Below are 144,179 nucleotides of genomic sequence, written 5' to 3'. Positions count from 1 at the left end.
TGTAAATGTGCTATGGGGGGAGGGTCCACTTCCTGCACCAACTCCTGATTTTGGGGGCCTTAAATTTGTGGCAAACTTGGAAAGAAGATGCAGTGAAAGCAGGACTTTGTAAAATATAAAATTGAACAATTGGCAGATTTGCATATTGGAGTAGTGAGTGTAAAAATGCACAGAGCAGTTATGGATTTTGGAGGTGAAGCCCCCCCCCCAAACAGCCAATTTACACAAATACAGGTAATAGATGGAACACAGTATGAATGGATGACCTTATAAAGCTAGATTTAAAATGATAAATGTTAATTAAGGTTTTAATAGCAACATGAGGGCTTTTTACTCACTCTGGGCAATGCAACTTGTATTATTTTAGTGTATAACCGTCCCCACATATTTGTGTCTGGATTTGTGCATTAGTGCATGCAGGTGCTGTTCATGTGTGTGGCCTCGGGAAGTGGTGTATGGCCAGTTCTAAGCTAAACAACCTTGTTCAGACATTATGTTTACCCTCCCTTCAAACTCACATCAGACCCACCCTTTAATAGCAAAGTTGATATCCCTGTGGTGCCCTTGATAATAATCCCTGTCTATCTTAAAGCCATGGTCAGGTTGCATTATTGTGTGAGGCACGTCCTCTTAGATGCCCAACCTGTCTGTTAGGCCTTTTCCACCAGCATGGAACTGGCTCTGTTCTGATTTGCGCACCTAATCTTGAATCGTTCGGACCAAAATTTTGACCAAATATAAATTGGTTCGGAACCCGAAAAGTTGGTTCCCAGCTGGAACCAAAAAAATAGCAGCTTGCAAACAGAAGTGGGCGTGTCATATTCGACAGATTGTTGTGCATTGTGCAACGTCCTCTGTTGACACATCCTTGATTACAATGGTTCCGCTCAAAACTGGTGGAAACGTAGGCTAGTTCACTAGCTAGAACCAAGGTTCCAAGAATCTTGAACAGAACCGGAATCAAGAACCACAGCTAATTTGGTGGAAAAACACTATGCGTGTTCAGCGCTTTGTTTTGCTAAATTACTTTGCCTTTATTGATTGATTCTCTCTCTTTTATTCACTTCATGCTCTGGTGTGTGTGTGTCCAGCTTGGGGCTTGGCAGCGTCTGTTCTGAGGTTTCTGTGGCTGCAGGTAGCGGACCTGTTCACTTAAACACTGTACCTCTAATGTACTCCAGATGATCTAACTATTTATAACTCTCCCACATGCACACACAGGCACACACACACACAGACACACACACTCCTCCGCCCTGTTGTAATCTGGGCGCCTGGCTTTTTACTATGCTATCATTTCTTGAAACTAGTTTGCTGGAAACACACACACACACACACACACACACACACACACAAATCTCTCTCTCTCACCATCTCTGAGTTAATGTGTTCTTCCTTGCATTTATATGTGCTTTTAGTCTCAACAAGACCTTTTGCCTCTTTTTTTAAAATAGGTGGTGTTACTTTACACATTTCCTGTCAGTTGTGTGCCATGACTCCAGTGTGTGTGTGTGACTTTGGAAGTTGGCACTAACCCTCACCAAGCAGCCATGGGAAGAGAGTTATGGGGCATTTAGGCCTGTTTTACAGGACCTGAAAAAAACATGCAAATGGTTCATGTGAAACCAGGCTTATAAAATCACACAACCAACACCTTCTGAGACAGAGAAGAAAGTGAGACACAGACAGAGAAACAACAACCAGAAAAACTAATATAATGTTCTGATGTTTGTTACTTTTTGCAAAGTAAAAAAACACAGACACACACTAATTCAGAACACAATTGGATAGAAAAATACTGGCTATTGATAATCACTGCATCAGCAAGACTTTATTTTGTTACAGTCCCAGCATCTTTCTCTTTGTCTCCACGGGTTTTCCTTTTTTCTTAAAGCACACTCACACTCTCCGGCACTGCACACACTTTTGGTGAACGGCACTGAGTACATAGTGAGGCATGATGACTGTTATTGTATTTGTGTGGAGGTAAACAAAAAGGGGAGAAAGGGAGGGAGTTTGAAGAAGAGGAGGAAATGAGAGAGGGGAAATATTATAACAGAGCGAAGGAGATTATATGATAGATAAAAGGAGAAAATATGATGTAGAGGAGGAAGGGATTTGGGGTGGGAAAGAGGGAAAAAGAGAGCGGTAGAAAGACAGAGACAGACCACCTCAAAGTAATGAGAGAAGTACTGAGGAGGGAAAAATAAAGAAGGTGGAGAAAGAAAGAGAGAGACCACCCTACAGTGAACACCAGAGGGAAGGCTGCAGATCTATTTCTCTCCCAGGCCAGCACAGCTCCCTTTAGACCAACACTGAGGCTGGAGTGGCTCTTACTGCCAAATCATCCCTCACTTTACCCTTGTGTGTGTGTGTGTGTGTGTGTGTGCGCGTGCATACTCACTCATAACAGGGGCCCTCAGAATGCCAGTAAACTATGGCTGCACTCTGGTTATTGCTTTCAACAGAGAAAAGCTAGAAAACTTTATATAATCCAGGATGATGCAACACTCTGCGTGTGTGTGTGTGTCAGATGTATCTCTGGGCAGAGTCAAGACAAGCCTCTCTACTATTAGCACAACAAGGAAACCTACATTTCCTCATTGAAAGCCACACTCCCATCATTGTGAACGGACCTATGTTGAGTCAAACAATGCACTCTCTCTGTAGAAATAACACACAGTGTGTTGTGCGTGACCTCAGGCTTTTCCATACTGATAGTCTATAGATCTATGAATGATAAGAGACCAGTGTGGTTTCAAAAGGTAAACATGGAGAAAAACCCTTCAATCTCCATCAATAGACCCCCTTACGTTCCCCATTTTAAACCAGAATTAGTCATTCAAACAGCTCAAATTCAATAAAGGAACTTTGTATAGGGTGAGATAAATTAAGTTAGGAGAAAGAGCCTATGTGTTTGAATGAGCCGTGATGGTCTTTGATAAAGCGCGTATGTTTCTATTCGTAAAGCGGGGGTCACTGTGATAATGTCTGGTATGCGGAGAGTTATTTGAGGCTTGTGCTTAACTCAATTTGCAAGATAAACAACCCCGGGCAGGAGCACTGAGAGGATTCATATAAGTTTGTTTCCTTCTTCCTGCCTCCTTTTCTTGGGTTCTCTTCCTCTTTTTCTCACTTGTTTGTCACCTCGTTCATTTTCAAACTCACTCCTCCTTCAATCAGACATTTTTCTTCCTTCCCTGTTCTCCACAATCCACACTCTCACATCACTCTGTGCTCCTCTGCCCATCCATCTGAGAGGTATTAGTGAACTGAGAGGTTACTTTGTGGAGGTGAATGCGATGGCTCGTGGTCCAGCTGGGGGTCACTGTAGTCTGGGGAAAGGGTCAGTTTGAGAGGTCACAGGTCAGGAGTGATGGGTGCAGTTGGCACCGTCCTCAGGGAATGTGTGTGTGAGTGCTCATTATGTTACTGGGCCAGGGTTTGCCCTGACTTCCTTTCTGTCACTTCTCTGTCACTCTTTTCCTTCTTGCTTGCTTTAACAAAGCCCCTGAATCTATAGAGCAATGCTATCTCTTTCAAATGACTTGCCACACTGCCAAATGCTCCCCTTATTACTTCTTACTAATATTTAATATTTGAAAGAAGTACAATGTTTGGAGCCCACGGAAGCTCTTCACCAGGCTCAAACATATTCAGGTGTGTCATTAAAGGGGTACTCCAGTGATTAAGTATTGTGTTTCCATAAAGTTGTGCGGATTTTAAAAATGGTCTAAATTGATGCAGCAGAGGCCAAAATATCCTGACTTTTAGTCCCTAGTACGGGTTGGATCCAATGGTTTCCATAATGCAGCTCAGTAGCATCTTTCATAAGACCTCTCTGCCTCCCAAATGTTCACTTCTTTCAAACCCCACACCCCCAGAGTTTAATATAGGCTTACTGATAAGACATGTGTCTCAAGTCCAAGCCGTTATTTTTCCGACGTCAGAAAGCTCCCTCCAGAGCTACAAAAGACATTATACAACGGATTTTCACAAGCTGAGCAGTACCCCTCATAACGAGTAAGCTGAACGTCATGTGTAAAATTGGTGGAGTGCCCCTTTAAAATGACACATAAAGAGCCAGGTTGACCTCAAAATGTGTACCTATTTCGTAATAAATATACAGTAAATATGAAATAATACTGAAAGCATTTAACAGTATTGTGAGTGTTTTAAATGAGAATGTTTGGACTTATCAACTAAACAAAATAGTTTTGTGTATGTTTCTGCATTGTTTGTTTCTATACAGCATCACATCAACACTGATTAGGTGACACATTATATACATTATAGACTAAAAGGCAGAAAACTCTGGAAGAAGGAGAATTAAACTTATATGATCTCTGCAATCAATCTAAATATGCTTACAATTTCTGCTATACACCAAAAACAAATGAGTATCTGTGCTCTAGCTTCACCCTGTTCAGTGTCATTGTTTATTCCACCAGTGACGAGTGGAGAACAGTGAGGAGGATACCGAGGAGGGGGTTGCAGTGATATGCAAAGCAGTTTTTCAGTTCAGAGACTGTCCTCAGGTATGATTGTCTTGATTTGAGATACATGAGTCAAAAGCTGCAGAGCACAAATAAAAAGAGGCTCTAGCGCACACACACAACACACACACACACACACACACACACACATACATACACTTACACCTACAAACACACTAACTGCTTCAGGTTGAGATGAAACACAGATAATTAACACTAATGGAAACCAGACTTGCAAATCTTGTCTCTCCCCTTGTGTGTGTGTGTGTGTGTGTGTGTGTGTGTGTGTGTGTGTGTGTGTGTGTGTGTGTGTGTGTATGTCTTTGTGTGTGTGTCTCAGTCCAACTTCCTTTCCCCCCATGTCTTCTTGTGGTGTTGAGGGTTAATGTAAACCAGCTCTTGTTACCGCATAATGGGGAACTTCAGAGAGAGATGGAAGTGAGGGAGACAAAAAGCTGAAAGAAGTAAAAGGAGAGGCAAGACAGGTAGGCCCCTGCTAGAGTGTTTAAACAAACAAACAACAACATAGTCCTACTGTTGATGTAGAGGAGTGAGAAATCCATTTTTACAGAGATTTACAGCTCCTGGCATTAGTAAAGCACACACAGGCCTGCACCTTTGACTTTCAGATCAGTTTAAAGACTGCAAACCCAAAGCAAGGAGATATAAAATTGTGATTAATGAGCGGGAGAGAGTGTCAGTCATCAAAGAGTCTATCATAGCACACTTAAGTCCAGAGAGCCAGATGCCTTCACACTGATAACAAGCGGTCAACTCATTACCTTCAAACATCAAAGGGGAGGCAGAAGCTGTGTTGTAGGAGCCCTCTTCCCCCTGTCTCTCTCTCTGTGGAATGTATTTTCCTGTTTGGTATAGGCGTGAGAAATCTCCCTTTGTGTGTATAACCTATATATGTGTGTGCGTGTGTGTGTGTGTGTGTTTTGAAGCCTCAGAGGTGACATTCCTCAGTGTCAGAGCAACAGCCTCAAGTTTAAGATAACACGGCCACGGTGATCTAAGGGTGGGAATTGATTCCCCCCGGTGGCTGGCGAGGGCCTCGGGTCAGAGCTGATGGCTTTACCTTCCGCACGCAACCTGTGATGCAAAAACACAATAATACTCCCATAATCATCCCTCAACAACCCTATGGAGAGATGTGGAATGCACTATGAGGTGTTTGTATTGACCTCAGTATCTTTAATCTATGATGTGTCCAACTGACATTGCTGTAGCACTCCTGTAATGGCCCATTCATTGAGGAACTTTACATTATTTCACTGAGACATAAATAAAGGCAATGAGGTCCCATCTAGTCCTCTAGTCCTGGTCTAATCTAGTCTACCCTCCCTAAGTACATCTAAGGACCTATTTTAGTCCAGACAATTCATTGACATTTGTATTTACATATATTTGTAGAGATATTTTTGGCAGGAAAAGTGCAAATGCTCAATTGGCTATAAGTGATTAGGCTGTTCTGATTTTGTTCAAGAAGACTTATTTTGTGAAGGTTAATACGTGTGGTCCATGGGGGTCTAATTAAGAGAGGATTCAGGTCTACACAAACCTGAATGTCCCCAATGAACAAATCATTATATTTGCTCTATTTCTAGGGGTACTTCACGCATAGTGTGTCAGTAGAAAAGTGGATTTTTGTCACAATTTTGAACGTGTCTTCATTTCAGTGCAACTTGATTTGTGAAATAACCAACTGTACCAATCAAAAGATATATATTTTTAAATAATTTGGAAAATTTAGGAAGAATCTGATAACAACAGGGAAGGTTTTATACAACAACTGCATTAAAATTCTACTGTGTAAAGCCAGTTTTGAGTTAAACATAACATAACTTTTCAAGATTATTTAGTTTCCCCCATGGTATTACTATTATAAGACCTGTTGTGATCATTTATGGGGTTCATATGTGAACAACTACTTCTTTTTCATCAGAATTGCAGGTATATGCAAACACACAGGCTATTCAGTTTGCATTATGACCTGTATCCACCCCTTTTTATCTGTCAGAGCTCTTGGGGTAGCTGCTGTAGCACCTGCAGGAGACTCCTATGCTGACCTGTGGCTTAGAGGACATCTGGGAATATCATGCATGCCTCCCACAGCTCCACATTCACCCTGTTCAAACAGACCACCAGCTAATTATGGCTTTCCCAGATCCCTGAGCTCAAGAAATCACTACAGAATAAGCCACGGGTATGAGATGTTTTCTTTTGCCCCCTCCACTTTGGTTTAGTTAACTGGGATTTAGCAAGAACCAATGAAAATAAACTATCTACATAGAGTCAAAGTAGTGAGACTATGGGAACTAAGTTGTTTAACAAGGGTATTTAAAACAATTTGTGTGTTTCAAAGCACCCTCATGCCTTCAGCTGGTCTTTAAATTGACCAGTTTATTATTTTATTATTCAGCCTCTTATTAAAAAGCTTAAGTTGAAGTCTATAATGAATATCCAGACAATTGAGAGGCAAGAATGATACTATAATTTTTTATTCAAGACATTACCAAATATTTACAACACTCAAAATGTGCAGACTCCAGATCCTTTCAGCATTCTGAGATATCCCAAAAATAAATAACTTTTATTTGAGTGGGGGAAAGGAATTTCGAACCTGTGTAGAAAAATAAATACAAAATACTTCATTTGCTGTGAAACATTGTCACAGGGAATGTGGGATGCATTGTCATTTTTCTCTCGTGTTTCAAAACAGAGCAGTTCCTCAGAGCTCGTTTTGTTTTTACAACATTCATCGTCGCAGTGGTCTTTCGTTCTTCATATCCGTCCTGTCTGTCCTAAGTGCTCCCTTGCAAACATTACAGTCCATGCAACGGGAAATATGAAAAGCCCGCTCTCCTCTGAGGCCTGAAGCACAGCGGCTGGGCCTCAGCTGTTCTTGGCCTCTTTCAGTCTATCTGAAGGGTCGGCCTGATCCACTGGTTCTTCAGTCTGGATAATCTGTGGAAATAAATATTATTTTGATTTAAAAAAAAAACCCAATAGGCTGCATATAAATGTATCGTTTGTAGGACTCAGGTTGTAAGATATTTCTTAATGCATATGTAGGCTATTTTTGCAGTGACCTAGGAATAAGCAGCACAAACATAAATCTATGTTTTCAGAAAAATGCATATTTGCCCCTTGTATGTAGTAGCTTTGTAGCGGGACACATTTTAAGGTGGATGGTGAAATCTTGTGGCTGTTTTACAAATAATGTGAGTCATTTCTTTGTACAATCTACCGGGACCTACACCCCTTTCATAACGAAATGAAACAGGCTTAATGAATTTTACAGGTGTTTTGGGGGTGGGGGTGGGGTGCTACATAAATACTGCAGCAAAAGTATCCCTATTGGAACATTATAACTATATTACTTTTATTTTTCATCTGGGTGTCGGTGCGTAAAATGCGCATAGGAAAATGTTGGCACTGCTTGTCTCTCTGCAGGATGAAATGTGAAAGGCGCTCAGCCTACCGTGCTGTACCATCCACAGCAGCCCTGCTAGTGGGACGTAGTAGACAAGGACCACGCGCCCCCCATCCTCCAGACCGAGAACGCGTAGCTCAGGCGCTCGTGCGCCACGTAGCTGCAACTGGTCCCTCGCGCGTCCAGCTCGTCGCTCTGCAGAACTTGGCACAGGAAGTCGATGTACCGGGCCGCGAGCTTCAGCGTCTGGATCTTGCTGAGTTTGTCCGACGGGAGGGTTGGAATGATCTTACGTAACGACGTGAATGCCTCGTTGAGGGACTGCGTCCGTTGCCGCTCGCGGATGTTGGCCATCACGCGCTGTGTCTGTAGGTCATCGAAGGAGGGCTCCGGGCTGCTGCTGCCTTCGCTGCCGCCGCTCCCTGCGCTGCCGCCTCCTCCGTCGCAACTCTTTCTGCATTTCTTCTTCCCGGGGCTCGGACTCTCCGTGTTTCCCTCCTCCTCATCGTCCGCGCTCCTCCGTGTCGCCCGCCGCTTTCTCGCGCCTCTCCGCGGCAGTTGACGGTCGGTCTCCTCCTCACTGTTCCCCGCACTGTCCATTGGGGAGGAGTCCTCTTCCCGCATCGTCTCTTCCAAAACTTTTCTGTGGTCGGTTGCCTAGGACCGTAATAACCCCTGACCCTAATCCACTGAACTGGTTACAACATCAACAAACACTACAGGTAATAAGAAGTGTGGCCTGCAATAGGGGTGTGGGCTGATATAACGGTAAATCTCGTGCGCCACGCAGAGGCAGAGGTGTCTGCCAGACTGGGACGACCGGGGCTCTTATAGCGGGGAGCGGGCAGGAGGATTTTGGGGAGCGCTGTGATTGGGTGAGGAGGGGTGTAACATAATACTGCAGGAGAAGGAGAGTTCTAGCTATAATATCAGAAATGGTGTTCAAGACATGCAGGCTCCTTTACACAAGATTGTGAAAGGGGGTGTAGGAGGGGGCGCGGTGTTATTGAATCATAGGTGTAGATTTTTGCAATCCCTTCCTCTTTAGGGATGAATTATTTCTCCCTTCCCCGCCCCAATATATTTCTGCCCCAAATGCATAATGCTGTTTTGTTTCTCTCACTCTTGGATTTATTGGAAATTAAACAGAAACTGGAATGTCTGTTTAAAGTCTATGAAATCAATACTGACAGAAATGAAATCCTTTCATGTTCAGACTCATTTTTGCTATTTCTGATTCATTTTCAAGGCATTTTTAAAAGTGGCTACCATATGACAATATGGTAGCAATAATAATATGCGTGGACTTGCTTTTACTTCTTTCCATTTGCAAATAAATCAAAGAGGAGAACATAACAGAAATTCCTCCACAAGCCTGTTGTCGGCCTCAAGTGTTCAGGTCTAGACACAGTCTGAGATGGGAGCAGTGGTGGCGGTGAAAAATATCAGACCTACTGAAACACAGGAGGTTGTCACAGCAGGAGGTCTCCGCTCGTAAGCAGACCGTGGTGTTTATTTTCCCGTCAGCGGCCCCGCGCTGAGGTATGCGCTTAAATGGGTCTGACTCCCGCAGGGATCTCGACACCGCGGCTCAGGTTTAAAAGACAGGCCGTCCCAGGGAGCTCTCGGGGCGGATCCGTGCTCACAGCGGGGTCGCTAAAGGCGGTGTACGGCTGGAGCGCAATGCAAACACTGGAGGTGATAAAGATGGACTGGGGAGAGAAAGCGAGAGCGAGCCACTCGCACACACACTCTAAACACGCACACATGACCACCCAGGTCTGGGGCCTACCGCGATATAATATCAAAATCCAGCAGAGATACCTCTACATGTGGCTGAAACTAGATCTGGCAACTTCTGGAGGTGGACTGTGGTGTGAATTATCCACAGGGAGGCCTCACCTCTGAAGAGGGAGGGTGACACACGAGGAGGGCCAGAGCCCGGTCTGGTCCCTTTTTATTAGAAGGAGCCGCCACAAAGGCCTTTCGGCCTGGATCTCCCTGCACTTAATATCTCTGTCTCTGTGTCAGAGGGAGATCACATCTAGAGGTCTCTCACTCAGTTTACCTCCCCGGAGTCCATCTCATCTCAATTCACACCTCAGTGCCAAAGATAATATCCAGCGTCATGCAGTGAGCCCTGAATTTGCGATTGAAATCCGCTGAAACTTAACTCATTTGCACGTGACACGGTGGATACGGCTTTTAAGGGCCAATAAATCTTTCTTATTTATTCTCATTCTTCTTCTTTGCTCTAAAGCTGCCCTTGTCCTCAGCCTCACCTGTTCAATGTCTGCATCAGGCCAGGTGAGGCGAGCGGCTGTGTCGCTCTCCAGGGTGCTGAAATAACGCACCTGAAGCTTTAGTCTTGCATAGCACCCCCCTTAAAATGTCATCATATAGTCTATATCTTCTATTGAAAGTTATATTAAATATTGCTGTTTCAAACATTTACACTTTTAAAACAGTATTGGATGCAGCCTTCTAAAACTATAAAACAAATGCATGTAGGTCATAAAACTATCAGCGGCATTAATCGAGCATGACATTATAGTCCTATACATTGGCCTAAATGAGTTTATATTACATTTTATGTTGTTTTCTTTATAACTGTGATGCAGAGCAAAGAACACATACATTATCATAGCATATGCATTTATTTCAAGGCAACAATAAATCCCATATAAGTGAAATATTTTGAGGAGGTGCTCTCGGCTTGTTTAGGTCACGTCTAATAATTTATGTCACTGGCAAAATAATATTATGCTATACATTTCTGAGAGAAAGGGTTTTTTGGGTTTTTCGTTGTAAAAAAGTCTGTAATGGTTTCAAATATTTCTTGCCTGTTGTCTAGTTCTAAGATTTCAGAAATTGACCCATATAACGTTTGGATAAATATGATTTGAATGGAAATTTAGAATAGTTAATCAGTTCAACCATTTCAGTGTCTTTGCCATCGCGGACATCGTGTTAAACTCAATCCACTCCAATCTCCATGGAATAAAGTTCATATTGGACTGTTTTGACTATTTTGCTCCAGCAGGTCCGTCATGAAGGAGATGTAGACGATGGCCAGCCGGAGTGTGTCGATGCGGGACAGTCTCTTCTCGTAGGCGAAAGTGGGAACTTTCCTCCTCAGTTCATCAAACGCCTCATTCAGGCTAAACATCCGCTTCCTTTCCCGCACGTTGGCCGCCTGCCGCTGGACCACGGTGATGATCCTCCTCCGTTTGGACTTGTTGGGATGTCTGTCCGCCGCGCAGCTGTCGTACCTCGGTGAGCCCATCACCAGATGCTCGTTTTCCAGATCCGGGCTCCAGGGCGAGTCGTTCAGCCGCGTCTGGTTGTCCGGACTTGATTGGGCATCATCCACCTGCTGTTTTGGTCCCAAAGTGTACTTCTGCGGAAACTCCATCAGGTTCATGTCATTGACAAAATGTATTAATGCGGAGTCCACGAAGCGGCCTTGCATCTCCACATTCAGTCCCAAACGGCAGCCTCACAGAGAATATATCACTTTTATATGTCTGCTATTCAGTCAAGCGCAGAAACTGACGCCAATCAAAGCTTTCAGGACTGGATAAAACAATTTACCATGACACAGAGACCGAAGCAGGAGAGCATCTCAACAAACTTCTCCAAATCCTGTCAGCGCACGACAGGGTGAGATCCTATTTGGCTCAAGTCCAAGGGCCTTTCCTGCTGTTTTAATAAGTTGCCTATGCCTCCTCACAGCGCGACATCTTTCATCCCCACTCTAGCTCTAAATTGAGTCAATTTCTAACGTTAGTTGGCCGGTGAGTGAGTTGAATCCGAGGAGAGAGGCTTAAAAAGGCCGAGAGGAAGCTGGAGAGCCCCGCCAATTGATGTGCTGTCCTCCTGGAGGCCCTTAATGAGCTTCTGAAGAACGTAGGCTCTTGACAGAGGTTCATACAGCCTTGTTTGCACTCTCCCCTCAGCTTCAGAGGCTAAATAATGACACTTTTACCACTTAAACAGGCCAGGAGAAGACCAAATAGAACATTCCCTAACAGTCACTATACACCACTTGCTTTTCTGTTGCAAATTAAAGTAAATAACTGTCCGTTCCCATGGCAGGACAGAGTCCACACTGCAGGGACTGCTGAGAGAGCCACTGGTATAACTGTGGCTTTATGCCTCAGGAGAGAGTGCTTGGTCACTATAAAAAAGAGCTCTGCATTAGTGAGACCAAATTTGTTGTTGTTGTTGTTGATGATGATAGTGGTGGTGGTGACAAAGATGTGAAACTCAGAGGAGTAGAGTCTGATCATTTAAGTCTGACCTGAATACTATTTGCTTTCTGAGACTAACTTTAAGAACTTGGTCACTCATTCCCATTGTTCACACTTCTGAAAAACTAATAATGACAAAATGTGACACACAATTTCCCCATCACTTCACATGCTTCATTTTGTGTAAGAAGCAATTTTGTGTTAGAGTAATAAGTTGTGTCCATCTCAGTTGTTATGAGCAGTATACTGCACATTTTGCCTTATTTAACCTGCACTGATCGGCTGCAATTGATTACATGCAGCTATTTTGTCCAGATGCTTTGTTAAAAAAACTGGGAGATGTTCACAGTGTTGGTAGTCCTTTCAGAGCTTATTTGAAATGTTTCACGTTGCTGCTGAGGTTATGTGGAGGGACACCAATTCACATTTGACTTTCCAAATAGAATTCCATCTTGTTTTACCCAATAAAGTTCTTCAAATTTAATTGTATCAGGCAGTTTGACAAAGAACACAAACACTGATTTGCTTAACAATTCAATAGGCAGCAAGAAAGGCTGCATTTCATACACAAATTCAGACACAGGAACTGTCCAGAACAGAAACAGTCTCCAGAGTTTTTTTGGGGGGGTTAAATAACTGACTCTAGGGCAACTCAACTATTGCGGTTTAAGGAGGAGAAAGTATGCTGTTCTAAAAGTTGCTGAACTCAGCTAGTGTGCTGGTGGTTTTAAAGCCCACTCATGATGACAAATTGTTCCAGAGGCCAGAAAATTCAAACTTTTAGTTTTACAAAACTGGACTAACTAGGCAACTGATCATATTAATAGTGTAAAAATGGACTGATCTCCGAGGATAAGTTCTCCTTTGGTTTGTCCCTTCTGGGAGGTTAGGGGTTATGGTCTATCCCAGAAAAGTACCTTGCAGAAATTTGCATTTCAACTGAAGTTGCGATTCCTTCATGCAGTTGGTTGACAGGTCACCAACTGACCGTGGCCACCACCCATTACTTTATACTTTACATTTATAAGCAGTGTTTGAAAAATGATTAAATGGTTTATGACCCATTATAATGTGGTTGCAGACACATATACGGTCAATTTTAAGTGTTTATTAATGTCAACAACTGTAATGCCTCATATGAAGCATCCATAATTGTTGTATAAACAGATAACATTATTTAACATAGCCTAGTTGTAATCATATGTAATGATATGTCATGAGTCTTGAATACATTTATGAAGAGCTTTAAACCTACCTGTGATTAATTTGTACATGTGTGTAAACAGTTAATAAATGCTTTGTAACATATTGTAAAAATGTGTAAATATATATGATTAAAGTTATGTTATACTGTGTTGTCAAGTATTCATTGACTGTTTATACTCTAGTTAAGGATGCTTCATTGCTAGCATTGCAGACAAATATACGAATCCAACACTTACACGCTTACAACAACATTATAGTGTGTTATAAACCATTAATTATACGGGCAGGTAAAATTAAGTGTTACTGCAAATAATTAGTCACCATGAATCAAAAGTAAATAAAAGGAGGTTTTACTCTTGTTGTCCATTGAATGAAAATGGTCAAGAAAAGAGAAACTTTGAAAGGCTATAGTCAGCTTCTCATATTTTTGACAGTTGCCTCGCCCTGGTGGAAGTATTGATCAACGTTCAGTAGTATGTTGATAGTGCTCCTGGTAGTGTGAATATCTTCTGATACCAGTAACATCAGTAACATACCAACAGTAAGTCTGTGTTTTTGCTATTTGAAGTGCCTTATGCATTCCTGTGTGATTATTCCATATACTCAAATGCACAGAGTGTGAGTGCATAAGTGTCTGTCTTGTATACACACTCCAACCTAAGTGTATCTTCTCATCTCCCTCTGCTGCTTCTTCTTCCTCTCTCGCTCTCTGTTTTCCTGGCAGGCGGATAAACATGATGGGACATTCCGCCGGTTGTCATGGAAATGCTGAGAAAGCACAGCTGGGCGGGAGAATATGAGGTAATCTCACCCTGGGGCTGCTGGGTAAATATTGGTCTTAAATAAGGAGTAAAACCCCAAAAGAGGCACAAACACACACACACACACACACACACACACACACACACACACACCTACAGGGGTTTATCCCAGTTTTGTCAGAATGGAAACACACAGGACAGACCTTCACACAGAGACTCATAATGGCTCATTTCCTGTTCTGCTCTGTTATTATTGGTTACACAGAGTGAAATTAATGATAGTTTGTGGTGTGACAAAATGTTTGTGGAAGTAAACAGTAGAGGTTTGATAGATACAACCTCAGAGTGAAATGGAAATTTTGTCTAGAAGTCTGGATGTTCACCATCCATTCAGTCAAGTGGATTTTCTTCATTTTAGAGTCTACAGCCATGTGAAGCTGTACTTTGGCCCACCAGTACTTTTAGCGAAATGCTAATAGAAGCTTGCTAACATGCTCACAATTACAATGCCATTATACTGATGTTTAGCAGGTAAAATATTTACTATGTTTACCATATTAGTTTAGCATGTTAGCATGCTAACACTTGCTAATTAGCCTAATCACAAAGTACAGACAAATGAAGCCTTTGACCAGATGATGGCGCTAGATGGAAATTCACAAAAGTTATTACAATTAATCCTGAGGGAAATGTGACAAATTTCATGTCAAGTCATTAGGATTCATCCTTTGGGGACCATAAATGTTTGTTCAAAATGTAATGGCAAGCTTTCCAGTAGTTGTTGAGGTATTTCAGTCTGGACCAACGTGGTAGACCGACTGACTGACATTGCCATCCTTAGAGCCACAGCGCCAGTGTGGTTAATAAAAACTATATATTTTTGGTCGTTATATTCATTTTTAAGTCTAAAAGTATGAAACTAAGCTTCAGTTTAAAATTTGTATTGAGTGAATCGACCCAAAATATCTGAATGCAACCTAGCACATCAGTTCATAAATTGCATATGCGTTATCTTACAGCACATAGCAGAAAGACCATCTTGATACTAAACCCCTATTGGACATTGGGTCCAAATATCTTCTTAATAACACACTAAAATCTAAATAGGCAACTGGAGAAGAACAGACTTTGTGTCCTGTGTGTTGGGAAACATTATTTCACTAATTTCACATGAGTGTGGAAAAAAAGTGTGGATTTTTGATATGTAAGTATTGTGTTTCTATACTGAAGCAGTTGTCATTTAGTGTTTTTTTTAAATATAGAGATCACTGGAGAACAGTATGTATCCAGTGTGCTGCTCCAGAGCAGCCAGAGCTGTTCTCACCATGTAAATCTGTCTTCCTACTCCTCCTCTGGCTCGGTCCTCTGTGTGCTGTAAGAACACAGCCAAATCTCTCCCACCACCACAGTAAATCTGAAACTAGACACTTCTCTCTTTTTCTGTTTCTTTCTCAGCTTCTTTCTCTCTCCTTGACTCCTCCTCAGTTTTGCCTGTTACTGTGCTGTTTCTCTCCACATCTCCCTCATTTTCATTGCTTTTTTTCGCCACACACTGATATAGCAAGGCAGAGTGGAGCAACTCAACTGGTGTGACAAAGACCTCCTTTAATTTACTAATTTCTAAGCAGAGACATATTAACATACAGTAGTTGTCTACTGACTGCATATACAGACTTTATAAACAGGATATGCAGAACTAATATACTTGAATTGTAAACATTGTATAACATTGGCAATACCGTACTTTATCAGGGTCGTGCCAATAAAGCAAATCTGGAGTTAGTATTTGCAAATTTGAGAGGGAGGGAGTCAGAAAGAGACAGGAGAGATGAGTTTAACTCCTGACCTATCTGCTGCTTCTTCATTGTGTCACTCTGACTCTCTCTGTCTTTCTTTCCTTCTCTCTCCACACCCAGAAGCTGACACATTGGTTCACTTGTCCCACCTTCTTCTACATTTCGCCTTCTGATTGGCTGGGCACTTTAGCCACCAGTGTCATGGGGTGTTTACACGGCTGGGTGGCCAGTGAAAGGCAGGGTTCATGCATGTGTGTCTGTGAATGTTGCATAAACCTCAATACCACATCATATATCTCCTTGCCCCCCTCCCCCATTCATCCCGCTCTTTCTCTAAACTTACACTTCCGACTCGCCAAACCGCTGCATGCCCTCAGCTCCTCCTTTCCTCCTTCTCTTAATCCAACCTCTCAAACCTCTTAGCTCTTCCTCTCCATTGCCACGCTAAAAACACACACACCCATGTCAGCACCTTGCCCCCTTCTGCTGTCTGAGTAATGTCTGTTTATTTTCTGAAAGAAGTTCACCCGCTCTGCTGTGTATTTTAAGGGTGCCATATTTCATTGGTCATATTCTCAACTCTGGGGTATACTGAGATGCTTGATAGGCTGGGGAGACTGATGCCAATCTTTGATGATGATGATCATGATGATGACGTAGATAGCAGCAGTGTGCCTATAGCACTTTGGCATAGTATGTGTCCTCTCATGCCATAAAAGCGTGTTTGTCTGGGTAAGTCATAATCTGTTAAATCAGTGGTTTGTCCTCTTTATACTGAGATTGTTTATGTAAAATATGTTTACACATGACTGTTCCAGATAAACCAGACCTATTTCTACTCACCACAGTGCCAGAACTGCTTAGGAACGAGTGGGAAAATATTGACAGCACTGAAGAGAAACGTCACCAATTCTCACACAAACAATAAAACAAAACTTTTGAATGAATGAACGTTTATCTTCCCAGCTGGATTACTGGGCAGTGCTGGAAGTAGCCCTGCTTCAGCACCCCCTCAAGTAATCACAGTATCTAATGGCACGCCAATAAATGTACTTTTATATCTTGTAATCCATTAAATATGACACAACATGGTATTTGGGAATTCTGCTGCATATTTGGGGGATAAGAACTGCTTTGTAGCCCTTCCATGTACTGTATGCAATGTATTTTTTACCCTGGGTGTGGATGACTGGTTCAACCTGTTATGTTCAGTTCTGTAATACTATTTATAAGGTTAATAGCTCAGCAGCCACCTATTTGCAACAGAGTTATCATATTGTGATTGTTTCTGTATCTTTTGCAGCTTTTTAGTAAGCCTTCAACCAAGAAGTAATCACAACTGAGCTGACAATGGTGATTCAATCACCAGTAAGCGGAGCACCCCTGTTAAAAGTCACTGATTCTGTCAGTGACAACAATGATTCAGTATAATCAGATCAGTTTGAAGATTCTGGGTTGAAGATGTGTCTGTACATGTACTTAACACCTGTAGTGTGTGGAATCCAGCAAATGGAAATGTTTTTCTCAATCTAAACATGAATGCAGGAGCCTCCAGGCAGATCAGACAACAACTTGATGATGATTTCCGGTGTTTCCCCCTTCAGTTCTTGGGAAAAGCTTGTTGGAATATCATCTTTAAAGAATGTGCTCACATTTCTCATACAGCTTTATAATGAAAGTGAATAAAGAGTTACAGAGGTGTTGTTTTGGAAAAATCGCAAGACTTAGTAAAACTCCACTCCTGACATGAACAATTACCAGAGCATATGCAGATGTTATAGTTGTTAGATTATAGATGCTTTATAGTTGCTTATAATGAACCTGTGGCACTCATTGATTATTTCCAATGCTGTACCATTTCTCTTAAAATCCAATGGCTATAATTTAAAAACTACACCCTTGACTCTTATTTGACCACCATGACAAAAGTAGCTTCTGCACCAGTGCTGTATCTTAGTTCATCATGAGCTCTCAGAGTCGCCTTCATTGAGATCTGCTTTCTTTGGCATGAATCTTGAAGCTGACTGAGGAAAACTGAAAGACCCTCATGTCGTTTCTTTTTAAGTTAAACATATTTGTCATATGTAGTCTTTGGTAATTAAAGTTAGCCTGCTTGCCAGAGTCAGCGGATGGTTCACTGATCATGGGGGTTTCTTTCATCTTTGCGTCAATGGCTTTATAAGTGCTTTTCCAGCAATCAGCTCTACTATACACATCATCAGCAGCACTTTGGCCACCCAGGTTTCACTTTCTCTTCATCTCTCCCTTTCTTTCTTCTCTTTCTCTATGTTGCCCTCTTTCCTATACATACTTTAAGCTCTGCAGTTTGACAAGGTTGTCATAAAAAAATAATAATAAAATATTTAGTTGTGTCCTGGGTATTGTCCTGTAAAGTTACATGACTAAACATGAGATCATTTTTTCCAGACCCAGAAGTTTTTTTCTCCCCCGTTTGGCTTATTTATTTTTCTGTGGTTTTGGGAGGTTGTGGCTGAAACTCTGATGATATGCTGTGTGTGTTCCTCTTCTTACCCCTCCCGTCATTACAATACATTATTTTACATTAGCTTGTTGTTTCACAGTAAATCACTGTGTTCACTTTCACATTTATGTATATGCTCACATGTTTGGCCTCATTCTTTCAATATTAGCATTGTCTCTGCGTATGATGTTACTATCCTAATAGCTGCATACAGTTAAGATTAAAACAATTTTTTTTAACCTTTTGTCCTTTCCCTGCCATATTTCCCCAGTGCTTTCAGTGTAGGAGTTACAGTTTGGTCTGAACACTGTCTAGACGCATATGAGCCTCCCATTACCTCCTGATTACACTGAGCCCTATTAATCTCACTGGGCTGGCTGGCCAGGGCATAGCGCACGCGCACACACACACAAATACAAGTAGGCAGACAGAAAATACGATGAAAAATCAAATAAACTAAAAAGATGGAAAATTATGAATTGCGATGTTATTTCTGTGTGCAAAATAACCAAAGAATGGAAAAACACTTAATGAATGCTAGATATGAAAGATGTGAATGTGTAAACATTATGTAATATCAACATGGGATGTGTTATGTGTATCACATTCAGTTCCAGAGAAAAGCATAAATCCATACATCTATCTTTCTTTCTATTTGTATGCATAAAAAGTACTATGCACCAAGGAAATATACTGTATGTAAATACTTTACAGATGCAGTGGTGGGAACCTATTCAAATCCTTTGCATGCGTAAGAATAAACATCGTAATGTAACGTAAGTAAGAATAAACATCTAGTAAAATTGAAAATCCTAAATTCAGACCATGAAGTACAAGTTAAAAAGTATTAGCAGTAAAATGTGCTTTATTTAAAGTACTCTTTATGATGGTGGATGTTGAGAGTATAACTTATTGATTGAATAGCAATATGGTTTTAGAGATAATAGGGTCACCTTCCTGGCATTAATGGAGTTTGTAGAGAAAAGGTTTACTGCAGTAAAACTAAATTATACACTCTGGACTGGGTAAATATTACTTGTGAGCACAATTTACTACACAGCTGAAGAAGCTGGAATAATGTGGTATTAGAGAGGTTACACATTTTTAGTTGAATAGATCAGGTCATTGTCATTAAAAATGAATGAAGTTTACTTGAGGTGTCCCTCAAGACTCTTTGTTAGGCCCCAGATTTTTTTTAAATATTGTACATAAATGATAGATGTATTGTGTCCCGATTGTTATCATTTATTTAATTCACAAAATCTTTTAGAATTTTTGGTAATTTTGTTACTGATCCACAGAGAAAACTTATGACAAATAATGCAGATTTTGTTTCCTTTGGACAATGCCAGGCTAACTCTTTCCCCCTACTTCCAGTCCTCATGCTAAGCTAAGCTAATTGGTTGCTGGCTGTAGCTCCCTATTTAAGGTGCCAGTATGCTTCATCAGACCTGCTTGTCGAATGGTTGAAAAGAGAGAGACTGTCTGAAATCATTACGTCTCTCCCTTACCATTACAACATGGTCGGACAACACGTACAAACCTGTTGTTTTCTAGCATAAACTGGCCTTATAAATGTTGAACAATTGCTTAAAAACTTGAACTTAAAAATGTATGCAGTCTCACAAAATGGAAAGCTCAAATGATTTATGATTACCTGAAATGTTTATCTATGTAGGCTAAAGTCCTTTAGAAAATGTATTTTGTTACTTTCTACCTCTGTCCACCTGCAGAATGTAACACACACACACACACAGAAAAGGTCAGATGTCCAAACCGTTCAGTGATTGCTGCACTTAGCTGGAAGTAACATGATCCTCTATTATCTGATCTTATTTAATCAGTTGTTTTATTAACACGTTCAGATGACTCCCTGAGGAATGTAAGATTATAGGCGTTTGAAATTGAACAAATTGACACAAACAGACACATAGACCCAAACACAATCCCCTTGAGCAAAATGGAGTCACAAGAAACAGCCATCTTTCGTCGCCAGGGTTACTGAGGGCAGGATGGTGGGTGTCGGGTACCAAGGCAACAAACTAACTATGGGAATCCAACTCACCAACCAAAAGTAATGTTTACTTTTGGGGTTAATAGTGTGTGCGCATGTGCACTTGCATACGTGTGTATGGACATTGATCCCTTGGGAAAGAGTTTAACGCTTGAGCCCGTCTGACTCTATGTGAGTACGGGTTATTTCCCTACCTGAGAGAGCATAAAAAACAGAGATACAAAGCAGAAGTGCCAAAAATCTCTCAGAAATGCCTTTGAAAATGCCATAAAGGGATTTCATGGATGTCAGTAGGCCTGTGAGAGATGGTCTTTGATACGACTCAGCCCTGGCTGAGCCGTGTTGGAGGATATATGGCCACAGTTGCACGGCTCTGACTGGTGGAACACTTAAGGTTTTATGACCTGCTGCCATTTGGGGCTCTGGGATAGAGCAGAGTGCCGACCACATAACTAATTAGGCCTGGCCAACAGGGGTGTGCAAGGATGGGGATTTGTGGATTGTGGGTTGTGGATGTGGTGTGTCTGCATGAGTGAACGAGTGAGTGAGCCAGTGAGTGTGTGGCATGGGTCGTTGTGCGTCTGTCCTGAACCTGGAGCATTGCGTCAGGGAGCCGTTTGTTCTCCATAAAGACTTCACAGGCTCTTTCATGTAGGAGCCGCCGGGCCTGGAAACTTTGACACAGGAGATAGAGAGACACAGCCAATCCACACACGCACGCACACACACACACACACACACACACACACACACACACACACACACACACACACACATCAGAGACCACTCCTTGAGAGGCAGCAAGAGGCAGAAAGAAGTGTATGAAAAGATAGTCTGGCCTGCTCAACAAAAACAACACTCCTCCTATTGTCTCATCTCTCTCACTCTCCCTCTTCTTCTCTGTCTTTGGAGGATCATGAAGATAAACGACCATGCCTAGATATGAGAGTCCAGTGGTGGGGGTGAGTGGGGGGCCTCCAGTAGTGGAATGTGTGTGAACTGCACACCGTCTCCTATAAATCAGAGAGACAAGTAGGAGGAAGAGGAGGAGGTAAAGCAGGATGGGGGAAGAGGGGGAGTCAGCATGAGGGAGTGATAGGAGGAGAAGATAAATGAGTGGTGATGGAGGGAGGGGGTACAGGTGCACGAGAGGTGCGCACAGGCTGGGGTTAAATCCGGGCAAGAGTGATAAAGACAGAGGGGGTTCATAGGAAGACAAATGACAGTGAATTTTAAGTCCACTTATCAGACCACCATTTTAAAATATCTTTATCTTAAGATTACATGTCTGAAGTGTTTTGTGTATTTGTACAGTTGAACACAATCTGAGGCCATTCAGAGCATTCTGGGAAAACTAGGAGCGATTTGTTGCATTGTCAAAAGTTTTAAATAGAAACGTTCTTCTGCTGAAGGCTAAAATCTGGGTAACATGAGCTTTTATGTTTATTTTGTGTGTGTGTGTGTGTGTGTGTGTGAACCCTTTGTTCCAGTGTGTGTTCATGTGGAAGATTTAATGAGTTAGTTCATTAAAACTTAAATCTTATTTCAGTACCACTTTGTAACAGGTCACACTTCAAGAGTTTATAAGTTGTAACTATGTCTTCATAAATGGTTAATAACTCGAAATAGAATAACTAGAAATACTTTAAAGATTACTTATTTGCCATTATTAAGAACAACTTTTGGGTTGCTAGATTGTAAAAAAAAAAAGCAGATATAAATGTTTGCAATCCATTAAAGGAATACGTCAACATCTAGGAACTATGCACTTTCTTGCTAAGTTTGGTGAGAAGTGTGATACTACTCCCATGCCTTTATCATAAATAAATAAACTATTTATTGGCTTGGATCAGTTGCTAGGCAACCAAAAGAGGCTTCAGGAAGTTACTGCTCTCTGCCAAGAAATAGTCCCCCAGTAAAACAGCAAACTGTTGTATTTACACTTACACAATATGTGTTAATAAGGAAGCTTTAGAGGTGCTGGTAGGCATATTTTTTTAAACTTTGGACAGAGCCAGGCTAGTTGTTTCCAGTCTTTATGCTAAGCTAAGCTAACTGGCTGGTAGCGGTAGCTTCATATTTACCATCCAGACATGAGTGATATCAGTCTTCTCATCTAACTCTCTGCAAGAAAATGAATTTCTCAAAACTATTCTTATAATACTTATGGGTGTATTACTTTATAAATAAACCTTCAATTCTGCAGTTATAAATGTTAATAAGTCATCATTAAAGCTTTTAATTGTAAAGCACTGATGTACATGATCAGGTGTGACAGATAAAGATGAGCCTAGTTAATTGCAGCTCCTTATCTGTCCTCATTAGGCAGCTCCCGATAAGCCCTCCAACTTTTAGCATCTCACAGCTTATGAGACTCCCCACTGAAAGGCAGGGGGATTTGTGTGGGGGTGGGTGGGTGGCAGGGGTTAAAGAAAACACAAAGATCTTTAGGCTGTCTCTCTGCACTTTATCACTTGACACCCACTGGTCAGCATAAAAGAGTTTGTTGTGGGAGGGAATTTGCCATGAAAAACTAGAAATCGTGTTATTAAGAAGCATTACAGGGATATATTTTTCTCCTAATCAAAGCAATGTTGTAGATTTCCAAACTGGACATTTTCACAGGCCCCCTTCATATTCAAAGAAGCTGTTCCTTTGTGATCAAAACGGGCATTTCAAATAACTCTGAATGACAAATGGAAAGAGAGGAAAACATTAAAATAGAGCTCTTTAATTGGGATGAGAACTGAATACTGAATTTCCATTTCTGTTGGTTTTCAGTCAAGGACAGACAACACATCTTCATGGGAAAACTGTCAATGCAACACTAAAGAACGACAGTGAAACAGCACAAATAATTCTTGACTGCACTGTTTGTCACTGTGCATGATGCATTTTTAGGATGCTGAGTGAATACTGCAAATATTTGGTAGTAAAAAAAAAAACAACCTTTCCCCTTACATTGCAGCTATTATTCAAGACCACCCTCTCAAAGACTGTGCAGAGGCACACGAGTCAAGAGAAGTTTCTTATATTGACAGTCTGCTTGGCAGTCTCAGCTGTCCAACCATCTAAGCAGGAGAAAATGTACCACAGTAGGTACAGAGAATTAATATCAAGTCATGTTTGTCCCATTTGGCTCCATAAACTCAAAGCAAAAACCTGGCCTATTTACTCTCAGCACCATGTTTATAATATATGAAGTTGACATGGTTTCACTCCTGTTTGTGTGTCCAGTGTGGATGTATGAAACAGTTTTGCGCCCCCATCAGGCAGCATAAGGGAATTGCAATCCAACGAGGACTGATCTGTCAAGTCTGCTTCTATCCTCATGTGCATTTCCACAAGATACATGTGACTGTAGAAAGACTCTTTCTGCAACTATGTAAATGATTTTAGATCAGCTTAGAAGAACACATGAGAAATTTTGTTTTCTAAAAATTGTGTCTAATTGTTAAGGTATGTCAGTATATTCATCAATTATTATACACAATTAACCTGATTTCCAAACAGAATATGATTAACTTTTCAGGCAAACTGCTCAATGCCACTTTTCCTTTTCTTCTTGGATTTTGGTGGTTCACTAAAACTAGTGACATCTGTACCAGTTTCATGCTTCCTCTTTTTGCTTGGCTTGTCACTAAGGTAACCACTGGAGTCACTGCCATGGACCTCCATGGGAGAGACCTCAACATCCTCTTCCTCTTCTTTCAGGTGTTTTTCCTTTTTCTTCTTCTTCTTCTTCTTCTTCTCACCAGCTTCATTTCCATTTGCTTCATCCATTGTTCCGTTCAGCTCTGTTGTTGTGATGCCATCCAATTGGCAGGAGAGTGTACTTGTGACCTCCATTTCTTTCTCCTCCTCTTTCACTTTGTCTTTCTTCTTTTTCTTCTTTTTCTTGGGCATGTCAACAGGAGACTCCTCTGTGGGTTCTGGGTCCGGTTCTGTTTCTGGTGGTTCTGACTGGTCTGTGGGGACGCCGGACTCTGAGCTCTCACCCATAGCCAGCAGCTCCTGCACCCTGAGACACACAGACAAAACACAGTGATCAATCAAGGGTTTAACCACACCTTGAACACGTCTTTCGAAAATATTATACAAACAGTTTCTACAAAAAAAGTCAAAAGTCAGACTAAGGAAACTGTCAATCACACAGTCAATGTTAAAGTTAGATTTCTAATTAATATAAATTTCCACTTAAAAACTTAACTGATATTATTTTTAAAAAGGTAGTGAGTAAAACAAACTGTGTAAAAGGTTATTATTCAGTATGCGTAGCTGCAAACTCAACTGGGTAAAATAAATGAAATATCTTTAGTAACTTAAAGACATCACCATGGGCTCTGGGAAATTACGGAGGGTATTTTTCACTATTGTCTGACATTTTTTTTTGCTTTTCTGGGAGAATTACCGTGCATCAAAATGCTGCCTGTTTGTAGGACTTTACATAGATAACAACAGGTGGGGTTGTTTTGACGCTCATCAGATGCTGTAGCGAACTGCTCGCACGCCATAGAAAATGAATATGATTACAAACTAAGCTTTGCTATGCAACGCTTTTAACTCTTAACTGCTGTTGCTTAGATTGGCTCAATTTTGACAAGCTAACGTTCTGTGGCTGACTAACAGCAACCGAAAACAGAGAATGGACCCCTCCCCCAAAATAAAAAAAACAGGTTGGTTCTACACGAATCATGCAGGTGCCATATTTTTCAATCAAAACAGCAAATTCCGCTGAAAGGTGGTGAGTTTGCAGCTATGTAACAAAAGAGAACCCAGATTAGGAGTTTGTCCCGATCCCCCCACCACCACTGCACACTTGCCTGGTCCTGTCCAGTCGGCCTCTGATCAGCAGCACCCCCACGGTGTCAGCGTCGAGTGCAGTCACCTCAAACTCCAGCTCTGCTCCGATTCTCGGCCCTGCATCCCGCCAGGTTTCCACAGAAACCAGGTTGGGTTTGGGGATGCTGGCATTGAAGCAGCCATGCACCAGGCAGCCCACATGGCTTGCTCCCAGTTTATTCACCTTTCCCTGGGAAGAAAAACACAGTAGAAATAACATAACCAGCATAAAAGTGGGATCACAGCATCACTGCAAGGCAAAGACAAGCCACGCATACTAGTGCTGTTAGCCACTCTGGATAACAGCATCTGCAGAGTGCTGTGAATGTAAATCTCACCAGCAGTTTCTGTCCTTTCTTGGGCTGAAAGACAACAAAGTTGGCCTCTATGTTCATGTGGATGTAGCCACTGTCGTCGTAGATGTTTCCGTGCTGGCCCATTATCCTGATGTTGTCATAAGCCAAGGGTACTCCCTTAAGACTGCAAGAGTCAAACAGGTCAAGTTGAATTACCTTTGCAGGAAGCTAAACCGTTTGATTCAGAACAACAATATATGATATGATACACATTTATGGTCAGATGAAACATGCAAATAGCTGTCACATCAACTCCATTTGAAACAGCACAAAAAACACCAACACAAATAGCTAAAATCCCATTTGCACATAATTATATCAGCGTGCAGGTCGGTCTTCAAGATGTTATCATTAGCTTTACTTCGACTGGCTGCAACATAAAATGCTACATACACTGACAGGGGCAGTCTGCTGCACAACACAATTGTGGTATACTTTCTTCTTCGTAAAGTTGTATGGGGGTTGGCAACCAACGTTATGGTGCATTACCGCTACCAACTGGATTGGAGTGTGGATCGGGACTCTAACTATACAGTCACTAATGATTAAATGAAAGAAAATAAACTGAGAAAAATCAATTAAAAACAACAATAATAAATAAATAAATAAATAAAACACACCATAGTTATATTCTCTTTATCAAATCTGTTCTCCTAAGATACTGAAACAACAATAGACAACACCACACTCCCTAGAACTTCTTTGCAAAATATCACGTAAATCAGACCTCATCTTTATTTCTTTAAGGTGCAGTGTCAGTTCTCTTCTCTCAGCATCATATTTTGGACAGTAAATCATAACATGTTCTAAAGTTTCTTCTTGATCACAGAATGTACATCTTTCTGTATTATGTTTTCCTATTTTACATAATGTACTGTTTAATCCTGTGTGCCCAAAACGTAGCCTGGATATTATTGTTTCCTCTTTCCTGGTTTTCCCCGTTTTCCTCATCACACCTACTTTTCTTTGAATGTTGTATAACCACCTTCCTGTTCTCTCTTCTTCCCACTGCTTTTGCCACCTTTCTTTCAACTTTCATCCTTAATTGTGGTTTTCATTTCCATTTTACTAAGGGGTACTGTAATGTCAAAGTGATTTGTTTTTGTGGCTTCTTCTGCACACTTGTCAGCTATTTCATTTCCTCTGATTCCTATATGTGTTGGTATCCATGTCATAAATTTTAACATAGCCGTAGTAGATACTTTCTATATATGTCTGTATTATCTGTGGATGTAAAATAAGCTCCTTATCTTTGTTCTTTTTGCCAAACAATGTGAGATCCAGTCGGGTCAGGGAGTATCCAAGGATGTATTACTGGGAGTGGTACTGTTGGACTAATGTTTATTTCAGTTATTCCTTTTGCTTTCTCCTTAATTCCAGTGGCATTTCTCCTATTTCCACTTGTAATGCTGTTGTTGGGGTTATTCTGATGGCACCTGAACTTAAAGCCTGATATTGAATGTTGTCTAACTTTCTGAGAGATGTACTTGCTGCAGATCCAAACGCTACACACCCATAATCAAATATTTATCTTATTAATCCTATGTAGATGGTTTTCAATGCTGATCTCTCTGCCCCCCCATTCACTTCCCACCAGACATCTCATTACATTTAATACTTTTTTACTCTTGTCAAATACCTTCTGAATGTGTGCAGCCCATGTGACTCTTTCATCAAACCACAACCCTAGAAATTTAAATTGTTTCACTCTCTCCAATACTTGATTATAATTTCAAATTTAAATTTCTGTAATTTCTTTTTCGTGTAAAGAACATTGTCTTTGTTTTGTCTACTGAGAATTTAAATCCCCACTTAAATGACCATTCTTCTATTTTAACAATAGCCTCCTGTGTTTTCTTCACACTAAATTCCAAATTGCCCCATTATCCACGAAAAGAGAGAATCCCATCCCATTCTCCAAATTCAGAAAAACATCATTTATCATGTGCAATCTTTTCTGGGCTTGTGTATCGGAACTACAACAGCTTCTTTCCAGACTTGTGGCAATTTTCCCTTCTCCCAAACCTTCTTATATTGTTCCAGTAGGATGACCTTCGATGATTCACTAAGATGATTTATCATAGTGTAACATATCTGATCTTTCCCCGGTGTTGACATCTTGGTTTTCCTGAGAGCATGATTCAGTTCTGCCTTTGTGAATGGTATATTTGTTAAACCATTGGTATCTTCATTTTGCTGTAGTAATTCCTTATTCTCAGCTATTGTATTTTCCCTTCCGCTTTGGCCCTCTTCACTATTATTATTAGAACTGTGAATTTTAACAAAACTTTGTGCCAACATCTCTGCTTTCTGCTCGTCTGTCACAGCTGTAGTTCCACTGTCCACTCAGACTGGATATCCATTCTCTCTTTTAACCCCATTCATTCTTGTTATCTTTCCCCATATTTTAGCAATTTCTGTTTCTCTTCCTACTGCGTTACAAAACCTCCTCCAAAACGCCTTCTTTGCATTTTTAATTGTTTTCCTTACCTTAGCTTGCAACCTTTTATATTCAATAAGATTCTGAAAATTGTGAGTTCTTTTTACCGTTTTAAACACTTTCTTTCGTGATTTTATTACATTTTCTCATTCCTTTGTCCACCATGGTACGATTTTCCTTTCATGCTTACCTCCTTTCCTTTGAATTGTTTGCTTTACAGCCCCTAGAATGACTTCACACACAGAAATATTTAGTTCATCAATACCTTGATTAATATCAACTTTTTGCATTTCTTTATCAGTAATCTTAAATTTTTCCCAATCAGCACTGCTGAAAACCCATCGATCTACTCCTCCAATACCATATTCTTCTGCACTTAGCCCTACTTTCGTTAATATGGGATACGTGCAAATACCCGCCACAGTTTGATACTAAAGTAAGATCTATGGCTGATTCTGTACCCTTTCTAACATCAATTCTGGTACCATTTCCATCATTGAGTTCCATCATTATAGCTTCCCCATAATGTACTATGAGCATTAAAATCTCCACAACAAATAACTTTTCCTTCTAGATTTACAGCTAATTCCTCCAGTACTTCTAATGTCAGCTTTTTGCAAGGATTGTAAAAACTTACTATTTTAATAGTACCATCTTTTGTCCAAACTTCCATTGCTATCATTTCACAATCTTTTCCTTTCTTCAGTACTTTATATTGCATTTCTTGTTTCACAAATACTATACAGCCTCCTCCATTTCCCTCCACTCTATCTCTGCATATACTATTATATCTTTTTATTACAAACTCTAATGCTAGCTTAAGTCATGTTTCTTGAAAACATATTATTTCCGGTTCCTTTCTGAGACCTTTAAAACATCCTTTAAATTCCTGACCATTTGCTATTAAACTCCTCGCGTTCCACTGAAGTATAATCATTAGGTTCTTTCTCCCAAGACCCCCGGTTTCCCTTCTGCCTCAAGTCTTTTGTTGACTTTGTTTGTCTTTTGTTCCCAGGACAGATCTTTCATAGCCAAGATTTTCTCAGCTCCCTTCACAATTATTTTCTCTGTTTTGTGTTTAACTTGATCTGCACAGTTGATTACATAAGCAATGAACAAAATCAGTGTATCTACTGTCAGTTCTATAGTTTGCCCTCTTTGACCTGCTTCTGGTCTTGAATTTTGACTGGTTTTGTCTGTTTCTTCCTCTAAACAATCTCTTTAATCTCCTCACATCGCCTCCATGAATACTTTGTTTGAGTTTCTCCAGATATTCATCAGTGGGAATGCCTGTTATCACTCCCTGGGTAACTTTAATCTCACCCAGAACTCTTCTTTCACACACTGTTCTTTTGCAAATACTTTCAACCTGCAAAGCTTTATTTCTCTGTTCTTTATCTCTACATTTTATCAACAGGTTCCCGTCTTGAAGAATCTTGGCCATTTCTACTCCTCTTAACTTCTTTTTCAGCTCCCTAGATAACGCTATTGGGCTTATAGTCACCTGCTCATCTTCCCTCCTGAATTTAAGTATTATTTTAAATTCCTCTCTCAGCACCTTCCTGCGAACAACCCAGTTACCTTCATCTAAACTATTCTCCTCTAAGCTTCTTTTACTGCTCTGGCTGGCAGACGCCCTTAACTCCTCATCTTTGCTTTACCTCTCCCTCTTCCTCTACAAACGGGAGTCCAATCATCAAACTCCATATCGTCTTCATCATTTTCTACCTGTGTTGCCAACCTGATCCAGTCACAAACCAGTTTATGCCAACCGCAAGTCCTAGATAAGAAGCAGCGTTTCCACTACTCGACGTTACTCTGAATACAGGATTTTTACTTGTCGTGGAGTATTTTTTTTACCACGAGGCACTGCCACTTTTACTTAGTAAACAGGTCTGAATACTTTCTCCACCACTGCCAGAACCAAGCCTTGTTTTAATTAGCAGTGACAAGGAGGTGAACTACACACCTCGACTGTTTTACATGACAGACGACGGCTACACAGACACAATACATGTTAGAAATGTGTGTTGTCGGCTTGTGTGAATGTTTGAGGACATTAATGATGGTGTCGTGTACTGGCACAGGAGAGACATCGACAAAGCTGAAAAAGTTGTGTCGAATAAAATAAAAAATTGTGTCTCCGGTGTTGTTACCTCTCGGAGAACTTAAGCAGCTCGGCTTCCAGCTCCTCCTGAATACCTGTCCTCTTCTTCTTCAGATACATGGGCGGCAGGCCGATGTGTCTCCGGTGCGCGCTCATGACCAGACACGAGTACGGTGTTGACAGCAGCTCGGAGGCGGCTGCGAACGACGGGATAGAGCACGGGACCGTGCCCGTATATCTGTCCGGTACACAGGACACTTTGGCCGGTTGACCGCTGGCGGCAGAGACTTCACCAGACATGTTCACATGTTTTGGGTCGTCTTCAGCATGCTCGAGGTTCGCCATACTGTTTAACAAGACCGGAAGACAAAAGAGAGGCGATTTCCGCTTTGAGGAAAGGTCAACAGCTGTTAAAGCGTTGAAAACATTTCTTTATATTGCCGCCTGCTGGCCAGGAGGTGGAACAACAGAATCCAGCATTTAAAAATTATACTCAAATTAAATACCTAATCTGTCATTTTTGATCATTTAAATTACAGTTTTATTTCCATATATAAAAAACTTTGACTTAATGATGAATTTAATAAAGCATTAGATACTCATTACATTTTTGTTTTACTGTTGCATATAAACAACAAAGTAAGCAAACTCTTGATAGTAACAGAAAATATTTGTCTGGTGTTAATATGTGTATCAAAAGACCTGTAATGGTTAATTTATTAAGGCAAAAACATGTAGTTGCATTTAAATTTTGTATGTTGTTGTAAGTTTTTAAAAATATAACAATACATTTTTTGACCTGTTTAATTTGTCGAATCTTAATGTACAGTGTGACATGTGGTTGCATTTAAATTCCGAAATGAAAGTACTCAAGTAAATAGTACAAATGTCAGAATTGTATTTACTCACCACAAGTTAGCATAGTTAAAGGCACAAACACTATTTCCATCCAGCCGACAGGGCAAAGCGGGCAACTGTCTCGAGGCCCCCCGGAGGCCACCGAAAGGCCCAGGATCACAGTACGGCAATTGGTTTGTGGTAATTTGATTAATTATTTAGGAGTATTGAAATATGCACTACTAAAGCACAATATCAACTAACATGATAAGGGTCTTCAAGTTGGGTACTGCTTTATTACCTGATTTTAGGCCATGTGTTGAAGAGGGACCGTGTCTAAATCTAGATTTAAGACCAATGTTTCAGGTGACACTGGGCTTATTTGGTGCATGTAACCAAATTAGATTGTGTTTAATCAAACAAACAGAAAAGCTGGGACAATGTACTATTCCAGCAGAGTGATACTGTACACACTGCACAGAGAATGGGAGGAACGGAGAGTTAATAGGGATCCAGCAGGGCAGCCCCAGCAGGTTAATCCGGTACAATACAGACAGTCTATTTACTCCTGTAATAAACCACATTCATGGACAAAAAGCTTGTCATATTCTTTAGGACAAAGTGCGGTTGAAATGTTCTTGAAATGAAATGTTTGGAAGAGTATTTTGATGACTGACTGAGAATCTTTCCTGTTATTGAAACCACTGAAAATGATGCATTTCCTTACTCACATGCCCTTTGTTATGTAAACTGAAAGTTCTGTGCTGACTAGCCCGGCAAAAATGCTATAAAGCTGTTCATCTCATATGAGACAGTCATTGATTCTGTATCCTGTTCTTGCCTGCAATGGCACATTAAGATCATTAGGGTGACCTGAGGTGTCAATTAGTGCAACTAGTGCATATGCACACACACGCACACGCACGCACATGCACACACACACATACACACACATAGACATGCATACACTTGCAGACACACACACACTAATCTAATGTTACTGTTTTCTGACAGAGCAGCACCACAGGAGGTCACATGATTCAGCATTTCACACACGCACACACACACACATAGTGCAGTGCAGATCTGGTGCTTTATGGGGCACCACTCCTTTCTGTTGTCACGGTGATAAATAGTGACGTTGGTTTCTTAGTCAGCAAGAGCTCCCAGCAGCTTCTGTGGCTGTGGGCCCCAGTTAGCACACACACACACACACATCCACACACACACACATAAGTCAGCAAACACCATAATGAGGTATTGAGCAGCATGATGTTGTCAGAGCAACTGTATATCTTCATTAGAGGTCACAGCTGTGTGTCTGTCTGTGTGCATGCATGTGAGTGTATGTGATATTGTTTTTATTGCTGTTTCTGCTTTTGCTATGTGAAGCACTGTATATTTAGAGGTCTGAGAGGTGCTATAAAACAGATTTACTTCATCGCTTAACTTTACGATGAGTGTGTGAACGTTGAGCAGAGCCAAAGGCATCACTGTGTTAAACTGTGGTCCCATAGGAATGCATTGACTTCCTAAATCCTTCTCCACATTGATTATGTTGACAGTGTGGGGCGTAGGTTGTTAGTGTGTGACATTGTACACCTGGTTTTTAATATTAATTGGTGGCTACCAGCTGAGTAATAATTCACATTACTTGCATACTTACAGAAACATGCAAACTGCGGCACCACACACACACACACACACACACACACACACACACACACACACACACTTTTGCATACTGTTCACACATTTCAATTCAGTGTAACAAGATCTAATCTAATCTGCATATTTTGGGGATAATAAGACCAAACTTATCTTGCTGCTCACTGTGTGTGTGTGTAGAAATTAATCTATCAAAAATTGCTGCAATACAAATATTACACTGAATTCCACTGAAATAATCCATGCAAGATAACCCATCACTCAGATTTGTCATACTTTAATTGAATTCCATTTTATAAGAAGCATTTATAAAAATATGTTTGATTTATAGGTACGGTTAGATATACAAGCATGGATATACAGTACAGTACATTGCGCAGCACTGTATTTTCATGTCAAAGCATACCATTATCAGACGATACATATAGTTTACTGTGGACTATCTCAAGATCTGCATTCCATAAACCCATAACAAGACAGAGAGAAAGAATAAGGACATTGAGACTGAAATAGCCATGGTTCTTCAAAACAAGTGAATCAGCTGCATGCTTGGTTTGTGCTCATCAGTTTGAGGCATCTGATTGGATAAAATCTCTCCTTTCTGCTCATTAGTTTAAAGGTCAGATGATGTCTCGCAGATGTTTGTCACCTGAATTATCACCCAAACAGCAGCTCTCCATCCCGGCTATGGTTTGAGTTGATCAGAAGGGGTTTGAATCCGTGTTTGCATAATTTTTCAGAAGCACAAACAGCTCCCTCTTGTTGTCAAAATGTCCTTCTTATACTCTGGCAGCAGATAAAAGAGTTCCAAGTCGAGAGACCTGGTTTCACTCCCTGCAGTCAGGACACAGTTACTGTGTGTGCTGCAGGATATGTAGAAAGACGTACATGCTGTATTTGTCATCTGACAGCAAGCGGTTCATGAACTGTCTCTGTTTCAGTGTGTGCAAGTCGGTGATGCGTCGTCATGGTGATGCTGTGGTGTGTCCGTTGTAGGCAATCTGAGGAATGCCGTTACTAGAGTTGTCCAGGATCTCCTGTTAGGGGACACACAAACACACTTGATAACTTGAAATATACTGCCCAAACACGAACTTTAAAATCTTCTTAGGTCATGAAACATATTAATTTTCCTACAACTGTTGGGAGCTAAAGGCCATACTGTTGACCAAGCTGACCAATGAGAAGCTTTGCTGCCATGTCCTACCTTCTCGGTCATCTCGTGTGAGTGGTGCAGCGAGTGTTCCCTCTCCAGAAACATCCTCTGCTGCTCGGAGCTGGCCAGGCGACAGGTCAGCCACGTGGATAAGGTACAGGAGGAGATCCCTGGACAAGACAGGAAAAGGCAAACCAGCTGGAGAAACAATGGAAGAATTATTTACTTTAAACATAACAAGTAAAGGAAGAGTGGGCTGTCCCTTCTTTAGTATTTTACACGTGTTTAACCATGCTAGTGACGTGCCTGTAAGATGGCTATGTCATTCTGCTGGTTGGTCCATCTTTTTGATCCAAACTGAAATATTTCAACAACTATTGGATGGATTGATGTGACATTTTGTACAGATGCTCATGGTCCTGAGGGGATGAATCCTGCTGACTTTGGACACCAGCGTCTTTTCAGTTTTTTCATCCATTGAAATGTCTCGACAACTATTGGATGGATTGCTGTGAAATTTGGCACAAGCATTCATGTCCCCCTCAGGTGATCCCTTAAATTATCATCTAGTGCCACCATCAGGTATTTTAATTGTCCGCTACATTGGTTTATGACCATAATACATGTTTCGTAATTGGCAAATGTTAGTATGCTAACAAACTAAACTAAGATGGTGAACATGTTAAACATTATACCTGCTTTAGCGTGCTGACATTTGCATTTAGCTCAAAGCACCACTGTGCCTAGCAGCCTCACAGAGCCGCTAGTATGGCTGTAGACTCGTAGTCTCGTTAAGACAGAAGAGGAGCAAGAGACACATTTTAGGGGAGACCCTTAAAAAAGTGTTTGGTGGGATTTGATTTGTGGAGGAACATTTGACCATGTGGTCTCCTGTGATAGAGGTGGAGCCATGATGAGTGTGGTTCATAGTAATAAGATAATTTACAATATTGATAGGTGACAAATGAAAAGTTGCTTTACCTTTACCTTTAATTTAAATTTTTGAATGTACCTCCTACTCCTTTGAGACACTTGAACTAGATATATTCTAACAACATTCTATATATATATATATATATATATATATATATATATATATATATATATATATATATATATATATATATATATATATATATATATAATTGTGTGCCATTGTGTTGCATTGCATTACATTGTGTTGTGTAATTTGTTGTTTACCCAGACAGGCCAGGGTCATGGCAGCCAGATGGATCGAGTGCATGGAGTCTGGTCGTTTGTTCAGCGCCCGAACAAACTGGAAGTTGAGGATCCCACCGATTAGACCACAGATACAGCATGCTGAAAATAGGATCATCTGAAGGACAGAGACAGAGAGAATGGTTTATGTTAATGCAAACAGCAGAATTGATATCCTATCAACAAAACTGTAAACAAACTGACAAAATGTGATGAGATGGGAGATATACAAACTACTACTGAGCTTCCCTCTCCATCATTCTGCTGTTTTGGATGACAGCTGCTCTGATGAGTACTGCGTATCAGTCAAAATAAATCTAATTTCCTATTAGAAAATTGGATCGCTCTCAAAGTACATAGTCTATTCCAGAAATATTGCACGGTCTGTAAATATGCTTGCATCACTCACTTGCTGTATTTGTGCTTGTGTATGTGTGTGTCTGATCTCTGTGTTAGATGGTTGGTGAGATTTTACTTTCAGTATTTAATCAATCAGATTTTATGGATTACTTCCTTAAAATTGTAATCTGCAACTGGAAAACCCAGTATGAGAATCTAATTTCCCCCCCAGCAGGATCTCATGGGAAAGTGAAGGCAGTACCATTACTTTGCAATTAAAACAATAAAATCCAATCGATTCAGTTCTACTCCCTGTTTATTGTATATGCATGTGTGTGTGTTTGTATATTGTGTCTGGAGTTCAGGTTCTCTTTGCTCTCTCTCTCATTGCTCCCAGTACAGATGCCTTTAGTGCCTTTAACCACATGGAAAAAGGCATCTCCAATTTCAGTCATTACCCGGTGAAGCGTGGAAAGGGGCTGGCAGGAGTCCGGAGCCAAACCAACCTAATGCAATCATCACCCTGCAGGCTGACATGGAAGCAGGGGATGGAAGGAGATGAGGAGGGGAAGATGGAGACAGTCAAAGCATCGAAACGACTGGGTGGGTGAGACTGAACAGAGAAGGCAGAGAGACGAGAGCGATGGAAAAGGGGAAAGGCATGAGGATCAAGATTGTGACAGAGACAGTGTCAGAGACAATAGGTAGTGGATGGATAGGGTGAGACAGAGGGAGAGAAAGGTTGAGGGATGTCTCTGTTACAGCAGATTGTGCTGACATTGATCCATCATTAGTGCCCTCCCCACAGGAGACAGAGAGAGTCAGAGAGAAACACAAGGACTCTGACATAGTACAGCGAGATGATCACTGAGCAAAAAAGATGGAAAGAACGACAGAAAGAGAAGAGGAGAGGTGACTGCTTGTCTCCTCTGGTTTCCTCAGACGTCTTTTTTAGAGCACACTGTATGCACCTGCTCAGAGCAGGACAACACACACACACACACACACACACACACACACACACAAGCACGTTTGGGTGTTTAACACGATTAGACAGTCTTTACTTACACCCAGGGGTAGATTATGCAGACCTTGTAGGTGTTGTCAATATTCATGACACAGACATATATTTGCATCCTTTAGTGTGCATACTTATGATATAGATACATATACTTCAGTGTTCATGTGCATGGATTAATATTTGATGCTTGATGGGTGACAGCACATAATATTATTGAGTGTTTTCATTAAAAAACAGCATTTAGTGTTCAAAATAAATCATCTTTCAAAGGAAAAACACAGCTTTTCAGTACATAATAATGAATAATGATTTGGGTTTTATCTTAAGCATCTCTCAAAGGGTCTTTTGCCAAATGCCAGGCTAGAAACAGCTAGCCTGGCTCCACCAAACGGTAACAAAATCTGTCCACCACTTCACTATGTTATATCTGGGTTATGTGCCAGACTATTTCTTGGTCAGGACCAGTTCCAAGGCAACCAGAGGAGACTCCAAGAAGTTAATAAGACATAGTTTGGCATATACTCTTTGGACAGGCCAGCTGTTTCCCCTTGTTTCCAGTCTTTATGCTAAGCTAAGCTAACCGGCTGCTGGCTGTAGCTTCATATTTACTGTACAGATATGAGAGGGGTATCGATCTTCTCATCTCATCTGTGGCAAGAAAGCAAAGAAGCACATTCACCAAAATAGCGAGTTATTCCTTTAAAACACTCTGATTCCCCCATGGGTCATATCACTATAGAGCCTTTCCTCTTTGCTGCAGCAGGAATATGCTGTTTGTAGAGAGACCACAAACCAATATACATAAGAAGGGACAACAAAAGAGGCTACTGGGAAACAAAACAACTAAATATATACATGTACTTACAATAAGACCTGTCCTCTTTCGAGCACACAGCACTCCGCACATCCCACAGACCAGAAACTGGAAAGAGAAAGAGAACAACAAATGAACAGTTTCCAAAGTTGTAGTTAGTTTGTCATTGAGAAAATTACTGATTAAGAAACTAAATGAAATTTAAACTATTTTTACTACCCCCTCCTCCCCATCTTGACAACAGGAAGGGTGAATGTATTCTTTACACTCGGTTATCCAGATGCAATTTTCTCCCTCTAAAAATAGAGTGTCTCATCGTGGGCGTCTAGCAGGAAGCCATGTTGTCCTGGATGTCAGTGATTCAGACTGAACTGGAACAGCACAGTGGTGTATTATGATGGCAGAGTACACTTACAAGTGGGACAGCACAATGAGCTGCGAGCTGCATTGTTTGCTGAAAGTTGTTGGGCGCAATAGTCAGTGTGTGTGTGTGTGTGTGTGTGTGTGTGTGTGTGTGTGTAAAGGGAGGGTGTGATGTCACTCCTTGGCTTCCTTCATTTTCAGTCTAACTTTCAGTTACAGTTCACCTGATGTAGTTTTAAATTCATTTATTGGTGTAATATAAGGTGGAAGCACTTTAAAATCACCCTCCTTTCAGCTAAGCTCGAAGGTTTCTTGACCTTTGTTTTTATAACTCAAGGTCCACTTACTAGATTTCTTTAGGGGCTTTCAGCCAAATATGGTGGCCTTCATCTGTGAATGGAGTTTTCTAAGTTGACAGCTTTGCAAACAACAAATCTACTGTGGAACTTGATTTAGTTTTCTTAACTGTATTGTTAGACATAAAATAACAGTTTAAACGGGAATTTGTTTCTCAGTTTCACTTCCAAAATGTCCTAAAGATGTCCTCCTTAAATTTGTATCTGTAACATCTGTACATATATTACAATACAAGGTGTCCAATTTAAAGCTTCTATTGAAACGGAAATTGGGGCTTTGGATTTTGAAATTACACACTCAAAAATCATTATGGATCAAGTCAGGAATGTAACAGATGACCTTCCAGTTATCAAAAGGTCGCCCAGTAACTTGGAACAATATTAAAATAATTAAGTGAAGTAATGTCATGTGTAAAGAAACCGTTTCATAACTCGAAATGTACTGACAAATATCAGATATGAAGGAGGATCACTTCCCTGTTTTAGCAGGACACCAAATCGATGTTCAAAGGTTGGACACTTAATCTACCTCTCGGACAGCGGTCAGTCAGTCTTAATGACTCTCAGTTCTTCACAGGAGATCTGAACCTTTGGGTACGGGTGGCTGACTCAGCAGACAGAATTCAACAGCTGTGAGTTTGAATGCAAAGACGTTATATTGCATAACAGCTTTGCAGTGACCTTATACACAGCACTGTGGAAGCACACATACGCTACATCCACTTACACTTAAATATACAACCTATATAATGTGTTTTAGATATCCCAAACTTTTCAAAAATCTGATGTTTCTTTATGACTCATATTGCCTGAGCTCCAGGCGCTTACAGTAATTCTCGGCAATACCTAACAGAAAGACTGTTTCCCTGCTGGAGCAGAAGTCATAGTAAAGTAGTTGATTCAAGGTTATATATAGCTACTAAAATGCCAGAAACTCAACTTTTCATTGCTCAGCAGCAAAATCAAGACAATGAGGCTGAGAGCAGCACTGTAACAGGAGGAGACGTATGCAGAAGAGTGAGAGGATGATTGTACGTAAAAGCTTTGACCCTCCCAAGTCACAGAGCAACAATTCAAGCATGAATTAATGAGACCGATCTTTAGTTCCAGCACAGAGGCATCGTGGGCCAAATGGCTGTGTGTGTCTCTCTAACATCTAATGGACAAACACATAAAGTCACAAAGGACAAACATAACCAAAATGTTTAGTCTTTAGTCCACCTCCTGAGTCTTAATACTAACTTCCAGTTAGTGATTAATATTAGATAAACAACTGAACAACCAAAGGCTTTTTACTGTTCCCTCAAAAACAACAAAACATGTGTGATATGACGAGAGTCTTGGACCATAGAAAAGCCCTTTATTAGGAAGATATTAGAACTTTTAAGAAAAAATGCTGATTTGTATTCAGATTTTTTGTGTGTTTTTAAAGGATATTTGTCTAATCAAAAGGTTGGTTGAAGTTTTAGTCATTATAATTATTAATGTGAAGCATTTAAAAGAAAATAATTTTAAAAATATATTAAGCTACCTGTAGTAGTTGTGTTTACAGGTATATTTTCCAGTCAAAATCATAATTAAACAATTAACCTTATTTCAAAGTAGAATAAATCATGTATTTCCCTTTATAAGACCAATTATATTCATATATGCCCTATTTTAATACTTACATACATGCAGCCTATACTGAATGTAGCCTATCTCAAAAACATTCAGCACAAAGGTGGATAAGTAAAAAGACTGATAGCTGAGTTTTACTCATCTTCTCTGGAAGTAAATAAGGGAAAGTAAGGGCAAAAGTTGTTCCCAGGACGTACACAGAGTCCGCTCCACACCGGGGACGCGTCTCCCTGCTGCGGCTTGTGCTGGCCCCGGACCCAGCTAATGCCCACCGCTCCCAGGACGATGCTCGCCACACCCAGGCCCACCTCCACCACGGACAGCAGGAGCAGGCTCCACAGGATCTTGCGGCTGGAGCACATCCTGCCCCGGGCATCTCTCCAGCTCCAGCAGGAGGCGGACAGAGGGAGGAGAGAGGAGTCCGCTTCACGGTGCTCCGAGGTCGGCGCGGCTCTACTGCTTCATACCCGGCCGGAAAACAGCGGCTATCCAAGTAGGTCCACGTAGAGTAGAAAGGTTAAAGGGAACCTGAAAGGTTCGCAAAGTACACACAGCTGGAGGAGGGAAACAGCTGGCTCTGCGGTTGGATGTTGTTTGTGAAGAGAGAGCGCTGAAGTTCATCGGCTTTCTGAAATGCGTGTGTGCAGCCTGACGCTGTCCAGGGTACTTAAGCACCACTGCAAACACACACACACACACACAGACACACACACACACACGCACGCGCATACTCAGACAAACACACACACACACGACGCACGAATTCACGAGCTGTAGCCAGGAGACAAAGAGACTACCCTCGGCCCCCACGTAGAAACATTCAAACACCACAGGTATGAGGGAGCAATAAGTATTCAGGACAGCTGCTGATTAAAGTGACTTACTCACAGGCTCTGGATCGTTTAAATAAACTATATGAGTTACTGACATGTAAGGCAATTTTATCTGTATAGCACTTTTCAACAACAAGGCAATTCTTCTTTACATAAGCCATAAAAATGGCATTAAGACAGGATATAAAACTAACACAAAATCCACATCCATATTTATACACAGGATTTTAAAAGAATAAAATAGAGGATAAAAAACATGCTTTGATGGAATAAAATACAATAAGCAGAAGAATGAAGAATTACAGTGCAGTGCAAGATATAACCAATTAGCCCAAAATGTGATTAATAAAAGCACTACCCAACAGAAAAAGTTTAAGCCTCAAATTTGAGAGTTGGAGCAGTCCTCAACTTTTCTGGGAGTTTGTTCCAGATACTGTGGTGCATAGAAACAGAATGATTCTTCACCCATTAATATTATCACTTAATTGGGACAATATAACTGCCAGCAACTGAAAATGATTCACATGTAGTTACAGATCAGGACTGGCTTTGTCTGGGTTACTTATGGAGATTTGCCTCCTCCTATAAGCACATACAACCTGGAGAAACTTATCAGTTTGTAGAGCTCTACTGGGCTATGCTCTTGTTTCAGGATCTTGTGCCCTCCTCCCTCAACACTTACCTATGAAATCACTTACAGACATCATTTCTGGTTTTCGTTCCCTTTCCCCCTCTTTTCTAAAGGAAGCTTTGATGTAATTATGTTAGCTTAATGATGCTGACACCAAGATCTAGATCCGGATGATCCGCTGTAATCTTTACTCCATATCACCTCATAAATAGTCAAGCCAACTGGGATGTTATGAGTCATTACTCTCATTCATAGTTGTGGTGACACCAGGTAAGACAGGAAGCAGGTGACTCATTCACTGTGAAACAGTCAGTTTTGTACTATATGGCTGTAGATTAAACTTAAATTTGACAAAATCTTAAAAACTGTTTTTATTAATCTCTGAAATGACCTCTGTTTGTATGTGAAAATGAAAAATATCAGTAACAGTATGGTCCTGGGTTGCCATAATTAAACGCCTGTGTAAGTCTGCAATATAAAATATATTTAGAAAAGTCAAATTATCCAAGAAACTGCACACTGAACATGCAAAATCATGCAGGACAAGCCATCTAGAAATTAGTGTGAGGTATACACCTTAAGACAAACTTAATTGCTGTCATAGGGTACATCTAACGAACAGTGTTGCGTGATTAAAATTTATTTAATATTAATAATAATAATAATAAAAATACAAACATGTAGTACGTTTAATAACATTTAAATGAATTAATAGAATTAAAAGTATTTATCATCATGACATCTTGATGTTTAATGGAAGAAATTAATTTTGTAAATCAGCAGTTCACAAATGAGGTGGTATTAAATGGTTTATTCACTCAAAATACAAAACAAACAAACTAACTAACTAACTAACAAAAAACATATTTTCTCTCTTCAAGTGGTATACAGCCATGCAAATAGTTGGCTTTGGTTTTATTTGCCCACATTTCGAGATATCTTTTTCTGCCTCCATCCCAATACCATAGAGCTAAATACATTTTAAAAATTTCAACATCAACATCTCCTTTCAAAAACAGTGACCCCATCACGCTGGATAATCCACCGAACACACTCGGCAAATAAAACCAGAACAATGTGCATGTCGAAGAACCGCCAGAGGTAAGTATGGGAATGTTTTTGTTTTTAGTCATTTGAGTGAACTGACCCTTTAATGTTCATAATGGGCACATGATGACAATAGTTTAAGCTTCAGAATACAGTTCAGTGTACGGTACAGCTCTAAAGCCCCTGTGTTTCAATCAAAGCATCTTCTTTTACATCACATGACAACAGCTTTAAAACGTAAGTCATTTGAATTGAGGTTGGTGTATTCTACTTTAGCTAGCAAGCAGCTTTGCTGTTCCCTGTGGAAATAGATGGACCACTGTCTTGTAGATGTCATGGCATTTACAGCTTGACTCCTAGTCATCATTCCTTCTTTGTACAAGTGAATAAGAATGCGTAAGTGTTCAAGAAGTGTTCATACTTATTGCTGTTGTTGTTTAACCAAAGTAACATTTATAAAGGTCATCACTTTCTTCCACACCAATTAAATTTGGTGACTTAAATTTTATTTAGGTAAACTAAAGGATTAAGTGTGGCTTTATGGGTTGAGGAAATTCTTCTACTTTGCAAGCAAAATAAACCATTTAGATAAATAAACCATGAGATTTTTACAGGACAACAATAATATACCCATAATGTTTCACCAAAAGTGGACAGTACAAGAATATTTCTCTGTATAGCACGATTCTAATTGGTCTTTTTAATGAGGAGGAACAGTAGATCAATAAGCAAAGTATCTCATATAAGCCTCATTATCCTTATCCAGCCTCAGGAAGAACTCAGCCAGTGTCACGGCATCAGGGAATTACGTGGATGAAGGAAGTATCTGGGGCAAAATCCTCATAGTTCCCTCTCGGTGGGCCCAAAACTATCGGCACAGTGCCAGCTGCGAGAGGTCCATTGAATGTTTCTGTAATGTAATCTCTGTGAATTGAATTCTCAAAGGAAAGGTAGAATTTGCAGCTGCTGATAGTCAAGAAATAGTTTTCACCCTGCACCCATCTGCATCCTTCCTGTCATCCTGTTATGCTGCGTGTGTTGGTAGGTGAGTCCATGTTAAACCAGATCCACCTCTGAAATCTGAGCTCTGGAGTATAAAGATCTATCATGTGTGAGGTGGCAGCTGTCGATTTTGAAAAGCGTCTTACAGTCTTAAAAATCAAACCTTTTGTTTTCGGGCCAGAACCACAGCAGCGTTACAGGCTTGTCTGTCTGTTCTGTTGCTGCAGGGCTGTTTGGCTGCTTTCTAACCACTGACGTGCTGTGAAAATTAGTCTGCTTTGCCAGCTGCCCTGAATGAGCTGGGGGAGGATGACATTTTGGAGATGAAAATGACTTATAGTACATTACAAACAGAACTATGATTCCAGCCAGGATGAGAATAACTGTCGGGCTGGCTCGTAAAACACAAAAATGGGAGCGGAAGCCATATTAAACCTGCAAGGAAAGAAGAATCCTGTACCATAATCACTGGCAACACATTCCCTCAGCAAGAGTTTAAAAGAGTCTAAATTAACAGTTAAATAAAAATCAGTTAAGAATTCATAATCTCAAGGTTGTCTAAAAAAATCTAAAACAGTATTACCTCATGTATATGGATGGATGGATGGTCATACAATGTTTGTTTGGATCCATAAGATCCAATTTCTGCACTACCAAATGTCCATCCACTAAAAAGTGGTGGCAATGATCATTTTCAAAGCAGCGAAGCGTAAAGCAGGTGGAGAGTTTGGTCAAAATACTTGCATGTCTCTTGACCTTACTGCTTGAAAGGTGATGTCTAAATATTCTGCAGATGTCTCAGCTCAAGAAAACTTGTCGGCTTTTCTCTCATCCTTCGTAGGTTAATCCCTTCAGATGTGACATTTCTCATGCCCCACCTACTCTTTAGCCCAACCAATACTGGGTCAGGCTGGGCAGTCAAGCGTTCAAAACTTTTCGAGATTTTAAACAATTTATTTTCATAAAGATTGTGTATTTGGTTGTGATGCATGCAATTCATGCTGAAACTTTGAAAATTGTGATTTTGCATTTACATCTCCAACCAGGTGCTGAGACAAAGACAGGCAATAGTAAATAAAGAAGTAACCGCACATTTAAAGCTCCCTTGTAATCTTTTTTTAATAACAGCTATGTTGATCGGTACTTTTGCTTCCTTCAGCAAACACTTCTGAACATTTGGTGCATAGATTTGGAGAGGATTACTCTCACAGGGTTGAGAACCTTCTAAAAAGAGTACTTAAAAATTGTCTAACTATTCGTTGTACTCCCAGGTGCAGTCCTTTTTACACCTTTACTTTGTTTTCATAGTTTTTAATCAAATAATCTTTTAGTCTATAAAATGTCAGAAAATGGTGAAACAGAAGACGTAAAAAGGCATTTTTTAGAAAACTACAAAGACAGCAAATGTTCACATTTGCAAAGTCGGAAACTGAATTTTTTAAATATTTTTTCTTAAAAATGGTTACAGATGAATGTACTAGCGATCGACTAATTGATTAATGGACTAATCATGTCACCCCCTAACTACATAAAACTCAACGGTAGATGGGATAAATGTCTTAATATTTCAGTTAAAGCAACAGTTCGATTTTTTGGGAAATATGCTTATTCGCCTTTTTAGCGAGAATGAGATGAGAGGATCAATACCAGTCTCATGTCTGTCCTAGCTTAGCTTAGCATAAAGACTAGAAACAAGGGGAAACAGTTAGCCCGGCTCTGTCCAAAGGTAGCAAAATTTGCCTACCAGCACTTCTAAAGCTCACTAATTAACACATTATATCTCATTTATTTGATCCATACAAAACCCGAAGTGTAAAAACAGGGTTATACGTTGGACTATTTCTATTTCTAGCCAGGCCAGCTGCTTCTCCCTGTTTCCAGTCTTTATGCTAAGCTAAGATAACCGGCTGCTGGCTGTATCCTTGTGTTTATTATATAAATATATTTTAGCCATCAGTGTTCACATGTGCCAAGTTTTAGGCAGAATAATCAAGTATCTTGTATATAATCTATGTTAATTTGTATCTGTGAGCCACTATCAAAGGATGTTCTCACTTCCCAAAAAGAGAAACCAGTTGTATTTGCTTACACTGCTGAACACTGTCTTTTTAAGCTCACGCATGTTTCATAGACTGCCATTGCGATCATCATGCTACACCGCTGTCATGTAGTATGAAGATGGTCAAGGTGAGCCTGATGATAGTGATCATTTTCATTGTGTTGTACACACAAACAGACTCAATGACCTTACAGGCACACTCATTCACCTGCAGAAGCCACCCGACCCTGGCAAACAAACAAGCCCGAACACAAACAACAGCCAGCACAGAAAAGCAATCAACCACCACTGCCACACACACACACACACAAATTTGCAGATTAATGCATGCAAATGAAAGGACACAAAGAAGAAAATGTTTACGTACTGTATTTATGGACACATGCACGTCAAATTTGCAGCTCAAGATGGAAGTCAAATGCCCTTCATTGTCAGCTATTGGAAGAAAAATGTTTCTATGACTTGTAGACAATGCAAGAGCAATGACTTGCTCGAAACGGTAACACCACACAGACCAAACAATGGATAGTCTTTTGGTAGCAAACAAACCCTGCCTTAAAAAAACTGCCACTTTACAAATCACTGTGGTGAGCACACACTTTCTGAGAGATGCTTTGGAATAGTAATGATGATGATTACCATTATCTGAACAGGTAGTTTTAGTCCATGGTTTGGATTTAATTTGAACACTTGATGGGACGTTATACCACTTTTTTCTTGTCAGGGGTCCAAACAACTAAAGCTGGTATTGATTTTATTTTCAGTCACTTTCCATCTCTTAATTGTACTTGCACTTGTCATTATGGTATTAAATTCACCGTATTATATTATTATATAATTCTGATGTACCCTCTCTACCAGCAGCAGAATTTCCTCTCTGCTCCAGTTTGGTTTTCTTCCATTTGAGACAGTTTCTTATAATTTAGTCCCTATTTATTAATGTATCAATATTAATATTAGATATTATAAATATATTAGATTGTTGCTAATTTCACATTTTAAGTGCTACTGGCGATATTAAGGATTTCACACAAATAAAATGAACAATTAAATACACTTAAATAAACAGTACTGCAGATACTGTATATGATTAGCTATTCCTTCTCTGAACATACATTTGGAGTCCTATAATAATAATAAACAACATTCCTCTGAAGCCAGCTGATCTGTTAGATAGATAAATCATTACAACTTACATTAACCATCAACCTTCTTCTCTCCGTATGGAGACTTTGCATCTTAAATAAAGCTCCCCACTGACAGCATGCCTTTCCCAGCCCTCTCTAAAAAAAAGCTAAAAATTCAATAATCCCACATACGGTAGGTTCCTCTAATCTTTCTTAAATAAAATCAAAGCATTTGCACTGAGCAAACACAACCCAATAAACATGCATCAACTGATTCAGGCTTTCTATGTGTGTGCGTGCATGCAGAGGTTTTTAACTGATCAATGATCAATCGACTTGCTGAAGAGTAAAAGCAGCTACTATAGGATACAAAACCACTGAGCTGTGTGTTACTATAGGCTTTACTGTTTCAGGGTAATGACACAATGAGGCAGAGAAGAAGAGGGAGACAGATGTTACAGTTGTTGATCAGATTTTATGTCAGGCTGTACCATCACAGGGACGTATGGATATATCTCAACAACAGAACAGGCAGAGTTGCCTATGGAGCGCTTAAGTGAAACTGGGACTTTAGATCCAGAAGTAAAAAAAAAACCTAATTCAAAATCACACTGACATTTGCAATTATGCAAATTCCTAAACATCCAGCCTTGAGACACACTTGCTCAGCAGTATGTCTTGTCATTCACTCCATTTGCCAAGACAGGAATGGGAGCATATTTTTAAAAAAGTGTAATAATGTCATTTAATATTTTAGTTTTAAGCAGCCTTAAATGACACCATTTCCCACAACCCTGAGACCAGTATAAATGATTTTCGACATCACGGTTTACAGCTGAAAAGTTGGAAGTATGATTAGACGTATAATATGCTATAGTCTTGAATGCTAACAAATTCATTGTTGTTTACTGTAACTGTGTTAAAGGATAAGACTAGCATTACACCATATTTTTCTCACTGTCAATAAATCCTATGAAAAGACTAAAACCAACAATGTCTTAGTCTGTCTCTTAATACTTTCTGACTCCCCTACCCTGACTGTGGCACTCAGCCCCAAGCCTATACTGAAGACATGAATCTTTAAAAACAGGTCACAAATATATACTTAGATTTTTTAAGAGGCTAAGTACTTTCCTAAAACAGCTGGGCACTGTAGTTTTCAGCAAATGTTACACAAACAGGAGTAAATAATGCATTTGTTGGGGACTACATTCGGCGGCGGATTAATATGTGCTAGATAGTATTTCCAGCAGCAGGATGTAAGTGGCATTGACTCAAAATAGTCTACTGTGCCCACGTTCATGATAGTGAAGGAACATGTCACCCATTGTGTAATGGTGATACTCACTAATGTGTATTTAATAATTTTTGGACAACAATGGAGCTCTATGACACAAAAGAATAAGCTGCATCAGGGTTTAGATGCACAGATATTTGTTAGTGGGATCAATTTATTGTTGGTTTAGTTCTTTTCACAGGATTCGTTGACAATATGAAAAATACCGAATTTCATCAGACTCATCCTTTGGTATTTCTGTTTTAACGGGCTTTAACAAACACCATTTCCCACAAGCCCAAGGTCAGCATAGACGTTTTCTTAGACAGATTACAGCTAAAAAGTTGGAAAGATGACATTAGAAGTGAGTGTTGGTGGATATCATGGATAAGGAAGAAACCATCTGTTACAGTATCAAAACTACACGCACATCTATACATCTTTATGGGAGCTGTAGTTTTTAAAAAATGTTCTTTAAAAGAATAGTTGAAAAAATAATCTCAACACAAGGCTTATTTAGTAGCTATTCTGGAGCTTCCAATTTTCCAAGATCAAGAATAAACTTTCAATCTTAAATTCATTGTTGTTAAATTCATGAAAAGTTCAGATTCTAATAGCAACAGCTGTGGTGGATACTCATTTATCTAGATGGAGAGTAAACCCCAGGAGCATTTTGCCAGAAAACCTCAATGAGAGTTTGCTTTAAGTCACTTCTTGCCAGCCTGGATGCAGCGTCAGGAGCTCTGCTCTCTACATTTCTGGAACGTTTGGTTACATAAGCATGTTTTACAGCAGCAGCTTCAATAGAAAGTTGACTGTACACTTGGCCTGACAGATTTTTTTTAGTCTGGGATAAGATGCAGCCTTTAGCCCATTGCCTGAACCACAGAATACAGTAGCTTCTAATCAATGGCAGACTTGATGACCCACTGGATTTCTCTTTCTCTCTGCCTTTCAAACCAACAGACACCACCCAATCACCTCTTCTGTCTCCAGCATCTTTGCCCCTTTTTTATTGTTTTAACCCCAAACAGCAGAATTTTAGTTTGGCTTTGCTGTAGGGCTGTAGCCTTCCTTTCCTGTACACAGCACTGAGTTAAAAATAAAAGTGCTTAATGTCAGGTCCTCAATGAACTCATTGATGATAACAGCTCCAGGTGGCTGTGTGTATGTATAGATTTACAGGAAACCCCGTACTGAAAATAGAATATGTGAATAAAGCTATTTCTTCCATCAACCACTACTTACTTACAAAAAAAACCTCTTTGTGTCCTACCTACTGAGCCACATGGACTAAGGTCTGGGTTACCGTACGTTAAAGAAATAGTTCAATGTTAAGGGTGTTTCCATACACCTGTTTTCACACAGATTTTCAATTTGCACATAAAAAACCCGAGTTGAAACCCCAACAATGTGAAAAAAAAATGTAATAATGTAAATAAAAGTTGTTACGCTTGGCTGAGGTAAAAAAAGTTGTTGTATAAAAGCAAAACGCGACAAATGGAATGCAATGGAAACAGACTTAGCAAATAAATCATTACGTACATGAAGCATGTAACTTAAATCTTGTTACGCAATGTTTTAATAGCACCCGACTGGAGAATTAATGCCATCTGCTGTTAATCCTGATGAACCAATTAATATTCACATAACGGTAGTGGATGGAAACGTGCATTATTTCACATTTTCTATTGCAGATAAAATTTGCGTTACATTTGGATGGAAACCTGGCTAATGTTTCCTTCCTTCCGAGGGTTAGATGAGTGTATGTAAGTCTGTATGCTAAATATGAAGCTACAGCCAGGAGACGGTTAGCTTAGTTTGGCACAAAGACTAGAAACAGAAGGAAACAGCTAACCTGTCATTTTTACACTTTGGCTTTTGTAGAGATTAAACAAACGAGATATAATGTGTTAATTACTGAGCTTTAGAGGTGCTGGTTGGCCAAGTGTGTTACCTTCGGGCAGAGCCAGGCTGGCTGTTTCCCCTTATTTGCAGTCTTTATGCCAAGCTAATTGGCTGCTGACGGTAGCCTTATATTTGCTGCAAAGACATGAGGGTAGTTGTAAGCTCAGTTTTCTAGCAACAAGTTATTTGATTTTCCAGGATATTATAAAGAATTACGTTTTTTAGTAATACTGATAACTATTATTGAATATTTAATTAATTAACTAATTATGGTGAAGTTTCATTCCCTCATAGAAAAGGGTTAACTCCTTTGAGTTTATCTTGTCTTCCTGTGCAGCATCTGTTAAGTACACTTGTAACAAAGACAGAGAAGAAGAAAGCTGTTGTGCTGAAGTCTGTTGTGTTAAGGCCTTTACACACCGGGGGCGTGACGAATAAAAGAAACGAAAATGAGAAGTACTCACCTGCGAATATTCCATGTCAAAACTATTCTTCAATAAAAGATTTACATCAGCTCGAACTAAAACTCACTTGGGGTTGGAGCTGTTCCAGTAGACAGCGTGTCTGTCAAATATGATCTTCACCTCTGCCCACACACACACTCATGACAGGATGGTCAGCGGCACCACCTCCATCACACACTTCTGCCCGAGCTGTCCCAACATCAGAAATCCAGGTGGAGTGTCTCTCTCTCTCTCAGTGGGACCAGGCTTTCACTGCGCTGCTGCTGCAGAAATACTCTCTAGATCATTAACAGCCCCCTAAAGGTCATGGTGAGAATGTTTTTGAGGACTACTTTTATAGTCCCTCGCAATATGTTTTGCATTACCTCGCAATATTTTGCGTTCCCTCGCAATATGTTTTGCGTTACCTTGCAATCATTTTCTTCTTCCATTCCTTCTGAGCCGTATGTCTATTTGGAATGGAAGGTCGTGTGGAGATTCTCAAGTTAATGCATTTAGCATTGTTTATGGACACCTCACCTTATATGATGTCCATTGGAAAGAAGTTTTAAATGGAACATTATCAAACTTCTGGGCAGGAGCTGTATGTATAAGCAACATCAATTATTGCTCTACACTTATAGCAACAGGCTTTCTACCAAAACCTGTTTCAGTCAGCACTGAAGGTTACTTTAATTTGTTTTGTGCAAAGAACAACCCTAAATGTAAAATGAGCTCTAATGCTACATCTGACAGATGGTCCAACATGGTATGATGGATTTGATCTTCTCCCAGAGCAGTTAGTCCTGATTTACAGATGAAGGGAGAGTTAATTGCATCATCCCTCTCTTCCTCTCTTTCCAGCAATTCTTTATTTTCTGCACTTGTTTTTTTGTCCCCTCTTCTGAAATATTTCCAGAACTGTGAACCTCAACCAACGCTTTAGCTAACATATCTGCTTTCTCTATATCTTTACCAGCCAATACCCTCCCATTTTCCAACACTGTCGTACCCCCACTCCATCTTACTCCACTCATTTTCTTTATCATTTCCCAAACTTGTTTAATTGGAGTGCTTCTCCCTATTAAGTCACAAAATGTTCTCCGATACATCCGTTTGGTTTCTTTAATAGTCTTTCGAACCACTGCTTGCATTCTTTTATACGCTGTGAAATGTTGGAAATTGTGAGTGTTTTTTAATACCTTAAAAGCCTTATTACGTTTCTTTATTACCTCACTACACTTATCATTCCACCATGGAGCTAACTTCTGCCTTTTCATACAAGCTTTCCTTATAATTGTCTGATTGGCAGCTCCAATTATAGCCTCTCTCACATTTTTGCTAAATATTTCTATGTCCTGTTCTCTATTTATATTTTTAAAACCTGTTTCACGTATCTCTCTGAATTTCTCCCACTGAACCTTTCCAAATACCCACCTTTCTGATACATCTTCTAAGACCACCCTGCTTCCACTACCTACTTTACATAAAATGGGTTAATGATCACTTCCAACAGTTAAATCATTCACTACCTCCCATAAACAAATTCCTGCCTAGGACTGTGACACTAATGTCAAGTCTAAACTTGATTCACTGCCTGTACTACAATTAACCCTCGTGAAACTCCCATCATTCAAACACACAAGTCCCAAGGAGTCCATCAGATCCTCCACTATCAAACCATTCCTATCAGTCCTATCTCCTCCCCAAAGAGTACTATAGGCATTAAAATCACCACACCAAATGAACCTTCTACTATCTAGTCCCTTTATTGCCTCAGATGCTTCCAATTACAACCTCTGACGTGGATTATAGAAATTCACAATAATCAACCATCTCCTAACCAAACTTCAACAACTACATACTCCAGATCTTTCCCTTTTTCTGTTTCTCTATACGAAACACCTTACCTAGCAAAATTACCCCCTTCATATTTAAATATCTTGCTGCACTTTTTACAATTATTTCAATCTTCTTGCTTGGATCCTGCAGTTAATTACTTCAACCATGAAATACACAAGGCAATAATAATTCTTTCTCACTTCACAACCACCATAAGCCACACTATGTGCACATGCACAATTAGCACATTTCATCTCTGCACAATAACCAATTTAATTTCCCATATTCATGCTCCCCTCCACAGCGTGTCTGTCAAATATGATCTTCACCTCTGCCCACACAGACACTCCATCACACACTTCTACCCGAGCTGTCCCAACATCAGACATCCAGGTGGAGTGTCTCTCTCTCAGTGGGATCAGGCTTTCACTGCGCTGCTGCTGCAGAAATCCTCTCTAGATCATTAACAGTTAAAAAACTGTCTGCGCTTCTTTGGACAAAAACAAAATCAAACTGGAGTTGTGACGTGACGTCCGTTCCGCACAACTTCATTGGTTGATGCCTTAATTCACCGTGTGAAAACTCGTTCCGATAAATAAATGACGTTGCTTTTTCGCCGTGTTTATATTTGCGTTGTGTGTGAAAGTACTCACGAAAAAAACAACAGTTCGAAAAAAATATATTGACGAATTAACCACGCGAAAAAAACGCCCCCAGTGTGTAAAGGCCTTAAGGCAGCCTCCCGTCCATCCTTCAGATGTGGTTATTAATAGAAGTAAGTGAAGAATAATATCCAGCAGGATACGTGATGGAGAAAAGGCAAAAACTTGTCAGATTCAATCTATCAAGAAAACTTTATTCTTACTGATAGATAGACAGACAGAGGGAAGGCAACAGTACATATTGTTTCACTCAGTGGTTTCTACTTCATCCTCCACTGGAGATAATTTTGATAAATTAACTCCTATTAAAACCACTGACAGGACTGCAGTGTGTGTGTGTGTGTGTGTGTGTGTGTGTGTGGCAGCAAGCATCTTGTTCTTTACTGAAACTCATCTACTATTTTTAGAGCCATAATGTTTTCTGTTTGGCTCCAGGAGGTTGAAAGGAATAATTCAAATCTCATTTCAAGAGTCATTACAGCAGGTTTGTCATTTTAACTGTGGATAATCATTCATTCACTTTATGGTAAGTATATTACTACGATGAAGAAAAGCTGAAACTCCTGGGAAAGAATGACACATACCAGTCCTGCTCTTCCACACACATCTCCTGCATTGGCCCAAGGCAGCAGAGTGAAGGTATATAAGATATATAAACTTCTATCCAGCTAAGTGGATAAAGAGAAAAATTTGCAGGAGGTGCCTGGAACTACGGTGTCCCCAGAGGCCCATTATAAGCTTCTCAGTGGTGCCATCCACTCTCAGTGTGGCTCTGAATCATTAGGAGATGTATGGCTGCCGGCCAATAATGAGTGTAGCACCAGGCAAACGTCAATCTGTCAACGCTCCCGGGAGACAAGAGGAATGAGGGAGATCGAAGGCACCGCGGGCCACTGGGAGATTGCCTTTGAATCTCAGATGCTTCAGTGTAGATGTGACAGCATAAAGATAGACAGCGACTCTGCTGTTGTATTGTCTCCTTAAGGAATCAGGAACTAGTGAGGTACACTCATATGGGCTAGGAATAATTGAAGTGCTTTGTCACTATGTTTTCTGACGCTGGGTCATTACATATTTCAATCTATTAGTAGATTGCACCAATTTGCCTCGCTGTGCACAAGAGGGACAGAGACTAAACACCCACTGTACTCCCACCCACTTCCACAACAGTGTTTCTATCACAGTGGTGTGTATTCCTGATGATCAGCACTGCATCTGGAGCTCACAGCGTCTGCAGAGATGCTCAGGCTGACACCTAGGGCAGAGAAGATTGGTTTTAAGACTTTTCCTTTGAAGGAAGTTTTCCTGTGTAGTTAAAAGGGATTTGAATTTCATTCATTTTAGATTCTTTTGTCAAACATAACCCATCATTTATTCATCTTGTGAGTATTCATCTGGGTAACACTAATCTGCACAAAAATACTCAGAGATTGCTATCTTGTTCTTACTTCCTCTTTTATTCTACAGTGGTGTGAAAAAGTGTTTGCCCCCTTCCTGATTTTCCTTCCTCTGTCATCCTTCCTGTACAAGAAAATGTACTTGTGTAAAATAAATGCTGTTGCGTTTTCCTGTTCCCTTGCTTGTTGTCACCCAAGACCTGCAGACTGGGAGGACTGGGAGCTTTTCCCTCCATGACAGCAACATGTATAACTATGTGGTTTTATGCCATGTATTATTTTACTATTATTTTACTAGTATTATTCTACTTATCAGTCCACTTTGAGACTTAATTGAATGTACAATATATAAAAATATATTTGAGCACAGTGCTGGAAAGTAACTATGTGCATTTCCTCATGTACTGTAAACATAATTTTGAAGTACTTAAATTGAATATTTAAATGTTATGCTATTTCATACTTTTCACTTCACTACATTTATCTGCCATCTCTAGTTAATAATTACTTTGCAAAATAATTTCAGATGGAAAACCTCATGATCAGTGTCTAAAATTGGACAAAAGTCCAAAATTTGTTATAGTCTTCAGTACAGCACATAAAGTAGTTCAAATTAGCTCCAAGTAAAATGTTGTCTAAACGTAGATGCATCAAACTCTAAATAACACACTGAATGCAGCCAGTTTGCATGATGTGTACTTTTCCTTTTAATACATTAAGTACATTATACTGATAATACTTCTGTACTTTTACCCAAGTAAAATTTTATGTAACTGTGGTATTAATACTTTTCTTAAGTATATTATCTGTGTACTTTTTACACCACTGTTTGAGCATGGAAGCTCATTCCTGACATTTGGGAACAGTATGTGTAGCAAAATAATCTAAGCTCAAAGGTCCACTTACTCAGCTTTCAAGGGGTCTCACAGTCTCCTTCAGTGGCTGTGAGATACAGCATATAACTTTGTCTTTCAAAAAAAGGAATTTGGTATGATATTTAATGGACACAAACACACATGGACACAGATACAAACAGTTTTAGGATGCAAAATATAGCATAGACAGCAGTCTGCCACTTCGGTCATTCATGTGAGAGGACCCTGTTACACACACATCATTAACTCACAGTATCAAACACACACACACACACACACACACACACACACACACACACACTCACAATCACACTGAGCAATTTTCAGGCATTATTAACTGTGTATTTGAGGTGCAGCACAAGAAAACACTGAAAATGGTTGGAGCGGATACGGTTGAACTGGTCATCCATCGCAGTCCTGAGCTCTAGATGTTTCCATGCGCATATGCACACACACACACACACACACAAACACACACACACACACAAACACACACACACACACACACACACACACTGTAACTGCTTTGCTGTCAAACAGGAGTGTGGATTATTCATTGCTTATTTCCTGTTGCTTATGTTTTGTAAAACACAGTTGCTTCCTTTCTTTAGTCAAGGAGTGAGAGTAAGACAGGAGAGGTTGTATTTCACCTCCTATTGATGACTTAGTGAAAGTGCCTGAACCTGAGAGGATGGTGTGTATTAGTGTGTGTCTATGTGTGTGCATATGAAATAAGGTTTGGTTGGGTTGGCAGGAAAAGGAGGAGAAGGGATGGGAAGAATAGAAAAGCAGTAGAGACCCCAGCAGAGGGATAGAAGGATGAGCGAGGACATGGGTACAGCCGAGGAATGAAGGAGAGAGGAGCTGAGGGATGAAAGATCAGGCGGAGGAAGGGGAGATGAAGAGAGATTACGCAATCAATCGATAGATTCTTAGTGTGAGCTCTGACATAGAATTCTAAAATCAATTCACTCTCTGGACTTGCTAAGCACACGATGAGACAGTGTTGGTCATGGAAAGTCAAAGGTCACATGACTGCATCGCTTAATTAATGCCTTTGCAGTGAGAAAGGTTAACAAAAAGGACCTACTTGCTTGTAAGAAAAGATGATGCCCCCCTCTGTACAACTAATTAGCGCTTGTGCTTGTCTGTTTGCGAGCTAAAAGCTGGAGAAGATGAACATTTTGTCCCTCCACTTTGAATGCAATGGGACAATCACCTGTCACATCTGTCAAGAAGCACAAAGCAGAGCAAAAATCAGGCACATCCTGACTCAAAATGATGCCGAAAAACTAGTCCTTGAATTTGTTACTTCTAGGTTGGACTATCGCAATTCCTTATGATCAGGCTGCCCGAATAAGTCCCTTAAGAGTCTCCAGTTGATCCAGAATGCTGCGGCATGTGTACTGACAAGAACTAGGAAAAGAGATCATATCTCTCCAATATTAGCTTCTCTGAACTGGCTCCCTGTAAAATCCAGAATAGAATTTAAAATCCTTCTCCTCACCTACAAAGCCCTTAACGGTCAGGCACCATCGTATCTTAAAGAGCTCATAGTACTTTATTACCCGACTAGAACACTGCGCTCCCAGGTTGCAGGGTTACTTGTGGCTCCTAGAGTCTCCAAAAGTAGACTGGGAGCCAGAGCCTTCAGCTCCTCTCCTGTGAAATCCGGTCCCAGTTTGGGTTCGGGAGGCAGACACCATCTATACATTTAAGAATAGGCTTAAGACTTTCCTCTTAGATAACGCTTATAGTTAGGGCTGGCTCAGGTGAGTCCTGAACCGTCCCTTAGTTATGCTGCTAGACTGCCGGGAGACTTCCCATGATGCACCTCTTTCCTTTCTCCTCCTATCCCTCTCCATCTATATGCATTTTATTGATGCATGTTACTAACTCGACATCTTCTCTCTCCCATAGTTTTGTGCTTTCTCGTTTCTCTCCTCTCTCCTTCTGTTGCTTTCAGCAGGTATTTTTACCTGAGGAGCTGCAGAGTCTGGATCTGTGGTTGCGGACCACCTGCTGCCCCTGTGTTCCTGCTCGACAACTGATACTACAGTTGTTGTTATTGGCTCTGTTACTATTATTATTATTCCTATGACTGTCATTCCTATTATTATTAACTTTATAACTTTTGAGCACCTACCCTCCTATTGTGTTCGAAAAGGGTAACTGAATGTAACAAGAGGGAAACTAACAGTGCTTTGGATTACAGCCCACATGAGGTTAGCCCCACAAGTTATAGGATTTGGGTTGTTTTTTCTATTACTAGAGAATTTAGAGACTAAAATTATTTATGCCCAAACATCCACATTTTGGGTCATGTTTCTTTCACATATTGTAGACTACTGTATGTGTGTGTCTATGTATGTGTGTGTAGGCCCTATTGTATCTAATAACATCTTTCCTCCCAGTGGACACACTTAGACACACAGTTGAGCAGCTGACAATAAACAGAGGTATGGATGTGGTCATCATAGCAGAAATCAATGTGGTGTCTTTCATCACTGTGTTGTTCCAATAATTAAGGTCATAAGTCAGAGATAAAAGGTGCTTGTTAGCAGTCAAATGTGTGTTAAAAAGTCAAAGGTGGTGTCTAATGATGCTGCAGCTGGTGGATGCTCTTCTTATGGCACTCGATGTTTCAACACAGACAGCGCAAAAGGTATAGAAGGTTACTGACAAAAAGAAGGTGTATTTGTAAAGATGTACCAAACCAAGTATTTTGACAACTTTGAATGCTTTAGAAATTAGTAGAAAGTAGCATAACTCTTAAATCTGACCAGCTATGACTCAAGGGGGAATTCCACCAATTTTACACAGAAAAGTATGTTTACAGGTCTTAGGGAGTACTATTGCATATGTAAAAAAGTTGTATAAAGCCTTTTATGGCACCAGAAAGAGCTTTGTGTAATCTGACAAACTGCCTCATGTGATATCACAGCAGAATACATTGTTTGTCTACACTAAATTACAACTGAAACTCTACACCTGCATGTCTGTCTGTGTGCTTTTGTTCTTCACATTTTTATGTTTATTTGTCTTTCTCTCTTCTATTCTCTCCCCTGATGTGACCTGACTCACCTGTCAGCAAGAGGTGACTGTTTAGTCGTGGTTACATTGTCACCCTTAAATTTTAAACACCCATTCATGCATTATCCATCTCTATAAAGGACATAGAAAAACAAACACACAGGGTGCCATGAGGCTTTGCCTCTCACCTCATCCTTAAATGACCACATAGGTGGCTTTCCACTGAACTGATCTTTATTTTGGCCTTTAAATTATAAGAGATAAATAAAATGTTAAAAGAAATACATATAAACTGCTTAAACAGCTACAAAAAAATGAGCATATGTCAAAAACAGATTAAAGCCATGCCTGAAAAGGTGTAGGCGAAAACTAGAGGTTCTTACACCTACCCATATCATCATACAATTTTTTTTTGTTCAAGCTACACTTTACAATATGTATATTTTACTACAAATCAGACTTTGTTTTACATTGCTGTTTTTTCCCTCCCATCTGCATGATATGAAAATCAAGTTACAGATACCCGTACTTGAAATGTGCTTTGAGTCACAAGTTTATTTTCATAGCATACCCACCCATAGTCAACCCACTGCTGCCTAAAAGGCAGAAAACACATGTGCATTTTGTGATTTGCATAGAAAATTGGCTGAACATGCAAAAACATGCAAAATAAAGTCAACTCAAGTCAATTTTATTTATATAGCCCAATATCACAAATCACAGAGGGAGGGAGAGACAAGGACAACATGCACACAAGGGACAGAGAGCGAGACAAGAGGAGAGGCTGAATCTCCTGGAGGACGAAGATTCAGATCCAAAACATCTGGAATGAGGCACCGCTAGAGGTCCCAGGAAGCCTGAGTGAAAAGAGAGGACATGGAGAAGAAACTAGAGAGAAAGAGAGAGGCACACAGCTGTGCTTGTGGGACACAAACAAACAGAGGGTCAGAGAGAGGCAGAGTTTTCAGAAAGTTTACAGTATTCTCATCGGCAGGACAAGCATGTACTGTAAGCACCAGATAGATTCATAGATTAATTGAGAAAGAGATTTATGTAATCAAACTTGAGATTTTAGAATAACCAAACAACAATATGAAGAAACAGCCATACTTGTGTGTGTGGTGTGTGTGTGTGTGTGTGTGTAAGACGAGTAATGAAAGTGAATGGTAAGCCACACAGCTGTAATGTGCTGTCTCTCTGAAGATCTCTTTGGGAGACATATTGATAAAGAGGCCAATTGATGAGGAGGATTCATTTTCATGGTGTCAAGTTTATTTGTTTGTAGAAGACAATCCTGAGAGGTGAGAAACGGTGCAGTATGTGTTGCTTTCATAGTTTAAATTGTATTAAAATTACGAGGTTGTGTTGGGAAAAGTCGTCTCTCATTCTATTAAAATGTTAACACTGGGGATATATACACACATCTTTCGAGCAATCTTTCTAACATTTCCCCATCTGTTAGTTTTAAAAACAACAATAATGTTGTAAATTGTTCCAAAATCTTAAACAGTGAGTGTTAGACTTTGTGTTGACACTGTTAAAATATCCAGACTATGTTTTGTATCTATTTCCTGTATTTCCTAAGTTCTACCTCAGCATTTGAGCAGCATCTGCTGCGTGGGCAGCAGCCCTTCCAAGTAAACAAGCCTCTTATTAACTATTAAACACTTCACAGCAGGGACCGCACACACACACACACACACACACACAGTACACACACACTACACACACGTATTAACATTAACAAAGATGCACAAATGCAAGTATGTTGGGAAGAGTGGGCAAGAGTCCCAGTGCAGAGTCAGTGGCCTTTTTTTTCCTCCAGTCACAGTGAAATTGGATCCCTCCCTCCATCCTCTGAAAGGAGGTTGTACACTTAAACACTAGACAGTCCACGCCCCCCGGCCTCTAACGGATGGACAGATGAATGACTTAGTAAGCAGTGTGAGCCAACCTGATTCAGCTCCACTACAAACAGCTGAGACCATGAAACATGCTTTCTCTAGTGTGTAATATAGGATCATGTGAGTGGTTACAGAAACCATCTTTTAGCTGAGTTAAGGACAAGTGTTCACTGAATCTCTATAAGCTACAGTCTAAGTCCTGGATCCTGACCTTTTACTTACATCTGTAATGTCACAATAATTGTTCTCACATTATCATTAAAGGAAAAATGCACCTGCACCTCTTCCTGTTTGTGTTTTCCTCTGAGAACACAGAAAGGAGCAGAGGATGTGCGATCCGGGATATTTTTTGTCCCTTTTTCTCTCATCATGACTTCTGTTTGCAATGTGACACCACAAGAGGGCCCTGTCACACAGTCTGAGCCTGTCAATTAAGAATATCAATAAATAGCAACTCCAAAGCAAAGAAGTAAAAGATTACAGTGTACTAGAAGGTTGACTTATTTTAAATCAATCACTGAACATTTAAATTAGAGGGATTATCAATTCATTAATTGTACAAACCTTGGAAAGTGTTATCAAGCTGAAGTGGATGTGACTATAATCCGTCAATTATTTTTGGTTAATTGTTTAGTCTATGAAATGTCCATGTGTTCTTTGAGCCCAAGATGACTTCTTGAAATGTTTTGTTTTGTCTGTCCAACACTACGAAACCCAAATATATTAAATGATATAAAACACAGACAAGCAGCAAATTCTCACATTTGAGAAGCTGGAGCTAGAGAAACTGTGGAATTTTTGCTTGATTAAATTACTAAAATGATTAATCGATCTAAATTGTTGTTGCTTGATTTTGTGCTGATCAACTAATTGTTTCAGTTCTATTTTGTCACATTTTTCTGAAACTAATTTACCTGCATAATAAAAATTTATAACACAATATAACCAACAAAATGGAGTGCTTCAGTGCATTTAATTTCATTGTTGCTTTCACAAATAGTTTCAGTGTTTCAGATGTCTATGAGTTGTTAGCAGTTCCACCAAAGTTACCCTCTAAATTTCTTAGATGATTCAGTTAAAATGACTGTTCGAGGTCCAAAGAGGTCAAATTATCCAACATTTCACAAAAAAGACAAGATGACAAAAAAATAAAAATAATAATACAAATTTGTGAGGAGCAGAACTTTGTTGTTTCTTCTTTCCCATAACATTAATCATCTCAAGTAGTTCAAATTAGCTCCACCTCGAGCAGCTACAACAGTAAAATGCTGCTTACAACTTGATGCATCAGTATTAACAATCTAATAATGTCATATATAATACTATATCAGCCAGAGGAGTCATTTTTCTGCAGAACGAGTACTTTACTTTTATTTTTTAAGTACATTTTGCTGATAATACTTCTGTACTTTTACTTAAGTCAGAGTTTGAATGCAGACTTACTTGTAGTAGAGTGATTTTACATTGTTGTATTGGTACTTTTACTTAACTAAAAGATCTAAGCATGTCTTCCACCAATGAGTAAAGTTTATTTTTGGTGATTGTTTCATTAATTATGCCAGTGACAGAGTTTCAGTTTCAGTGTCATCTTAATCTTAATCTCACTGTGACATCCAAGCTTTCTAGCCTTTTTCATGGGTGCATAGTGAAAAGAAAATCAAAAAGGAAAAACTAGGATTGCATTTGTACAGTATGAGGCAGATGGAAGGTGTCCACTCTGAAGGTGAAAAGTTAGCCTTGATGTTTTCATTCTCCACCTCTCTCCTGGCCAAGCCCTGACCACAGGAGCAGCCCACTGAATGACACAGAAACTAGTTCACCCAGGAAGGAAACTCCCTGCTTTCCCAAAGGACATGAGTCCAAAGTTCACTACAGCAGCTGCGTGTTTCTGTGTGCATGTATTTATAAGAGACGCAGGAAAGAGGGGGACTGTGTCAATAGACACACATTAGCTGACTCCCTCAAGTATACTGCAAAGCATCAAAGGCTGAGTTTCATACTGATACAGCAGTTTGATTTAATAAAAACAATCCCCCCTCTCTTCCTTTCTCACAACAAATTTGGGCTTCTTTAGTATTTGCAGGTCTGGTATGAAGGAGATCAGAGAACTGCTGAAATGCAAACTGTAGATGAGTAGTTCTGCGGAAGGATGACATGATGCATGTAGAGACGGGGAGGGACACACACATTAACCCTACATGGGCAAATAAATTTATGAATCGACACACCCCCACACACCCACACACAGTTGTAAAGGTGATGTAATAGCTTCCTGGAGCTGCTGTTTCCCAGAGTGAATAACTAAGTGTTTGACTCAGCTAACTGTAGGACAGTACATACAGTGGATACAGAACAACAAAAGTTCTATTTACACCACTCCCAGTACTCCCATCATACACCCAATACTATGTCATCAGATCCACCTCTCCGACCTGCCTGTTTGAATACCAATATGTGCATATATTTTATGCACGCAAATAAATACACACATTTAGCATGTATCTCATGTTACACTGTGATCAAAGATTTCTTTCTACTGAAGAAAGTTAGAAGCAACTTTTTTTGTTGTAGTACCGCAGTTGGTACTGGGACAAATTGATTGCACTTATAACACATCTAAGGCAGAAACGTTGAGAGCTTTCACTTCATTTGCACTGGAACAATTGCAATTTCCTGCTAAATCAGACATAGTTTCAAAGTTAAAAACTGTGCAAATTGTAATCCAAAAGAACTTCAGGGTAGTAATGTAATTTAACTTAATTAAAGTAAATTATTTTTGTATTACTTTTATTTTCTGTACTGTGTGAGGATAAGGAGATTAGTGCAGTTGAAAGAGTAAATTAAATGAAGCTTGATATAAACACTAAATATCTAACTAAACCAAAGTAAATCATGCACAGATTTCTGCATTCAAAAAGCAGATTGGGCCGAGGCTGTGTTCCTGTTGTTTGGAGGCACTACTGAACTTTGTAATCTGACCTGACATTTCATACTAGCTAATTTGTTTCTGCTTTGCTAAAAATGTGAAACTTTGTATGAAATCCCTATCTTTCTCGATACTCAGGTTATTGTTTACAGTACTGACTGTTCCTTGTTGTCAGCTAGCCACTATGTGAACTGGTATCATTTGCTGGGAAGGAAGGAGGAAAAGTGATGGGAGGTGAAGCAGAAAACTAATGCACATTATAATTTGATGGATTTTCCCTGACAGTGACACTGCTATAGATTATTTTAGTTTCAACGACACTCAAAAGCCTTTGTACACTTCTCTTCATCTTTAACAAGATCACAAAAATGTTTATCCTCCTCTTTTGCCATTGCTGCTCTCCAAGTGTTTGTCTTTGTCTCTGCTTTAGTTTCTTTTGTAGGTCAAACTGCTGCCTGTAAGGTAGAACATGATCCTCCCTACTTGACTCTAGCCATTTAATACTGCCCACAACATGGTGAGCAGACTCTTTTCCCCTGATCCTTGCCTATCAGGAACTGTGGGGACATCCATAAAGAGTAGAAGCTTTAGCCAATGAGATAAAAAAAAAGCTCTTCTTCTTCTGGCCCTTTGATTGATTCAAATAATCCATGTGAATTTAAGCAGGACAAGATTCTTTTTTTTTTTTTTTTTACATTTTTACACAATTTGCTTGTGTCCAAATTAACAGAATACACACTGAAACCACATATTTCAGCAGATCTAATTTGTAATTGTGTTGCCTTCATGTGATACAACCTGTTACTCACCAGGTCTAAGTGGGAAATAGACATAACTATTATAGTTATGATTGAGGCCATATTTGTAAACCTTTGCTGCACTGATAGTGGGTGTGTTACCTGGAAATCAGAGCCGATTTCCACAAGAGTAGGGTTAGGGTTACTTCACATCACACAGCCACAAAGTTCTGTCTGGGAAACATAACCAGGGTGGAGATTCAGAGGAACCGGTGGTGAGTGTGGGTGTGTATGTGTGGACTGGACCACAAACTGAACCACAGGATGGTATATCATTGTTACTCCTCCCTGCTGCAGCCCTGCAGTCCAAAATGTGTTATTCCCCTGAATATAGACACTGTGGCTGAAAGTCCTTGAGACCAGTGACCTATCTCCCTCCCTGCCTCCCTCCCTCGCTCTCTTTTTCTTTCTCATGGTGTGGCTGGCACTGAGCCGGAGAGCAGCGCTGTTGGCCTTGATAGAATTACAGTTACAAAGTGCACAGCAGCTGGCACCCAGGATGTGGGTAAGAAAATCAGGGACTCTCCAAGACTCCCTGGTGAGAGGAAAAGGGTGCAATGAGGAGAATAGATAACTCGCCTCACCAGGCACTCTCTTCTTGCATTTCACTTTCATATTTCAAGGACAAATAAGTGTGTGTTTCTGAAATGTGTCACAAAGACTACTTTAACAGGTGGTCATCCTACATGATTTCAATGGGAGGAAATCAGAATGAAAGTGTTTAAAGAGAGATTTTACTATTTTATTTAACTCTTGAATGTCTTCATGTTTGTCTTGTTTGCCAAAGTAGTTTCGTAACGTTTGTTGAAATGGAAATAAAGTCAAGTTTTGGACCTATTATGCTATAAAACAGTGAAGGATGTTTTTTTTCCACATCTTAAAGTGACACTCCATCGATTTTACTCATTACGAGGAGTACCACTCAGCCCATGAAAACAGTTGTATAACGTCTTCTGTGGCTTTGGAAAAGCTTTGTCAAGTCTGAGAAAATAACCAAAGTGATGCCATCAGGATTATATCAGCTTGTGCTTGGAGAATACAAAGTTATAATGTAAAGCTTCATTAAAAACTAAAGGATGTGGGATTCACCAGACATGGAGGGTCTAATAAACGACACTATTGACCCGAGCCGAGATCATAAAGCCTATATCTGTTCAAAGATGGAGTTTGGTGTTGGATCTGAATATCCTCCTTGACCTTTCTCTGGCTGTCCACTGACTTCTGGTCAATGACCTTTGACCCCTTTCCAGTCGATGCGTTGACCGATTTTGTTCTGGTGTTCACAGACGGCTGATGCTGTCCGTTTCCAGTGCTCATTCAATCTCTTGTCCAGGATCTATGCCGTTTCACCAAGGGAGTGTTCCCCACAGCTGTCACATGTGACCGGTGTCCTGTCTTTAGGCGGTACCGGCAGAGATCTTACGGTGTTGAATGGTTTGTGGTAAGTGCAGGCTTCTTAGGACTATGGCTAGATGTTCTGAAAGCCCAGCCAATCTGGGAAGTTCCACATGACTGACTTAGGTGACTTCATGAGAAATTTCCAAGGTACCAAGGACCAGTAACTTCCTGGAGTCTCTGCTGGTAGCCTGGCAACTGGTCTGAACCAAGAAAAAGTTTGGCACATAACGGCCCGCAAGCAGCGGTTTGTTGTTTTTACACTTTAGTTTTTGTACGGATTCAAGAAGCGACATACAAAGTGTTAATTAGTGAGCTTTAGAGGTGCTGGTAGGTGGATTTTGTTACCTTTGGACAGAGCCAGACTAGCTGTTTCCCTGTTTCCAGTCTTTGTGCTAAACTAAGTTCACATTTAGACACAAGAGTGGTATCAATCTTCTCATCAAGTTTTTGAACTACTGTGTTTTCTTTCTTTATGAGATCCTAAAAATAATCGAGTCATTTGGGAGTTTTAGTTTTGTAATAACTTACTGAAATTGATTTTCCTCAGTAGGCAGTAAAAACAAAAGAACATGGGTCACTGTGGTCTTAGAGTATCTGTTATGTGCTGACAGTCATGCTGGTGGTTGAGTGAAGCGTTGGTGTCTGCATGTGTCTGTGCGTGTATGCGTTTGACCACAAGGCCATGATGGTCAGCAACGTAAATGTCAGCATTGACATGGTAAGAACCACAGGGTTTCCTTGGTTATGTGCAGGAGACAGCAAACGGATGTTTTCTGAAATTTAAGCCCATGCTATTATTCCAACCATGAAACCGCAAAGGAAATATTTGCTCCTGTTTGATCCCACTCTGAGATATATATCTCAATTCACACATCTTAAAGTTATATTCTCATTCACAAAATAATGTTCTTCAAGAGCAGAATGTAAAGTTTCCAAGTTCCTCATAATAGAATTATAATGAAATTTCTATTTAAAACATCATCTTTGACATGTTTGTAGTCTTCAGGAAAGTGAAAGATGGAGGAGGAAGTTGGTCAAGTAGCATGAGCGGTTCTGCAACTGTAAGCAAGAGGGTTTATGGGTATCGTGGTCTCAATATGGAAAAACACTTCTGAAATCAATACCACTGGTATGAGAAGGTGGGGGATTTTTTATTACGACTGCACCAAACTATCTCTGACATTTTGTGTTGATATTTAGAGATTTGCTACTTAAAAAGAGGTTGCTCTATAATGTAGGGGAATATTCATTGTTATTACACTGCTCTCACTGCCACTGCTGCTGCTATAAATGAATGTTTTTCAGTAAGTAAAAGACATTCTAGTAGATTCAACATTGAGAGAGGACTGTCACATTTTAAGGTGATTAAAAACCTGTGCATAAATGTGTTCTAGGTCCACAAATGGCATTAATTAGCGCTATCTTCCTTTATGTGATTACAAAATGTACATCCTAAAGAAGTTTCTTGCAGTATTTTGTACATTTGCTCTTCTCATTTATGTTTTTCTGTAGACTCACCGTTCTGGACTGAAGGTCAGCAAATACATTATTCATGAAGAACAGATGCACATTTATTTCCCAACAGACAAACAAACAGTACAGCCACGTGGCATGTCTTTTAAATAAGGAGCACAAATCTCACTTTATATTGAATGGAGAGTATCTCCACTGCTGATTTCTGCACCAAAACAAAACACCCACAGCTGAATATAAGGAGTTTCATACCTGCACTCTGAGGGCTGTGGATGGTTAGAGAGAGTTGAATGGATAAAACTTAAAGGATCTCAACAAATGTGAACTAATCCTACTAACAAGTTTTGGCTCTCTAATCCAAAGCCTGATAATAGCTTATTCCTGTGCCATAGATCTTCATTGTTGTTCAGAAACTATAACAAAAAAAACATCAATGAGCCTTTGCACTGGCTGACCTGTGTTTTTCATTATGATAAACACTGTAGTTTATTTTGAGTCGTCCCCATGTACAGCATTCTGGTACTATAAATACTCACTTGCACACCGTGAACAGAGCAGGTGAAAATACTCAACAAATGCACTATTTACTCCTGTTTGAGTAAAGTTTGTTAAAAAAAATAAACTGCAGTGCCCAGCTAATTAGGAAACTATTTAGCTTTTTTTTTTAAAATGAAAGTATATTTTTGTGACCCATTTTTAAAGATTTACATCTTCAGTCACAAATGGGCTTGGGGCTGAGTGCCACAAAAAATGGAAAGCATTGAGAGACAGACTAAAGTATTTTTGGTTTTGGTCTATGAAATGCTTTGGACATCTTTGGGCAACATAAAATTGCCATTACATAAAAAATGACCTTAAAATGGTTTTTGGCCTTCAAAATACCAAAAACACTCAACATATTATATCAGCTTGGATCTCAAAGCCACAGAAATATTAGAACACATCTGTAAAAATACAGGATGACACATTCTACCATTATATTATTTGGAGAATAAGGATCAAAAACAGATTAGCACTTCACTGTGCATTCCTGTAGTCAAGCAATTGGGATCTAGCTCACGCAGCAACTTGCAGATTGTTGCCATTGTGACATTCAAAATAGTGAAGTGGTGACAACAGAAACACGAGGACTCAGACCAGACAATGTGACTGTCTGCAAACAATCATGTCTTACTATTACCTCAAAAATTTCAGTTCTACGTTGAGTTTCCATGGAGGAGACTCTTTGACTAAATCAGTAGAAACACATAAATACTCACACGCACAAAAAAACAGGAACACAGTAAGGTTCCTCTGTGCTATTTTTGGACTTTCATGTTGTCATAAAGTGAAATGCGTCTGTCTGAATAATAGCAGAAACTAAATTTAAATCTCTGTTACCTTATTTCTGATTTGTGATGTGCAATTTTGACAGAAGCAGAAATTTAAGTCTAAACTCCACTTGATTTGAAAACAAACAAGACTATTCAGTGCGTGTGTGTATGTAAATGTACTGTATGTACTGTTCTCATGTAGGTGTGGGATGGTGATAATACTTTGATAAGGGGAAATTCAGTTCACTAAATGCCAGATCTTGACATATAGTATGAGAGGGGAATTCAGATTGATGGATTAATAGTTGAATCATGACAAAATGCACTCTTTTAGGAGAGAAAATGCTAAATCATTTACAATTGTGTGATTGTTAGGCTCCCACCTACAGTAAATGACACAAATGCTGACATTCAGACACACAAAGAAAAAATGTATCCATCCAAAATCCCTCCAAATGTCTTATTTCCGAGTCACTCACTTTGTACACTTGTGGTGTCTGGTTTGGGCCTGAGCATGGGAATCCCCATTTGGCTACCATATCACCTTTGACCCCAACTTCGTCCTCGCATTAACTTAGCCAAAAGAATGTGTGGCAAAAAGGAGAGTGTGTGAGAGAGAAAATCAGTGAGATGAGTCAACTTTGAAAGGGTGATTTGGAAAGAAAGTTGTGCAGGTGTCAGAGGGGGAGTGGTGGTTCAAAAGTGGACATGAACAAGGATGTGTGTGTGTGTGTGTGTGTGTGTGTGTGTGTGGTTGGAGAGTGATGAGACCAGACCAGCGTGATGGAAAGCCCAGCCGACTGCTAACACAAACACACCAGAAGGAGAGAAAGAGAAAAGAGGGGGAGGGCAGGGAGGTTAAAAAGGTGGGGGAGGAATGATAGAGAAGAAGAGTGTTTTGTGTCAGCTTTACAATGATGACAGCTGTCATTAAGATGCTGATGTTGACCAGTATTGACAGTGTCAAGGGAGTGTTTACACTAGAGTCCATTATCAAGTTTGCTCAGTAGAGGACAGATCCATATTTTGTCCTGTAGACCCCCCCAAACCCTCCATACTCACCCGAGCCCAGAGTGGAGAGACCTGGCCACTAGTCTCTGAGTGGAGGGGCTTAGAATCTGGATTTCGGAGATGTTTCACACACTTAGAAAAGAGGGTGGTGTATGTTTGCATCACTACCATAATTGAGAGTGACTGCTGAGAGGGCACGGACAGGGAGGTGTCGGCACTCCCCCTCCAAAATCCCCGTTTGACAAATTATGTGAATGAATGAGAGGAGAGGCGTAGCTGGCTGGGCTCCAGGCTCCTGAGCGACAGATGGGGTCAGACAGAGTGGATAAGGGACTTGTGTGAGTGAATGTCCTGGGTGAGCTTACCACGGTGCATTGGTTGGGACTGTTGGCACACTCACAATCACTGTTTAGGCTGTGTGCCAAGCAAAACATGTCCACTTCATCTGGTGGACCTCTTTGGTAGACAAGCATAGGATCATGCCAAAGATGGTAGCCTATTGTGTCTTTTGTCCTTCCGTGGCTCTGTTTTCCTCCAGCTTAAAATGTTGAGTTGTTTAGTAAGTCTTTGGCTCCTGCTCAGCAGAGCAGCCGGCGAAGAGAGGTTACTCCATGTCATTGGAATCTGTGAACAATGGACCCAAACCCCCCTCCTACTCCTTAGCACCAGCTTGTGAACCCCTCTGCAAGAGCTCTGGTTTTACTGACCCCCCCCCCCTCCTTTACCCCAACATCCATCCATGCAGTTTGGGTCCCCACACACATAGGAGTCCTCCTGCTGTTAAATGGCTCCCTGAAGAAGCAATATAAACATCAGTGTTCAATTCAAGGCCATGGTTCACTTGGAATGCACCCCAACACAATCCTTGTAGTAAGCACTGTATGTCTCTCTCTCTCTCCTTATTTGTCTCTCTTCCCTCCCTCTTTAACTCTCTCTCTCTCTCTGATACAGCGAGAAGTGAGCGTTGTTGCCATGGCACCGCCTGCCTGAGTCAGTACAGCGGTTAAAACACGGTCACTCTTCTGGCTCTAGTGTGGGATGTTCACTCAGCATGTTGGTGCGCACCGGCTGAACGCAGCACCGGTTAGTAGACCACTCGTGTGTGTATAACTCAGCTCCGCTCTGTCCCGACATGAGACTTCACCATCAGCTGTGAGACCAGGTCCATCGTGGAGGCACGCGGGGAACACGTCGCACACCTGGGGCTGGATGGATATAGATGGAGGAACTTGCGCCGCAGCCGCTGTCGCCGCACTCGACCGATTACTTCACCTCCTCTCGTGGTCCACGGGGGAGCGCGCTTGTAAGCTGATTTAACCCGGGGGATGTGAATACCTCTTCGGGATTAGAAGGTTATTGGGTGAACGACAATGCCCCGCGGCTCGGTCCGGCACTCCCGGCTATTGTTCGTGCGGCGGCGGACGCACGGTGCCCGGTCTCCCCCGGTTCATCAGCAGTAGCAGCCTCTGCTCCTGTGCTTCCTCGCTGCTTCGCTCAGGTCGCCCTCCCGGTGTGGATAGGATAATATGACTTCCTGGCTCCTCACATACGGCAGCGTCCCTCTGTGTCTCCTGCTCTGCTGCTTGGTGGTCGCTGTCTGCGCAGAAGCCTCCGATGCCGGTAAGTGGAGGCTCATTAGGGCCAATTACATCATTTCCCAGCAATTAGCCTAAATCTTGTATCATGTCAAGACTTCACTGCGCAACATCAGCTCCCGTCCCGCACATCTGTGCTCTCTGCAGGGGGTCGACTGGTTTCCTAAATGTTTCATGTAAAGGACTCCCAATTAGATCTTTTTGTAAAAAATGTCTTCAAAGAAGCCTCTTTGTGAGCTTTTAGGATCGTATTTCTGTCATTATCACATGTTTTAGAGAGATTATATGAACTATTCATTTTTGAAGAGAAACCTCTAAACCCACAATCAGGGAGCCCACTCCCCGATTGTGATACCACATCAAGCTCTTGTTTCAGCTTGTATTGATCAGTTATAATTAGAAGTTAAATGCTTCACCTATTCAGGAGATTGCCAGAGGCCATGAGTGCTAATTGGGTCAGAGCCTTTTTCTGTCCTACATTCCAACCCTGAAGCTCGCTGAAATGGCTCTGGCAAATTGGATCTCAGCAGATAAATAACTTAAATGAATCATTAATCGCACTACAGTAAGCCCAAGGTCCATTTTGTGCCTTTTGTCACCCCATGAAATCTCCAGAGTCTACATCCCTGCTGCATTTTTCTGCTAACGTTGCATAAAAGTATCTTGCATGAGTGATTTGTCCCAGTGTCACTCCATGAATGAATTGGTGTGCATTTAACATTCACTGATTGACTCATGATTACATATCCTCTGTGTGTTTGAGTGTGTGTGGGAAATGATCCATTGCACCACAACTCAAGCACCTGTTCCCACACTCCCAGCCGTTTTCCCACTACACGGCTGGCTGATATGTACTGAATACCCTCATATGAGATGCTAAGTGGGGCTTCCATCATCAAAAGTGTGCATTTGATCTCTAAATATCCACAGGGGCTCGGCTGCATGGCTAATGAGTGTTGACACACACATTCTTTCATATGCTAATCACAGATTATTTTCTTCTCTTTATCCCATTTATCCTCCGTCTTTCACTGCCTCTTTCTTCCTCTCCTCCCCCCATCTCTCTTTCTGCAGGTAACAGTGTGTGTTGGTCTCCTAGTATCACCTCTTGTGCAGAGTGTCTCAGCCGTGGACCGCAGTGTGCCTGGTGCTTTAAGGAGGTAGGAATGTGTATAAAAGTGTGTATTTGTGTGTAACAGGAAAAAAGGAGAATGTGCAGCATTCCTCAGATGACACACACCAAAGCTTTGATGCCACCCACAGATGTGAATATAATGTGTATCTTCGAGCTTAGTGGCCTGCCCTATGACCTGTGTGAGTGTGTCTGTGTGTGTGTGAATGTTTCCATGTGTCCTTTCTCATGCGGCAGCAGAGACAGAGCCACTTTCTATCCATGTGTTTAGTCTAGGTGCTCACACATATCTCTGCATTTCTCTTAAAGTGTGCATCCGCCTGTGTGTTTGTGTGTCTGTATCTGTCTTTCTGGGTGTCAGTCTGTCTTGTAAAGATCCCCCCCACACACACACACACACACACACACACACACACACACACACGCACACACCGGCTAGACAAGCCCGTCAACATGTGTGTGTTTACAGACTTCAGGTGCTTTCCCACCCTGTGAACCCTAACCTTATGTGACATCATTAAGTGGGGCTGAGCTCACTGGTGTGTGAAAGCATTCAAACGCCACCTTTCTAACCTCCTACAAGCACAATGTCACAGAGCCATGTTTGGACAAGCACCGAAAATGAAGCAGGTACAGTCCTTGTAAAAATGCAGTGTTCACATTGACATTCAGTGTCAGGCAAAGGGGCAAATTCTGTAAGGAAAGTCCAGGGAAGTCACTGAAACTTTCTGGTATTTAGTTGTAGCAGGACAAATTATAGCCACAGGGACAGCCATAAATAAACCAAATTCAGTCTAGCTCTCAGGTTCAGGCCATGGTCACATATTCAGCTAGTTTTTAGCTTTTATTGCAGATTGTTGCTTTGCTCTTGAGCTATTTCTGATTTAAATGTAGTAGTAATCCCAATGAATTGCGCTTTTTCATTCCCTATCTCTGTGATCCGGTTGGTCATGTCACACTCTGTAAATGGACTCATACTAATCAGGCCCATGACATGTTGTAAATACACACATTTTGTGGTCTAGTTTTATGTTTCCTGTGCTAGTCACTGTATTTGTGAGTGTGTTTCTCACAGACTGAAGTTCCAAAGGTCACTAATCCACTATAAAGCTGCAAGGCATGACACTGTTGTACTGTATTGCTGGCTATTAGGCAGCAGAGAGGTTAGTTACAGCAAGATTCATTCAATGAAGTGATGATTAAATCACGTCCTAAATAAGACAATTGGACCATTCTTCTATCCATCAGAGCTGCTACTTTCATTTAACTTTCATTTCCTCTGTGATCAGATACGTAAAGAGTAGATCTGGACACAGATGAGTAAACACAAACAGGATGCTTCTTCCTGATATACTAAACTGATGAGTAACTTCAGAATCACATTATAAAGTGGTAATGGTTCTGATGTCAGTGTAACTACATCAGAAATCAATACAAATGTCATAGAAATGACAGAAACTAAAAATGAAACCAAAGTGAGTAATTGTGAAACCGGTTTCAATTTGCCATGTTTTCTCATGTGAAATGAACCAAAGTGTTTTTATCACACGGTGCTTTACAGAGAACAAAGATTAGAAAATAAAGTGGGTGAAAATAACCCATGCATTACAAATTCTGTACTCTGAAGGGTTTGTGTGGGTGCACCTGTGAATGTTTGTGAATGTATTTGGATGTAGTGCAACATCAGATAAGGAGTGGAGAATAAATGAAGACCACAGGGAAGTAGGAAATGTATTCTTCTGACCTTGAAATCTTCTACTCCATCTGCTTCACACAGTGACTCAAGGAGATATGATTATTATACAAATGGAAAGACTACAGCATCAATAAACCCAACATACAGAACAGATTTGACAGAGTATACATTCATGATGGTTATGTATTCTGCAGCATTACTAGGTCTTGCTTGTGGGGTCACAGTGGATAATGTGGCATTCAACTTGACCCACTTGTTTGCGTCACTTGTTCTCATTCCTGAAATGCGATTATTGTGATAACAACAAAGACAGCTTAGTTGTATTTACTGTCGGGGAGCTTTTTTTGTCTGTCTGTCTTGTTTAGTTTTTTTGTGTTGTTTTCTACATTTTGTAAAACTGCAAATAAAATGTATTGAAAGAAGATTAGAGGGAAGGACGGGCAATTTTCAAAAGTCACCATTTGACCTTGTGTGACCTCCAGGACTTTCTAGTTGGGGCAGGCCCGAGCCAGCGCTGCGACCTGCCAGTGAAGCTGCTCGTGAGGGGCTGTGGGCCGGAGTTCATGGAGCAGTCAGAGGTCAAAGTAGAGGTCAACGCCACCATCAGCAGCACACAAGTCTCCCCACAAGACATCAGCATCACCCTCAGACCAGGTAGATGACGGGCACCTCTTGATTTGTGCCTTTGCTTTTCATGTTGTCTTAGTGAGTGATAAAGCAGGTAAGGTTAAGTTCATAATTAATTATTTTATTGTGTGTGTGTGTGTGCCTAGGTTCAGAGGCCAGCATTGTAGTGGCTGTGAAGCAACTGGAGCGTTATCCTGTGGATCTGTACTACCTGGTTGATGTATCAGCATCTATGCAGGAAAACCTTGATCATGTAGGTGTTCATACACTCAGTTGTCAGTGTTCCTATCAGTGAGTCAGTGCTGAAGCACTATCACAACTTTTTTACATAGACTCTCACATTGTTTTTCTTATGGTTGGAAAAAAATAAGACTTCTAAACACAGATACCAGTTTCATTGGGGCTTATGAGATGGCTACTGTCTTTATATTTGGCATGGAATAAACTGTAGACATTTTAGAGCTCAAACAAATGAGGAATCTCTTTGAAATTAATGAAAAAACATTGCTTTCTTCTCATTCTCACCCTCAACCTCTTCTCCCTCTTTTCTTTCTCGTCCTGTGTACCGTCCTTTACTTGCCCTTGGATTTCCTATTCTGTGTCCACCTGCGTCTGTGTGTTTTATGTGGTCCAGTTGAAGACAGTCGGTGTGGCTCTGTCCCTTCGCATGACAGAGCACTCCTCAGACCTTTGGCTAGGTTTTGGCTCGTTTGTGGACAAACCTGTTTCCCCTTACATCAACGTCCATCCCTCCAAGATCAACAACCCCTGCAGGTAAGAGACATAATTTATTGGTTGGATTACTGATTGCTGAGACAAGTAGGGTTAATCCTCTCTATATAGCTCATTTTGTGATTTTTCTTGCTATTGTATGAATAGAATAGAACACCTTCAAAGTTTACCTTGTTATATTCCTCAGCTAACTTTTTCTTCTTTTAATGAGACAAGAAGAGCGGTGTGGTGATTGGAGTGATTATTTAAAAATACATCCGAGCAAGCTGCTTCCATTAGTTTCTCCCAATTTTATGTGAATCAGGGAGAGATTCATCAGCTGTTGAGGGGCAACATTGTTATGATGATGAGACAGAAACAACAGACAGGCTTTTGACATTCATTTGTTATGGTGGTTGTTTTGGAGATCTGCATTCCTGAATGTTGCAATTAAAAACTTTCTGGACTGTCTGTATCTCACCAGTGATTATGAGATCCGCTGTCGTCCAGCCCATGGCTTTCACCACGTCCTGAGCATGACGGGAAACATGAGCGAGTTCACACGTGTGATCAAACGCCAGCGCATCTCCGGAAACATGGACACACCTGAGGGAGGACTGGATGCAATGTTGCAAGCTGCTGTCTGCCAGGTGTGTATATACAGATGCTGGGACGTCAGGCTCACAAGAGCTACGTATGTAAAACAAAGAGAAAGGGAGTTACCGAAAAATGAGGGATAACCCCAAATTTGGGAGTAAGTCTGCATGCCGGTGAAAGAGGCATTTATTCTGGGAGAATGGTGGCACTCTGACTCAGCATTGGATATTACCACTGGAATCACACTAAGTAATGACACCACTGCTGGGGTATGGCACACACACACAAACACACACACACACACACAGACAGTTGCTTATACTATGGCTGTAGCAGGGCTGTGAGTCACACCATGCAGGGGGGCACTGAGTAACCAGTCTGCACTCTGCAGGGAAACACCATGGTGGTCATGACTCTAGAAATAGACTCTCCATTATGTCAGGCCTACTAATAAACTCACTGGGTTTCCTTAAATACACACATGCACACACACAGACCCATTTTTCTCTCACACTGTCTATGACTCGTCACAGACATAAAGAGGGAGACTCTGTGACTGGGGGAAGAATTTCTGCTGCTTTTCCTTTAATTGGGCATTACAAAAAGAGCTGATCACTATGGGAACTAATGTAGTTCAGATGAGTAAAATGTTTGAATTTGCATTTTCTTGCCACATGTGTAAAATATAAAGCATGCACATGTTTCCCACATCAGTCTGTGTAAATGTAGCTGACTAGTGATATAAGGGAATAAAAATGAGAGCGTCTATAAAACGACTCACCAAAAACAGAATGCACATTAGCATCAGTAAACATTTAGTCATTTATCTCTGAGGAGGTGTAGTTCTCGATTTGTGATGGCTATCTGGTTTCATTAAGAGTCAAGATAGGTTTTAAAAAACATAATGTCAAACATGATTTTACACATTACACAATGTCCTGATTCCTCTCTGTGTCTCTCTCAGAGAGCGGTGGGTTGGCGACCAGATGCCAAGCGTCTGTTACTCCTCATGACCGACCAGCCATCTCATCTGGCCCTGGACAGCCGGCTGGCAGGGATTGTCACGCCTCATGATGGCCTGTGTCACCTGGTAAACAATGTCTACACAGGGAGCACCAGGATGGTGAGTGGAAGAGGAAACTTACTGGGAAGTCAGGCTTAAAAGAGCTGAACCTTTTAACTGGGAATTCAATGCATCTTAATGTTCACATATTCTCACATTAATGTGTAAACCAATCAATCAATCAACCAAGTTTATTTGTCACATGTAATCATATAAGGTACAATCACAGTGATATGTAATCCTGCCGGTTCCTGCATTATATTTAGGATCCTAGTGGCCTGAGGGTAGAAGCTCTTCCTGAGCCTCTCAGTGCTGGCAGTGTATCCGGTACCTTCTTCCTGACTGCAGCAGGGAGAAAAGGCCGTTATCCTGGTGGTTGGGATCCTTAATGATTCTCCTAGCCTTATTTTTGCAGCGCCTGGTGTAAATATCCTTTAGGCAGGGTAGAGCACCGCCTATTGTATGTATGCCGAACGAACCATTCTTAGCAGGGCATTGCAGTCCTGTTCAGTGCTGTTTTCATACCAGGCAGTGATGTTCCCTGTCAGGATGCTCTCGATGGTGCAGGAGTAGAAATTCCTCAGTATTCAAGGGGATACCCAGAATTTCCTCAAGCATCTGAGGTGAAACAATCTCTGCCTTGCCTTTGCCTTTCTCACCGCAGAGTCAGTGTGCAGCACCCAGGTCAGGCCCTCGGTGATGTGGACACCAAGGTACTTGAAGCTGTCTACCCTCTCCACTGAGGACCCGTTGATATTAAGGGGGGCATAGTTCCTTCCTTACTTCTTCCCAAAGTCCCCCTATCAGCTCCTTAGTCTTGCTGATTTTCAGGAGTAGGTTGTGGTCCTGACACTAGTGGGTCGGAGTTTGTTTACATACTTTGACCTTAGCAAGATGCCGCATGGTCGCTCTTCTCGAATGCGGAAAATTACTACATGGGAATCTAACAAGGCTGTACTTCAGTTGCAGATTGGCACATTAAGATCATAGGTTACTTAACTTCATACTTAGTTCGACTGAGTTTTGGGAAATACGCTTGTTTGCTTTCTTGCTGAGCAAGATGAGCAGATTAACGCCACACTGCAGGAAGAGAGAGACTCCAGTTTCTGTGCCCGGTTAAAAAATAGTTAGTCCCTGTAAAACCACAACTTGTCGTTTTTACAGTTTCGTTTTTGTACAGATTAAACAAACCAGATATAATGTGTTAAATTGTGAGTTTTAGAGGTGCAGATTTTGTTACCTTTGGACAGAGCTAGCTGTTTCCCTCTGTTCCCAGTCTAAGCTAAACTAGCCAGCTGCTGGCGGTAGCGTCATATTTACCAGAGAGAGTAGTATTGATCTTCTTATATAACCCTCAAGAAAACAAATAACCTTATTTCCCAAAATGTCAAACTGTTCCTTTAAAGCCAACACATACTAATATGAATTGTACACACTCTACTACATGGGGTACAGTTGAAATGCGGACCATGTAGACTCTAAATGATACATTTCAAAGGCACATTGACATTTTAAGTAAATTCATACAACAGATTACTATATATTAAGAATAGCAGACATAAAGGGACAGTACACTCCAAAATCAAAAACATATATTTTTCCTCTTACCTGTAGTGCTATTTATCCATCTAGATTGTTTTGGTATGACAACATATCTTTCCAGAAATCATGACCTGGTTAGTCATGATATTTCACAGATTTGTTGTGAGCAGATTCATGTAGGAACTATTTTATTTCTACCGAACTACACCCGCTAACTGTATCACCGCGCAGAAGGAAGTGTGCAACTTGATATGGTACATCGGGGAGGGGAGACAGAAATGCTTTTTTGTATTTAGTCTGTTGTCTCCTTTTCAGGACCATCCCAGTGTGGGTCAGTTGTCTGATAAACTGCTAGAAAACCATATCTACTCCATCTTCGCTGTGGAGAAGCAGCAATACCAGTGGTACGAGGTAATCTCTCCCACACAACAATGCATGTCCACATACTGTATGTAAATGAGAAAACAAATGTTACCACACATAGCTTTGAGGGTAGGGAGTACACTTGCCCTGCACACATGTACATGCAAGACAGTGAGTCACCTCACTTTCACCTTTCTCCTTCAGGATCAAATGTTTCTATTTAAATGGTATTGACACATCACACTTGTGTAGAAGTCATTCAGTTTTTCCAACAATCTTAGGTGGAATCAATTTAAAAGCATCAAAGTATTTTTTTACCCTCATCTCCCTTTGCTTCTCCAGGAGTTGGTACGCCTGCTACCTGGCTCCTACCTGGGAAAGTTAGGCCTCTTCCAGGCTCCAAACCTTATAGAGCTGGTGGTGGATGCATACAAGGTACAGAGCACTCACCTACTTCCTCTGCGACTTTAAAGAATAACTTCTTTCTTATTTTCAGATCCTTTCATCCTCCCTCGGTATATTATTCATCCTTTAGACAACAAAGAGAAGGACAGGGACAAGTCAAAGTTTAGAGAGAAGAGTGCAGCGGCACAGCATGAACTGAATTTCAAGAACCCACACAGAATCAGCTCAGAAGTGTTGAGGTTTAGACCACTGATCTGCTCAGGCAACATGCACTCCTTGGCCTTGTCTAATCATGCAAGCTGACTAATAGCATATTCCTGTTTGCAGAAAGAAGGCCCCATAAACATCTGTGATACTAAAGTTTGTTTATGAAAGTGTGTACTGCTTATATTTATCTAATCTGCAGAGTGCAGATAAAGGACAGACACTTGTAATGCAAACTTAAATTCTGAAGTTGGGAAAACAGATGATCGGAGATGTTTTTGGTTGCTGAAGGCCTGATAAAACAGAAAAACATAAATGAGAACAGGAGGTTAAGGAGGAGTAAGGCCTTGTGTGTGTGTGTGTGTGTGTGTGTGTGCGTGTGTGTGACTAGGGGTTCGTTCAGTTGGCAGCAGTCTAGGCTATAATCTTGCCTCAGGCACAGCGCACCATTGTTTGCTTCGAGAATTTGCCGAATCCACAGATCTCGGTGCACAGCCATGCATATGTGCAGACACACACACACACACACATACACATGCATATAGAAGCAGAAGAGCCCGAACAGAAGCTGGTATTATAATAGCTATCAGAGCCCCACGGAAACCATGTGTCCTAATCATGGATGGATACAAAGATGCTATTTTTGGCCCCACCTCCATGTTCCCATAACCCTCCCCCCTGTATTTCAGAAAGAAAGAGAGGACAACAATGGGGGCTTTCTGGGGACATGTGACAACTTTAATTAATCACACTTCTCCCTTTCTGTCTCTCTTTCTTTTCTCGCTCATTACTTTTCACTCTCACAGATTACATTCATGAAAATTTTAAACTGTCTCTGTTCTTCCCACTCTCTTTTCTCTTAACCTACATTACCTTGCAACCAGCATAATACAGTGGGGTTTTAAAGAATTTAAACTTAATGTTGCTTTTTCATCTCATTCCACCCTCGCTCCTTCCAGAGGTTGTTGTCGGAGGTGGAAGTATCAGTGTCAGTGGAGGACAAGGCAGTCAGCAGGTACTGGGTGTCTGTATCACCTCTCTGTCCTCATGGATCCACTGCTAAGGACCAGAGCTGCTCAGGGGTGCAGCCCGACCAGACGGTAAACACACAAGCATACCTTCAGCACACAACAGTATCAAAGCCCACACACCTGATTGATACAGTCCAAGTATTTATACAGAAAGCTTTGAATTACACTCCCGGAGATGTCACAGGACATTTATTGGTTGTATTGGATTACTTTGACACATACAAACACACTCACACTCATATGACTAAGAGCTTTACGAGACAGAAAAGATTTGGTAAATAATCCGAGTTGAGCGGATTACAGGCTGTGTTTAACAGGAAAACATTTCCATGTGATTCCATGACCTTTTCGTCCTAAAATCCTTACCTTGCCTAATATGAGAGCTTTTATGCAAACAAATAGGACATTTATATTTAGAAATAGGTCATTGGACATCCACTGCTTTCATACCTGTTCTATTTATCCACCAACAGAAAAGCCTTAAATAGTCTGCACCAATGCAAAGAGGTCTTTTTGATGCTTCTCAGCTCTATACAGGAGCTTTTCTGCCACAGTAGTAATGATTATACAAAAGGCTACAGTCAAAAAATGTTCAACTATAACAACCAAAGAGACCCCCTTTTGGTACTAATTATAATATTTTCAGTACATTTGGAAATTGTCTTTCTGTTCACTCCCTAAACTGAGACTGAGACTCCTTTCCTCCGTAACCTTTTGGGGCTCTTAACTTTGTCGAACACCAAGATGCTTAATCACTGCTCTATAGTGAAAGACTGAAGTTCAGCCCTTTAATCCATGGGTGGATTAAAGTGAATTATGGAAAGTACCCACACTTACCAGAATGACGATAAAAATCAAGCAAAAGGCCTGCCTGTAGATTCAAAGCTTTGGCATGCACAATTTTCCAACCACATCAACAGACTAATTATTCACGTTACGTCTCACTTAGAATTCAGTTCCTGGTTACTTATCCAACTACTTAAGTATTATCAGAGATTGCTATAATTATGCAATGAGAGGCAGCTCATTTTATGTTATTCCTTTTAGATTTACAGCAGGAGTTTCATGGGTAAAAATACATGTCTTACATGAATATCTGTTACCCTTTCCCCTTTCTAATTTTACTGTATGTCAGGACTAGGTGATTGCAGTCTTATATTTACCTTTAATATTGTCAAATAAGACTGCCTATTTATCTAAGAGTCTACAGCCTAAGAGTCTACAGCCATGCTAGTGGCACTGTGAGGCTGTAATTAGGCACATTAGTGTTTTGAGCTAAAGGCTAACTACATCATGCTAACATTCTCACAATGACAATACTAACATGCTGAGGTTTAGCAGGTATAATCTTTACCATGTTCACCATCTTAGTTAAGCGTGTTAGCATGCTGATATTTGCTAATTAGCACTAAACACATGGGAATGTCATTAGTTTTGCAGGTATTTGGTCATAAACCGAAGTATTGGACAAATGGAAATTTTGACCTGATGATAGCTCTAGATGGAATCACCAACATTATTAGGATTCATCCTCTGGCAACCATGAAAGTCCGTACCAAATTTCATGGTAATCTATCCAACAGTTGTTGAGATGTTTCAGTCTGGACCAAAGTGGTGGACCAACCGACAGACCTACATTGCCATCCAAGGAGCCACACTGCTAGCATGGCTAAGAATCACTTAAATATCACTCAGCTGCTGTTTATTAACTTGTTTGTCTTGCTTTAAAGGTCTACTTCAATATCACCATCGGCCTGCACTCTTGTCCTGACAATGGTGAAGATGAAGATGTAACAGTGTTGGTTCGCCCTGTGGGTTACAACGAATCAACCGTCATTAGGATCCACTCTAAATGTCGCTGCAGTTGTGGACCAACAAATCGCTGCAATGACGACAGCCAATCACCATGCAGAGGAGCAGAACACAGCTCCAATCAGGAGCAGAGGCCGGATCACGGACTAATGAAGGACTCAAACAGAGATTCAAACTGGAACTGCAGAGCGGATGGGTCTGATGTGGACTGCAGTGGTCGGGGAGTGTGTGAGTGTGGGAGGTGTGTGTGTGAGCAGAGCAGGCTTGGGACAATATATGGGAAATACTGCGAGATAGACGACTTCTCTTGCCCGTACGAAGGGGGACTGCTGTGTGGAGGTAAGAAGAGCACACTTATAGAGCACAGTATAATGTACATTTAGTTCATAGATATCACAAGAAATTGAAAAGTAATAATAAAAACACTTTTGATGCAAAAACACAGTCTACAATTTTTTGTTTAGTTCTGTGACACTCTTTCCTCCTGTCTCTGTCTGTCCTTCTCAGGACGGGGTGTGTGTGTGTCAAATGAGTGTGTGTGCGAGGATGGCTGGACAGGTGATAGCTGTGGTTGTCCCGTCTCCACAGCAACCTGCCAATCAGCCAACGGCTTGCTTTGCAGCGGGCAGGGCAGATGTGTGTGTGGCAAGTGTGTGTGTGACGATCCCCGACAATCTGGAGACTTCTGTGAGAGATGTCCTGCTTGCCAAAGCACCTGCCAATCATACTGGTACTTGGCAGTTTCTGTTCACTACCACAAAGCATGATGGGATTTCTTAGAGAAGTATTTGTAGTTCAAGCTGTTGACACTGCTGTACTCTCTCTCTCAGGAAATGTGTGGACTGCCACCTGTCTCATGGTCTCACACAAAAAGAGGCAGGACACTGCAACAACACATGTGCCCCATTGGTGGGATACATGGATGATGTATCAGGTACAGCCAGTTTAGCCAATAGAATCTGCTCAATTTTACACATGGGTATTGGAAAGTTGATTTTACATAGGGACAATGATGGGTTTTAGTTGTATTTCATTCAGTGCCTGGGCTCCATTTGAGATTCTTTCTTATCAAAAAGATTCAGCTTCCCATTTACCATTTGACTAAGAACCTAAAGAGTAATTTAACACCAGGTAAAACAGCATTTCACTGCCCTCTCTGACTGAAAGTTTAAAGTCTGTTGCATCTTGACCACGCCTAATCGTGATGTCACGGTGTACTGAGACACCCTGCAGTGCACTTCTACATCACTGCAGCAAGGTGAGAAGTTAAACCACTGGAGGTCAGCAAAAACAAGATTTTTAGCTGGTGTTTAGTTGCTCTTTGCTTGAGGGCAGCACAACAAGCTGTAAACAAAACACTGACATTTTTTTATCACCTTATAAAGCTATTAAACCGAACAAGTTAGCAAACAGTTGCCTTTTTACACATGCAGCAGACACAGAATAACATTAGTATTGATTTGGAGTCGTGTGTCTGACTAGAGTAATATAACTCCTATATTCACTCTCCTTTTAGCTCTGTATCAGTCTCCACCAACTTCTGAAAAACATACCTGGCTCTTTAGCAACTAAATGCTCTACTATGTTCACGAGCTAGTCAGTAACTTTGTCTTTCTGCTGTTTGGGGCTGGGTGGGTAGTGTACAGTGGATTTATCAGAGTAATTTTGTGGATTTGTCACTACCTTTCACATAATAATTTGATCCATCGTTACAGTAGTATAAAAATATTAATTAGTGCAGCTGTGAGGTGAGAACTGAAGAGCTGTAAAAAACAGCAGCTCTCTTGCAAAGCTACTCTCATTGATTCTGTTGTTTTTAGAAGTCCTGGAGGATTTTCACTGGGGGCTTGGAGCTTAATACGTCTGGACTGAATAACGTCTCACTTCAACTCTCTCTCTCTCTCCATTTTCAGGTCAAGCAGGGGAGATGTGGATTCAGTGTATGTACATCAGTAATGACAGCTGTCGCTATCGATTTCAAACAAGCTCACAGTCTGGTCAGACCCAGCTTCACATTAGCACAAGACCAGGTATAATGTCAATACACACACAAACATGCCTTCATTCGAGGTCACTTCCGTTGCTACCACTGCTGCACTACTGCACCCTGGTGTATTTAAGTCAGCAAGCCTGCTGTCAGTGTTACAGCTGTATTTTACATTTCCCCTCAGTTCCCAGTTCACTTTTTTGATTTTCACAGCCATACGCACGCATACACACACACATACACACACACGCACATAATTTAAAACCCACTTGTTCACACATGCCCTGGGTTACACACACACACACAGAACTGCACATCCAAGTGTTACAGTTCATCCCCGCCTTCCCAATTTTTGGAACAGCACTGCTCATTGTGCGTCTCCCCCCCCCACCCAACGGGACACTCTCTTCCTGCTCACGCCCACTCCTCCCGGGTACAGCAGGAGCCAGGTCTCCATGGTAACCCTGTTACAAAATGTCAGAGCACTCTTTGGGCTCTTTGTGTTGAGCGATGAGCCCGTCATCCACACATGCTCCCCAGCAGATATACAGGCAGCTGACTGTTCAGCACAGCACCACTGGCACAGCTGCCACTGACCGAGCTGTGTAGGTGTGTTTGTTTGTTTGTGTGGAAAGTAATAAAATACATTTACTCAAATACTGTACTTAAGTACACATTTGAGGTATTTGTATTTCCATTTTATGCTACTTTATACTTCTACTCCTCTACATTTCAGAAGGAAACATTTTACTACTTTTACTAACTTTTTTATTAGACAGCAGTAGTTACTGGTTACAGTATATAAAATAGTTAAAACTAGAGCCACCTTGACCAGCTACACCATAAAAATGCTACTTAGGGTCCTCACAATTATACAAGTACAAACGTGTTTTGCGTAGACAGAAGAATCTCTGCACCTGTAACTATATGCCTTACTGATTGCCTATTTTAGTGTGTATTTGAGTGTACATTCCTCATTACTGCAGTATTCTCTTTTCTAAACATTTTGTCTGTCACAGTGAACAGCAGCCTTTCCCAGTTCTCCACAGTGAAATCTTGTGTGTGTTTCCACAGAGTGTGCAAGTAGCGGCCGGCTGGTAGGAACATTCCTGAGTGTGTGTGCTCTGACAGTGCTGTGCGGGCTGGTGGTGGTGGCTGTGTCCCGGCTGCTGCTACAGAAGAGAGGCAGGTCACCAGGGGGCACTGCTGAGGACGTAGGCTATCACTGCACTGGAAAGGTTAGCTCTCAAAACTCAAGTACGTTGGAAGCGTTCATCAGCACAGCAAGGTTTTAATTGAGGGAAGGCTGATGTGTCCCTAGAGCCTTCAGAAGTATTAGGAAACCCTTAATTTTCAAGGATATTATTGTTAATGTGTACCGTCCACTGAAACCAGGAGTGAGAAATTTGAGTCTGCTGTTAGAGGTACAGCTGTATTTTACATTTCCTCTCAACTCCCAGCTCACCATCTACAGTGTCCAGATTTGTGACCTTACAATGATGTATAGCACCTTTGAGAAGAAGGAAACGATGGAAATTTTAACAGGGGGGATTTTCTGGAGATATGTGTGCCTTAACCGATTTGGATTGCAGTGTTTGGAAACCCCTCATTTATTATTCATCGTTCACTGCAGATCATCTTAATGACACTGCAGATTATAAGATGCGTAAAAATGTATGCATCTTGTGGGGGGTTGGAGCTCAACGATTGCCTTTGCTTGACTCGTGTACATTAACTTGAGAAGGAAAAACTTCCACAGGACTCCAACGTGTTTGAGTAACATTTGAATTCTTACATGGGGCACAATTCCCTGTTGATGTTGCAGATGTAACATTATACTCTCAGGGGAAATCTAGTACATATTTATATTATCTGGGACTTTTGTGAGTGAAGCTGTACATACTTCCTCAAAGATTACATAATATAACAAATGGTTACTCTCCACTTTTTAGGTTGAAATCCACCTAAAAGGAGCTGCTGATATTGAAGGGGCACTCCGCTGATTTTAATCAGTAATAATAATTGATTTTAGTCAACGTCACTTTACTAGTCACAGGGACAACAACGCAGCCTGTAAAAACAGTTGTATAACGTCTTCTGTGACTCTGGAAGAGCTTCGTCAAGACTAAGAAAATGACCCAAGTGACACCTTGGATGGATATAGTGCTGATATTGTCAATGCACAGAATTATTTATTCCTTACACGACCAACTCCACAATCATACAACGTTGTCCGATGTCGTGAGCACTCGCAAGTCATAAACATTGAAACCTTTTCCATCTCTACCATCTATCCCATATAACATGAATGCAGCATTACCAAAACACGCTGTTGAGTTGCATTGTGGGAAGTATAGGACCCGGTCTTTTTGGAGCTTGACCCATATAAGTGACTAAAGATCAGGATGTCGCAGCTTCTCCCGCATTGAATTTGAGTCCGCACATCTATAGAAATGCAACACTAAATCGAGTATCGTGTTTTGGTTCCAGTGTGTCTGTGTATATCCATGGACTCAATTACTGACTGCTTATTTCTGTCACCATTCAGGACCTGTCATACATCCCTACAACCAACGAGAAGACAGTTACCTACAGGAGGGACCGCCCACTGGACCGCCCCCTGGAGATGCACATCCAGGTTCCCAAGATGCCCCTCGGTGACCCCTGGCAGTACTAGGCAGAGGTCAAAGGTCAGAAGGAAGTCAGTAGAAACATATAGAAGGAGAGTCTACTAAAGGCTTCTTTTCTGCCTCTTAACCTTCATAAAACTTCAACCAGCTGAATGTGGAGACTCTGATAATGGTAAACTAAACTATGAAACCTCCATGGGATCACATTTGTAAAATGAATTGAAAAAACTCTCATAGACTGTGTGACTAATGTGGCCAGTATCCTGGAGATCGAGATGAAACAAAGAGCACAAGTCCCCCACCTCTTCTTCCTCTGTAACAGCGAGGCGGCTGCTTCTTCCATAGGGTAAAGGGTGATAATTACTCGCTTTTTAGCCATGCAGCAATTACTGCTCTAACTTATGGGTGTGTGTGTGTGTGTGTGTGTGTGTGTGTGTGTGTGTGTGTGTGTGTGTGTGTGTGTGTGTGGTGCAGGTAGATGCATTGTGCTCTATCTAGGCTTTCTATTTATGATTTTATAGTAAAAACACTACATGTTTTAGGTTTATGTGATTGTGTGACACTCAAACTGTAGATCTCCCTGTCTTAGTCTGCCCCCCTGTGGCCAGTTTGAGGTACGACATTTTTTTCTCCAATAATACTGTCTACACATTACTGACCTCAGCTGTATTTCCTTGGGATTTGATTCATGAAGCACACCATTGACTCTGTATGTCTTTTTCTTTCTTTCTTATTTGATTAGATTTTCAGTCATTACCTTGTCTTCTAGTGTTTTTCAACATATGTTGCATTTTGTTTTTGTTAACCGATCAACTGCATTGCAAATTAGTGTTATTTTATGGCATTTTCATATCATGATAAGTGAGAATATAGTTTCATATGATTTCTTATGATATGTCAGTTGTTGATAATATGGTTAGACTTGCACTAGAACAATTGTTTTGCATTATACTACTGAAAACTGTGGGGTCTCTTGGGGCAGGAGAGTTGTAATAGTGGGTTTGAAATTATTGGTTGGGCATTAGAGGGCATCTACGCATTAAGTGCATTTGAAGCTAATGTAACAAATCCACAACACTGGAATAACAATGGACTGAAAATTCATGGCAACTGTATCATTGAACACCTGTGGCCTCTGTAACAGAGACAGAACCAGAACTGTGTCTGCATGCATCTGCTGATCATCCCAGAGCCATTGCTATCGAGACAAGTTTAGACTCCGAGACCAACTCCTGGGCGAAGGTACAAATCAGCTCTGAATGTACCGACATCAGAAGTGGAAATAAATCCCTCATGCAATAGATCCTCTGAACACAGAGTGCCAGTTGCATGGCATCTTGTGAAATTTTTGCTTGCCCATTCCTGTTTTTCTTTTCGAATTGCATTTAACACAATATTGTTTACAGCAATACTTGCTCTGTTTTACTGTAAGTAAGGAACACTAATTATTATTTATTGTGATTTTATTATTTTGTTCTTTTTATTTATGTTAATTGTGGTATTTTATGATAAGGCTACTTGAGTAGAGCTACAGGTAGTAAGTACTGTTTGTGTTTATGAAGAGCGGTCTCTATCGCTAACCATGAGAATAATTCAGCAATAAGGTAATAATCATCTCATCTAACAGGGCACTGAGTGAATGTTTTCATCGCAATAAAATGTGCAAGGTTTTTTTATCATTTCTTGAGTCAGTATTTCTGTACCAACAGGTCAACAGTTGTATTTGAATTAAACATTTTTAATGAAAATGTGTAAAATTTGTTAAGGCCTAGTTCATGTTAGTGTAATGAAACATGTGAAAAGTTCAAACAAATATATTTATTACTAAGGCAGTCCCAAATGAAGCAAGACCAGTGTCTCATTTGCAAGTTAGTCTGTATTTTTTTACTGAATATATAGTCAGTGTTTTCATTTAAGTTGAATGTAAGGTTTTGTGTTACCATGTACAAAAGATTTTTTTTTTAAACGGGTGGCTGGATAAACTGAACACTAGGTGGAGATGCACACTAGGGCAGCTGAGATGAGTAACTGTAACTGTAAATATTTGAAGCAATAGGCAGTTACAGAAAGTGTGCAAAATAGTGTTTGATAAATGATCAGACATCATTCAGTGCAGAGCAGCATTGAAATCATTTCAATACCTTGATCAGGCAAATTTAATTTTAACAAGCCTTGTAGGCCTCAGTTATAACTCAACTGAATATTACTTCAAGTTGTCATTTATTTGATGTAATGGCGCATGTCTGTACTAATAATGTCTGTTCTAATGTTGGCATGTCTAGGCTTACACCAAAAATCAATTAATCACATCCTAACAGTCATTTTTATAAAATATGCTGAATGATGCCTGATAATCAGATGCCTGATAAAAACATTCTCATATACAGTGTGATGAATAGCAGTTAGTTCTTCTGTAGTTTTTCCTGGTCAAGAAAGATATTAGATTTTAGTTATATACTGTTTTATATTTGTAATTCTCAGAAAAAAATACTCTTTAGTCACAAATTATAATAGGCTAAATCATACGTCTAGCAGGCCTACGACAAACGAAATATGTCCAAAAATGGTCCTGTTTCATCAGTTAGTTATAATCACGACTTACAAGCAGAGATAAATCATAACAATTTAGTATTTCTACCAAACATATTTTAAAATAACCTCAACATATGGCATTACCTTAAATTAAACTTTAGCGCGATGATGCCAAGAAATAACCCAGAGAATGATATAACATACTACTTGTTTTGTCGAAACAAAAAAGAATGTTTGTACAATAAATTAGGCACATAAGTGGCTTCAAATAACACAAGTCTGATAAACTGTAGCTTAAGAATTTATTTTTTTTAAAGAAGGCTACAAATAACACAGATGAGGTAAGGACACAGTGTTCATCCACAGCTGAAGTTCATCATAAAGTGCCATTTCAGTTTTTAAGTGTCCAAGAAAACACATTCCATACAGGCTGGTACAGCGTAATCAAATGCCCTCGTGCTGCTTTGTTCGTGTTTTGTAAATTATTCCACCGCACTCTGTCTCTCGGTGGTTTGAACAGTCTCACGCACGTTTAGCCCAGGAGACTGGCTCGGGCTACCGGAGAGGCTATTATCCGTGTCGCTGCTCCCTTTTCCGAGTCCCGGTTCCCCACCATCCTCTGAGCCCTCTGCGCTGTGCGTCCTCGCGTGCTTGCTGAGGTGGTCGGAGCGCATGAATCGTTTGTGGCAAATGGAGCACTCGAATCGCTTCTCCCCGGTGTGCGTGCGCAAATGCCGCTGGAGCTCGTCGGAGCGCGTGAAGCGTTTCCCGCAGAAGAGCCAGTTGCAGACAAACGGCCTCTCCCCGGTGTGCCAGCGCAGGTGAGCCTTCAGGTGAGAGGTCTTACCGTAAACTTTACCACAGCCCGGGATGTGACAGCTGTGCAAGGCCCTCCGCCGCGGGCTCGTGCCCCCCTGGCCAAAGCTCTCCGCCTCCCGGCAGTTTGGGCAGTCGCACGTGGCTCTGCCAGAGTAGCGCCGGGAGGAGCGGGAAGATGGGGGCAGAGAAACAATGGGGGTTCCTGTCAGCGCAGGTCCCCCCGTCGTCGTAGACTCTGTGTAGGGAGCCGGGACGGGTGGTCTGAAGCCGTCAAACAGATGCTGTGTGCCGGGGAGCAGGTGCTGAGAGGCACCGGGGTTGAAAGCGGAGCTGTAGTCAGTGCTGTAGCCGCTCAGAGGAGAGGGTAACCCGGCCGTGCTCTGTGTGTCCACCCAGCTGGTTCCCACGTCCCACCACGCAGTAGATCCATTACTGACGTCTCCCACGGGCTTGAACCATGACTCATAGGGATGCGAGTGCATCCTCGGATATATCCCTGCTATGCCTTCCACCGAGGAGGGGAATTTGGTCAGAAACACAGACCGCTGTGCGTGCGCGGGATCGGGAACACTGTTGTCTGATGGCACAGCGGTCTGGTACATCGACAAATCATTTCCAAAAGGAGGGTTGGCAGTGGTCACTGAGAAAGCGCTGGAGGTCTCCGTCAGTCCGGTCCCGTTACTCCTGGAGGCTCCAGAGGGAACCCCGAGTGAGGTGAGACAGGAACTCAGGTTGCTGGTGGACGGGGCGCCTCTCCTCCACGGGTCAAACCCCTTGCCGAGTCCCGGGACTCCATCGGAAAGAGCAGGGGAGCACGAGGGGCTAGGGTCACCGATTCTGCTGCAGGTGGCGACCAGCATGGCCAGCGGTGTGCTGCCTCGCCGGGGCTGCTCCTGTGGGGAACACAGACATTTAGAGTCACACTTCAGAGTCATGGCTACACATGGTGTGCGTAAAAGGTTTTGGGGGGAGTTTTCCCTTACCCGAATCGAGGGTCTAAGGATAGAGGGTGTCCTATGCTGTATGCTACAGATTGTAAAGCCCCTTGAGGCAAATTTGAGATTTGTGAAAGGTATATATAAATAAAATTGACTTGACTTGTGTAAAGACGCGCAAAATATTAGATATCATGTGAATCTAGTATGTTAGTCACGCGATTTGCTCAAAATGTTTGGGCCTCCCAAATTAAATCCAAGTCGTGCACATTAATAATGTGACAAAGCTGAAGTTTTACAAACAGTGCGCCTCTGACTAGGATCAATCATATCCAAGTGTTTTGTCAGCTAATAGCACCGACACCATAGCAGGTAAACTTTTTGGTTGTCTATGCTAATGACACCACACTTGACCGTCATTAGATTACTCACTTTTCTGTGATATGGTTTCGCGTTTACGTCAAATAGCTCGACGTGTATCAACATTCACAAACTCTGATCAGTGAAAATAACAGCGGCAAGGAAACTGACGAGTGAAAACAACTGCTATCGGCAAAACAGCAAAACTGTAAGCCGCAGACAAGCATATGTCAGTTTATTATTATATTATCATATGAATAGTATTGGTTATTATAGCTACACCACAGGAAATAAAATACCTTGAAGTACGAAGTTAACTGTGTTCCGTGAATACCACAGACACACTAATCATAACCATATTAAACCAATATTTTAGCAACTTTTTGGTAAAAGATGCTTCAGCAGATATATAGAAATGTAAACTTACCCCTAGCAGTGTAGCAGCCATGGTCTGTGCTGTGATATCTTCGGCTGACTGTGTGTGTGTGTGTGCGTGTGTGTGTCTGTTTGTGCTCGCGGTGAGATGATGTGATGAGTCTGTTTCCCCTCTGTCTGCTTTAGTAGTTGTAGCTTCTTCGTGTCTTTGAAGCGCCGCTGAGAGCCCGAGGACCAATCAGAGACCAGCTCAGACCTCTCCAAACATTTGCGCTCGCGGTGGTCGTAAATTTTTAAAGTGAGGCGCGCGCTCCAAAATTGCAACAAGTAGGAGACAAAATTAAGTTAAAGACAATAAATTCAGTGGAGCTATTTGACTGGAACAGTGCTGGTCTAACTGGTCATACTTCCCACTAGTAGGTCAAATTTGTATCACACAAATATTGGCAACTGGCTTCTCTCTTACCTTCAAACAGTTATGTGGCTGAGCATATGACATATACTGTAGTAGTTTTATTAGCAGTTATCAATTATTTGTTTATTTATGCTAGCAGTTTTATCACCATTTATTTACTTAGTTACAGAACTCCATTATTCACAAGGGTCCATTATAAACCAGGCAAAGTGGGCAAAATGCAAGGGCCCCACCTGACCCCAAAGATCCAGGTCACTGTGGTAATCAATTAAATTAGAATTTTTGTGAAAATATGCCGAATTTAACCAACAAAAAAGATAATATCTGAAAAACTTCAAAAGCAACAGCACTTTCCAGATAGATGGGCACCTTGTGGACAGTTTAAACAAATTAGTTTTTGTGTGTTTTTTAGGTAAAGGTAAACACTTTAAGGTCTTGAATGTTTGAAGCAACCTGGCCTGAGGAAAAGCTTTGTTTCAGCTATACAGCCTGATGTTGTGAAGCCATGCAGAGTGAGAGGCTGATGAATGAGAGGCTGGCCCAGTCTGTCCCATCCTGTCCCTGGGGCGTATCCAGTCAGCCCTGGGGGAGGGAGGGGAGGACACCACCACTGCCTCTGCAATTTTATCTCATTCAACACAAAACAAATGTTGGCTTTTTTTAAAAAAAAACACCTCTTTCTGTGCTTTTCTCAGTTTTATAGATCATTTAAATACACATCCCAGCTCAGACTCAGACTGTATACACTGTGAGGGAAAATGTTTATCACTTGAATGTAAACAAGTCAATAGGTAATCCTATTCTTAAATCATGAATGGTTAACCAGTATGATGATGCACACCCAGGAAATAACCCAGAATGATCCTCAGCCTCTTAATATAGGCTATGAGCAAAACCACAGAGGGAGCATTTCATTTGAATTTCAAATTTAATAAAACAGCAGGATTTAATCCATTTCCTTAATTTGTTTGGTATTAACTGCTGCCCTGCCCTTTCTTCATCTCTCTTGTTCTGTGACCAGCCTGAATGAAGTCAACTGCACACACATAGAAGGAAAAGTTAATCACATTCCTCATCCACTCAACCCCCATGCCACACACACACACACACCAACCCACCGTTTACACCAGGTGATTGATAGTGTGCAAAATTAATTTTGGTGATGCTATTCAAAGACAAACAGTTCACTTCATCAGAGAAATTTATCACATAGTCTATTGTAAAATGTTTTAGGAGATATTTTTCAAAATGTATAAAGATGGGTAAGAGTGTAGCTCATGTACATTATTCTACATTACTCTACATTCTTTTTAGTGGCTACAAGAAGGCATACGATGTACCTCTAATGTCTGATATACAGTTTCAATAAATGTTACATTTTGGGGTCAACCAGATCTCTGTATTTTAGTAAAAGGGTTAGGATATGATTTTGTTCATCTTAATCTGTGGCCTTTAAAAGCCGCCATCACACTTACTGCGCTTTGTGCCACAGACAGCTGGCCAACTAGACAGCTAAAGCAAGAGAGCTATATCAAATGAAAGCTGTCTGGTGAGATAGCCATGGCAAGCCTTAGGCTAAAGCTAAAAGTAAATTTACTTTTTTTCTCTGTAATTCAGTTTGTTATTCCACATAGCCAAATGAGGCAGTAGCTAAATCAAGTCATGATGAAGAAAAAACCCCAGTTAAATTCCTGCTAAAGCTAACTAGCTCAGAAATTCTCAGTAAAAATGCTATCTCAGCTTTTGACTTTTGTGGAATTCATACAATTTGGTGTGGTTAAGCTACCTTTAAACTGCATAATTAAATGTATTAAGTTGTAAATTAGTTTATTATACTAATTTAAGTATAAATATTAATAGTAGAGGGACAGACAGGCATGTAGCAAAACAGAGATTAATTATAAGCTATGGACTATAAATAATAAAGACAAAGTTTATTTTCTGAAACAAGCTGAAAGAACATTTTGTTTGTAGATACTGCGCTTTACACTTGCATTCTGTGAATATTATCCAAAGACAGAGTGCAGTACCTGCATTTTGTAGTGTTAGTATATTATGTTATGGAAGTGAATTCTTTGGGTAAAATAATTAGCCTAAAAAGGTATAAAATGAAGGCATTACAACCTTTATATCTGCCATGCAGTTTGCCAGTCAGCCAGAAAACGTTAAACCACTTTCACTCAACTTAAGTGCTTCTGTAGTTACTGCTCTCTGCTTTTGTAGGGCAGCGCTGTCCACTATAGTTATTACCCTATCTGTACATTTGAGTTTGGAGATTTTGAAAAGATTTTTAAGTCAGTTATGAGAATACCTTATGACAAAATCACATTAAAATGTGGTCTATTATGAATCTATTTGTGTGTCATTTTGGAAGGCCCCGCAGTGGACAAAATCACAGGGTCCCACGCTGCTGGCCCCTGCTTTCCCCCGCAGCCTGAGGCATGGCCGTATGCACAGGTGGAGTTTACAGTAGGCCATCTTGCCATCCTCACGAGCCACCCAAACAGCTGTCCCTCTTTTAGATGCATTCTTTTCCCACACTGAAAGTGTGTGTGTGTGTGTGTGTGTGTGTTTGTATGTGCTTTAAAGGCCCCCAATGAAACCCTGTCTGAGCCCCAACCTGTTCCTTTAGCAATGATAATGACCACATTATCACGCGCCATCGAACGTTCACAAAAAAAGATTGTCGTGTGCTTTCCAATCGCTTTGTGGGCACTGAGACAGAAAAAGCAGAGAGAAAAGAGTGAAATAAAGATCTGGCACTTCTCAGGGAGAGGGATGGGTGAAGTATTTTATTTCTCCTTGGTGTTTTCCTCAACTCCTCTTTTGTTGGTGGAGTATAGTCACAGTGATCCAGAGGGCAGGGCAGCCATCTTGGTCAGCTGCCCTGCTGAGACAATTAGCAGGAAAATCAGTGAGTCAAAAGACAAGCTGCTAAACATGACACAAAAAATATTCCTCACAACCAGGGGGTTAGCCAATCAATTTGTGTAATAGAAAGAAATAAAAGCGAAGAGGTTCCAGATTCTGCGCAATCCTGTGGTGCATTTGTGACAATGATGTAGCTGCTTGGTGTGAGGATTCATGCTTCCGCTTATTAGTTTGACACTGCTCAAACTTCAAAAGTGACTGTTTTCATGTGCTCTGAAACTGACCGAAATATCCCCTCTGTCTGTCGTGGCCTTCTCATTTCTCTTTTCCATCTTTATTCTGTTGTTAAATGAATATTGTGAGGCCTCTGCTCTTTCCCTTTCTTGTTTGTGATTGCCTGAAATTTTGGTGATCTAAGAATGCAAATTGATACTCCACTCAAAAACCTGTGTTATCAGTATGAATCAATACTTCAATTCTGAGAAGTTTTCACGCTATAGTCAGAAGTAACCAAACATTGTCAAATCTCTTCTGCAGAATAGTCCACTTCTCCATTGGCCTCCATGCTAAAATATGGCCATTGAAATCACAATCAGTGGTGCATGATAGAGCTTCACAGAAGTGGTGTATCATACTGACCTTTGCTGTAAGGTCTTTAATAACAATAGAACAATCACATTATAACAGTTCAATCTGATACTGACAGAAATGAAATAGTTTTCTTCAGAAAATAGCTCATATTTACATTTTACAATCACAATTTGACCTTTAGATCAATTTTCTTTGAAGAGTGAGCTAAAATATTATCATGTTCATTCTGTATCTTTGCAGAGGGACAGATATATGTGTTTTCCAAACGTCAAAATATGGTATGTTGCCTCATTGTCCAAATGTTTATTTCACATTTGTATGTGCTGTGTTTTAACATGCTGCATGTTTCTATTGTAGTGTATGTGATCTGTTTTTAGGAATGGCAGAGAGAAGTCCATGACAAATTTCCCGTAGAGACAATATTGTGAATGATAAACTGAAATGAAATTAACTGAACGTAATTTAATAGCATCAAGTTATCAAAATAAATAGTTATATTTTCTTCTCATATATAGTAACAGTTTTAACCTACTTTTGAAGACTGACACAAAACTTTAGAAATCACAAAATATATCGCGAGTATAAAGTGTGGAGGTTTTTGTGTGTGTGAGTGTGTTTTTTCAAAAGGGGTGTTATAATGTTTGGATGGTTGTGATATCTCATGAAACTACCCATCTTTTTATTTACCACTACATCTCTTGCCACAGAGGAGTATCTCTGACAGACTCACCTGAATTTGTCTTTTAATGCCCTTTAAACTCAGTCCCTTAAACAAATTGAGAGTAAAAAAGTCATCCAGGTGAGCCGTGTGCCAGGATGTGCCTGGAGCAGCTGCTCCTTGGCTTCCTGTAATTACTGCATGGAGAGGGCACGTCCGCCGTCTGTCAGCACGGGGCTGATGGACGACTGTGGCAGCAGAGCAGGGAAAACGTGTTCGGGTTGCTGGGATTAAAACTTTCACATAAGCGATTTACAACATCCCCTTTCATCTGCACTTACAATAAAGGATCAATAAGTCCTGGGACCCCTCTTTTTCTCATTCAAACACACCCACACATAAACTCTCTCCATTTCTTTGGTTGTGGCATGCGAATACATATTTTTCAGCCAAGAGCTGTTTCGTCAATCTCTCCCAAAATCTATAGAAGTTTATCTCATTTTTGTGTGTGTGTGTGTGTGTGTGTGTCTCCCACATGCGAGGGTCAGAAAGGTCATCTCTCATTAGTCTATCTATGCTCCAGATTGAGGGAATCCTGGCCAATGTAATTACACTATTGAAGTGCTTCATTCACATTCATGTATACAGCACATCTACATACACCAGTAGACACATTCTTTCATGAAATGAGGTGAAAAGAGGTGGTGGAGGAGGATGGATTCATGGGTGAGGAGAGGAGAGGTCTCTGCTGTGTGTTTGTTAAGCACAAGTTTGGGCTGAAGGTGAATTGAAATTGCACTTTATGAGTAGCATCTCTCTTTTTGTTCCACACACACACACACACACACACACACACACACACACACACACTTAGGTTAGGGTTAATGGATGCCTGGGGTTTGTTAAGTCATACATCACAGAGGTCATTTAACCTGCCAACACATCTGCTGTCTCTGCCCTCAGAAGGAGAGGAAGAGGTGGAGAGAGAAGAAAGATTTATAAAGGCGAGGGGGTGAATTATGAAGGGTGAGAGAGAATGAGACTGTGATTAGTAACTGGAGTGGATGAAAAGCTCTCATTCGGTCTCTCACACACACACACACACACACACACACACACACACACACACTCATGCTGCAAAGTGGCATCTTTTTAACAAGCGTCTTCGCCGAAGCTGCTTGCGTTATGAGTTTCTCTGCTCCTCCATCAACTTTTGTCTTGTCTCTGTTAACTACTGACAGTAAAGTTGCTGATTTATGCCGAGCAGCCGTTCTGCGCGCCAACATATTAATGAGATGCGTCTGACGGAGGAGTCTTCATTGATTTCTTCAAATGCTGTTGACGTTTGTGAGACGTTTCAAACGGGGCGTGTGTGTGTTGATTGCAGATCAATAGCTTTTATCCACTCATGCTGCACCCTGTTGACTTTCCATAGTTGCCTTTTAGACAGCGTGTTATCTCCTCTTTTACTAAACCTGCAGTTGCCATGAGGTCTCCACCAGAATGAGGAATATTCTACTTTTATTCAAGAAATAGATGCTAGCAGAAAGAGAGAGTATGAATCAAGACTCTGGCTTTAAATCTTCCAAAGTTCAGAATAAAGTTCTGTATTTGAACACATCTAACAACAAGAATCTTTGTGTAAGGTGGTAAATGTGACATTACATCTATCTGTTTTGTATCTTTTGACATTAAAATATAAGAAAGTCTCGCTCGGTGCTGTATTAATCACCTGCTGTCACTGTGACGTCCGTTCTGTCACTTGCTATAATTATTCAGTCAGTCACTTAGCCTTCATTAATATCTGCTCTGGTTGACATAGCCGACATTTTCATGGCAACAGACCTGCATGACAACGAAAAGACATTTAAAGGCCACATTAGAGTTTTAATTCTTTTTTGGTCATTTAATACAAATCACATATATGTTACATGACAGCTAACCAATTTTGTTGCTTTGTTTAAGAAATCGAAATGTATTTTTTTACCATTCCACACAGGCACTGTTTCTGTTATTTCTGTATAATGCAGCGCAGTCTTTTCAAATCAGTCTGCACTTAAACTGCATCACCATGCAATTATCATGTAACATTGACAAAAATTAATGCAGACTTGATGTGAAGTGTGACAGGTTACACAACTCAAGTTTCTGCTGAGTTTTTATACCCAACAGAGAGGAATGAAAACCAATGATTACATGACAGTAAGTGAAGTGCATCCGAAATTCAAACGGTACACCAAGCATTTCAAAATATTCCACAAGAACATACACATGATTTGTAGTTTGGTGTTTTTACTCTTCTTAAGTCCGTATTTTATGTCTGTTGCCTTATTATAATTTTTTTTAAATTGGAAATCACTTGTGATGTTCTGCAAACACACAGGCATGTTCCTTTACAGCTCATTATGTGATATATAAAGATGTCTTAAGTGACTTCCTCGAGTGTTGTCGTTACCATCAGGATGCCAGGCAACCAGCAGAAACTCCAAGAAGTCACTGCTCTCGAAATAGTCCCACACCTAACTTCCAGTAAAACCACAATTGTTGTTTTTACACTTTTTTTTTACGGATTAAACAAAGGAGATATATAGAGCCAGGCTAGCTATTTCCCCCAGCTTTCAGTCTTTATGCTAAGTTAAGTTAACGGGCATCTGGCTGTAGCCTTATATCTAACAGGCAATCATGAGAGTGGTATCGATCTTCTCATCTAACTCTTGGCAAGAAAGTGAATTTTCAAAACTGTCAAACTATTGCAACATTTATATTGTGGTACATTTTAGAAGGTAATTTTCCAAAGTTATCCATGAGAAAAATGACAATAAATGATAGATACTGAATGGTTATAAAATGAGGTAACTATTATTTCAGAATTTATTTGTCAGAATGAACATCCCACTTTAGAAGTGAACTTTTCAGTTCTTTGTTTTATTTAGAAAAAATTGGGTCTTCTTTGAACCTAAATGAGTTCTCATACATAGACGAAACAGAGGAACCAGTAGCACTTTTTTATGTAGCATGTAGTGACTGTTGTAGGGGTTAACATGATAAATAGGAGCGGATGTGGCATTTAAAGTCTGTTATTATGGTCTATTTGCCACAGCTGGCACTGACTCACAAATTCAGACACATCCAACACACACAAAGACACACACACACATCACCATTTCTGAATTACACACTCCAATAGCGCCGTGTTTCGCACACCAGGGAGGAAGGGTGATGAGAGGGAGAGAAGAAGATGATGAAGACATAAGAACAGAAAGGCTGGTGATTCTACACGTCACACATGTTTTGATTCCTCTGATCTCTTTTAAAGTTTTTGTAAGATTTTTTTTCCTCGACTGAAGCTGGTGATGTCAACCAGTGAAGAGCACTCAGATAAACCTCGCCACGCTCACTCTCACGTACACAAACTTGCTCTCACTCTTTCTTTGATTAAATCCCCACACACACACACACACACACACACACCAGGAGATTAATTTACTCTTGTTCATTTTTCAAGTTCTGCGTCTTCTCTGTGTTTAATGTATTATCAAATGTGTGTGTGCGTGTCCATTGATTGATGTGTAGAAGCCCAGGAGCATAATCATACACTTCCAGACGTCATTTTTCACTTTCAGTCTTGATGGATGGACTTGATGCATCTGATCACTGCTACCTCAGCGTGGGGGGTCTAGGTCATCTTCGAGGTGCGTGTGTGTGTGTATCTGTGTCTGTGTGCTTATGTGTCTCATTGGCCAGCAGTCTATCTGTCTGTCTGAGGCAAGTAGTGATTGAGTAGACTTCCCCATTCCCACCAGAGGGTCTGTTGGTGGGGTCTCTTCTCCCTTCACTCCCCACAAGGACAACCAGCCATGGCAGCCAACTGTGTGTGGATTTAAGTGTGTATTTGTGTGTCTAAGGGTGAATTTTAAAGGGAAATTCCACTATTTGTCAGCCAGGGTTTTATTCTCATATTTTTGTTTATTATGACTATTGGTCACGATAACGTTTTACTCACCCCCTCTGTTGTAGAGGTTTGGAACATGTAGCTTCCGGCAAGAGCGGTGAAGATGACTTGCAAGCCTTGTAAAGTTTTCCAGAAAACTTTGTTGCAACAGATATCATTCCAAACATTTGTCTTTTAGTCCACCTGAAAGTAAACAGAGAAAGTAGACCCCTGGAAATCCCTGTAGCTGTTGTTTTAACTCTTCAGCTGACAGTTCAACTACTTCTAAGCTCTTACACAATTACTAACATATCCACCACTGATAAACATCAGCTCTTTTAAGTGCACACACAATTACCTCCAGCGCTTTCACTTCAACTACAATCTCAACTACTTTCATAGCTTACACGTCAACTGACAGTTCAACTGCTTTCAACACTTACACATCAACTGACTTTTCAAATAACAGTTCAAGTCTTAGCACTTTCGCTTCAACTGAAATTTCAGTGATTAACCCATAACTGGCATATCAACAATTTCATTGCTAACACTTCCAAATCCTTTCAGTGCTTATGCTTCGATTGACATCACTTCAACTCTTAAGTGTATTGAAGTGCTTCAACATCAACTGACATATATGCAGTATATACTATGTATACATATATATATACATAGTATTGTAGTTTTTTTAAAGTTACATCTGTTCTTGTACTTCTGCTGCTGTGACACTTCAATTTCCTGTGTGGTATCAATAAAGTTTGTCTTGTCTTATACAACACATCACCAGCAAATAATTACAATTTTAAAAGATTTTAACCTGTTGACATGATTTCAAAAGCTCGAAAGAATCATAATTTTTAGACATTTGAGAAGGTTTAAATGTTGCCAGTGCAATATTTCAGTGGAAAAGAGCCCAGATAAATTTCCCTCAGAAAATGTAGCTTTTTCTACTTAACTACGAGTACTTACTTTTTTATGTGTGGTCTGTGAATAGGGTTACCATGACTTATTCTATGTGAACCAAAGCACTTTTTAGCACAAACCCATGCAATAACACCCAGCCATGCACATGCATATGCATGCAGATAGATACATACAACCTCTCTCACACACACACACACACACACACACACACACACACACACACACACACACACACACACACACACACACACACACACACACACACACACACACACACACACACACACACACACACACACACACAATTCATGCTATGTTCCTGGTTAACTAGTGCTCCTCCCACTCATTGCGTTTCACCTCGCCACAATGCCTGCCATAAAATTTGGGGGCTGAGGGAGCAGAAGAAGAGAGGGGGTTAAGAAAAGCACTGAGAGATGGCTTGATGTTAAATTGACTGGAAAAAAGCTGCTTGCTTTTTCATGTTAATTGGCGTGCAACAAATTGTTAATTTATTCCACAAAGAAATGCAAAACACCCCCCAGATTTGGCCGAAAATGCATGCACTTTAAAAGGTTGAGCTTAAATCGAACATATCACCTTTGCAATCACCTTTGCATGTGACAATCACATATTTACACTCTCACCATCTTTGCACAAACGCACACAAATCCTGCTTTACATGGTCATCAATCAGGGTAGGGTGGATGGAGGCGCGAAAGAGATTAGAGAAAAGAACACAGGTCAATACACATCCTCTCTTTTAGTCTCTTTCTTGCGCTCACTCTCTCTCTCTCAAACACACACACACACACACACACACACACACACACACACTCTTACACACATTCCTACACAGTTTCTCGGACCAGGTTCAGGTGGTTTGGGGGTGATTTCATGGTTCTGTTTTATTGATGGTTCCCGTCAAACATGAAACGCTTCTTTTCCCACCTAACCACACACACATGCACTGCCTCTGGGCTGTCATTCAGGACATACACAGACAGCCAGAAACAAGGGGTTGGCGTCAGCTCTACCAGGCCCTCAAGTCATGTCAGGTCCTGCACTGAACTACACACATACACTTCTACACACTTATCTTGGATCTTTATGGTGTGCTGCACCCTCCACTTAGCACTGCCGTAAAGGTCTTCCTGAACTCATACAAGAGTACCATCTTCAAAGAGGTTCATGCTCGCACACACAAACACACACTGAAGAGCAGCACAGACTTCTAAGCGGACTTAATCATTTCACATTTAGCTTCAAAGAGACTGTTTAAACACATGCTTGCTCACTGTCTGAAAGCACAGCATGGGCCCCGTCCTCTTTAATGGTCTTTCAATTCAGCTTAATTCTGCGTCTTTGAGTTCAGCTGCATTTGGGCTGTGAAATTATAACGGTGAAACAACTGAGATAATGGAGAGCACATTTCCTTTTCAATGCATTTCTCAATAACTTGTGTGCACACCCACCACTCATAAACAAAGAGGGAAGGTTTCAGTGTCTTGAACTATAAAAATCATCTTGTTATTCTTGCAGAATACAGCCAACTAATGGAAATTTGTTTTTGCAACCTCTAATTTGAATAATTTCAAAGCGTAAATAAGTATTTTACTGCCTTGTTTGCCAACAGCAGAACCAATCATTATACATCATTTCAAATACATTTAAAACTTGAGATTAACACGTGATTTATGGAGTCACAGTTCGACTCAGAGTTCAGTCTCAGTTCAAGGTTTTGCTCCTCCCATCTCTCCCATAATGATGTTACATCTTAGAGCATCTCATCTCCTGTCCTCAGGAGCTCTTTGTTGTGACCTTTGAACCTCTGGAGGCTGACCGCAGGTTGACTTCCCCTCTCTTGGTGCATGTGTAATGTCTCCAATGTCATCTATGTGAAGGATAGAAGAGGTAAGGTACCTATCCTATAAACACACAGATGTGCAACATGCATGAGCACATGTACACAGCGGCACAGATGAATAGAGACAGGCTCACGTTAGTCTGAGAGCATATAGTAAATACCCGCAGTTGTCGCCAACATACACATTCTGCACATTCTGGTCACTGGGACTCTTTGAAGGCGTCTTCTGAGCCGCAGGACTTGTAATTACATTCAGCTCTTGACCTCACTGTTGGAACAAAGAGTTGTAGACAGAGCAGCAGAGTAAACAGTTTTTTAGTATTTGAAGTACTTTGAGTAGTGTTTCCACACACACTAGTGAAAATTAGCAGCTGAATACGTAATTGACCTATGTATGTCATTCAAAGACATTATCTGTTGGTAGTCAATATTTCACAATCACTCATAACTAACTGTATAAGTCAACGATAAAAGAGTTGCTGCAGTGCTGAGTCTTAGTGTCATAACTGTACCTTGAATGCAAAAAATGTGAATTGATTTAAGCATGGATGGCAGGGCTACAACTATATTTTTATTACTGATGAATCTACCAAAAAAAGTCTTGATTGATTTAGGGTTTGGTCCATAAAATGTCAGAAAATACTGAAAGATCACAATTTTCTCAAACCCATATCTTTATTGGATAACGCTTTAGATCACGGCCTGCAACGCACAGCGTAATTCTTCCTAATTTACAGTATATTTTTTGTTGCGACGGTGTACCAGTACAGTACGTACCAATACATACTGTACATGTAGGTACAAGGGAACAAGATGTGAAGGGGGTAACAATGTGGAAACACAAAAAGAATTTAGACTGTAGGTTTGTTTTTTTTAACTAACAGGTACCTATTCTGTTATTTCGGGGAACTGTATGTCCATTACTACCATTATACTTGACATAATTGTGCAATATTCTGTGTTAATACAGCTGTGCAATATACTCTTTTCAGTTTAAAATTCCCTATTTATTGATATTTATTCATACCTCTATTACTGCTGTGCAATATCCTCCGTCTCATTATAATCTTAATAAGCTACACTTAACAGTTCACTATTACTTTATACCGTATTATTATCATCAACCGGTAAACCCACTTTGTACTTCACACTAATTTTAATTTTATACTTATACCCACTTGGTACTTTTTGCTTAGTACTTCTATTCCTGTGTGACGTGATAGTGAGCTGCTGTAACAACAGTTTCTCCTCGCGGATCAATAAAGTATTTCTGATTCTGTTACTGAGCAACAAAACTAGAAGTTTGGGGAAATATGGGGTATTGAGTTCTGTAGCACTTTATAATCTGCTTTGATTTATTTCAAAATCTTCATACAGGAGGGTACAGACAATAATAAAATGAGGATAGGCTAACTACATAGTTCCTAAATAACTAGTACAGCAGTACTACTACTACTAACTGCAGTACAATTGTGTTTTTACTTTGGAACAAACAGAGGTCTCTGGAAAAGTGTATTGTCAGGAACAAACTGGAGGCCTATAGCCTATAAGTTACTGTATATGATACAACATTGTACAGGGGACTTGAGAAGCCTGAGGTAGTTCAGGTTTATGTGGATTGACACTGTTGTTACATAGAGTGCTGTTCATTGTTGTTATGGAAGACCAAGCAGACCGAATGCCAAAACATCTCTATAGCATCCCTTAATAACAGCTCCATGGAAGACAGTCCTAGCTGCCACACACTTGTGACCTGTGTGCAGCTTTCAAGGACATGCTCATATTAGAATGGGTACCTGGTAGTTAAAAATACTTACAGTGTAAGTTCTCTTTAAATTCTCCCCAAACGCCAGATTGTCGCTCAGCAGGTCATACTGTACCTAGTAATAACATAATAGGTACCCAGTAGTTAAAAAATACTTACAGTATAAATTCTTTTTAAGTTCCCACATGATTATCGCCGTATTCACTAGCGTCACATCTTGTTCCCTTGTACCTACATGTATATATATCGGTACATACTGTACTGATACAGTGACACTGTAAATTGAGAGGAATTACACTGTATGTTGTGGGCCGTAAGCTAAAGTACCACCTTAAATTGCGTGTTTAGTGCAACCAATAGATTAAAACTCAAAGATATTGAGTATAGATTAATCAACTACTCGTTTCAGCTTTAATGGATTGCAGCTTTAAGGGACGTTATACAGTACATGTTCAGAGGTAAGGGTTCGGTTCAAATGGCAAAAACAGATGAAGTACACTTATTGATGAATTTCAAATGACGTGATATTGAAAAGCCATATTGTTGCCCTATAAAAATGTTAACTTGACAGCTCCAAGTTGGTTTTCTTCTCGTGTTGTAAAAATGTTAATATTTTATAATTTCATCAAATGCAGAAATAAAAAGCAACTGAGCACAAGCCTGTGTTTTCCTGTTTATGATGAGCTCCATCTATCATATCTCTATTTGGATTTCCTGTTGTCCATTTACAAGTGCAGCATTTCTTAGTTTTTCTAATTTAAAAAAGGCCCAATAACTCTATACCCTTTAGAACTCTTTAGAAACGTTATATTCATTTATATAAGGTTGTTAAAATTCAGGAAGGACTGACAAACTGAAATAGTTTTAGTTTAGTCACCATTTGTGCAAACTGTAATTTCCAATTAAAACTATCCTCCCCTGCAGAGACCTGGTTCACTCATTACCTCATTATCTCACTGCCCGACATAAAGTTAGTGACAGAAAAAGAACAAGGGGACATCTCATCTGAATACAATATACACATTGCACAATTCACAAAGGCGTGCCTTCAGTTTGTCAGAGAGATACTGCATGGATTTTGATTAGTTGAATAGGATCTTTTGAGTGTTCAAATCTAATAAGTTGTTGGAGCTAAAGTGAATGAACTGATCAAGACGGATGAAAAAAGGAGATTTCAGAGTATGGTCAGCCTCTGTGATGCGTTGCTATCCAGCCACTGATTGGCTATTTCTCTTGTCGCTACCATGACAACTGTGGTTAACATTCCACTCTGCACTCTGGTGTTCCGGGTAATTGCGAAAGAATTCCTTCAGAAACACTTCACTTCTGAGTTTGGATTGGCACGCCCCTCACAAACACACACACTCTGGACCACATATACTTATTTTCAAGCATTAAAGGATTATTATTCCAGACAATAAATCATATTTGACAAATGTTTTGGGCACTGAGAGAATCTGCCAAATTTGTATCTTGTTGACGCACCCATTTACACACACGCACACACACTAACTTGCAGAAAACATTGTTATTCACTTTTACAGACACACACACCTGTCAGCCTTATGAGAGAGTCTTGTAACATGTCCAACAGAGACATAACATTATGGAGGGTGTGACAACCAGCATCTGATGTCACAAAGTTTATAAATTATCCTTCGTGTCTGTGCTGTACAGATTGGATGAGCCAAAACACTCCCTCATTTCTACACAACACCCTCTTTAAATTGGTATGTGTTGTTGTTTAAAGGTGATGGTAGATTTGACTTGTTCTGGGGGAAGTGTAGATGCCAATCAATACTGTCAACAGGCAATAAATCAAAGAACTTACAACTTTCATCAGTGACACTCAAAATGTGTTTAATATTGATTTTAGCAGAATAGGTATGTATTAGCTAGGTACAAATTGAAATATTTTTTTCTTTTGAGTACTTTGCCATGTGTTGGGAGCCGACAAGTGGTTCCAAGATAAATCTGAGGTGTCAAAAGATGATTAAAGGAATAAAGAATATATATATATATATATATATATATATATATATATATATATATATGGTCACACTATTTTTTCCAGATTTTTCTCTAATAGTTGCTTTTTTCTTGTGAATTAATTGGATACTTTCACCTCAGGCCTCTAAAAATCAGAGTCACTATAGATTCCAAGTAATATATTTACTAGTTCAAGACACAGACACCTTCCCTATTTGTTTATGAGGGCAGGTAGAAATACAAGTTAATGAGAAATGCCTTGAAAACAAAATGTGCTCGCAAATAAATGTGGTTTTGTTTCAAGGGGTCACGAGCCAGAAAGGCTGGAAACTGCTCTGTTAGAATTATCACTCTCTGGCAAAAACAAGCAATACACTCTGTGAAACCCTACTGTAGCATGTGTGCTAAAAAAAAATCCAGCCAGAGAGAAAAAACATCACCTTGACAAAGGTGTTTCTCATTGTGGGTTAGACACATAACCCACCCACACACTAAACTGGCACCATGCCCACTGAGATACACCGGTTGTTTTCCACTTAATCCAGACACCAGGAAGCATCAATCATTCAACTATCATTAAAGTGAGACGCTGCCAACTTTCACAGAGCTTCATGCAAGTCCAGTTCAGTGGTATAAATAAAGTGTAGGAATAAAAAAAAGATCTGTTATCACGCCAGGATACATCTCCCCCAGGTTACTGTGTTCATACTTCATAGATTAAAAGTGGAGAAATAATTTAAATCTATAGCTACAGTTTCTCAATCATCCTTAAATTGTGTGTGTGTGTGTGTGTGTGTGTGTGTGTGCATCTGCTGTAGTGTAATACCAGCAGCAAGTTATGATGAGCCATAGCAACGCAGTGACATCACCTGTTCTCATTCACATTTACTGGCACTAAAGGATGAGTACAGAATGACTATCTACTGTATCTATCTATCAATCAATCAATCAATCAATCTATAATCACAGCTTGAAGCTTGTTGAAAGTTATGTCTGTTATCACACACACACACACACACACACACACACAAAGATGGTTTGAACAACAGAGGCATCTGCCAAAGCATTAACTCATGTTAGAAGTCATAAATCTCTGTGTCTTTACAACCTAACCTTTAGGAAAGGGAGACATCCTGACGCCGGGGCCGCGTGTGACAAATGCACACCTACGCATATTTGTGTACGTGTGTGTGTGTGTGTGTGTGTGTGTGTGTGTGTGTGTGTGTGTGTGTGTGTGTGTGTGTGCCGAAAGCTTAGGGATACCACGCAAAAAAACATAACTGCACGCAAGCATGCACCGACTCACACATGCCAGCAAGCTCATGCGTAGATGCACCATTTCAACCAGACATTCTTGTGCGCACACACACGCCCTCGTGTTTTGTATTCATGAGACATCTGGAAGTGAGATGGACAATGCAATCACCTCCAAGCTACATATCAAATCCATCAGAGCTGTTGGAAATGATGCTCTGTCACTTGGAGGGGCGGCACTGTGTCTGAAGTGCAATGTTGATGTCTGGACAATTACTCTGATATCTGTTTTTCTTTGATTTGGGCCGACAAGTTTATTAATAAAAAATTAAAAAATGACTGGGTACAAAACAAATTCCAACTTTGATCAATCTTCATGTCAAGATTATAGAACATGAAAAAATACTTGCATCAGCTTATTTGCATGTTCAGTTTGAAATGTGCTCTCATATTTTTCTCCAGCTATATTTCAGCTGATCCTGGGCACTTAACGCATCAGGATGACACTTAACTTTCAGTCAAATCCAAGGCATTTTGCTCTTCTCTCAGTTGGAGTTTGCATGTAAGAGATACAAACTGCCAGAACTGAGAGTGCAAAGCTTTAAAGACAGCAAGTAAACCCTACCTTCTTGCTATAATCTAGTCACACATTTTTTCTTGTGGGCTCAAAGCATCTAAAATGCTCACGTCTGGCTTCATTTGGTCTCTCTTCATTTGTCCTTGCACATTCTTAAAGCTTGGCTTGCAGATTTGTTTCCACACTATGTCAAGTTGTAGTTGTTGTTTTGTGCTAGCTCAATAGATTTGTCATTCATTTACAGTATTTCCAAACACAATGGGGTGCATTGATGTCAAAAGAAATATATGCTGTATATGTATATTTCTGCTTTTATGAACATGAAGGAGCTATGAACTTAGTCTTCTAAGGTCATTGCAATGTTAGGCTAATTAAAAACCACACATACTATATGACTTTCAATGAAAGAAAAAAGAGGAAAGCTATTTGGTTTATCAGTTATCCAGAGAAGCAGCTTAAACAGAGTTCATTTAAATATTATTTTATTTCGAAAAGTGCAGACAGGTCAGTAGGGAAATTGACTACAAGTACATTCACTCAAGTACATAGGTACACTTTTTAGGTACTTTTACTTTACTTGAGTATTTTCATTTAAAGCTACTTCATACTTGACTACATTTCAGAGGGAAAAATTGACACTAATAGTTAGTTTACAACTTAAGACGTAACATACAAAACCTAAGACCAGCTTATAAAATATGATGCATTGTTATAGATGTAACTACTTCAGTGTGTATAGTACTACAGTATATATATATAGTAGTAACATTACTATGCTGCTTACATATTAATGCATTAGTAATATCAACCCAATAATATGAGTATTTTTACATTGTGGTATTTCTACTTTTACATAATTAAAGATCTGAATACTTCCTATACCACTGAGGTTGCAGGTGTGAGTGTACAGTCTATGAAACCCCATCTGGTAGGCTATATGGCGCTATCTAGTGGCAGCAGTTGGAAAACACGTATTACAAACACTACAATGTGTTGTACAAATACACTCTCACTTTCTTCACATTGTGGGAATATTCATTTGTTGGCTATTTATATTTCAGATTTTGCTGATCCTAAATTGATCTTACATTTGAAGAGCCCCTCAAGGACCTTTGTTATCAGTATGATCACTAAAGGTTAAATGTAACTTTATAGAGGATTAATGCTGTTGTGAATACATTCCTCACTACAAACATACACTCTTATAGCACTGAAAACTGGAAATGAGCTTTCTCATGTGCGGTATTAGTTATCTATAACAGATTATAGCCTTCTCTCTACCACACCCCCTTCCATCACCACCACCACCATAGATGCTCTCACATACGGACAACAACCCTTCTTCAGACCAGACCCCGTTGCCTAGCAACGCCCTGCCAAGTGGCCCAGGGGCGGGAACAAGGCACTTGGCTTCCGCAGTAATTACAGTGCGTGTGTGCGTGTGTGTATAGTTTAACTGTGAGAACATGCTTACAGTAGGCCTACTAGCAGTCTCATGACCAAAAAGAAACCACACGAGTAGAGTAGTAGCCATGTTCAGTACAATTATTTCTCTTCAGGCCTCTGAAAGGTCAGATTTTAAACTCATTAAGTCTCGATAAGAAATGTCTCAGCATGATAACACACATCAGTAAAGCCACATGAAAAATCTATACATGTTCTATTATATCATTTGTGTATCAAGTTCCATGTTGGATATTACAAAGCCTCAACATGTTGAAATCATAAATTGGGTACTCCATTTTACAATTTTCACGTATTTTAAAGTATCAGAAAATTCTTAAAAGTCTTTATCAGTAATGAACAACTTTAAATATCATCCTGACCTAGCGTTAATGTGACTGGGTGCATCATAGTGATAAAGAGTATTGCTTTGGCCAACAGCCTGTAAGCCTAAATATTTCCCTTGTGTGCCAGGGGCATATCCTCAGTTGGCTGCCCGCTAATGATGTTTTCTGCTCGGTGAACCAGGGCTGTGACTCCACTTGGCTACAGTCACTCCTCGCTCAGGGAGGGTTTCTCTGAAGGAGAGGACAAACTGGGCACCAGAAAGCCAGGTACCATACAGGCCTACTATGTCCACATGTAGCTCTGTTTGCCGAGATGAATCTAACACATGATTTCCCTTTGGGAGATTGAAGGAGGTTTCGGTGCATGGGTGGGAGGCAAAACTTCTGTTCCAGACTGGTACAGAAACAAGAAACTTCTCTGTGTGGTCGCTGCTACTGCAACAAATGACTTATCAGTTATGTTCTCTGCTGCTCATCTCCTGCTAAATACCCATGATGCAGCCCTTGGCCTGAATCCTCTCCAAATGCATTTATTGAACAGTAGTAGCAAAGCTTATATAGTCAAATATTATTGTGAGAAGGCTACTTTTTATATTTCATACACATCAACTAGATCTGAATTCTAGATAAAGAGGCTGGATAACTTGTATTATACTAATATTAGCAGAATAAAAGTCATCTGTGAAGAATGAAACAGGTCGATATGTTAAGAACAATTGAAGGACTGCAACTAATGATTATTTTCACTGTCGATTAACCTGTTAATTATTTTTTCCCCATTAATCATTTAGATTATAAAATGTCAGAAAATAATGAAATTCACAATTTTACAAAGCCCAAGTTAATATTATTCAATGTCTTGTTTTGTCCAAACAAAAGTCCCAAACCCAAAAGGTATTTAGTTTAATATCACAGACAAAGAAAACCAGAAAATATTAATTTATTCACAATATTCACACTGGAACCAGTGAGGGTTATTTTCTGTTGATCAACTAATTGATACACTGACTACTACGTTAAGCTCTCATCCATATCTCAAAAACAGTTTTCCTGTTTTGATGTCTTCAATTTTCCCTTTTTTTTGCTGAACTAACAATCCAAAATCAAATGTTTAGTAGAGCAATTTGTTTCAACCCTATACCAGTGTACTGTAAAGTACTGTTTTCGAGCATATAAGCCTCAAAGTGGAATATGCACTACTAAGATATTAGGGGAAAATACAAAAAGTATTTCAGCATAGAGGCAACATTGTTACATTCTTTACAATTTACAAATTGCTTTCCATAGTAATTGAATGATACTTCTACTGCTTTCACTTCTTTCTGTTTTTTTTTCCCACCAGGACTGTCACCCTGTGACACCACAGTGCACAGGGGTGAAACACACACACACACACACACACGCCTCCCTTTCCCGTTCGCCCAACCCCCACAACACAGAAGTCACCGCCCTTCCCTCTCGCTCGCTCTCACACCAACATGACTATCAACACCGCCGTTCCAACCCGCCCGAAGCGGCGGAGCATCATGGGAGTTGTAGTCCCGGCAGCCCAATCCAGTTCGAGAAGGCGAGGCCTCACCAAAATACAACTCCCATCTCGACCCTCGCACGCCGAGCCCTGTCGTCCAATCTGAATATGTGGGAGGAGCACGTCCGCCCACAAAAGCCACAGCTATCTCCCCGTATCTCCCCCTTAAAAAATCAATTGTGCACGAAAAAAAGGGAATACGCATAAAATTCAAATACTGGTGACTGTTTGTTTTCGGTGCACAACGGACGGCGACGAGGCGTCCCCGCGTCGTGCGGCGAGAGAAACGGCAGCGACAGGCAGGAGCAGCGAAGAGGGTGTTGTCCTGATGCTTAAATGGAAGTGGGTGGGCCTCTACGGTCACACACTGCCAACTTCTCTGTGGATATCATTCTGACAAGCGCTAATTTGCTCGTTTATGGACTGGTTATCCGGTAAAAGAGACATACGACGGGGCTGCGAGGAGGCCGACGGGCCGGGGACGGTCACCGTGTTCTCCGTTATTTCCGTTATTTGGGGCCGCTTGATTGTGCCTGCGCTTGGCACCGCCCTTCCTGGCCGGTGGGTGGTTTCGTCAAACGGGCAGATCCGCTACGGCCCAGCGCCGAACATATAGGCCGTCCTCCGCCTCTGTACCCGGCCGGCCTTCTACCGTGAACTACACCCTCTCCCTATCGGTATATTAATGCGTTATGAGTGGTAGGTACCCTCCCCCCTCTCCGTCTCCACCCCCTCTCTCTCTCTCTCTGTCTGTCTGTCTGACAGATAGGAGGCTCCAAGCCCCTTTGATATTGATGATGAGGTTACTGGTTTCTTTTCTACCTTTATTGATCACCTTTGTTGTGCTATATCTGCATTATGATCAGATTTTATTTAGGCCACTTGGCTTCTACATGACTGTGCCTTATCCTGGGACTTTGTACTATTCAGAAATACTCATGTTATGATATTATAACTAGAGATAATCTCACATTTTACTCTCTTTTTACAGACTCGAAGAAGGAATCTGGAACTGAAGGAGGGAAAGCATCTAAAAAGGGGAAAAGTTCTGGATCACAGGTAAAAGAAGGACAATAAGAGTTTATTATAGTTCATTACTTTTGCCTTGCCTGTAGGCCAAAAACGTACTCCCTCCCTCCCAGCCAGCCAGACACCTCTGGGGGCGTTTCTCTGGTGAATTCCACTTCCTGTTTCTGTGCAGTCCTGCTGAGAGCCAGCCCAGAGCTTCTTGAATAGGCTTATATGGCTGTCACACTTCAACCACTGTACTTTTGAATTGTCTGTTTGAATTAAGGTCAAAATGATCTAATTCTGCATATGGATTTTATAGACCTGCTGCGTTGGTATGTGGCTGTATGAATGTGGAATTTCTATTTTTAGCTGCTTTTATAGGTTGTATGTATCTTGGAGATTAACTTCATTCAGACAGTTTATTCTTAAGTGCATATTTAGTTGTTATGTTTGACAAGCATTGATGCTATGTTATTCTACGCTATTGTATTTGTTGCAGAATCTAGGCTGTTTCCGTGCAGTGCTGAGGTGTATAGCATTAAAAATGTGCCTGCGACCTAGTTCCTTTGAAAGGGAGGAGAGAGAGAGAGAGAAAGCGGCATTTTCTTCCAGTGTTCTGAGAAAAGAGAAATGTGGTTCTCACACGCCCACCCACTCGCTTCCTGTAATACCGCCCACTTCCACTGACAGTTCTCGCTCTTTCACTCTCTCTCAGCTTTTTGTTTCTTTTTTCTGCACCATGTTTTCCCCACCCCTCACTCTTTTAGTCTTTCTCTTCGTTTCAAATTGTTCATTATGAGTGTGCATAATGATACCTGCTGCTTTGCCTTTTGGGTTACATGTTGTACTTTCTTGTTTGTAAATGAGCTTACTGTGTGTGTGTTTACATCTGTCTCGAACCCTGACTGGCTTGTCCTCCTTCCCTCGTCACTCTTGTTTAACCGTTTCTCTCTCTGCCCCTCCCTTCCATCCCCCCTCCGCCCTCTCTCCTACCCCGTCATCACCAGGATTCCTCTCAGCCCTCGCCGTTGGCTCTGCTAGCGGCCACCTGCAGTAAGATCGGAGGGCAGGGGGGAACGGAGGGGGCCCAGGCCCACGTGGGGGCCCAGCAGATCCAGGTCCAGGCTGGTCACATTCAGCTGCAGGCAGGTCAGCTCCAGGGTCAGATAGTGGTGGACACAGCTGGAGGTCAGGCCCTTGTGCCCCAGCAGCTGGAACTGGTCCCAGCTCAGTTCACAGGGAACGGCTGGCAGATCATTACAACAGCGCCTACTATGGCCAAAGAGAACACCAATCAGCCTGTTGCCGTGACGGTGGCCACCACCTTGGCTAATGACAGCTCACCTGGCGGACGCAAGGTGAAGGAGCTGGGGGGCGCAGTGGGTTTGAGCAAATGTTTTTTGTTGTCTGTCAATGTTTGTCCTCTTAACTATATCACTGTACCTTTTCTGTTGGGTAGGTGAAGTCAGTAGGTGGGACCAACAGCGTTGCAGCCAATCAGCAACAGCAACAGTTCCAGATCATCCAGGTTCAGAACCTGCCCAATGCCGGGGGCGGGGTCCAGTATCAGGTCATCCCACACCTGCAGACTGCAGATGGACAGCAGATCCATATCAGCCCAGCTCAGACAGCCTCCATCGGGGCTCTACCGGAGCAGGTCCAGCTCATCCAGACCCAGAGTCCAAGCCAGACCCAGGCTATCCTCCAGCCAGCCAACCAGCAGGCCATCCTGACAAGTACAGCCAATCAGACGGTCCCGCTGCAGATCCGCCCTGCGCAGTCTTTCCCACTACAGCTGCAGACTCTGCAGGGCTCCCAGACTCCTGTTATGACCACTGTACCCATAAACCTCGGTGGCATGACCCTGGCTTTGCCTGTGATAAATAATGTTGGAGGGGGCGGGGCTGTGCAGCTTATCCAATCAGCAGATGGCACATTCTCTGTTGCCAATGGCAACCAGCTGATGACAACAGCAGTGTCTGGGGCAACTGCTGCAACAACATCAACTGGCTCGACAGTGGCTGTAGCCGAAGGTGACAGCGTGTCTGATGGGACGCAAATGGTTTCTGTTGGATCAGAGGGTGGACCAGCTGACACCCAAGTGCAGAGCAGTGAGGCAGACTCTCAAATCCAGAACCAGGCCAACGGGCTGCAGAACCAGTCAGATACAGCAGGAACCATCCAGCAGGTGATCGTGGGCCAGGTGGGGCACCAGTTGGTGCAGCAGATCCAGTTGCAGCCCCAGGCTCAGAATCAAGGTCAGGCCCAGGGACAGCAGCAACCTCAGCACATTCAGACCCTCCAGCTGGCCCCAGGACAAACCCTGCAGCCCATCCAGGCCTTTCAGAACCCAGCCCAGGTCCTTATTCGTACCCCAACCCTGTCCCCCTCTGGGCAGATCACCTGGCAAACACTGCAGCTGCCCGGTGGAGTGTCCCTGCAGGGCGGCCTCGGGACAGCCATGCCGCAGCAGCTGACACTGGCCCCGGTGGCCGGTGGGACAACAGTGGGGAGTGGAGGGCTGGTCTCCCTGAGTGGAGCTCCTCTGACGCTGAGCGCAGCCCAGATCAACCCAGGGTCTGGGGTACAGACGGTCAGCATCGCAGGGCTGGGCACTGCAGGGGTTCAGATGCAGGGTGTTCCCCTCACCATTACTGGTCTACAGGGTAAGGGCGCACCAAGAGTAACTGTGTGAATGTGTAGTGACTAATCCATTACTGATCCATTCATTACCATAAACAAAATGAGGTTAAAGCAATGTGTTGGGCAGAGGAAGCATTTTTAGTTATTGAGAAAATATGAAGCTCTTATGACTTTTCTGTTCTGATCTCCAGTTGTGTGGTACACTACTTCATACATTTACCATTCAAAGTTGAACTATACCAGGATGTCCTGCTGGCTCAGTTAGATGCATTGGAAACTGTACTCAAGACTACTTTGGATCTTGCTTTTTCAGCTTTCTCTATTGTCATATTTTCTTCAGACTACCGCACAGACAATACAATGCTTGTTTTTGATTATAAGTTTACATATTTTGTCATTTTCAATCACCTCTCAGGTCAACCACAGGGTCAGGATGGGGTCAAAGTTCAGTCCTCTCCCGTGACGGTCACTGTTGGCAACGTAGCATCAGGCTCATCAATGAGTCCAGACCAGCTAGGCTCCGTACAGAGTTCTTCGGACCAGGAGGGACCGCCCAGCAAGAGGCTTCGCCGTGTCGCTTGCTCTTGTCCGAACTGCAGGGATGGAGAGGGAAGGTACGAACACATTCGAAACACAGAGCACCATGCATAGGTGCAGTAGGAAAAACTGGTGTTAAACATCATCATCATGTGGGGAAATCACTGGATTTGTCTATTTTTTAAAGGGACGTCTAGAGGGAAATCAAACTAAATATTTGCTTCAAATATACAGTATTTCTAGTTATTTGTCAGATTATTTGTACACACACACCATATTTTTTAAAAGCTGCACTAGGCAACAAGTCTAATGCAAAAACACAAATATAGTGCATTATACAGTAATTCACAAGGAAATTAGCTTTTGGACATCAAATTCTGACTGCGATTCTATAGCAGAGTTTTTTTACGTTTTCACCCCACCTACAGTTCTCACTGTTCTCACCACTAAAGTTAAAAAAACAGGGGAACAGAGGTTTGTCAGTCACATTTTTATGATTATTTCAAAATTACTAATGACTGTCATGGTGGGACAATTGGATGAACAGATGGTCAGAACACAGTGCAGCTTGTATCCTAAAGTGAGAGATCCGACCTCTCACCACCCAGCACTTCACATTGTAATGAGGAGCTGGCACCTAAAACATACACTGAGAATCTTCAGAGACAAGTCAAATGTATTGAGCTTTGCATAATCAGTGAATCCATGTTTTAAAACTCTGAATTCACAGAGAAGCCAACTTTATAAAAACAGCTTGTTTATTGTACATTTATTTTAGCACTGGGTGTGGAAATTACATCTGGGTAACAAAAAATAAAACCTCCTGGACACGGTGCAAACCAGCTGTGATCCCATTTGTTTTAAAGGTCCAGTATGTAACATTTAGGAAGAGCTATTGGCAGAAATGGAATATAATATTTATAAGTATGTTTTCATTAGTGTATAATAACCTGAAAATAAAAATTGTTGTGTTTTCGTTACCTTAGAATTAGCCATTTTTATCCACAGAGGTTGCCATGTTGCACTGCCATGTTTCTACAATTACCCAGAAAGGCCAAACCATTGTCTCTAGATAGGGCCGTTTGTGTTTTTCGCGGCCACCGTAGTTTCTACTACACACTTGGAAGGGTAGGGTGATGCGAGCGGTATTCAAATGGTTGCAAACTGCAATTTCACCACTAGATGCCACTAAATCCTACACACTGGACCTTTAAGTCCTGAAAGCTTTTACTAACACACACACACACACCCCTCCAGCTCACTCTTAACTGGAGTGTGTGTTGTAGGAACAGCGGGGACCCCACAAAGAAGAAGCAGCACATCTGCCACATGGAGGGCTGTGGGAAGGTATACGGCAAGACATCCCACCTGAGGGCCCATCTGCGCTGGCACACCGGCGAGAGGCCGTTTGTCTGTAACTGGATCTTTTGTGGCAAGAGGTTCACCAGGAGCGACGAGCTGCAGAGACACCGGAGAACGCACACAGGTAGGGAACACATACAGGGATGTAGACTGGTGATGTGGGTCACGTTGGTAGAGTTGGGGTTTGAGTCCAAACTAGGGCTGCAACTAAAGATTATTTTCTTCTTAGTCTATGAAATATCAAAAAATAGTTTCAAAAATGTAAAACTTCCCAGAGCCCCATGTCGTCTTTAACTGTTTTGTTCGACCAACATTCAAAAACCCAAAGATAATCAGTTTACAATGATACATGACAAGCAAAAGCAGCAAATCATCTCATCTGAGAGGCTGGAACTAGAAAATGTTGGGCATGTTTTCACAATTTTTGTGAAAATGATGAAATAGTTGCTGATTATTTTCAATCGACAAATTGTTTCAACTCTAATCCAAACTCCTTTCAAATCCCCTATTAAAAGTATTTAGGATTCTTATTTTCATAATTTACAACTTACCCACCACTTATACTTTGTTCAGATAATTGCATTTCTTGCCCAATGGCTATGCATGTATTTAGTTGTAATAATTAGCGAGGCCATTCTCTAACGGAGCTCCAAGAAGGCACCAACCAAAGCAGATTTTTTTGACAGAACGCTGGGGGTCCTTTCTTGATTCATTTTTCACAAATTTTTTGGTCTTCTCCCCTCTAGGAGAAAAGCGTTTTGAGTGTCCCGAGTGCTCCAAACGCTTCATGCGCAGTGACCACCTTTCCAAGCACATCAAGACCCACCAGAACAAGAAGGGTGGAGCTGCAGTGGCAATCATCACCACTGATGACATGGAGGAAGACGCCCCTGAAGGCCTTGGTGACTCCCCTCAGATTGTCGCTGTGGCGACCCTCTCGCGTGACTCTGACCCTGCTACACCCACCACCTCTAATCACCTGGAGGAGGAGGAGGAAGAGGAGGAATTTGAATAGGCAACTGACTCCTGTTTCTTTGTGGAAGGCTGACTTCCTGTTTTTTTGGGAGTCTTTGCAGAGACTGTAAGGGTGGCTTCATTTTCTTTTCTTTACTTTTAATTTGACATCATTTTAAAAATGTTGTTCTCTCGTGAAAAGGGACTCGAGACGGGATCATGCAATGAACAAAAACCGAAAAATATAAACATCACAATCTAAAAAAACTAACACATATAATAACAAAACTTTTGCCTAAACGTATGAAAGATTAGTTTGGCATTTATAAAATGAATCTATAATAATTCATGCCTGGTGGGGAAAGGAATATAAATAGTGTCTAGATTAGCACAAGACAGGGGGACCTGCTGAATTTAAAACCATTCAACATTGAGAGACATTTTCCTAATCGCAACAGAATCGAACTCTATGCACAAAGTTGTGTACCTGTCAGACAGTGCTGAGGGTCAATCATGGTACAGGACTGTTGCAGAGTAGTGATAGAGCAGGGGCAGTCTTGGGATGGTGTGTGTGTATATGTGACCTGTGTGAATGAGTGTGTGTTTGTATTCCCATGGTATCACGGAGAGGATCTACCTAATTTGAGTTTTATTCATGGTTCAGGTTTAGTCCTCAGATCAGATTCAGGTGTTGATTCCTTTGAAAACAGTCAATGGATAAACTGAAGAAGAGAGGGGATAATTCTAACAAAAAACAAAACAAAAAAAAAGAGTAGAAAAAAAGCACATATAAAAAGATTTATAAATAATGCATTCCTATTGAGGCGCAGTGGCCATTAGAAAAAAGGTTTCTATAGAAAAAACAATCTAGCTTTCTACAACTTTGTTTGTGTAGTGAAAGCAATACTATTATGACAATCCTAGTGAAACCATGTTTACATTGTCAGGGGAGGTTTTCTCTGTTAATAAAACAAACCAGTTCGCTCTAAGATTAGGGAAAACATCTGAAAGCAGTGCTGTAGTCGGAACAAAGCCAGTTATACTTTGGAGATACCACAGGGTGGCTTTAACATCACAGCTGCACAGTCTATCCAGTGTGAGTTTGTAATTTTTATATGATCGATTACCATCAGATGGTACCTGGTAGATGTAACGACAGTTTCGTCCGACAGCGGCACCGTCACTGATGTTGCTTTTTGCTTTCTGTGCTCTGGCGATGACCCCTCTCCACCTCTAACCCTGCTACGTGACCGATGTACCACAATTGCCTTAACACAAGCTGTTGTACAGAGGGAACTTCAGTTAGAGTTAGGTGGATGGAGAAAAGAGGGAGCTCCCCTGCATTATTAGGGGGTGACATGGAGAGCAGACCACAGCACAGGGTGGTAAAGTGAGACAAAGTGATAAGAGCTGTGGGTGGGAGTGGGTCGGGCTATTTAGCTGTGTGGATATTATGAGATGTTTTCTGGTGGTGTTGCTCTGTGTTAGTTCAGTGCGTACATTCTTTTTAAATTAAAATATCATTTTATTTTATAGAATTTATTAGTTGTTTTAAAAAGTCCCCTCCCAGTATGTTAACACACAGGACCCCCAGTGTGTATGGCTAATTTATTATTTATCCTTGATTTGTACTATTTGCCTTTTGCTGGACTTGTATTTGTGTGCGTTGATTCTGAGGTTGTGTACAGCATGTTTGAGTTTTTTTGCTGTAGTGCTGCTTCTCTCTTCTTTACTCTTTGTGCTTCTGTTTTCTTTTTCTATGTCTCTGACCATTGCTGTTCATTTCTTCTTCTCTTTGCGCCATAATGTGTTTTTGGAGAAAAATAAATAACAAAAGAAGAAGAAAGCAAAAAAGTTACTATTGTTTAAAGTTGAAAAGATTGATACCAAACAAATTTAGATGTTTTTGGTAATATTTTGTGTGACAACCAACTTTTTTTCTTTGATATTTTGTAGTGACATCTCATTTGTAAATCTTTTTCTAAAAGATGTTTGTTCGTCTCCATGACATTTGATAATGGGTTTTTTGCTAGGTTAGCCTCAAAGGCCCCAGGTTATTGATATTTTTAAAACTGGTTTGTACAAAGGTGTTATGTCAATAAAAATAAAAAAAATATAAAAAAGGACAACTTCAAGCAGAAAAGATGCTTTGCCTGCATAACACTTGACAATAAAGTGATTAAAAACGCTCTTAAATTCCCCTCTGATGCTCTGGTATTTGTGTGTATCAATCAGATGGAAACCAATAGAAAACACACATTACACACTTACATGGTACACTTTGACCTCAACACACACACACACACACACACACAGTTTCTATAAGCCCCCCCCATTACCGGGTCAGCTCTGTGTTGTCACAGCAGTATCTATGCTTCCTTCAGGAACAATTACGGTTCCCAGTAACTGTTTCTGCAGTTGATGGCCTCCAAATTGATGCTGCGAGGATCAAACCTGTGACCGTTCAGTTACAGGACAATCTGTTACTACTCAAAATGCACAACTGCTTTGGCTGATAGAGTTATTTTTGTTTCTGTGGACGGATAATGAGCCAATAGATGGTCTACTTCAGAAAAAACCCAAAGCATATCTCAGCCGCGATCAAAGTGTGACTTGTGAGAGTTCACCACCAGGTCACTCTGAATGTCGTTTACACGTTTACAAAAAGCATCACAGAGTAGGCAGCTCACGCATACCTGTGACATGTCACTCCTTTGAAGCACTTCAAAAAACACCTAAATCTACAACCTCTCTCTGCACCCTCGGGTGTTTTTGAAGGTAAAAAAGGAGTTTAATGTAATGAACTCTCAAAGTATCAGAAAAAAAAAGACAGATTTTTCATATTTTGACTCCATCATTTTTATCACTTTGGATGTTAAGTTATACACTGGGATAGATTTTGACCAAAAAATAAGGGCAAGTAAAATCAACACCAAAATGTAAACTACAGACCTGGAAGAATACAGGTGTTAAACAGCTTGCACCATAAGACTGACACTGAAGATAGGTAATTAAGACATCAGTGATTAGATAAAAGTTGTAATAAATCTTTCTATTTCTCACTCACATTGTATGTCAATGATGCCTCATGAAGATCCAGTGACCTCAGGTTGACCCCGCCCTGCAGCAATGGTACCTGCGCATTACATGAGATCAGCTGACTGGCTCCCTGATCACCTCAGGAGCAAACAGTTGACCTGGACCTGACCCCACTCACCTGGGGGAAATCACACCAGGTACACAGCAGCTACACACACTCACTTGCCTTATCAGGCTTGCCTGCAGCAACTTTTGAGACAACTTTGTTGCAGCATGAAAGGTGTGTTCACCTTCCCTAAATGTACAATGTTAGGCTTGATTTTCCTCCTTAAAAAGACACCGTGGTGTAGAGTTGACATTTGTGAGAGCTGAAACAAGATCCAGTAGATAAAAGACTGCATAAATATATATATAAAAAAAACATGGCAAATCATTTAGATAATGCCATTCTTTATTAAAATGTACAGTGGACTGACAAGAATGCTTTAAAGTTACTTTTAGAAAGGCAGTTGGTATAAAAGGCTCGTTTTGCATCCGTAACACAGAAAATAACCTTACATTTGCTCTAGTGAACATCAAGAGTAGAAATTTTCAAATGAAAATATAACTCAAAACTGAGTACTGACTTTAAAATAATAAAAACATCCTTGCATTTTATGCAGCCTTAAATCAGGATATATAAAACATATTAACAGTGTATGTGCCTTGCGTTAAGGTGACAAAAAAAAACAATAAAAACAAACACCTTTTTGCTTTTGTTTCTCTAGTTAGATAAAAGGTTGATCTAAACCTAAAAATGTACATTAAAATGAGTTCTACAGTACTGTGCAGCATGAGAGCCTGCTCCAGGTGCCAGCTGTACGAACAGGTTCTCCTCTCTGATCGTCTCTTTGGACTTTACTGCAGCTCTTTCTGAATGCTGCGATGGAGACAAAACAACACATGAGCTCCATCTGCTGACAGAATAGTTGTCATTGTTCATCTGTCACTATTTTTTCCAACCAATCAAATGTTTTCTGGCATTTTAGACTAATGCACTGAAAAAATAAATAAATAAATACACAATGCAATATCATAGAGCTCAAGGTAATGTCTTAAAATAGATTCTTTTGTCCAACTTACTCCAAATGAGTCAAATCCTCACTGGTTTTATTGGTTATAACTTTTCTGTCTGTCGACTAATCATTGAAAATGACTCATCATTTCAGCACTAGTTCTTAGACAATAAGCATCTAGTGAGGCCTGTTTATTAATATCTTGACATCTGTAGAATTGACTTAATTCTAGTAGATTCTTATTCCATGCTCAATGCAGTAGCTCAGACATTTTCCAACTGTGATTTTACACTGACAGTGCATATGGTCTTAATTATACTTCCTAAACATTTCACATCGTGGCAATTTTAAGAGAGATCCCATCCAGGTCTGTAACATTAACCTGTAAAGCAAGAATGAGGTGACGTACCTCTCCAGATACTCATGGACGTTGTTGTGGCCGTTGTAGCGGGCCAATCCCACCAGGATGCCAGTAGCACAGCGGCCCTCCTTCTTACGACACAGACTGCAGTTACACATCTCTCTGCAGATGGGACACGACCATGTCTACAAAGACGAGTTCCAAATTGTATGTGGGTGACCAACTGTGTTGTTACTCTACTACAAAAGTGAATCCATGTAGAGGTTTTATGTTATTTCTACTCTCAAATCACCTGCCTTTGCTGCTTCTGGAAATGAATACTTAGACATAAATTTGTGATTTTGTTGTACTAAAATTTATACAAACAAGCATGCATTCATAATAAGCCACACACTGTAAATACCCTGACAAATGCTTATTACATCTGAGACTTTTCTGTTTCTTCTTTGGGCACTGCATTTCCCTGTGATAACTTTCACCTCAAAGAAAGCAGCTTCCAAACAAATAAACACAGGTTGTTCCACCAAAGACAAGTGAGCAACTGGAAAAAGACAAGAACACAATTCAAACAGGTGCCTAAAAACAACCATGTCTACTGCGACTGTGATAAGCACAATGAATAAATATATAATATGTTGCGTAAGAGCTTTGTTAGCTTCTGTTAGCACAGCAGCCCCAACTGTAAAAACAAGAGGGTGACTGCCTACTCACTCATGTTTAGTTTCACTTGTTAACTGAATGCTCTTTCTAAAACGAAGAAATGATAAAAATCTACTGGGCCCTTAATAAAATCTACTGGGAAACATTAGCCTAGGAACAAAAAGTTGTCAGTGGTTTACAAACACCAGCTAACACGCTACTCCATGTAAGCAGTGAATAATGTAAAATAATTAACAAAAAAAAAAAAAAAAAAAAAAACACATTTGCAAAACAACTTTGTCTTTTCATAATTTCAAGAATTTTCTCCTTATTATATTTCACATTTTACTCTAGTTCTGGCTTGGATACAGTATCTTCATCTGTATCTTGACGTTTCATTCAGCATCTTATTTCTTGGATTTCCCAATAATTAAGTTGCTGTTTCTGTATGTGGTGCTCTTTGCTTTGTGTATTCAGCTATGTTGGTTCCCACTGCTTCTGGTGACTAATCAATTCAGCTTTTATTTAAAAAAATAAAAATAAAAAAAAACAGTTACAGTGGTATGGCTGTCACTGAAAATGTAAACCGAATCCCACCTTTTCTACCAGATGCAGGGTGTTTGAAAAGAATATATAAAAGCTTTAACTAGATATCAATCAGCATTACAGAAAATGCATTTATCTGAAAGCCCTTCTGCTTCTCTCTTTAAACATGTTATTTTTTAAAAATCCTATACGTGAAAGGTCAGCAATACAAAAACAACCCACAAACATATTATTTTCCTATGTAAAAAGGTTAATACACATTTTTAGGGGGAAAATATTTGAAACACCGGTTACAGCAAGACAAGAAAGGTAAAATAAATAAATAAAATCAAAACGTTGTAGTATTCACTTGTAAACATGACTTATTAAAGCTTTCATTAAAGCTTTTAAAGCTTGTCAATATTGTCCCTAACCACTTCATTACCCCAGTGATTGTATTCTTACTTTTCCTGTTACATATTATTTGCTTTTAATTGTTTTGATCTGTTTGGAACAAAATTTTGTGTGTTTTGTGTGTATTAGCACTGACCGGGTCAAGCAGCACAGCGCGTACGTCTTCTCCGTAGCGGTTCTTAAGGCACGGCCCACAGAATTGACCTTTGGCCCCCACACAGAAACCACTGCGACACACTGTCTTGGTGTCCAGAGTCTTCTGTCTGCACTGGTGACACGAGCTGCCCTGGAAGAAAAACAGACACACATACAGTATAGTACAGTACCGACAGCACTAAATAGGTAAAGGCCTGATGTGACTCACATTCTCCTTGTCCCAGATCTTGTCTTTGCTGCGGTACGCTATGTTGTCCAGGTCTTCTTTGGTGATCTCATCGACTGACTTCACCTCATACTGGCTCCTCCTGGAAATGTGGCTCTTCCTCTTTTTCCGTCCCTTACCAACATGTTCATCATCCACCTGCCCAATCACAACCAACAGATTGCAGGTAAAACTGAGAGGTCTGAGTTTATCAATATACAATCAAAGCATTTCCCTGCTACTACAGTATACAGTGTATTTACAGTCAGGGTTGGGCAATATGACGGTATACACCAGGCGATGGTAGAAATGTGTCCACTGGTAGAAATTTGGCAATACCGGTTCCACCGAGGGAGCTATCCCATAGTGTCTCTGCTATATATTCAGGGCAAGATATGTAGCAAATCAGGTCTTGTGGTATCACAATTCTCCCGTTATCTCACGAATACAGCTGCCTCACAAGGTAACGTGATTTGGGCAGCAGGACTGCTTACAACGTTCTCATGTGACGTGAGAGCGACAGTTGGTGGCCGTAATGCACTTCTAAGCTGGTTTGCCAACCGCCGCAGAAAAGAGTGACAAGAAAACATGGAGGAGAGTGAAATTGTAAATACAGAGCAGGAGGAGTTGTTTTTGTTTATATGGAAGTTCCAAATGAAAGAAGAAAATAATCAAATGTGATGAAGTACGGTATGGTTATTTTAAACCATTTCTTAATTGAATTTACAGAACAATTACTGTATATCGTAATATATACCGTTACCGTGATATAAAATTACATATATCGTGATAGAAGATTTTGGCCATATCGCCCACCCCTATTTACAGTACAGTTGACAGATAATGCAGGAATTCTCAATAATTACCTCATATTTCAAGTTCCCCATTCCTATTAACTTATTAACATACATAGCTGTATAGGATAGTGTGTATACTGTAGATGTAAGCAGACAGTGTGAAGTGTGTGATCGTACCTCCACCAGTCTCCTGATGTCTACAGTCCTGGGGCTTCTGTGGGTGAGCGGCTCGCTCTTTTCCTCCACCGCAAAGTTCTCAGGAGGACGAGCCTTACGGGACGGGTTCCTCCTTTCTGACCCCATCTCTGGTTCAAACTTGCGTTTTCGTGGCATTGCTTTCTCTGTCGCCCGCTTCTTCTTCTGCAGAGATAAAACAAAGAAAGGTTTGCAAATCAGAACAGTAAAAAATCAGTCATTGTAAAAAACAATTACAGTCATGTGATCTCCTTGATCACAAACACGCTTTTTTATTAGTGCCTCTGACTAAAAAGAAGAAATCCTTTAAAGTCACACGAGATAGACTGCACCATCTCCCATCCCCAACATAAACACAACAAAAACAAACAAAAAATATGGTTATCTTATTGTATCATTGTTTGTGTCGTGCTTTTTATATGTATTTCATTGTTGAGTTCTGTGTATTTTAAAAGCCCATCTAGGAATGGGTATTGCAAACTAGCTTAGGTTATAAATGCTATAAAGTGGTGTGAAAGTGTTTGCCCCCTTCCTGATTTCTTATTTTTTTGCATGTCTGTCACACTTAAATGTTTCAGATCATCAAACAAATTTAAATATCAGTCAAAGATAACACAAGTAAACACAAAATGCAGTTTTTAAATGAAGGTTGTTATTATTAAGGGAAAACAAAATCCAAACCTACATGGCCCTGTGTGAAAAAATGATTGCCCTTAAACCTAATAACTGGTTGGGCCACCTTTAGCAGCAACAACTGCAATCAAGCATTTGCGATAACTTGCAATGAGTCTTTTACAGCGCTGGGGAGGAATTTTGGCCCACTCATCTTTGCAGAATTGTTGTAATTCAGCCACATTGGAGGGTTTTCGAGCGTGAACTGCCTTTTTATGGTCATGCCACAGCATCTCAATAGGATTCAGGTCAGGACTGGACTTTGACTAGGCCACTCCAAAGTCTTCATTTTGTTCTTCTTCAGCCATTCAGACACCCCACAACAACATCCAAAGAACTGCAGACCTCACTTGCCTCAGAAGGTCAGTGTTCATGACTCCACCATAAGAGAGAGAATGGGCAAAAAGCAGCCCAAGACCATCACACTACCACCACCATATTTTACTGTTGGTATGATGTTCTTTTTCTGAAATAATGTGTTACTTTTACGCCAGATGTAATGGGACACACACCTTCCAAAAAGTTCAACTTTTGTCTCGTCAGTCCACAGAGTATTTTCCCAAAAGTCTTGGGGATCATCAAGATGTTTTCTGGCAAAAATGAGACGAGCCTTAATGTTCTTTTTCATCTTGGAACTCTGTCATGCAGGCCATTTTTGCCTGGTCTCTTTCTTATGGTGGAGTCATGAACACTGACCTTTACTGAGGCAAGTGAGGCCTGCAGTTCTTTGGATGTTGTTGTGGTGTCTCTGAATGGCTGAAGAAGAACAAAATGAAGACTTTGGAGTGGCCTAGTCAAAGTCCAGTCCTGACCTGAATCCTATTGAGATGCTGTGGCATGACCTTAAAAAGGCAGTTCATGCTCGAAAATCCTCCAATGAGGCTGAATTACAACAATTCTGCAAAGATTGGTTCATGCTATACACATTATCAACATCTCTTTTACATGAACACATAGAAACCAAAGTACTGTAAAGTTGTGGTCTTTCGTGAACTTCGACACCCAGGTGTTACTGACAATTTTAGATGACATCTAACTCATATTTCTATGGGCTTACAGTGCTTTGGACAAAACAGTCTGCCAAATGAATGGAATGTTACTGGTGATCAATAATCTTTAAATCAGTGGTTAATTTCCAGCTGAGTGCATGTTCATTTTTCTCTTCTGTGAGAAACTGGTGCTGGGGCGTATACTCACTTGAGGGGTGGTGGGCAGAGTCAGGTCAGCCATGGTGCTCAGATCAGCAAACAGCTTAGCCAGCTGAAAGACAACAGAAAACCAGTATCAAAGGACATCTGACAAGGCAGGGACAGATATATGGAGAAAACACAAAAAGTTGAAAGGGTATATTACCATGGCCTTGTTTTCCTTGATGTTCTTGTCTCGTTTCCTTAGGCTCTGAGACAAGACTTCCTCTTTGTCTTCCTCCTCCTCCTCATCCTGCTGCTGCTTCATTCTCTGCCGTCCTCTGCCTCTTTGTGAAGGAGGAGTTTCTTTAACTGTCTTTTTGACATTTTTCTCTTGCAGTTTGGGGGTAGACAGTCTTTTGACTGGAAACCTGAGGAGCAAGATTAAAATAAGATCATTGTTCAATCTCTGGAGAATCAACACAATTGTCACAAAACAGGCATGTGTTTCCTAAGGTCCCTTGTATAGCTGGGCAATTGGACAAATACAGTGGAATTAGTGCCTTTATATTCCTGATCAGGATTCAAGGCGACAAATAATGAACCTCCTGAGTGCAGTGGTACCAGCAAAAAGAGGCTTCATTCACTCATAGTTTTGCCTGTTCGAGATATATCCTGTAGGTATATGTTCCATTTAAAAGCTTTGTAATCCAGTGTATCCTGTAGACCCCCCCCCCCAAATCATGCAAATACATCAAATTCTTTATTTATGCTAGCAGCACTAAGGGATATTTAGATATAAATGGTAGGTGCTGCTCAAAGATGATATGTGTGTATTCGTATTGCAACAAACAGCTTCAAACAGAGCAGACTTCTACATACGTACTGAGATACAGCTCATCAGATGTGATCATCTTTAAAAAGGTCCAGTGTGTAGGATTTAGTGACAACTAGCGGTGAAATTGCAGTTCACAACAACTTGAATACTGTTTCTCTCACCCTCCCATTCCAAGCATGTAGGAGAACCTACGGTGGCCGCAAAACTTGAAAGGCCCTATCTAGAGCCAGTGATTGGTTTGTCTGTTCTGGGCTATTGTAGAAACATGGCAGTACAACATGGCAGACCCCATGGAAAGGGACCCGCTCCCTCTGTAGATATAAAGGGCTAATTCTAAGGTAATGAAAACACAACGATTCTTATTTTCAGGTGATTATACACTAATGAAAACATGCTTATGAATATTTCACCACATTCTGCAAATAGAGCCCCCTAAATCTTATACCCTGAACCTTTTTTTTTTACCACCCTGAAAAAAAAAAAAAAAAAAAAAAAAAAAAAGGTGCAGCACCTACTCTTTTGCCTATTTACTAATTCTTTCACAAACACACACACACACACACACACAAACACACACACACACACACACACACACACACCTCAGGGCTACTAAAAGACTCTTCCTCTTTGGTGGGGGGGGCTCCTCGCCATCAGAGTAGAAGCCTGTGTCCACGTCGCTGTCCTCCTCTACATCCACCATCTGGAGAAAACCAGAGATAAAAAGCATTTAGTCTGGTGCTTTGGCTGTGGTATCATACATTTTCATCAAATAATACAGCCAACAATAAACTTTCCATACCTTGGTCTTTAGCCGTTTGTTAAAACATCCTCTGTGCTCTTCTTCCTCATCCCCGCTGAAACCTTCAAACTCCTCCTCACTGTCTGACTGGCTGAACAGATGAGCCAGCTCCGCAGTGATAAACTTGGATTTGAAACATGGAGCCTGTTGGCAGATATAGCAAGCATCATATTAAACTAGGTTTGGTGGAATAGATGACATGTTCCACATGTATTCTGTGTTATCATCACAATTCAGAACTCTAAAGTCTGAATTCAACTAATAAATATTATGTAATATTACTGATTGGGACAACAATGCACTTCCTGTACACAAGAGTGTGAATACATTGTTTTCCTAGGAATGTGTAAATTATAGCAAAGATGGTGCTGCGGATATCATGGTGACAGATCAAGAGCTGCACTTTCTGGGTCAGATCACACAAGGGCTACTATTTAAAAAAATTAAAGGTTCCCTGTGGAGTTTTTGACCTCTAGTTTGTGTTTTTCGTTGAGTGGGTCCTTGTTTTATTTATCTTGTGCATGTGCGCACTGGTGACGCGATACACAGTCCTACCAATGGTGTCACACTATCCCACTGATCAACAGGTGGTGCTAACACGCCAAGATATGCTGCAATGCACCAACAAAGACCAGGGAGAAGAACACTGCAAGCTTGTAAACATGGACGTAAACGATGCTGGATTTAAAATACTTTTTTTTTTTTTTTTTTTAATCAGTTTTGTTGATGTTTTACGAGGGAGGAAACTAACTCAACACATTTGCTAGACCTAAAGGATAGACACAATGCGTTTTGGTGAACAGTGACTGTAACCAGAACTTTTGTTTCTTTACAGGAAAACTCCACAGTGCACCTTTACGCCACAAGACAACTTCTTAGATCAATTTTCACACTTTACACCAAAGGGAGCACCACTCCATCAGTGGACATCCTTGATCACTAAGTGAATGTTGTGGGAACAATGATTTGTAGTTCAGCTGTGTCACTAAGCAGCTTGCCTGGATCACCAGAGTTGAGGCTGGCTGGCATTGAAGTAAACTTATCTTCTTGAGTTTACACTGGCAGATACCCAAGGACGTCCTTATCACTACCAGCCTGTGCAACTTCTCAGCCATGGCAGGGCAAAACCAATGACAAAGTAAAGTGGAAAAGGAACAAACACTTAACCCTTGTGCTTTGTTGACATTGGCTTTACTTCTTCATTGTTTGGCATCCCAGAGAACCTGAACAGAATGCTGTATGTGTAATAAATAAATAAATATTCATTCATTCAATAATTTTTTTCACACATTTGTTTCTTTTCTTCTGACCCAATTAAAACTCAATATGTAGAAAAGTTTTGAAGTAGTAACCCTCCTGCATTTTGGGCGTGCACATTTGATGAAGGTGATAAGGAAATTACATTACAGCATAGTTATTATGTTATATTATAAGATAAGGAAATAGCTGAAGTTTTATGTTATATGGGCTATGTATGAATATATAAATATCTATTTTGGATTTGGGTGGGGTTTTGCTGTGTAAAATGTACTGTCCATACCATCACAGATATAGACCAAATAAAAACCCATTGCATTTAACCACATTTTACAGCAGGGGTCTGAGACCAAGAAAATATGTAATGTATAATTTATAAACATGTCATCAGTTCAAAATCATCTCTATAAGCAATTCTCATAAAATTATGGTAAGTCATGACATATCTAGCTGATAAAACAATGTAATGGCCCGGAATCTCGAGAGGACCCCAAATAGAATACATTTAGTTTTGTGTTTACATATTATTCTTTCATGGCCACTTATGATAGGCCTAGAGTCTTTGTGTGTCAAATGTGTGTGTAAAACGTAGTCAGGTTGTGTCTGATCCATGCAGTTGTCCCAGGTCCCACTTGTTGATATCTGCTGAAACATCCCCTCCACCTTAAGGGGTGTTGACCTCTGATCTTCCAAGAGGAGTGCGACACAGATTGGACCCACCTAACGTTACCCAGCACCTTGACAAAACACTGAACATGCGCTTTCATGCACAGGAATTTGCCAAAATGTAGACGATCACCTGAGCACTGATGTGAAGCAGATCACGTGTAAGCTAGCTAGTTAACCAGGTCAAAACAAAGATGTAAGACAAGTTTTGCAAATAGTGTTCAATAAATAACATTAAGATAAGACGTCTGGGTTACAGAACTGAACTAGTTACAAAGAAAAAACACCTTCTTCGGAGGAGAAAGATATGAATGCATCTTTACAATCGAGCAGATTCAGGCTAACTAACGTTAAGCCAACACCGTTAGCTGTTAACAATGGTGTTCATTTTGACTTTTTTTTTTAACCACAAACGACTAACGTGGAAAACAGCTACATTTACACACACTGCTCTGCCGCTTACCTTTGATGTGAGGGTCATTTTATCTTCGTTTTGCGGCAAATTTCCGTCCAAGAAAAAGTTTTGTCTTGTAACATGAAAACCAATGTGTAGCTCTGGGTTTAAAACTCAACCGCTAGAGAAGTGCGGTGATTACAAAAGTAGGGGTTTGTTGCCGGTGAGCTTATACCTAAATTTGTAGTTAAGTTCAGTGATTATTATTTTGAGATTCCACTGATGACTGCATACTTTAAAAAAGCATTCACTCAGTTACAGCTTTTGATAAATGTGTTCTCTATGTTTAGGAGTATTCTCTCTTCTAACACCACCCCCACGCTCACAATGGTGCAGTCCATCCTTTCGCGCGAAAATGGTATATGGGCGTGGCAATCCCTGGGAACCTGCCCCTACCACACTGTAGTAAATTTTGCCCTTAGTCTGTTGGTTGTGTGTCTGCCATTGGATTGTAGACACATTGTTTGTGATTTATTACAAGTTTAACAGACTTTTAGGCTACTTTCCCTTTTCAGCTCCCATTAGCTTCTTCACTACATCTCAAAGGCAAATATTGTACTTTTGACTCCACTACATTTATTGATATTTTGTAGTTATTAGCTACTTTGCAGATTAAGATTTGACATATGATCAGTTTACAAAACATGATGTGTTGTTACAGATTAATCTACCCAGTAGCCTACATAAACTAGTTTCTTAGGGCTGCAATTAGCATTTGCTTTCATTGTCGATTAATGTGCCTATGATTTTCTCAGTTAATCGTGTAGTCCGTGACATATCAGAAAAACAGAGAAAAAGTGGCCATCACAATTTCTCAGAGCCCATGGTGACCTGGTGCAACATTAAAGTGCTGTTTACATAATAATGCATCAGCAACATAATATAATTATATATAATTAACATAACACAATATATATCCTAACAATAAACATTGACAGGGATGTTCTGCTGCATAATGAATACTTTTACTTATGATACTTCAAGTACATTTTGCTGATGATAGCCTACCTATGTTCTTGTACTTAAAGGTGGAGTATTCGATTCTGGAGAAATCTAATACCATGACAAATACCATGATACAGAGCGAACAACGACACAGCAAGTAATATAACGTTTGCTAGGTTGTGGATTAGCAAACTGTCGCTACAGTTGCTGCTGTTAAACTAACAGCCGGAGAGGACGAGATGTTTCCCAGAGCAGCACAGCAGCTCCAGACAGCGATACTCACAACTCTCCTGCTGCTATAGCTAACATCACAACAACAGCTTATCTTGGCAAACTAGAAAGTAAGCTGAATGTCCGTGGGCAAGTCATTTAACGCTACCTGACACAAATCATGGCTGGAACAGTGTTGTGTGGCTCGGTCCGAGTAACTTTGTTTATTTCCCATTCACACAGCCAGGGCTGTGTACAAAGACCGGATTTTTTTTTTTCAGCGCACACACTGAACAGACAGCTAGTATACCGTCAGGAGATATTTGCTGAATTTGACAAAAAGACGTGTATCGGATTAGAAACGCATACCACACCTTTAAGTCAGATTTTCAATGCAGGTATTTTTCTTGTAATAGAGTATTTGTACATTGTAGTATCATTACGTTTACTTTAGTAAAGGATTTGAATAGCCTGCTCCTACCACCACTTTCAGGCATAACATTTGAGAGGAATTGCGGGTGAAATTTAGTTCCAGCAGTGGCTCCCTCGAGCTGTTGAAGACCTTGATGGAGTCTCCAGGCCAAGGGGTATTTATAATGAATTTTCTAATAATTTTCCTGAAGTTAGCTGGAGCTTATGTGCCATATTTTCTCTTTGCCAGGCACAGTAACTTCCAGGAGTCTTAGCTGGTTGCCTGGCAACTTCTCAGAGCCAAGAATTAATCATAAAATTATTGATAAATATTGATAATTAATTAATTAATTAATTGTAAAAATATACAGATAATATAGCTAAAACTAGGGGAAAGGGGACTTGGGCTATGACCTGTTTATTTCTAAAAGCCAGACCCTGCTATTTAATGTCTACTGTATCAATTTCTGCACAATTTCCAAGAGCACCTGCATCACACCAGCCTGTGTGTTCTGTTTATCTCACTTCCCTCATTTCTACTTCACCCTCCACTGTTAGTTGGTTGTAAGAAGGTAAAAGACTCGTCAGGATGACTGCAAAATGATAGGGATTGTTTTGGGTCATTTCCGGGATACATAATTTAAACTTTGTAATACTGTTGACCAGGGTGTAATCAATCTGCATTAGTCAACACCGCGGGGAAGGATTATGTGCCATTTGCTTTCATCACTGACGGAGGGAATTCCCAGTAAATCATAAATCAAATAAAACTGGAATAGTGTACCTAAGTAGTTTTTCACTTTTTTCACTTTATCTGTAAGTGAGAGAATGTGTTATCTTTTAAATTATATTTGACATGTTTTTGGATTTTTTTTGCAACAAAACAGCAGCTCCATGCTACCCTCATAATTGTTCACATTATGTGAATAGCTGAATAAAAACGTATATTCAGAAAGTTACATTATGGAGGTGTTAATCATTAGTGTTCATGTCATCCTGTTGGTAACTCATCTATATTTTGAAGATCACTTGTGTTGAAAATAGACTGGAGGCCCTCATGCTGCTCTAACTCGAAGCAGAGTGAGCTTTATCAGGGTTTTATTACAAATGAGTAGGCTACTGGTATTTTGTAAATTTTGACATATGCATAAATGTGTATATGAAAATATAAACATCCTACTGGATAAGAAATGTCCTTGTGATTATGTCAAACCATTAGACCTAGACACACACACACACACACACACACAGTGGATGAAGGATAGCTGGAACAGACATACAAAAGAAATACATCTACACGAACCTGCAAGACGTAGAAATCTGTGGATTGAAATGTCATCATGTTTACTGTATATGGCATTCATTCTAATACTACATTGATTTTGCACAATGAAGGCAGATTATTATTATTATATGTTATAAATATTCATTTTGAGATTATCAAAAAGGTGTGAATGTCCAACATTCATGAAAATGAAGGTTAGTGAAATGACTTCTGTACACACAAATAAAAGTATACATTTGTATCTTTATTGTGGAGCCCTAATGGATGTCAACAAGTGACAGTGACCAAGTTGAATTAGACATATGTTACTGTTGCTAAGGACAGGTTATGCAAGAGACACAAACAGAGGGAAGAGTTGAAGAACATGGACCATCATTCCATTTCGGATCTTTAACATAGTTGTTTTGACCACAGTTTTCATTTCCTCGAGCATTGTCTGGCTGTCCTGCACTCCAAAACACAAAATCCACTGCAGACCCATCAGACTACATCCATCCTCCTTCCTTCTGGGTGTCACTAAGTCCGATCCAGGTGCTTCCCTCAGCGTGGTCAAAGAGGGTGTCTGCACTGTTGGTGTGATATCATTGGTCAAATGCACTTGGCAAACACTTTCAGTTGGACACAACTACACAGTATCTGAACATAAGCCAAAAAAGATAACAAGCTCACCTGGAGATGTCACATAAAACCTATAATTTATATATTTCAGTCAAATGTTGACATAGTAAAACGTAGCTTTAGAAAAGACGCGTGGCTTCAGCTGTCAGAGGGTTGAGGGGACACGAGGGGAGACGTATTGCTTTGTGGTTGACTGTTTTTTCATTTATAACTGATAAATAATAACAACACACCAAACATGGGCATATATTTACACATCAACAATATTACAATAGTACAAAGTCTTCAACGTGTCCTCTCTTGTGCTTTTTGTTTTAACATGCAAACAGGTTTTAAATAACACCTGCAGATGAAACACTTAATAGACCTTCCTGTTGGTTTCCTGTCCATTACAGCATTTGACACCAGAGGAAAGAGACGAATATCATCACACTGACTTTCTCTGCTGCTGCCCTCAAGTGGCTGAAAAACACAACAACAAGTACTTTTACATTCCAGCATTGCAGCAGCTTCAAACCACAGACATCTTTTCTTCTCAAGAATGCACTTCCACATCGTTGAACCTCCGAACATGGTGCATGGACTTTTGTCACCTCAAAAATACATAAATAAACAATATATTACAATAAATAACTAGTATCAACACAATAATAGTAACGATGACTACCACAAGGCCTTTCTATGACACTGAATATGAACAGATCATTGCTCTCATTGTAGTTTTGTTGCTATAACCTTAGCCCACTTGGTCTGGTATGACCAGTAGCTCATGGTGGCTAATGTTAGCTAATGTTAGCAAACTTTATGTAAATATAGCTGTATAACAGACAGTCAGATTGCTGACTTTATGACTCCACGTGGCTGCTGTTGAGAAATAGTTATATAGTCTCCCTTCAAAGGAGAAATCCACTTTCAAAATTGATGAATGTTATTCTTATAATCATCAATGGTTTATTTAATATTTGTGAGCAAAAATAACTCCTGAAAAGCAAGAATCTCAAGAATAACATGTGTGCCTCAAGCAACACGCCCTGTACAATAAACAGACTTCTTTAGTTTTTAGAATTTTCATCTACATAATATGAAACTTACAACTGAAATGGCTTAAGAAAGTTTCAGAATGAGCTGGGGAATCAGCCTGGGTTGCTTTAACAGTTCAGGGAAGTGTTGGTGACAACAAGGGATAAGAGTCTGTCTAAAGGTGAGTGTTTTGATGCAGGGTCAAGGACTAAGCTGCTCATAAGACAGTAGTTCTGTTTAAAAGTGGGTCTTCACCAAAGCTCTAGAGTACATCTATGCTGCAGGACTCAATGTGACATTTGGCACTGAAAAATGTATAGGTCCGCATTATTTACAGAACAATGTAAAATTATTATTATCTATTGGAATATACACATCATTGTCAAATGAGAAACGTGCAAAAACGTTAATCAGGACTGTAAAATGAAAACAAGGAAATAAAAGACAAGCAATAGATGTTCATTACTTATCAACAGTTGTTGAACTCTGGGATGTTTATACACTATCCCTAAATGACTGTATAATACCGGCATGTCTACCTCTGATATCTAATCCAGAGAAATGCCAGGAACCTTTCACTCCAATCTGCCCTTCTCCCTTTGGACCAAGTCACTTAGATAACGGGGGAAGTGATTTATCAGAGGCCGCCATAGATCCATAAAGATGTTGTCAGTTTCGTTTACTTTGGCACTGAGCTTTTTATTGGAAAACTCCTAATTTACCCATGATACCCCTGTGTAACAGTAGTAGGTTTTTCATAGATCCAGTTAAATAGAATCACAGCTCTATTGAGCCATGTATTCCTATAGCCCTCAGTCGCCAATCAGTTGTGTGACTTTCTAAATAACAATAGTTTATTTTCAGTCAGGCCAAGCAGGTTTTAAGGACAAAAAGACCTGGATGACCTGCAATTTTCTGATGTTAAACTCTGACAGAACTGAAGTTATTGTACTTGGCCCCAAACACCTCCGAGACACATTATCTAAAGCACTTTGAGTAGTCGGAAAAAGGCGCTATATAAGTACAGTCCATTTACGCCTTCTTTCACCTACGCAACGTAGGGAAACTCTTTGTTACAGTAGCTTGCCTTTACGTCAGTGCACACAGGAGAAAGTACTAGAAAACAATGTTTTACACTATAAACACTATAAAAGAGGTCAGAAAATAAATTAAGGATCAGGTCGGTATAAGTATAAGATAAACTAAGTGTCGAGTACCAAGTGGGTTTACTGGTTGATGATGAAAGTACAGTATAAAATACAATATTACCAAATATGTAATAAGTAATAGTAACAAGCGGAGGTGCATGTACTGTCGAGAGTAATAGAGGTATGTAATATCAATAACAATAAATAAGAAAAACTAACATGGGAAAACTAATATTACACAGAATATTGCACAATTATTATTAATTATGGCGGCGATGTAATGCTCAATGTCCAGTTTAGTGACCTAGGGTCAAACAGACTAACCCTTAGAGGGAGGAGTTAAATAGTTTGATGGCCACAGGCAGGAATGACTTCCTGTGGCGCTCAGTGGTGCTTTTTGGTCGGATGAGTCTTCCGCTGAAGGTGCTCCTTTGTTTGACCAGCACGTCATGGAGAGGGTGGGAGACACTGTCCAAGATGGCATGTAGTTTGGCCAGCATCCTCCTCTCTGACACCACCGCCAGAGAGTCCAGCTCCACCCCCACAATGTCACTGGCCTTACGTATCAGTTTGTTGAGTCTGTTAGCGTCTGCTACCCTCAGCCTGCTGCCCCAGCATACAATAGCATACAGGATAGCACTGGCCACCACAGACTCATAAAACATCCTCAGCATTGTCCGGCAGATGTTGAAGGACCTCAGCCTCCTCAGAAAATAGAGGCGGCTCTGGCCCTTCCTGTAAACAGCTTGAGTGTTCTTGGTCCAGTCCAGTTTGTTATCTAAGTGTACTCCCAGGTACTTGTAGTCCTCCACAATGTCCACACTGACCCCCTGGATGGAAACCGGGGTCACTGGTGCCTTGGCCCTCCGTAGATCTACAACCAGCTCCTTTGACTTTGTCGCATTGAGCTGCAGATGGTTCTGCTCACACCATGAAACAAAGTTCCCCACCACAGCCCCGTACTCCGTCTCATCACCACCGCTGATGCATCCCACCACAGCAGAGTCATCAGAAAAATTCTGAAGGTGGCAGGACTCTGTGTGGTAGCTGAAGTCTGTGGTGTAGATGGTGAAGAGGAAGGGAGAGAGGACAGCCCCCTGAGGGGCCCCAGTGTTGCTGACCACGCTGTCCGACACATAGTGCTGCAGGCGCACGTGCTGTGGTCTGCCAGTCAGGTAGTCCACAATCCAGGACACAAGGGGGGCATCCACCTGCATCGCTGCCAGCTTCTCTCCCAGCAGGGCAGGCCGGATGGTGTTGAAAGCACTGGAGAAGTCAAAAAACATGATCCTCACCGTGCTTGCCGGCCTGTCCAGGTGGGTGTGGATGCGGTTAAGCAGGTAGATGATGGCGTCCTCAACTTCCAGCCGGGGCTAATAGGCGAACTGAAGGGGGTCCAGGAGGGGTCTGACCATGGGCCGCAGCTGTTCCAGCACTAGTCTCTCCAGGGTCCTCATTATGTGGGAGGTCAGTGCCACCGGTCTGTAGTCCTTGGAGCCACTGGGGCGTGGCATCTTCGGCACAGGAACGAGGCAAGATGTCTTCCACAGAATGGGGACCCTTTGAAGACTCAGACTCAGGTTGAAGACATGTTGAAGGACTCCACATAGCTGGGGGGCACAGGCTTTTAGCACCCCGGGGCTAACGCCATTGGGGCCAGAATTTAAAATCCTTCTCCTCACCTACAAAGCTTTTAACGGTCAGGCACCATCGAATCTTAAAGAGCTCATAGTACCTTATTACCTGACTAGAACCCTGCACTCCCAGAATCCAAGGTTACTTGTGGCTCCTAGAGTTTTCAAAAGTAGAATGGGAACCAGAGCCTTCAGTTATCAAGCTCCTCTCCTGTGGAATCAGGTCACAGTTTTGGTTTGGGAGGCAGGCACCATCTCCACATTTAAGTGTAGGCTTAAGACTTTCCTCTTTGATAACGCTTATAGTTAGGGCTGGCTCAGGTGAGTCCTGAACCATCCCTTAGTTATGCTGTTATAGGCATAGACTGCCGGGAGACTTCCCATGAAGCACTGAGCTCCTCTCTCCTCCTCTCCTTCCCCATCTGTATGCATTTTATTAATGCATGTTACTAACTCAACATCTTCTCTCTCCCGTAGTTTTGTGTTTTCTCATTTCTCTCCTGTCTCCTTCTGTCGCTTTCAGCAGGTATTTCTACCCCCGGAGCTGCCTTTTAAAAGGAAGTTTTTTCTTGCCACTGTCACCAAGTGCTTGCTCATGGTGGGATTTGTTGGGTCTCTGTGAATAATATTATAAAGATTACAGTCTAGACCTGCTCTATAGGAAAAGTGCAATGAGATAACTTCTATTATTATATTTATACTATATAAATAAAATTGATTTGAACTGAAATTAAACAAGTTTTCTTGTGAAGAAAAGTAGTTTGTCCATAAGCAATGCATGTTTGAGCTAGCTGTCAACTTACACTTAATACACAAAAAGGATCTAGTGGGATCAGTTTTGTCCTGTGTTTCTATCCAATATCCTATATTGTATGTCTTTGAATTTATTACAAATACATTCCTCCCAAACATCGGAATCATAAACATTATGAAGTTTCTCTTCCCTGGTGCTTCACATGTTTATCAAAATCCTTTACAGCTCTGTTAGCGATTCTAAAAATAAGAAATATACCTTTTTTTCAATGTGAAACTGATTATATATATCTCCCGACTGGTCCAACAAGAGCTATCTCCTGTGTTAACTTAACATTTGTGTTGATAAAGTGGTGAGCTTGAAGACATGAAAAAAATCTTTTGGTGGCAATCCAAAAGTATTTTATAGAGCTGTTAGGTTTATATACTTAATCTGGGTTGTTTCCTTTGTCACATGAACTTTGAGAAATCTTTTTCAATCTTTCTTGCCGTCTCCTTTGGGATATATATTGGTAACATCTGCACTGGATAGAGTAGTCAGGGTAATACATTTGTTTTTATTACATGTATTCTACCCATCCATGAAATGGGCAAATACGTGCATCTAATAGGATCGTTCTTGACACCTTTAAGTATTGTGTTCAAACTTAGCTTTAATAGGTCTCTGATATTTGGAGGTACAGGTATCCCTAAGTACAAGAATCCAGAGGTAGACCAAGAAACGGGAAGTCAAGCAAGTTCAGTATATTCTGGTCATGTTCAGTCATCATACCCAGTGATTTATCAAAATGAATTTACATCCCGACAAGTAACCAAAGTCCTGTATGATTGACATTAAGGCTGGTATGGATTCATGAGGTTAGTAAGACATCTAAAGACACTAAATAAGTAAGGCCACTCTATTTGATCAAAAGTTTTCTCAGCATCAAGTGAGATGATGACACCTTGCACTTGATGACTGTTTGTATGTTGAATGCAACCCGGGGTGAGTGGGACACCATCACACACCCTGAAATCAGTTATTATAATGTCATAAAGCATCTCTGCATTGAGTCAAATCTGCTTTTTCATGATCAAGAACCAGGCGTCATTCCAGGAAATCAAATTCTGTGATAGAAAGAGACACTAATTCCTAAACAAACCGAGAGCGCTACTGTACATGCTGCAGGACTCAATGTGACATTTGGCACTGAAAAATGTATCGGTCCACATTATTTACAGTACAATGTAAAATTATTATTATCTTTGGAACGAAAAAATCATAGTCCAATGTGAAACGTGAATGAAGAGTGCTTGGATAAAAGTTAACCAGGACTGTAAAATGAAAACAAGGAAATCAAAGTCAAGCAATAAATGTTCACTAGTCATAGACAGTTGTTGATGAGTTGTTCAGAGAGCTCCAGAGTTTGTTTTTCTATGTAATTATATTTTTATTGCATCATAACAATGCTTATCAACATTATCACAGTATCAAACTAAATGGGCTTGAGCTACAACAGAGAGCGGAACGAAAGAAAGAAAGAGAGAAAGTTTATACACTATCCCTCAATGACTATATGATACAGGTAAATCTACTTCTGATATGTATACCATAAAAATGCCAGGAACCTTTCAATCCAATGTGCTCTCCTCCCTTTGGACAAGTCACTTAGATCACTGGGCAAGTGATTTATCAGAGGCCGCCATAAAGATGTTGTCAGTTCCTTTTGTTTTGGCACTGAGCTTTTTATTGGAACCCCCCTCCCTCAAATTCTTGATACTGTAGTAGGTTAACAGTAGTAGGTTTTTCATGGATCCACTTAAAAAGTAAACATTTTCTTGTGAAAAAATATTGTTTTTCCAGCCGCTTAGATTTATGTTAGTCCAACGTGACTTCTATTGATGGCCACAAAGATTTTGCTTTATGAAGGTACCAATCTGGTTGGCGATAAATGGACCAGACCTCCAAAAGCAATGCATGTATGATCCAGCTGTCAATTTTCACTTTATACACAAAAAGGATCTACTGGGATCAGTTTAGTTCTGTGCTGTCTATCCAATATTGTACCTCTTTGAATTTATTGCAAAGAAAGAGAATATGAGGCCCAAATGCATTCTTCCCAAACATCTTTGTCATAAATATTATGAAGTTCTCTTCCTGTTGCTTCACATGTCTTTCCATCTTATATCCATTACAACTCTGTTAGCTATTCTAAAAATATTAAATAAAACTTTTGTTCAGTTTGAAATTAATTCTAAATATCTCAATAGGTCCAAGAAGAACCATGTAGCCATGACAGTGTAAAGTGGTGGGCTTGAAGATCTGAAAAAACAATCAAATATATTTTGAACTTGTGTAAAAGACATAACAACATTATCATCATCAAACAATTCCTTTTATTCATGAGTAGAGTTATACATGTGAAAGTATCCTTTCAACCCATATACTGTAATTATTAAGAGTTGAATCACTTTTCTTCTAAATCAATATATTTTTCGATGGGTCAATGAGGAAAAAAGACAAATTTGAGATCATTCAAACATTTTGGAAGTATTCCCTTTCATCCACTTTTGAAATAATCTTTGTTAGTGTCCAACATTCAAGAAAATTAAGGTTAATGAAATGACTTCTGTACATACACTTGCACATGTGTATCTTTATGATGCAGGCTTAATGCATTACTGCAGAGCAACTGGTGGAAAGTCACAGAGTTGAATCAGACAAAACCTTCTCGGTTGCTATGGACAAGCTGTGCGAGATGCACAAACGAAAGCGAAAGTCTGAGAACATGGAAGGTCATTCCATTTCAAATCAGTGCCAAAGTTTGTGTGTCCACAGTGTTCATTTCCTCCACTGTTGTTTGGCTCTCTTACGTTCCAATACACAAAGTTCACTGCAGACCCATCAGACCACATCCATCCTCCTTCCTTTTGGATATCACTAAGTCCGATCCAAGTGTCTCCCTGAGCGTGGTCAAAGTTCTTGATTAGGGATTTGACGAAATTCTCTTCCTTCAGACTGTGGATAGACACCAGGTTGGCTCCGTCTGACACACAGTGGAGCTCTGCATCAGCCCAGGTCATTCGTGTGGCGACGTACTTATAGCAGCGGCCGTTGAAGCTGTACCAGAACATGGGACAGTTGTCACGCTGTAGCTGCACTTGATGGTCACCTGAAGGAGACTCTGCACCCAGAGCCAGACCGAACAAGAAGAGGAACAAGAGCATGTTGGTGTCAGAGTCTCTGTCTAAGTCTTTGAAGTACGTGATCTGCACTGTTGTATGTTATCGAGAATCCTACAGAGACCGTTGAAAGGCCACTTTCTTTTATATGCTTCAGAGAGGGTGTCTGCACTGTTGGTGTGATATCATTGGTCAAATGCACTTGGCAAACACTTTCAGTTGGACACAACTACACAGTATCTGAACATAAGCCAAAAAAAGATAACAAGCTCACCTGGAGATGTCACATAAAACCTATAATTTATTCATTTCAGTCAAATGTTGACATAGTAAAACGTAGCTTTAGAAAAGACGCGTGGCTTCAGCTGTCAGATGGTTGAGGGGACACGAGGGGAGACGTATTGCTTTGTGGTGGACTGTTTTTCAACACACCAAACATGGGCATATATTTACACATCAACAATATTACAATAGTACAAAGTCTTCAACGTGTCCTCTCTTGCGCTTTTTGTTTTAACATGCAACAGGTTTTAAATAACACCTGCAGATGAAACACTAAATACACCTTCCTGTTGATTTCCTGTCCATTAGAGCATTTGACACCAGAGGAAAGAGACGAATATCATCACACTGACTTGCTCTGCTGTTGCCCTCAAGTGGCCGAAAAACATAACAACAAGTACTTGTACATTCCAGCATTGCAGCAGCTTCAAACCACAGACATCTTTTCTTCTCAAGAATGCACTTCCACATCGTTGAACCTCCAAACATGGTGCATGAACTTTTGTCATCTCAACAGTACATAAATAAATAATATATTACTATAAATAACTAGTATAGCACAATTATTCTGCTCTTTCAACACAATAATAGTAACGATGACTACCACAAGGCCTTTCTATGACACTGAATATGAACAGATCATTGTTCTGATTTATCAGCTCCAGCAGTCGAAGAAACACTGACTTGGTATCACAAAAAGCATCTTTAAAGCAAGACTGTGTAACTTTGAAGAAAAGGAATATCACTGTATTCCTCTTACAAATGAAAAGCTGAATGCACAAGCAATAAAACACATTGTAGTTTTGTTGCTATAACCTTAGCCCACTTGGTCTGGTATGACCAGTAGCTCATGGTGGCTAATGTTAGCTAATGTTAGCAAACTTTATGTAAATATAGCTGTATAACAGACAGTCAGATTGCTGACTTTATGACTCCACTGTGCTACTGTTAAAGTAGCACAGTGGCTGCTGTTGAGAAATAGTTATATAGTCTCCCTTCAAAGGAGAAATCCACTTTCAAAATTGATGAATGTTATTCTTATAATCATCAATGGTTTATTTAATATTTGTGAGTAAAAATAACTCCTGAAAAGCAAGAATCTCAAGAATAACATGTGTAGCCTCAAGCAACACACCCTGTACAATAAACAGACTTCTTTAGTTTTTAGAATTTACATCTACATAATATGAAACTTACAACTTAAACGGCTTAAGAAAGTTTCAGAATGAGCTGGGGAATCAGCCTGGGTTGCTTTAAAAGTGTCTACATTTTCATTCAGGGAAGTGTTGGTGACAACAAGGGATGAGAGTCTGTCTTTAAAGGTGAGTGTTTTGATGCAGGGTCAAGGACTAAGCTGATCATAAGACAGTAGTTTTGTTTAAAAGTGGGTCTTCACCAAAGCTCTACAGTACATCTATGCTGCAGGACTCAATGTGACATTTGGCACTGAAAAATGTATAGGTCTGCATTATTTACAGAACAATGTAAAATTATTATTATCTATTGGAATATACACATCATTGTCTAATGTGAAACGTGCATAAACGTTAATCAGGACTGTAAAATGAAAACAAGGAAATAAAAGACAAGCAACAGATGTTCATTACTTATCAACAGTTGTTGAACTCTGGGATGTTTATACACTATCCCTAAATGACTGTATAACACAGGCATGTCAACCTCTGATATCTAATCCAGAGAAATGCCAGGAACCTTTCACTCCAATCTGCCCTTCTCCCTTTGGACCAAGTCACTTAGATAACGGGGGAAGTGATTTATCAAAGGCCGCCATAGATCCATAAAGATGTTGTCAGTTTCGTTTACTTTGGCACTGAGCTTTTTATTGGAAAACTCCTAATTTACCCATGATACCCCTGTGTAACAGTAGTAG

At 40.6% G+C, this 144,179-nt stretch overlaps 9 protein-coding genes, 1 long non-coding RNA gene and 1 pseudogene across 15 annotated transcripts; 3 read left to right on the top strand and 8 right to left on the bottom strand.

The window, feature by feature from the left end:
* Positions 1-6,982: 6,982 nt before the first annotated feature.
* twist1a (twist family bHLH transcription factor 1a) lies at positions 6,983-8,732 on the bottom strand. The gene is made up of 2 exons (XM_044171004.1): positions 7,984-8,732; positions 6,983-7,466 (listed from the first exon to the last, which is right to left on the bottom strand). The coding sequence occupies exon 1, from the start codon at positions 8,557-8,559 to the stop codon at positions 8,011-8,013; it is 549 nt and encodes a 182-aa protein (XP_044026939.1). The 5' UTR covers positions 8,560-8,732; the 3' UTR covers positions 6,983-7,466; positions 7,984-8,010.
* Positions 8,733-9,113: 381 nt separating this feature from the next.
* On the bottom strand, positions 9,114-13,469 carry LOC122864013 (fer3-like protein). Its single transcript, XM_044171005.1, has one exon. The coding sequence runs from the start codon at positions 11,405-11,407 to the stop codon at positions 10,943-10,945; it is 465 nt and encodes a 154-aa protein (XP_044026940.1). The 5' UTR covers positions 11,408-13,469; the 3' UTR covers positions 9,114-10,942.
* A 9,693-nt stretch (positions 13,470-23,162) lies between these two features.
* polr1f (RNA polymerase I subunit F) lies at positions 23,163-30,573 on the bottom strand. Its single transcript, XM_044170991.1, has 4 exons — positions 30,242-30,573; positions 25,628-25,769; positions 25,271-25,479; positions 23,163-24,468 (listed from the first exon to the last, which is right to left on the bottom strand). Exons 1-4 carry the CDS (start codon positions 30,535-30,537, stop codon positions 23,976-23,978), a joined length of 1,140 nt encoding a protein of 379 aa, XP_044026926.1. The 5' UTR covers positions 30,538-30,573; the 3' UTR covers positions 23,163-23,975.
* A 2,385-nt stretch (positions 30,574-32,958) lies between these two features.
* LOC122864005 (transmembrane protein 196) lies at positions 32,959-40,372 on the bottom strand. 3 transcript variants are annotated; one of them, XM_044170989.1, is made up of 5 exons: positions 39,782-40,372; positions 37,297-37,353; positions 35,054-35,189; positions 33,905-34,051; positions 32,959-33,734 (listed from the first exon to the last, which is right to left on the bottom strand). In XM_044170989.1, exons 1-5 carry the CDS (start codon positions 39,944-39,946, stop codon positions 33,715-33,717), a joined length of 525 nt encoding a protein of 174 aa, XP_044026924.1. In that variant the 5' UTR covers positions 39,947-40,372; the 3' UTR covers positions 32,959-33,714. The 3 variants fall into 3 exon arrangements, with proteins under 3 accessions (XP_044026924.1, XP_044026923.1, XP_044026925.1); XM_044170988.1 differs by having other exon boundaries at positions 33,905-34,023; positions 39,782-40,347; XM_044170990.1 differs by lacking the exon at positions 39,782-40,372 and adding an exon at positions 35,869-35,940 and having other exon boundaries at positions 33,905-34,023; positions 37,297-39,576.
* Positions 40,373-42,816: 2,444 nt separating this feature from the next.
* LOC122864756 lies at positions 42,817-51,360 on the bottom strand (annotated as a pseudogene).
* A 17,956-nt stretch (positions 51,361-69,316) lies between these two features.
* Positions 69,317-87,615, top strand: itgb8 (integrin, beta 8). The gene is made up of 16 exons (XM_044170980.1): positions 69,317-70,161; positions 71,211-71,296; positions 73,447-73,618; positions 73,738-73,844; positions 74,226-74,365; positions 74,787-74,952; positions 75,864-76,022; positions 77,820-77,915; positions 78,210-78,302; positions 79,436-79,576; positions 81,238-81,658; positions 81,827-82,049; positions 82,150-82,253; positions 83,233-83,349; positions 84,381-84,544; positions 85,855-87,615. Exons 1-16 carry the CDS (start codon positions 70,068-70,070, stop codon positions 85,981-85,983), a joined length of 2,412 nt encoding a protein of 803 aa, XP_044026915.1. The 5' UTR covers positions 69,317-70,067; the 3' UTR covers positions 85,984-87,615.
* Positions 87,616-88,751: 1,136 nt separating this feature from the next.
* Positions 88,752-91,322, bottom strand: sp8a (sp8 transcription factor a). Its single transcript, XM_044170986.1, has 2 exons — positions 91,010-91,322; positions 88,752-90,180 (listed from the first exon to the last, which is right to left on the bottom strand). Exons 1-2 carry the CDS (start codon positions 91,028-91,030, stop codon positions 88,951-88,953), a joined length of 1,251 nt encoding a protein of 416 aa, XP_044026921.1. The 5' UTR covers positions 91,031-91,322; the 3' UTR covers positions 88,752-88,950.
* Positions 91,323-108,337: 17,015 nt separating this feature from the next.
* Positions 108,338-119,821, top strand: sp4 (sp4 transcription factor). Of its 4 annotated transcripts, XM_044170982.1 has the most exons (8): positions 108,338-109,853; positions 110,929-111,813; positions 112,106-112,173; positions 113,133-113,483; positions 113,585-114,791; positions 115,184-115,382; positions 116,592-116,791; positions 117,414-119,821. In XM_044170982.1, exons 2-8 carry the CDS (start codon positions 111,807-111,809, stop codon positions 117,680-117,682), a joined length of 2,301 nt encoding a protein of 766 aa, XP_044026917.1. In that variant the 5' UTR covers positions 108,338-109,853; positions 110,929-111,806; the 3' UTR covers positions 117,683-119,821. The 4 variants fall into 4 exon arrangements, with proteins under 4 accessions (XP_044026917.1, XP_044026920.1, XP_044026918.1 ...); XM_044170985.1 differs by lacking the exon at positions 110,929-111,813 and having other exon boundaries at positions 108,342-109,853; XM_044170983.1 differs by lacking the exon at positions 108,338-109,853 and having other exon boundaries at positions 109,860-111,813; positions 116,598-116,791.
* Positions 119,822-121,093: 1,272 nt separating this feature from the next.
* On the bottom strand, positions 121,094-131,144 carry cdca7b (cell division cycle associated 7b). The gene is made up of 10 exons (XM_044170987.1): positions 130,830-131,144; positions 128,444-128,587; positions 128,244-128,344; positions 127,033-127,237; positions 126,877-126,939; positions 124,990-125,172; positions 124,019-124,174; positions 123,791-123,940; positions 122,125-122,261; positions 121,094-121,579 (listed from the first exon to the last, which is right to left on the bottom strand). Exons 1-10 carry the CDS (start codon positions 130,845-130,847, stop codon positions 121,558-121,560), a joined length of 1,179 nt encoding a protein of 392 aa, XP_044026922.1. The 5' UTR covers positions 130,848-131,144; the 3' UTR covers positions 121,094-121,557.
* LOC122864004 lies at positions 124,069-129,720 on the top strand. The gene is made up of 2 exons (XR_006375127.1): positions 124,069-124,202; positions 129,279-129,720. It is a non-coding gene; the product is annotated as an uncharacterized LOC122864004 (long non-coding RNA).
* A 10,056-nt stretch (positions 131,145-141,200) lies between the features above and the next one.
* LOC122863996 (lactose-binding lectin l-2-like) lies at positions 141,201-142,135 on the bottom strand. Its single transcript, XM_044170977.1, has one exon. The coding sequence runs from the start codon at positions 142,049-142,051 to the stop codon at positions 141,563-141,565; it is 489 nt and encodes a 162-aa protein (XP_044026912.1). The 5' UTR covers positions 142,052-142,135; the 3' UTR covers positions 141,201-141,562.
* Positions 142,136-144,179: the final 2,044 nt, after the last annotated feature.

The sequence above is a fragment of the Siniperca chuatsi genome, linkage group LG17 (genome assembly GCF_020085105.1).
Source record: "Siniperca chuatsi isolate FFG_IHB_CAS linkage group LG17, ASM2008510v1, whole genome shotgun sequence".
NCBI classification, from domain to species: Eukaryota; Metazoa; Chordata; class Actinopteri; order Centrarchiformes; family Sinipercidae; genus Siniperca; species Siniperca chuatsi.
This window is presented reverse-complemented; position numbering and strand designations above follow the sequence as displayed.

What these genes read in the sequence shown, in the direction of transcription:
- twist1a (XM_044171004.1), bottom strand. Translation starts at nt 8,559, where the DNA reads ATGCGGGAAGAGGACTCCTCCCCAATGGACAGTGCGGGGAACAGTGAG.
- LOC122864013 (XM_044171005.1), bottom strand. Translation starts at nt 11,407, where the DNA reads ATGCAAGGCCGCTTCGTGGACTCCGCATTAATACATTTTGTCAATGAC.
- polr1f (XM_044170991.1), bottom strand. Translation starts at nt 30,537, where the DNA reads ATGGCGAACCTCGAGCATGCTGAAGACGACCCAAAACATGTGAACATG. An exon ending in AGAAAGGACAGAAACTGCTG is followed by an intron (nt 25,480 to 25,627) that starts GTGAGATTTACA and finishes TTTTCTTCCCAG; the next exon opens with GGAAAGGTGAATAAACTGGG. An exon ending in GGCCGACTGGACAGGACCAG is followed by an intron (nt 24,469 to 25,270) that starts GCAAGTGTGCAG and finishes TGTGTGTCTCAG; the next exon opens with GGTGCAGGAGCTGCTGGCTA.
- LOC122864005 (XM_044170988.1), bottom strand. Translation starts at nt 39,946, where the DNA reads ATGTGCTCCAGCCGCAAGATCCTGTGGAGCCTGCTCCTGCTGTCCGTG. An exon ending in GAAAGAGGACAGGTCTTATT is followed by an intron (nt 35,190 to 37,296) that starts GTAAGTACATGT and finishes TCTGTCCTTCAG; the next exon opens with ATGATCCTATTTTCAGCATG. An exon ending in CACACGAGATGACCGAGAAG is followed by an intron (nt 33,735 to 33,904) that starts GTAGGACATGGC and finishes GTCCCCTAACAG; the next exon opens with GAGATCCTGGACAACTCTAG.
- itgb8 (XM_044170980.1), top strand. Translation starts at nt 70,068, where the DNA reads ATGACTTCCTGGCTCCTCACATACGGCAGCGTCCCTCTGTGTCTCCTG. An exon ending in ACACAGGGAGCACCAGGATG is followed by an intron (nt 76,023 to 77,819) that starts GTGAGTGGAAGA and finishes TCTCCTTTTCAG; the next exon opens with GACCATCCCAGTGTGGGTCA. An exon ending in GCTATCACTGCACTGGAAAG is followed by an intron (nt 84,545 to 85,854) that starts GTTAGCTCTCAA and finishes GTCACCATTCAG; the next exon opens with GACCTGTCATACATCCCTAC.
- sp8a (XM_044170986.1), bottom strand. Translation starts at nt 91,030, where the DNA reads ATGGCTGCTACACTGCTAGGG. An exon ending in TGGCTGCTACACTGCTAGGG is followed by an intron (nt 90,181 to 91,009) that starts GTAAGTTTACAT and finishes TGTTCCCCACAG; the next exon opens with GAGCAGCCCCGGCGAGGCAG.
- sp4 (XM_044170982.1), top strand. An exon ending in GGAAAAGTTCTGGATCACAG is followed by an intron (nt 112,174 to 113,132) that starts GTAAAAGAAGGA and finishes CGTCATCACCAG; the next exon opens with GATTCCTCTCAGCCCTCGCC. An exon ending in GCTCACCTGGCGGACGCAAG is followed by an intron (nt 113,484 to 113,584) that starts GTGAAGGAGCTG and finishes TCTGTTGGGTAG; the next exon opens with GTGAAGTCAGTAGGTGGGAC.
- cdca7b (XM_044170987.1), bottom strand. An exon ending in ACAAACGGCTAAAGACCAAG is followed by an intron (nt 128,345 to 128,443) that starts GTATGGAAAGTT and finishes GGTTTTCTCCAG; the next exon opens with ATGGTGGATGTAGAGGAGGA. An exon ending in CTCTGCCCACCACCCCTCAA is followed by an intron (nt 125,173 to 126,876) that starts GTGAGTATACGC and finishes TTATCTCTGCAG; the next exon opens with AAGAAGAAGCGGGCGACAGA.
- LOC122863996 (XM_044170977.1), bottom strand. Translation starts at nt 142,051, where the DNA reads ATGCTCTTGTTCCTCTTCTTGTTCGGTCTGGCTCTGGGTGCAGAGTCT.